This window comes from Prionailurus viverrinus, chromosome C1, assembly GCF_022837055.1.
Source record: "Prionailurus viverrinus isolate Anna chromosome C1, UM_Priviv_1.0, whole genome shotgun sequence".
NCBI lineage: Eukaryota > Metazoa > Chordata > Mammalia > Carnivora > Felidae > Prionailurus > Prionailurus viverrinus.
This window is the reverse complement of record NC_062568.1, coordinates 101,248,100-101,392,278: the sequence shown is the minus strand read 5'-3', so window position 1 is coordinate 101,392,278 and position 144,179 is coordinate 101,248,100.

The following is a 144,179-nucleotide window of genomic DNA, read 5'->3' as shown; positions in this document are numbered from 1 at the left end:
TTCAGCTCAGGTCATGATCTCACAACTCATGAGTTCAAGCCCCGTGTTGGGCTCTATACTGACAGCTCAGAGCCTAGAGCCTGCTTCGGATTCTGTGCCTCCCTCTCTCCCTGCCCCAACCCACTCTCATTCTGTCTCTGTCTCTCTCAAAAATAAATAAACATTAAAAACAAAATTTGATCTAATTGTTAAATGGCTCCAATAACCCCTATCTCTTAGAGACACTATAAAAATGAAATTTAATAACACATATAAACCATTAATATAGAGCTTGACCTATCATAAGCCTTCAGCAAATGTTCACTGCTGTTATTATTATCGGTATTATTTTATTATTCTTCCTTTTATTTTTGTCATTAAATTCTACAAAGTAGATGCTGAATAAATGGCCATATCTTTAAAAAATCCTGGGAGAAAGCAAGAATTTTTATTTTTTGCACTGAAGGTAAATAATGTGAACTTTTGATTCACACCATTTGGGGCAAAATACTGTTAGTTCCAAACACTATTAGATTTCTCAAGGATGATCTTCAAAGAAGCAAACAGAATGGTGTCTACAAAATAATAAATGTCTGGGTGTAAAGGAAAACATTACTGATGTATATGGGTTTCCCCAATGCATTAATTTATTTTTTTGAAGATAATTATGTACTTTCCTAATGTTTAAAGACTTAGCTATTGTACGTTTTTAGATCTTGTCACATAGCAATCATCATCCTCAAGAGGTATCTACTCAAAACACAAATTTCCCTCCCCCAAGCCCAAACTATGAATGACTTTTCTGAATCAAAACATTCATAATTAGTTAAAGAAAGATCCAAATGTGTGAAACAAAGTTTGAGTTGAGGGTGGAAAATCCTGTAGTGCCAAGATGTTCTCACATTGTCCTAAAATCACAGAGACTGGAGTGAGAAGTGCTCTTACCCAGAGGTATAGAGCACAGGGGTTAAAAGCATGTATTATGGCAGCCAAGAGTCTTGGCTTTGGGCCCAGCTCAGCCATTTATAAACTCAGTTTGCACAAGTTACTTAATGCAATTAAGCTTCAGTTGCTTGAACCATAAAATGGTGCTAACAATGCCAACTTCATAGGGTTGTTAGGGTCATTAAATTTAAAAAAGGGGGGGTGGGTATGAAATGTTTGGCATGGGGCCCCTCGGTGGCTCAGTCGATTGAGTTTGGACTCTTGATTTTGACTCAGGTCGTGATTTCACAGTTCGTGGGATCGAGCCCCATATTGGGCTCCATGCTGAGTGTGGAGCCTGTTTAAGATTCTCTCTCTTCCTCTGCCCCTCTTTCCCTATCTCTCGCTCTTGCTCGCTCTTAAAAAATGCTTGGCACAATGGCAGAGCTAAGACTAGAACCTTGATCTCTTTCTTTTAAGATGATACTTGTTCAAAAAAACGATAGGATGAGCATCAGAGACAGCATGGTACAGGATTTCCCAGAAAAATACCACACTCATTGAAATCAAGTCAAAGGATATTTCACAAAAGCTGAATAGAAAGTAAATGTTAATACTAAGTATCACAGACATTCTAGCACGAATATGAGAAACAGTCCATTTCTCTTCCAAGACCATGATCCTTGTGGTGGGTCCGGTGGGTCTGTGATAGGTGATGAGGGGTTGTTTGTTTGCTTGCTTTTGCGTTGTTCTATTTTGTTCTAGAAAAAGGTCTATGTAGCTGAAGCAATGAGATTTGAGATTCAACGATTTTGCCTTTGTCTTTTAGGCTCTACTGAAGAACACTTGAAACAAATTATAGTCACAGCACCAGAAAATATGACCATTGTGGCAAAATCAAATATCCAAATATCCATGTAGGAGCCTGAAGCCACGCTCTGCCTGAGAGTGCTCCCTGGCTCTTCTCTGCCCTCCCCCAGTGTCACCCTCCCAGGGCTCCAATGGACAGAACATCAGCCACAAATCCCTGCTGCTGAGTTGAAACTCATTCTACTCTGCTGCTTTCCTGAGGCGCCAAAAGCCGTTTCCCATTTGGAGAGAGGATTCTCTCTCTCTGGAAAATTCTTAACTCCTCTGGACCTTCTCTCACAACCCCCGATAAAGGATTCAACATTCTGTTTTGCCTACTGTCAGGAAAAGCCGTAAGTTTAACTTCTTGATAACCTCTTTCCTCAACACAAATGCACCCCACCCGACCCCACCCCCACCCCCACCCCCACCCCCTGCCATATCAGCACAGCACCACTAGCAACACGCTGTCTCTCAGGCCGGGAGGCAAGGATCACACCCTCCCTGTCACACCCTTCTGGCCAAAACAAGTCACACAAAATATTCAGTAGTTTATTCTCAGCATCAGGGATTTTTTTTTTTTTCTCTCACTGAAAAGTATCTCCTGTGGGTTGTGGACAGAGCACATCAGGGTGCCTGGGACAGCACCGCGAACTTGTCCCTTGGGGTGCTCCAGGGCAGAAGTTAGCCTACACCTCCTTCTATCATCTTCTAAAACTCAGCTCCAGAGCTTTCCCGGCTCATATCTGGACAGAAAAAAAAATTTCCCAAAAAGAGGCAACACTTTGTAGAGGCGGCACTCTAAATCCACATTTAGGGAAGAAAGCAAAATACACACAATAAATTTACCTGACTCAGCAGGGGTACCATCTTGCTAATGAACCCAATTTGCATGACTAATGAAAATACTTAACCTCTGAGTTCCAAGCAGTTTTCCCACACATTTGCATAGCTGAAATGACTCCCTAGTGTGGCCCTTTTCAGGACTATGGGAGGATATATTCCAAAGACAAATACTCCAGTCGCCCAAGCAACCACCAAATGATGGAGCTTCAACAAACCTAAGAGATAGTCCATTGGACGCCTCATCCATTTTATTTTACTCAAAACGGCTAGTCACAAAAAATCTTGCTGTCCCATAACCCCTTACTGGTACTAGATAAAGTCGCAAATCATTCAACAACGCCTTTCAAGCACTTATTGAGAATCATAATGTCCTGTTTTCTAATCCAGAGAGAGACAGAGAGAGAGAGAAAAAACCAAAACTGCACCTGGCATAAGTTTGGCCTGGAGGGGCTCACCGTCTACAAGAACAAATAAAAGAGGAACACAGAGAGCGACCAAAAAAAAAAAAAAAAAAAGTCACAGCAGCGATTAAACAACAATGAATGTTCAGAGGAAAAAAGAAATTACCTTGTTTGGAAAATCAAAAAAATCTTCCAGAACAGGGCATTGCAATTGGGGTTTGAGGTACTGAAGAGACTCACAGAAAAGCGGATGAATGTTCCAGGTAGAAAATCGAACATGATCAAAAATATGGAGACTAGAAAATGTCTCACAGGAACAGGGTATACCAAATCGTCTTGTCAGTTACTGATGAAAATTCTTAAGCAGGTGACTGGTCTAGACTCACAAGTTATAGGCTGATCCTGACAATTCACTGATGTACTTCATGTAAAGTATTTAGTAGAGTACCTGATAATTCGCGCTCAAAAGATTTTAGCAAGTACTGGTTTCCTTAGTGTAAGGGAACCAAACGAGAGGTCATAGACCTGATGCTTGGCCAGCCAATAGAAACTGATCCGGAGCTTTTGCAGTGAAGGGAGAGAAGCTATTTATTGGTGTTGACACCGCCCAGGAAAACCAGGAAGGTAATGCTCACGGATTGGCTTGTACGTGAGGGTTTTTAAGGGCAAATCTGGGGCAGGAGTAATCCGAGAAGATCTGGCGACCCTTGGAGGCCCAGGAGGTCAGGCTAGCACACGTCTTGATGCCACTTGGTCTGGTCCCCTGGAGACCTCTTCCATCTCAAGAGACTTGGAATCTGAAGGATATGTTTGGTATTTAAAGATTCCCTTCGGTCTCTAGGGCAGTGCTGATTACTGACTTGCCCTACAGGTTCCTTTGAATGAGAAGCAAGCACTCTTACCCCTTGAGCCCAAGCCTACATGCCCCTTGGTAGGGCCCTCCACGCTGGGGGATATGAACTTGAGGTTTGTTTTTTCTTCTGATGGACAAGAGGATGCCTGAATGCCAGCGTCATTAGTAGTAACCAATCCCAGAAATCAGAAATTCAAAATCTTTCTTTTTTTTTAATGCTTATTTATTTTTAAGAGAGAGAGAGAGAGAGAGAGAGAGAGAGAGCAGGGTTGGGTCAGAGAGAGAGGAAGACAGAGAATCCAAAGCAGGCTCCGGGCTCTCAGCTGTCAGCACAGAGACCAACGCGGGGCTTGAACCCAACAACCGCGAGATCATGACCTGAGCGGGAGTCGGATACCCAACGCACTGAGCTACGCAGGTGCCCCGGAAATTCAAAACCTTCCTAAAGGCTAGGCACTTCCCATAAATGCATGCTATTTCTAATTAATTAAATATATACTTGAATCAAATGTTATATCCCATGACCTAGCTGGAGTGCCTCATCAATGGAGAGCTTTTAAAATGGAATTGGTCCTGAAGGATGCATGACAATTGAAAAAGTACTTGAAATGAGTATTGGGAGGAGATTTCTCTTTCACAGAGAATTCAGCTCTGGGGCGCCTGGGTGGCTCAGTCAGTTGAGCATCGGACTTCGGCTCAGGTCATGATCTCGCGGTCTGTGGGTTTGAGCCCCACTTCGGGCTCTGTGCTGACAGCTCAGAGCCAGGAGCCTGCTTCAGATTCTGTGTCTCCTTCTCTCTCTGCCCCTCCCCCACTTGTGCTCTGTCTCTCTCTGTCTCTCAAAAATAAATAAATGTAAAAAGAAAAATTTTTTTATTAAAAAAAAAAAAGAATTCAGCTCCACCCAGATGAAGACACAGGCAGGAGAATCATACTAGAATGAAGTCAAAATCCACCTACCCAAAAAGATGTTTTCCTGGAAGGTCTGGGAATGGGAGAGAGGAAGTGGATTCCCTGGCCATGGGTTCTGGTTCAGCCCCTTTGCCACAGGTGATAAGGGACTCCTTGCAACTCTCTGGGTCCGTTTTACCCACCGCGTCCAGAGGGATAGTTGAATCATCTCCCTTTTCACTTTGCCGTTCTCAAGTCCTGTCCCGCGTTATCGGCTCTGAGTCTGTGGTTAGGGAATATGTTTTATATTAGATGCACACTAAACCATGCCTGCAATCAATCACCATTTTGTGAATGATGTTTACCCATTTCTGTTTTGTCATCAGGGATACATATACACACGGTACAGATACATACAGCACTGATCAAATAAAGAGCAGGATTCTAGTCTTAAGTGAGTTCTTCCAGGCTTGAATTCTCAATGATCTGCAAAAGTATGCAAATCGCTCCTCACTTTTCCCTGAACAAGGATTAAATTAGTAGGTATTGTAAATAACACCTTGCGGAGCAAAACCAGGCTGAACAAATAGCTACATTTGGAAATAGAGACAAGAGATGATGAAATGAAATGCAGCATGAAAAAAATGCTCAGAAACACGGCTGAAAAGGACATAAAACAGCAAATCAGCAATGTTTATAATGCATTAAGGGAAATGAAAGGAAATCATGAGACCATTTGTGTATATTGGCCTGAAGAATGGAAGTGGTTGAGTTCCTCTAGGCCTGCTCCTATAGTATTTAGAATCACGCAGTATAAAAAGCATAGGACCAGGATTAAAGAAAGACACATGGATGCTGGCTTATGACAGCTGTCCCTGACTACTCATCAGTGATGGCAATTTTCTCCTGACATCGGTCCCTTCATCTATAGAATGGGAAAGCTACACCCACCTTTTAGGTTTCTATGGGAATGTTATCTATGTAAGGATATTCTGTAATTTGTACATTTCAGTCATGAGAATCATCACCTTACTTTATACAGAAATGCCCACGATGCAATATTATTATTGTACCACATAATACTCGTTTTTCATATAAAGAAATAAAACTCAATGAGGTTGTGGCCGTAAAGTAAATATAGCAAATACGGTTTAATGATGGCAATGAACACCAGGCGCTGTGCTCCTTTGTTTTTTATTTAAACTCGACAACGATTCTGCAAGATTGATGAACTTATTTCTATTCTACAAATGAAGAAACTGAGGCTCAAAGGAGGGAAGTACTTTTCCTGAAATCAAACAGCTCATAAAAGTTAAAGATGAGATTTGAAGCCAGGTACTCTTATTCTAGGGCTTATAGGAAACATCAACCACGATATCCAATACAGTAACACGGCAGTAATTAAGTGTCTTACTACCTGGGAGAAACTATACCAGCCTGAAAAGGCTGTTTGTGTTGGGGCCAGGGGGATACAAATCAGAGAAGGTTTTGTTGTACACGTCTATAATGTCGCACGAAGAAAATCTCACTAAGCGCGGATCCCGGGCCCTATGTTTGGGACCACCGGGCAGCCCTAGAAAGAGCCGGACACAAAGTTAAAACCAAAGTCCTTAGAATACCAGAGATCAAAATCAAGGAAACCAAATTCAATCATCACAGGCAGAGACCATACACAAGCCATAAATTCCAAGGGAAGAGATCCTGTTAGAAATCGCAATGATGAAATAATTATAATAAAAATGCCCAAGTATCTAGTGGAAAGTGTGGACAACAGTATGCGAAGAAACGGAAAATTTCAGCAGAGGGATAGGAACAATAAAAAAAAAAAAAGAACAGATGAAAATATTAGAAATGAAACATGTAATGAATGAATTCATTTGTTGGGCTTAACAGCAGACGACACAGACCACAGAAAAATATCAATGAACTTGAAAACACATCTATAGAAACTATCAAAACTGAAACACAAAGATAACAAGTTAAATAGACACCACCTCGGAGATCCGAGATACAACATCAAATATCTAACATATGTGCGATTAGAGTTTCAGAGGGAGATGGGGGAGAGAATGAGACCCAAGAAACCCTTAAATGCATAAAACCAAGAACGTTCTGACCCAGACATGAGCAAAATGGTGGACTGGGCAGTTCCAACCTCTCATCTCCCTACAGCAACACTCAAGAACAAGCAGAAATTATCAGAATCCTGGAAAACAGTCAAAAGTTTATAGTGATCAAATACCAAATCAAAAAAAAAGGCACTTCAAAGGGGTGGGCATGTCTTGTGGCAATTTCACTTCACCACTGCCCGGGTCCCGATGCAGCAGTGGCCTTGGTCTTGGGGCAGTGAATTCCCAGGATGGCCCTCATACTGCAGTTCTGGATAGAGAAGAAAAGAGACTATTTGCAAATATCATTATGTAAGTCGTTTTTTAAAAATTTTTTTAAATGTTTGCTTTTATTTTTTGAGAGACAGAGAGAGACAGAGCATGAGCGGGGAAGGGGCAGAGAGAGAGGGAGACACAGAACCCGAAGCAGGCTCCAGGCTCTGAGCTGTCAGCATACAACCTGAAGTGGGGCTCGAACTCACCAACTGCAAGATCATGACCTGAGCCAAAGTCGGACACTTAACTGACTGAGCCACCCAGGCACCCTTCATTGTGAGTTCTAACCTGTATGGAACTACCTGAAAGATGATGTAAGGTGCTCATGTCTGTTTCACCCAACTCAGAATTCAGATGAGAAAAGCCACAGTATTGATAATAATAATAATAATAACACTAAAACCTGCAAACCAAACTAACAGCCCTCAGATGCCTACAGCAAAAAATTATGGTCAGAATATATAGTAGGCTGTGTAAGGTCCAGAGTAAAAACTCGGGAGACTTTCTTTTTTTTTTTTTTTTATTTTTTTTTAACATTTTTTTTTAAATTTTTTTTTCAACTTTTATTTATTTTTGGGACAGAGAGAGACAGAGCATGAACGGGGGAGGGGCAGAGAGAGAGGGAGACACAGAATCGGAAACAGGCTCCAGGCTCCGAGCCATCAGCCCAGAGCCCGACGCGGGGCTCGAACTCACTGACAGCGAGATCATGACCTGGCTGAAGTCGGACGCTTAACCGACTGCACCACCCAGGCGCCCCAAACATTTATTTATTTTTGAGAGACAAAGAGAGATAGAGCATGAGTCGGGGAGGGGTAGAGAGAGAGAGAGAGACACAGAATCCAAAGCAAGCTCCAGGCTCTGAGCTGTCAGCACAGAGCCTGATGTGGGGCTCGAACTCACGAACGGTGAGATCATGACATGAGCCAAAGCTGGACACCTAATCTACTGAGCCACCCAGACGCCCCGGGAGACTTTCTTTAGTAAGTTAAGGCATTCAGAAGTAGCCTTGTATAGTGGGAAAGTTAGAAAGCCACATACATGCCCAGAGCAAGACGTATGTTCAGCATAGACCTGAGAGGTGAATGCTTAGTCAGTACAAACCCAGCTAATTGCTGAGTCAATCTTCAAAGGCTGGGAGAGGTGGGTTCTTTCTCTCTCTCTCTCTCCCTTTGGTTTTCTGCTTGTTTTCCTCATTCTTTTCTTCTTTTAGAGTGGATGAAATAAAAAGTTGTTGTTTTTTAAAGATCAAAACACTGGCAAATCTTCCAAACGAAAGAGAGAAGACACACATAACTAAACTCAGCAATAAAAGTAGGGAGATTACTACCAACCTTACAGAAATAAAGAGGATTATAAAATAATTCTGTGGAAAATTGTATCCCAACAAATTTTATATTCAAGACGAAAGGACAAATTCCTCTAAATACGTATATTAGCTCTGCTGACTCACAATGAAGCAGAAAACCTCAACAGACCTGTAACGAGTAAAGAGAGTGAATCAGTAATAAAAAATACCCCCCAACTAAAAAAGTCTTGGAGCAGATGGCTTTACTATCAAATCCTACCAGACACGTAAAGAATAATTAACAAAAATTAATTATTCATGAAAACATTTTTGTTGATAAATTCTCGAATTCATCAACAACGAGATGAGAAAATGCTTCCTTGCTCTTTCGATGAAGGAAGTGTTACCCTACTACCAAAGCCAGACAATGACATCACAGAAAAATTACATGAATATAAATGCAAAAATTCTCAACAAAATACTACCAAATTGATGGGGCGCCTGGGTGGCTCAGTCAGTTAAGTGCCGGCTCTTGATTTCAGCTCAGGTCATGATCTCTCGGTGCATGAGACTGAGCCCTGCATTGAGCTCTGCCCTGACAGTGCAGAGCCTGCTTGGGTTCCCATTCTCTCTCTCTCTCTCTCTGCCCCTGCCCCACTCACACGGCTTGTTCTCTTTATCTCTCTCTCTCTTTCAAAATAAATAAACTTAAAAAAAAATGTTTTTAAAGTACTAAAAAAAAGAGAGAGGAAAAGCCCAGAATTCTACATTCAACATGGATATTTCTCAAACTGAAAGTGAAATTAGAAATATGTACATAAAATAAAGGTGAGATATTTTTTTTTTACCTCCAGAAGACCTGCATTACAATAAATGTTTCTAAAACAATCATCACATCAGAGGCAAATGGTACATATACCTGCAAGGTAAGATAAATAACTCCAATGAAGAAAATACCTGTGTAAACAAAAAATATATGTAAGTTTTTATTTAACACGGTTTTTTTTAAGTTTTTTTTTATTTTTGAGAGGCAGGGGATAGGTAGAGAGAGAGGGAAACAGAGAATCTGAAGCAGGTTCCACTGTGTCACCACAAACCCGGATGTGGGGCTTGAAACCCGCAAACCCAAACTGTGAGATCATGACCTGGGCCGAAGTCGGATGCTCAATGGACTGAGCCACCCACGCGCAACCCCCCCAAGAAATATTTTTACTGATATTAGTGACAGAAATAGAGAGAAATTTTGAAGACTGATGCTCACAGAGGCAAAAATAATAACAATGTATTATAGAATGTATAATATTTGAAGAATTAAAATATAAATAACCGCAGGACTGGTGGTGGGATAAATGGAATTAATCAGTTGTAAGATTTTCGCACTATGTATGAGGTTGTGTGATTTCAAGGCAGTGTGATGTGAAAGCAGACTGTGATAAGTTAAAGATGTGAGCACACATTAAAGTACTAATCTCTAAAGCAACTGGGAAAACCAAACACAAAAGGGTAAATATGATAAATCAATTTAAGTCATAAAATTGAATACTACAAAGAATCAACACAAAATCATCCAAGAAAGAGGGAACAGACAAACATGGGAAAATTTCACAAATAAACATAAAATGACAAGATATTAGACTTAAACCCAATCTTATCAATAATTACAAAGAAGGCAAATGGACTGGGACTCTTGATCTCAGCATCATGTGTCCGAGCCCTGTGTTGGGAGTAGAGATTACTAAAAAAAATAAAAAATAAAAAAAATAATAATCTTAGAAAATACAGAGGGACTACAGTTCCTCTGATGACCAAGATGGAATAAGAAGGACTGAAGCCCCTCACAATGGAAAAGATTTAGAAAAGCCTTGGGTTGCTCAGTCATTTAAGCATCCAACTTTGGCTCAGGTCATGATCTCATGGTACATGAGTTCAAGCCCCACGCCTGGCTCTGTGCTGACAGCTCAGACCCTGGAGCCTGCTTCTGATTCTGTGTCTCCCTCTCTCTCTGTCCCTTCCCCACTCACGCGCATGCTCTCTCTCTCTCTCTGTCTCAAAAATAAACAAACATTAAAATGATTAAAAAAAAAAATTGGGAAGTGTGCTCAAAAGTGCCTTGCCTCAGTGGTGTCCCTGAAGCTGGTAACTACATGGGTAAATAAATAATATTTTTAAAAACAAATTGACTGGGGAGCCTGGGCGGCTCAGCCGGCTAAATGTCCAACTTTGGCTCAGGTCGTGATCTCGTGGTTTGTGGGTTGGAGCTCCACGTCGGGCTCTGTGCTGACAGCTTCAGATCCTGTATCTCCCTTTCTCTCTACTCCTCCTCCACTCAGCCTCTTTCTCTGTCTCTCTCAAAAATAAATAAACATTTAAAAAAAGTTTTTTTAATAAAAAATAAAAACAAACTGACTATCAAAAAAGTAAGGTACTATGTGTTTATGAGATACGTTATAGGAAAGTACTGACACATCAATGGTTCAAAGGGTAAGAGGGGACAGATGGAAACATACTATCATCAGATTCTACCTGTAGCATACTATCATTTGAAGGTAGACTGGATAAGTTCAAAAGTGTACTGTTTACCCCAAAACATCGCTAATATCACAAACAAAAAGAATTATGGCTTGTAAGCTGACAAAAGATAAAATGGAACCGTGAAAAATGCTCAGTAAATCCAAAGGAAGACTGAAAAAGAGGGGAAAAAAGGTGAACAGAAATGGGACAAATAAAAAACAAAAAAGGGGATAGTTTTAAACCTACCAAGTCAATAGTTACAATGCCCCAAACAAAAGGCAGAAATGATCCGATTGGATAAAAATGCAAGACCCCCAATTACGCCCCGGTTGCAAGTTAAATCGTGCTCCCTCTCGAAGAGATGTTAAAAGTCCTAACCCCAAGTTTCTGTGAATAAGACTTTATTTGGATACAAGATCTTTGAAAATATAGTTAGTTAAATTATAACGAGGTCATATTAGACTAGAGTGAGCCTTGAATCCGATGACTGGCGTCTTTAGAAGAAGGTCGCGCAAGGACATGAAGACACAGACACATGAGGCAAGTTGGCCGTGGAAAGATGGGGGTAGAATTCAGAGTGATGCAACCAGAAGCCAAGAGTTCCTGGCAAACACCAGAAGCCTGGAAGAAGCAAGGGGAGGTTCTTCTCGAGAGCCTTCAGAGGGGCCACAGCCTTCCTAAACATTGATTTTGACTTCAACTGTGAAAGAGTAAATTTCTGTTGTTTTAAGACACCCAATTGGTGGTGATTTGTTAGGGCAGCGTTAGGGTGCAAACACGATGTCGGTATCAGGGAGTGGGGTGCTGCTGTGATAAATGCCTAAAAATACCAAAGTGGCCTTGGAATTAGATAAATGGTAGATGCTGGAAGAGTTTTAAGGTGCATGATGGAAAAAGATAGATTATCTTGAAGGTATTTTTAATAGAAATATACCTACCGAGAAGACACAAGCTTTTGAGAATGTCATAGCACCATACTGTCAGCTAGGACTACATGGGCCAGGGATGGGACCAAGGAAGGGAGGCTGTAGGACTTCTGGGATTCTGCAAGCAGGAAATACACTGAGAGCGCTGATTGAATATGAATATGTGCTATCATTCAGGAAAAAGGATCGATAACTACAAGCGTGGCTCAGAGGCTGGCAAGGCTGATGGGGCTTCCGTGGGCTCAGATGCCAGGACTCTGTGGGCCTAGAGAGCAGAGCATCAGAGGATTACTAGCAGGCATTTAAGCCTAACGGAATTCACCACACTGGGTTTCATATTTGCTTAGGGTCCATGAATTTGGGGAGTCAGAAGGTAGACTGTTGTAGATTGAATACATCCTCCCCTCCTAACAGATATGTTGGTGTCCTAACCCCAGTACCTATGAATGTGATCTTATTTGGAAAGAGAGTCTTTGCAGATATCGTTGGTTAAGACAAGATTGCACTGGGCCGGGGTAGGCTCGAAACCCAATACGAGGTGTCCTTATAAAAAGGCAATGTAAAATCACAGAGACATTGACACACAGGCATCTGAAGACAGAAGCAGTGATCGCAGCAATGTGGCCACAAGCCACAGGATGACGAGGACGGCCAGTAATGAACAGAAGCCAGGGAGAGGGGAGGAAAGAGTCTTCTCTAGGGCCCTCAGAGTGAGCGTGGCCCTGCTGATGGCTTGATCTCAGACTTCTAACCTCCAGAACTGTGGGAGAATAAATTTATCTTATTTTAAGCCAGCTTTTGGCAAGCATTCTAGGAAACTAACACAGCTGCCTATAAGAAACTCTGTTTAATTACAAATACAAAAATATGGATAAAAGGACAGTAATGGTGAAATGTCTCAGGGCACCTGGGTACCTCAGTCAGCTAAGCGTCAGACTCTTAATTTCAGATCAGGTTATGATCTCACAGTTGTGAGATTGAGCCCCGCATCAGGCTCTGCACGGAACGTGGAGCCTGCTTAAGATTCTCTCTCTTCCTGCCCTTCCCCCACTTGCACTCTTTGTCTCAAAAAAAAAAAAAAAAAAGCATATGGTCACCATAACTCGAGCCAAAAGATACTGGAGTTGCAATGTTCATATCAGAAAAAATAGATTTCAGAGCAAAGGAATAAAGGCCATTTTTTTTTTAAGATGAAGGGGTGAATACATGAAGAGAACATAATGGTTTATAATGTTTATGCACCAAACTACAAAATATTTGAAGCAAAAAATGATAGAAGTACACAGAGAAAAAGAAAAACTAACAATTATTGTAGGAGATTTCAATGCACTTCTTTTAGTAACTGATAGAAGTAGACAGAAAATTAACAAAAATGCAAAAGATGTGGAAAACACTATCAATCACCTTGATGTAATTAACATATATCAAACACTCCATCCAGCCACTGTGGATTATGCATTACTTTCAAGTGCATAGGAAATTTTATTCTGGCCCATAAGACAGTTCCCAAAATACTTAAAATGATTCAAGTTGTAAAAATTTGATGTCTTTTGGCAATATGATTAAATTATTATCAATAATAGAAAAAAATCTCCGGAATATGTCCAAATAATAGGAACTTGATGGCAAAATTCCAAATAAAAATCAATGTGAAAAACAGTATATTTCAATGTAACATATCAGAAGTTCTGGGATGCTGCTAATGCAGTATTGAAGGAGAAACTTACAGCATTAAATCTCTATATTAGGACAAAAGAATGGTCTCAAAATTATGTTCTTGGGATTTACCATAGAAACTATTTTCAAAAGGGCTAATTAAACCCAAAGTAAGTAGAAGAAAGAAAATAATAAATACCAGAATGGACAGAAATGAGATATAAAACAGAAAAACAAAAGAAAGAAAAAGAAAGAAACCCAAAGCTAGTTTTTAAGATCAATTAAATTGATAAAATGTTAGCCAGACTGATGAGGAAACAGAGAGAAGATACAAATTAACCAAGCAGGAGAAAGAGAAGTAATATTACAGAATCTAAAGATATTACAAGAATTATTTAAAAAAATAGAATGATCACCTTTATGCTGATATAGCTACACGCTAGATAAAATATACAAATTTCTTAGAAGACACAAATTATCGGGGCGCCTGGGTGGCTTGGTCGGTTAAGTGTCCGACTTCGGCTCAGGTCATGATCTCACGGTCTGTGAGTTCGAGCCCCGCGTCGGGCTCTGTGCTGACAGCTCAGAGCCTGGAGCCTGTTTCCGATTCTGTGTCTCCCTCTCTCTCTGCCCCTCCCCTGTTCATGCTCTGTCTCTCTCTGTCTCAAAAATAAATAAACGTTAAAAAAAATTTTTTTTTTTTTAAATAAAAAAGAAGACACAAATTATCAAAGCACTATAAAGAAGAAACAGGGGCACCTGGGAGACTCAGTCAGTTAAGCGTCCTACTTCTGCTCAGGTCATGATCTCACAGTCCTTGAGCTCGAGTCCCACCTCGGGCTCTGTGCCGACAGCTCAGAGCCTGGGGCCTGCTTCGGATTCCGTGTCTCCCTCACTCTCCCCTCCCCCCACACTCATGCTCGCTTGCTCTCTCTCTCCTTCTCTCAAAAATAAATAAACAGTATTTTTTAAAATAAAAACAGATCATTTGTATAGTCATAAATTTATTAAGGAAATTGTACTTGTATAAAGAACACTATAAGCCCAAATGTCTTCACTGATAAATTCTATCAAACATTTGAGGAAGAAATAGTATCAAACCTGTACAAACTCTTTAGAAATTTGAAAAGTAAGGAACATCTGCCATCTTACAATGGCAGTGAGCCAGCATTACCCTGATACCAAAGCCAAAAGTAGATATTACTAGAAAAGAGAACTATAGCCCAATAGCTTTCATGAATATGATGCCAAAATCCTAAACAAAATTGTAGCAAAATGATATCCAACAATGTATAACAAGGATAATATATGATAGCCAAGTGGATTTGTCCCAGGAACACAAAATTGGTTTAACATTTGAAAATCTATCAATATACTTCATCTTAATAAACTAAAAAAGAAAAAAAAAACGTTTAAACGCATGGAGAAAAACCATTTGGCAATTCTAATACCCATTCCTCATAAAACCTCTGAGCAAACTAGGAAAAGAAAGGAGAATCTTCAACCTGATAAAGGGTACCTGAGAAAAACCCATAGTTAACATCAAACCATATGATAAAAAAACTGAATGCCGTGTCCCTGAGATCCGCAACAAGCCAGAGATCTCGGTTCTCAGCATTTCTATTTAACGCTGAGCTGAAGCTTCTAGTCAGTGCAATGAGGCAGGAATCAAAGATCACTCTTTTCATGAGTGAAAAGAAAGAAATAAAACTGTCTTTAATCACTGATGAACTCATCTTTGTAGAAAATCGAATATAATCTATAAAAAATCTACTGGAATTAATAAGTTCGTAAAAGTTTCAGTTTTACAAACAAAAAGCATACAAAATAAAATTCTAGTAATATATACCAGCAACATATAATAAGAAATTGAATTTTTTTTAAAAAGCATTTGATGGGTACCTGAGTGGCTCAGTCAGTTGAGTGTCCAACTTCAGCCCGGGTCATGATCTTGTGGTTCATGAGTTTGAGCCCCACATCAGGCTCTGTGCTGACAGCTCAAAGCCTGGAGTTTGCATCAGATTCTGTGTCTCCCTCTCTCTCTCTCTCTCTCTACCCTATCCTGCTAGTGCTCTGTGTCTCTCTCTCTCTCTCAAAAATAAAATAAAAACATTAAAAACAATTTTTAATAGTATTTGGCATTCAAAACACATCACATATTTAGAGATAGATTTAACAAAATATATGAAGCAACTGTATGTAAGAAATTACAAAGCATTGCTGAGAGAATATTAAAGAAATGTAAATAAATGCAGAAATATATCACTTATTTGGGTTGGAAGTACACAATATTATTAAGATGCCAATTCTCAAAATAATCTGCAAATACAACACTGTCCCAATAAAAATCACAGAAACTTTTATTGTAGATATTGCCAAGCTAATTATAAAATTTATATGAAAAATAAAAACCTAGAAAATCAAAGCAACTTTGAAAAAAAAAAAGAACCAAGTCTGAGAACTAACACTACTTGATTTCAAGACTCAGAATAACCAAGATAGTGTGTATCAGTCTTTGTGTAGACAAATACGTCGATGAAACAGAATAGAGAATGTAGAAAATGAAGAAATAGGCTCACACATATAGCATCACTGACTTTCAGCGAAGATTCAAAGGCTATTTAGTGGAGACCAAACGGTCTCTTCAACAAATGATGCTGGGAGAAGTAACTACTCATATACACAAGAAAACAAAAACCAGAACAACAAAAACACAAATAAAACTCCAATTCATTCCTTGTGTCTGTTGGAGGATATCATCAACAAGACAAGACCACCCGCTACCCCATGAGCTGGACCCAGGCAATTGGAGACTCTTCCCCACTTACTCTGTCCTTGGAATGTGGGTTCTACTTTCTTTCTTCACTCCCAGAAGCTGCTCCAAGGATACAACATTAGATAGAAATGTGGTGTTGAGGCCATGTGGATTGGGTAGGAGACTAAACTTTTAAGATTCTGGTGGGTGAATGCAGAGATCTACCCATTTTGAGGCCACTCGTGACAAGCTTTGTATGTGAGTTTCCTTGCTTTTAAAACCTCCCACCTATCAATCTAGAGTAGGCTGCCTCTTTCTGCCTCCTCTCCCTGCCCTCCACATATGGGGACCAGTTTCAGATTATAGTCAGGCAACTCCTGTGCAGGTTGCAAACCATATACAAAAATTAACTCAAGGTGAGTCATAGTTCCAAATATAAAAATAAAAAGCAAAAAACCACTAGAAGAAAACATGAGGAAAAATATCTGTGGCCTCAAGTGAGGCAAAATCTTTTTTGATCTGATACCAGAAGCCCAGTTTATAAAAACGAATTAATAAATTGGAATTCATTGAAATTAAAAAAACAACAAAAAAACCCAAAACTTTTGCTTTTTGAGAGACATTGCCCAGATAATAATAAAAAAAAAAAAACCTTAAATACTGGTAGACATTATTAGCCCTAATTATGATAAAAGACTTCTATCCAGAATTACCAGGCAACAACAAAACTTATTTTTAAAATGGAAAAATGTTTTAATAGGCCCTTCTGCTCAATAAAAACCACCATTAAGAAAATTAATTAATAGGCATTCCACAGACTCAGAAAACAACTTGCAGTGCATATATCTCACAAAGCATTAAAGTCTAGCACAAAGAGCCAATCCTTCTACGTCATAAAATAATGAACATCCCAATAAACATGGCTAAAAGTACCTGAACACCTCACAAAAGAATATATGTGAATAGACAATAAGCACATAGAAAAGTGACACATGTTATTAATCACCAGAGAAATGCAAATTGTAACCCCAATGAGACATAATTTCATAGTCGCTGCAAAGGTCCCCCTCTTCGATTAAAAAAACTATTCACCAAGCGAAATGTTGATAAGAATGTGGAGCCACCAGAACTTTATTATATATTGTTGGTTAAAATGGGAAATGGGCGGGTGTGGGGGGGGGGGGAAGCTGGTGCCTGTGTGGCTCAGTCGGTTCAGCATCTGACCTCAGGTCATGATCTCACCGTTCGTGAGTTCGAGCCCCACATCAGGCTCTGTGCTGACAGCTCAGATCCTGGACCTGCTTCGGATTCTGTGTCACCCTCTCTCTCTGCCTTCCCCCCACCCCCACCCTGCCCTGCTTGCTCTCAGACTCTCTCTCAAACATAAATAAACATTAAAAAAAAAATTAAGTGAAATGGTACAACGACTTTGGAAAACAGTTGGCAGTTGTTCACAGAGTCAAACATACCTACCCCACGACTCAGCACTTCTACTCCTAGACATTTTTCCAAGGGAGAAAAAAAACATGCCCACAAAGTCTTCTACCAGATTAATAGCAGCTTTATTCTTAATGGTCCCACCTGAAAATGACCCAACAGAGAAAAAGGAAACACATTCTGCTACTACATATTCATTCAAGGGAAAACTCTTCACAATAAAAAGTTGTCAACTAATGATACATGCAAAAAAAAAAAAAAAGAATGTGCAAGACGCAGACCTTATGTTCACTGAAAATGGTCCTACAAATAACAGTACATATTTTATGATGTTATTTAAACAAGCTTTTAGGCCAGGCAAAACTGAAAGACAGTACAAGGGGCTTCCTGAAAAATGACAAAAAAACATTTGGGGGGCTGCTGGAAAATATTCTAGATGTTGTGATAAGTGGTAATGAAACAGGTGTATGTTGTTGTAAAAACACATTAATCAGCACACTATTCATTTTATGATATGTAATTGATATCACAGCAAGAAAAAGAGAGACGCAGATAAGAATTCACTAGATAATAGTAAATTTGATAACGTTTATTTCTTTTCTCCATCCAGTAAAAAATAAAATTGAGAACTGCTTTAAAGAGTACTATGCTATGAGCAAGAATTTACCCTTATTGCCGTAAAACCGCAGCTAGTTTGGAATTGTCTGCTACTGAGGCATAGCCAGGCACAGGGTGATTAATAAGCAGACTGAGATTGCCTTCCTGCTTCTGTCATTTTTTAAAAATCTTACCATCTTCGGGGCACCTGGGTGGCTCAGTCGGTTAAGCGTCCGACTTCAGCTCAGGTCATGATCTCACAGTCTGTGAGCTCGAGTCCTGCGTCGGGCTCTGTGCTGACAGCTCAGAGCCCAGAGCCTACTTTAGATTTTGTCTCCCTCTCTGTTTGCCCCTCCCCTGCTCATGCTCTGTCTCTCTCTGTCTCAAAAATAAATAAAAACATTAAAAAAATTTTTTTAAATCTTACTATCTTCAGAAACTTAAAGTATCAAGTCTATCAATTACCTATAATGCCTAGTTTTTAACTTGTTCCATTATGTAACTGTTTTATTCTTTCCAGTGAGATTATAAAATTCCACACAGGGAAAGTCAACTCACGGGGAGTGTGGAAACTATATTGGAAGCTGGAAATATGGCTATCAGCAGCCTATGTTTTTAAAATAATAACTTATGAGGGTGACCATGGCTGCAAATGGCAATGGTTTTGATAGGTGAGGCGATGGGGGAAACCAATCTCTTTCTTTTCGGGATTACTGAAGGTCATAGAAGGAAAGAAGTCTTTCTACAATATGCAAACCTTCTATTAACTTCCTTCCCTCCTGGGAAAATGTTGAACATTAAGATTCGAAGAAGAGAGGGCCTTTGAAACCAACATATATTGACTAAACATTACATTCTTGGAATTTTGCAAGATGATTTAAAGGCATTGTATAATTTAATCTCCATTAATCTTCATTGAAACCTACAAATTATGTATTATCATTTCAGTTTTAGAAATGAAGAAACTAGCTTGTGAATTAAATATATTGCCTTTTTTTTCACGTACAACACTGTAAGAGCTCAAACTCAAATAAGTCTGATGCAGAAGAGAATGTTCTACTGTGTTTTCTGTTCTTCTTCCTCCCGGAACCACTGCCGAAGGCTCCCCTCCCTGAGTTATAACAGCCCTCTGACCTCCAAACCACAGTCCCAGGAACAGGAAGAAAAAGTGTTATTTGATTTGTGGTAAAGACAACATATCAGATTTGTTAAATTGCTTCTTCATTATTTAGCTCTCAGAAACACCATCTATTAATCACCTGAGAGTTAATCATACTAAATTTCATCCATTTAAAACAGAAGCCATTAGTCAGAGAGCCAACAGCAAAGACAGTGCATATGAAAAGCAATCATCATCTTGGATACGGGCCAACATTTTCCCAGCTGCCTGTGGGCTAATGACACGAAGCAAGAACACACTGGAAGGACATTGCTAAGAGAAATCAGAAATTTCACTTTCCAAAGAAAACCAGACATAAAAGGAAAAATGGAATTTTGGTCAACTTTTTAAAAAAATGTTCTTCTTGGAATTTCTAATCACCTCTGAGTTTGCTGTGGCCCACCGAAGATTAAAAACGCATCAAAAGTGATCTACAAGTTATAAACAGATGCATTATCATGAAGAAGAAACTGTGGGTGATGAATATGAAGAAAATGAAAACACTTTGGAACTCTCAGAGAGAAGAAAACCCAATTTCCCTTTTATTCAGCAGCTTTATGAGGGCAACAACCATATTTGTAAGGAAATCGACATTGATAATTCTTAAAATTTTCATCCAACGTTATATGATGTGGTGCATCACTTCAAACCTCTCCCTTCGTCTGACTTCAAAAATCTAATTGATTGTGAAAGAGTTGAGAGTGCTTCTTCAGAATTACGTTAATAAGTAATGTTAATAAGTCAGTAAGTATACTTAGGCAACATACAATCTCATATGCACATTAGCGAACGTCATTCTTGGGTTCCGTGTTACCCAGTCGTAGTATGTGTGCTGGCGTGAAGGGCTCCAGAACTCCCTTCACCTGCCGGAAATCTTTTCCATGACATGTTCCCAAACCATGAGCTTGTTCTACCACTCAAGTAGCATGTTTAAAAGTATCTGTCATTTTCCCACCAATGTATCTCGGGAATAAATATGATTTATGCTTGGGTTTTCTCAAAGTCCGATACTAGGACCAACTAATGCTGAATTGGGCAGCGAAGGGGGGGGGGGGGGGCATAGAATCCAGGGATTTGAATGTACAAAATTTTAGCAAGCTTCACAGATGATTCATCTGTACACCTGTCTGAGGACAAACAGCTGTTTACACCTTGGAGAACTTCATTTTCATCAATCATACTCAGTTGAGCTTGTGTGGCTTTTCTCGGGGTCTTTCCTCAAAAATGCTCTGAGTGATGTGGTCCAGCAATATTAAGCGGACCCCAGTAAAGGGAGAAAAGGAAACTACAAGATGTTTTCACTAATATCCAGCTTTTCTTAGTTATTCTTATCTGGTGTATCTAGAAAGGTTTCTGATTTAGCCTAATGCAGTTATATAATGAAAGAAAATGAAGGTTTAGGGGGACAAATATTTATTGAGCTTTTATACAAGGTGCCAAAAATTTACACATTATCTTGTTTAATTTTATCAATAACTGTGTGCATGCTCTTTTCTTATTGTTTAGATGGGGAATCTGAAAGTCAGCTAGGTTACATAGTTTGCCTTAATTCATGTAGGACTTCAATTCAGCAATTTTTTTTGCTTTTACAACTATTGTTTTCATTATTAAATTCTTCGGTCTCTGCAGGCATATCGTCTCACTATTTCATAAAGGTATAAGCCTTGCCCCTCAAGGAGGTATTGGAAGTATTCAGAATATCTGGACTTTGGTAACATCTCCATACATGCCCATCAATGGAAAGACATATAATGAGCAAAATTCCACATCAGCTTTGTCAGGTTGCCATTTGAATTTGTGGGCCGGGTTCTTGAGTGTGGTGATGCCATGCCAAACGAGGGCTCAGTGAGACAGGAGTTGGTAAATGAGGCGAGCACTGGACTTGTAGCTTCATGTAAGTCCCAGGGCTACTGCTCTTGGGAGGTTGGCAACAAAGCAGGTCAATGGTGGCTCCACCAGTCAGAGCTCACCCTTTTTGCCTTAAAGAAGTTACATTAGAATGTAAGACCCCTCCAGGTGCCTGGGTGGTTCAGTCGGTTAGGCTACCGACTTCGGCTCAGGTCATGATCTCACGGTTTGTGAGTTCGAGCACCACGTCGGGCTTTGTGCTGACAGCTCAGAGCCTGGAGCCTGATTCAGATTCTGTCTCCCCCTCTCTCTGCCCTCTTCCTTGCTCACACTCTGTGTCTCTCTGTCTCTCAATAATAAATAAACATAAAAAACAAAAAAAAGAATGTAAGACCCCTCTTGTCCCAAATTGGTACCAATGGATTTGCTAACAACTTCCACATTATTTTTTTCTAGGTGCCACTTGTCTCCATTCTTAAGGTTTTCCGATGTCAGGAAGAAGGTAAACACCCAATAGTCCCCAGAGCCGCTACCAAAGAATCTTTTGAAGCAAGTTCATGACTTATTTATTGCTGACTCCCCAAAGCACAGCATGGAGTCTGGACCCTGATACGGACTGGCTCTACATGTGCTATCTTTCATTCATGCAGCAGATATTTATTCAGGACCTTGATATCAGGAGCTATGGTGGCACTGAGGGCACAGGGATAAATAGGCAAGATGGGGTCAAGGGAAGAATGCGCACACCTACATAATCCAGGTCATGATTAAAAGGATCAGTGGGGGCATTTGTGAACAATGAAGTGCCCATTGCCAGACCCACATCATCTGACTCTCCACTGGAGCAACTTAAATGGGGTAATCAAGTCAATTCTTGGACCAGGCTAGACTGGATTATAGGGCAGAAACTTGAAGATTAACTAGGAGTTTTCCAAGTGAAAAGAAGGGGATCGAAAAACAGTTGGAGACCACTGCCCTTGAGCCAGGAAATGTTGCTCAGAAATATTCTCCACCTGTTTTCCTTCCTCAAATTCCAGTTCAGGAAATACTCATCTCAAAGGTTAAGATGGAGGATGTGGTTCTCGCCTTTCAATTTTGACAACTTTTGACAACATTGACAATCACCAGATGCCTCTCTCTCTGGCCCAGACAGCTCAGTTTCTGGTTCCATGCGGAACTCTGCATCCTGCCTTGTTGCTAGAACCCCCTGTGATGCCTCCCACGTGACCTGCCAGATGTGCTAATGCCGATTCCCTACCAGACAGGTAAAAGACCAGTCCAGAAAAGAACGGCAAAGAAAGCAGATGATGGCAGGCTCATTCTAGGGCCGAATCCCTGCTAGTGAGCAGATGGGAGTCACTTATCAGGAAAAAGATTTTAACTTCACCTATGGGAGTCCATAGAGGAGAAAAGCAAAATTAAATATGTTTTAGGTTGAGCCATTTTAATTTTTTTTTTAACGTTTATTTATTTTGAGACAGAGAGAGACAGAGCATGAACGGGAGAGGGGCAGAGAGAGAGGGAGGCACAGAACCGGAAGCAGGCTCCAGGCTCTGAGCCATCAGCCCAGAGCCCGACGCGGGGCTCGAACTCATGGAACGTGAGATCGTGACCTGAGCTGAAGTCGGACGCTCAACCGACTGAGCCACCCAGGCGCCCCAGGTTGAGCCATTTTAAAGTTTATTTATTTACTGAAGGGCGGGGGAGAGAATGCACACATGTACAAGGGGGGCAGAAGCAGGGAGGAAGGGAGAGAGAGAATCCCAAGCAGGCTCCATACTGCCAGTTCAGAGCCCAACAACACAGGGCTCAAACTCACCAACTTCGAGATCACGACCAGAGCTGAAATCAAGAGTCAGAGACTTAACCGATTCAACCACCCAAGCACCCCACTGTAGAGCCACTTTAAAGGAAGATCCATGTCAAGTTCTAAAGAAGGGCAAATTGGGGGCACCTGGGTGGCTCAGTCAGTTAAACGTCAGACTTCAGCTCAGGTCATGATCTCACAGTTTGTGGGTTCGAGCCCTGAGATGGTCTCTGTGCTGACAGCTCAGAGCCTGGAGCCTGCTTCGGATTCTGTCTCCCTCTCTCTCTGACCCTACCCCACTCATTCTCTGTCTCTCTCTGTCTCTAAAAAATAAATAAGCATTAAAAAATAAATATAAAAAGGAAAGGCAAATTATATTAAGAGAGAAGGGAACAAGGGTGGGGAAAGAGAAATTTCACCAAGCATTCCTGTTCAGTGAAAGTAGCCCAAACAAAGCCTTGTTTCTATAAATAAATGCAAGTGTTTGAAATGTCATTTCAAGGAGAATAATTACAATGTAAATGAATTCTCTCTTGCACCCACAAAGTTAAGCAGGTGTCCTTACAGACACATCCCTGTCTTCCAGAAGCAGTTGTGATCAGAAATCAAGTGAAGGAAATCTCTTAGAAGGGGAAATCCATTTTTGACGGCAGGCATGTTATTGATAACCACTGAGCCGCCAGGAAACAGATTCACAAGGCTGTCTTTCTCTCCTCTTTCCTCCCTAGACCAAACACCTCCTTCTCTCAGACGGTAGATTCCTCTTTTCAGCTGTATAAAGACAATACAAGTTTTGCAAGTATTCTTTGTACGTTCTTTCAAGTCTTGCGTCAGTCTCCTGGTCAACTAACAGACCCAATCTATCTCTGTTCAAATTCTGTTGTGTGTTTCAATCCTCCAAATCTTTGGCTCTTGCTGCAAGAAAGATTAGAATAAGTATCAGAAACGAGAGAGAAGCACTCTTCAAAAGAGTGAAAAGGAAGCCGGATTCTTACCCATAGATACCTTCTTTGATGAGAATGTTTAAGCTTTAGGACTGGAAGAATAGAATTAGAATGGAATTACACAAATCACTGCACCTTTGTTCTTTGCTGAAACCACTTGGTCTAGGTATTATTAACCATTCAAATGGCGGCCATATATATTAAACCCCTTCACTTTAAAAGAGAAAACCTGGACGTCACCAGTTGGATGTATTAAATATTTGAAAAGTCTCTGGGTGTAGACCAGCGTGGGATGATTTACACTGAGGCAGAGATAAAGTAACAAAGTAATAACTTCACCCAAAAATCTACTGTGGAAGGTCTTTCTTTAAGAAGTCATTGGCAGTCACCTTGCAGTAGAAGTGAAAACCCTCCGAATAACAGCCAAGAAAATGCCAAGGATGGAAAAGTAGTAGTATGTGAGAAGACGAGAAGAAAACGAGAAAAGGACAGTGGGGACCACAAAAAAAGGAGAGAACAGACCGGGCACATGTTCTGAAGTTGCAGATGAAATGACAATAAAATGGCTACAGGACGTGAAAGAACAGACTCCAGCAACCACTTTGAAGAACCTTGGCTGCCTTCTATGTGAATGTCACCCTCTCCTCTCGGCGTGTCCTGAGGACATTTTGCCACCATTCTAGAAAAGGCTGAGTTTTACATCTGGGTTTACCCGCACAAAACTGAGGCATCATGAGAAGAAGAAAAAAAAATCGATTAACAAATTTAAATTGGCACAAGCCAGGGGTACCGGGGTGGCTTGGTCGGTTGAGCGCCCAACTTCGGCTCAGGTCACGATCTCACAGTTGGTGTGTTCGAGCCCCACATCGGGCTCACTTCTGTCAGAGTAAAGCCCGCTTCAGATCTTCTGTCTCCCTCTCTCACTGCCCCTCCCCCACACACTGTTTTCTCTTTCTCTCTGTTTCACTCAAAAATAAACATTTAAAAATAATAATTTAAAAATAGATAGATAAATAAATTGGCACAAGCCAAATCTTGATCCAAGGTTCACCATAAAAACAATTCTCTCCTCACCCCATCCTCCCAAACACACTTCAGTTGTTAGTGGAAACCAACAAGCAGGAAAACAGAACATAGGGAGATGCCACTGAATGCTGAAGGTTAAAATATTCTAACATTGCTCTTTAGGGCTTCTGGACTTCTCCACAAGTCACCTGAGTTGTGCTATCTTGGATCTGAACCAGGGAGATGTAATTTCCAATCTGTTGGTGCTATTGATCTAGCCACAGGCACTGGCTCTAAGCATCAAAGGCCCCTGCCTGAAAGCCTTATAAACTAGGAAGAAGAATCTAGAATGGGCAAAACCATGCCTTGTCTGGCAAGATGTTTAGCTCTTGACCGAAGCCTAGAGCAGTTTTCTAAACGACATGACATATATGGACTCCAATGCACCACACACAGCCCTGACCTTGCCTTTGAGAAAAATACTGGTCAACAGGCACATCTATCTATAGAAATAGAGATATAAAATTAATTTCCTCACAGAGGCATTCATCCCATATTTATTGAGTTCTATTAAAGAGATTTATTAAAGTACACATTAAAAATACCTTTACTTTAGGGGCCCCTAGGTGGCTCAGTCGGTAAAGTGTCCCACTTCAGCTCAGGTCCTGATCTCGCAGTTCGTGAGTTCGAGCCCCACGTCGGGCTCAGTGCTGACTGCTCGGAGCCTGGAGCCTGCTTCAGATTCTGTGTCTCCCTCTCTCTCTCTGCTTCTCCTCCACTCATGCTCTCTCTCTCAAAATAAATAAACCTTAAAATTTTTTTTTTAATTACCTTTATTTTCAAAGGATGACCAGCTAGGGAAAAAGTAATATTAGTACCTTCATTTTGTAAATAAATGTTCATCTGTTTAAAATGTGAGTAGTAAACCTGAAACTCGCATCTCTAGCTCTCTGACCATAAAAATCTACCATTTTGTCATTATTCTTACACTTCCCATTTTTCATGCATACAGTGGTCTGCACAACGTGTTCAGTCTTCCCAGTAATTAAATTTCTCAAGTCAACTTGCAATGCACATCTTTAATCTATGTATCGACCATTAATCCATAAAATGGTTCAGCGTCGCAATTCTCAGCTCTGTGCAGAAAAAGGTAACTGATGCTTTAAGAGGCAGCATGATATTTAAAACAACAACAACAACAACAACAACAACAACAAAAGTGCTCTTTGGAGCTCGTCAGATCTGGATTTGCGTCCATATTGGGCTGCTCCATAACTGAGCACTTTTCTTAGATGTGTGACTGGACTTCTCTGAGCCCAACTTTCCTCTTAGGTAAATGGGGCTCAAAGTGCTCATTCTTCACTCTGAATAGACACTCACATGGATATATAAAAATGTGTTAGCAACATTTTTGATGGGACTGTTTTTGTTGGGAGGTATTTCAATTCAGCCTGAAGAAATAAAACCAGGGGGGGAAAACAAACAAACAAACAAACAAACAAAAACAGGAAACAGAGGGTCTTTGCCCTTGAAGAGTATTCAGTTCTAGCCACTAGCACGACTTGGTGGCACATTTAATGTCCTCTGGCTCATTGGACTCTACACTTTGATTCCGGCCTGCATCATCCAAGATATACTGCTCTCCCTTCTCTGCACTTGCTCTCCTGCCTGGATTTAACACCTCATCGGTCTCAACCTGCAGGGTCAGCCAAATGTCTTCCTCTATCCTTGACTCTCTGGGCCTCATTCTTCCTGTCCTCCCTTAGGGTATAATTTGTGAGCCAACCCTGGCTATATCACTGGGTACTTCTTGCAGCTGAATTATAGCTGCAAGTTACATCTACTTGGACTTTATTCCTCACTAATAAACATTGCCAAAGGATTGAAATGCAAAATTGTATCCCATGTCTCCAAAGCCTTTCCAAAAATCAACTCCTTTGTTATTTTAATAAATAGCTAAAAACTCCAGCTCCTTGATGCATCTGCCTGTAAAGACAACAACAACAACAACAACAAATCAGTTTGGCGATGAAATACGCTTGTTTATTTGTTGGGCAGTCTGGCTTCATTTCCTCTGGGGATATTGATTCTAATATTCCCATGTTTTTACTAGTTACTACTGATCAAATGGAAAAAAAAAGCTTTTAACTAACAAGCAAATTTCTTATATAGTCTCTAATCATTGGTTAATACTTTCTCTCCAGTGAACCATATTAGAAATGTTATTTTATTTATAGTGGCATTTAGATATTCCTGATTACTTTAATGTTTGACACATAAAGATTTTTTTGGTCTAGTATAGCATCAAACATCTGGATGAAAGCTTAACATTTAAGTAATTTAGCTCCATATTTTCAATTATCCTCATGTTTGACATCTTATGGAGCAAACAACCAGATGTGTCACTGAAGATTTCACATTTTAACCAGATGTTCTAGTATCTACTAGACATTTTTCAAAAAAAAAAATCTTTTTTTTTTAACTTTTGCTAATAAACAAGCTTTTCCCAGGCTTTTATGTTCGAATTGCTCTATTCTTTACTGAACAAAAAATCCAATGTCTTTGAAGCCAGTAAAAACAAAAGCAAAAACTAAACCTCATACTCTTCTCACTGTCCTTTCTTTTCCAATTGTGGTAATGATTCTATGATTCTCACCGATGATTCTTATATAATAACCAACTGATGAAAGTACCCTCTGTTGTATGTTGCAAAGAAATTGACTCGGAAGGCTGGCTGCCACATGAAAGTTTAGCCCATATCATTTCAGAACATATTTCCTTACAGTATTTATGGGGAAACTACTCAGTTCAAGGCACTGTGACAAAAATTGAAGAAACCTCTAGAATTACGTAGCCTCACTGAATTTAAAGACAGTCTTCTGTTCAATTGACAATCAAATGATTATCTTAGGATTGCGAACTTTAGTTTGCAAAGACTAAAACCGATTCATATTAACCCCCAAATAAGGATCTATTGGAAGGATTTACTGGAATGTCAAGGAAACAGACAGCGGGAATTTCCGCTGTGTCTAATGGGAACTGGAACCTTTCTGACCTCTCTTCTCTCCCTGAAGGTACAGGATTCCTGCTGCCTTCTGCTTCTCTTGGCACAACCGCTCCGATATCAGTGCTTCGGCACCACTCTTGCTAAGTCTATAAACCACCTCCCCTAACCTACCAATATCGGCAGCTTTCATTTATGTTTCCGTCAACTGTATCCATTTATTTCCATATGATATTGCAAGCCAGTGAATAGGTCCAATTCAATTTCTCAAGCGAGATTATCTGCAGGCTCAGCGCATGCTGTGGGTTAGCTCCACTCTCTGTCAGGTTTCCATCCTGGGGTAATCAGTCATGACCAGAAGGTTGGCTTTATGTGGTTCAAATGTAGCAGGCCTCCAAGAATATGTGGGGTCAAAGAAATTTCTAAGAAAAGGGCATGATTGGACAGTCAACAGTAGATAGGGTTTCCGCCCCCAGCCGACCCAGAGGGCAGATGCCCAGAATATTTTGATCAAGGGTGACCAACTTAAAAGCAACCTCAAAGATCAAATAGTTTAGTTTTCTGAATTGTTTGTCAACATTTTATCTTGGAAAGATAATTTTATCCAGTGCAAAGCTCTAGTCCACACAATTAATCACATGTCTAGTTATGGCCAAGATTGACTATTCCCTAAATTTTGTACTATTTTTGGACATACATAACCCGTATTAAACATCCCTGAAGTCAGGATAGAGAAAATATGAGTCTGTGGGACAAAGTGTTCCCCTCACCTCTGCCCTTCTAGAGTGCGACCTTGAGCAAGCCCGTTGCTTCTCTAAGTTTTACTTGCCTCAACCATCAACATTTATGTGTAATGGCTTGTTTATTTCGGCTACATTGAATGTCTCCCATGAAATCAGCTCCTTCAAAAGAGTGATGACAAAATATGATATATACCTTGTGTGTGTTCAAGAATATATTTTAAGGCATATCAGAAATGATTTCCTACCATATAAATGCCCTAGGCTAGCCACTTAACAGACAATGCCTATTGAAGAGTAGTCATGGGGCGCCTGGGTGGCTCAGCCGGTTAAGCGTCCGACTTCAGCTCAGGTCATGATCCCGCAGTCCGTGGGTTTGAGCCCCGTGTTGGGCTCCGTGCTGACAGCTCGGAGCCTGGAGCCTGCTTCGGATTCTGTGTCTCCCTCTCTCTCTGCTCCTCCTCTGCTCACACTGTGTCTCTCTCAAAAATAAATGAACATTAAAAAAAGAAAAAGAGTAGTCATTATTAGCTCCATTTGAGCAACAAGAAACTGGACTCAAAGAGGTCCCAGAAAAAAAAATACTCAACTATAAAATAGTGAAATACAAACTTAAATGCATTTTTGGCCAACTCCAAAGACTGATATTTTTCACCTGCCCTGTTGCCTCTTAAAACATCTTAAGTATGTCTTAACTTTCTTAATTCTGTACTGAGACAAGAATTAGTCTAATATCAGTTATGAGGCAAAAAAAAAAAATTTACTTGCTAAAACTGTGAGTGAAAATAATCCCAGAGAATCAACCAAAACATGCTGTTTGTAAATGTTGATTGGATCTTTTCTATTAATTTATATGAGAACTTTTCCTTGTGCCAAAGGAGCCACATTTCATCTCCATTAAATACCTTTTCTTATTTATAAGATGTTAACTGAAATAGTAGAGCAAAATAAATTAAAAAATAGAATAATGTGCTCTTCGGCAGAACAAACCAGAAAGGGTAATAATCAAAGTATATACTTGGAGTCAGGACGTCTAATCATTTCGATTTGGAGTTTCAGCCATAAACGCATGATTAGGTGACAAATTGCTCTACACATCCTGAAGCTCATTCCTAAAAAAATAACTAAGGAAAGAGAGAAAGAGAGATAGAAAGGCAACTTACATTAAAGTAATCAGAGGGTGGCCATTTCTGAATCTGAGAATCTATAAATGGCTTTGCCAAACAGGAATTGAGGAGAACGGAACTCGAAAAGCTGAAGACAATAGGCTTTTCTTGTGGTTTTCTCCTAAGTTACATATGACAAGACCAAATGTGCTTTTCCTTCATTCCATTAGTGTTATAAAACTGGTGTTGGTCCCTTATGTCTGCATGTTTGGAATCCATGTGGAAAGCTTCACGACATAATCACAAGCAGATTAAAAAGTAACAAACAACTTTTTTTTCATTGTGAGTGTTGAGACATAATCTTTTTTGCAGTGTTAATGAGGGGATTTGGCACTTGAAGATGTTTTGAAAAATCATCCGTGACCAGTTACCTTCCAACAAGCCTGATCAAGCATGGTAAATATGCCTTGCAGAATACAGGGGTATGATGCTTAGCCCCAGGGAGGCTGAGGCTCGGAGAGCCTGTGGTGACTGAACAAAAGCCATGGTCTTATGCTGGAAATCAGAGCCAAGGGTGAAGGAAGACTGAGGCCTGAAATTTTGGAATGAATAATGATTTGAGGAGTTGGGCACACTGGCAACATAAGCAACAGACGTGACGTGTGGAGACAGTTCAGAACAAAGAACATAAATGGAAAGATAGAAATACAGTTGACCTGGGGCACCTGGATGGCTCAGTCGGTTAAGTGACTAATCCCTCCATCTTGGCTCAGGTCGAGATCTCATGGATCGTGGGATTGAGCCCCGCATTGAGCTCTGTATTGGAATTCCCTCTCTCCTTTCTCTGCCCCTTCCTGGTGATTAATCTCTCCCTGTCTCTCTCTCTCTCTCTGTCTCTCTCTTTCTCTCAAAATAAAGAAATAAGCTTTAAAAAAGAAGAAATACAGTTAACCCTTGAACAATGTGGGGGTTAGAGGCACTGACTTCCTGCCCACTTAAAAATCCCTGTGTAAATTTTGACTCCCCCCCAAAATTTAGGTAATAGCTTCCTGTTGATCGGAAGCCTTGTTGATAAAATAAACAGTTGATTAACACATACTTGTATGTTATATGCATCATACACTCTTTTCTTACAATAAGGTGAGCTGGAGAAAAGAAAATGCTGTTAAGAAAATCATAAGGGAGAGAAAATAGATTTACACACGGTACTGTGTTTATCAAAAAAAAAAGTCGATGTAAAAGTGGACACACGCAATTCACACCCATGTTCAAGGGCTAATTGTACGGTTTTCCTTTAACATCAGACTACGTAAGTGTGTGACACTTACAAGATGGGGGTAGCATTTAGGAATACTACAGGAAGAGATAAACTGTGAGACAACATTTATTTCCCCAAATACATTATAAATGTTGAGAGCTAAAATACCACTTCGTTGCTTACATATGTCCTTGAAACTGCCAAGTGTGGGTAGTCAGCATTTTCTCATCGCTATTAGTAGCTCCTGGTTCTTACTACTTTTCAGCAGCTTGCAAGGTTGGTATTATTATCTCCCTTTCTGAAGAAAGAAACAAAGCCCAGAAAATAGCCCACCGAATGGGGAAATTCAAGTTAGTTGGCTCTAAGCATGAAATGCTTTTATTTCTCCTAATAAGTGCGGCGAACTACCTTATGTCAGGCAATCACTGGAGAGTGGGCTCTTTTAACCAAACTTCATCCTGAATTCATGAAGTTAAGACTTTTGTGATCGTTTGAAGCGTTGTTGTTACCTAAGTCTCAGCGCGGTTCACTCACAAACTTCGATCGCATCTCCCATTCACAAACTTCAATCGCATCTCCCATTCAGAATTCCCGGATATGACTAGCCCTGTGGCTCTAGCAACTTGGCACGGACAGAAACAGTCTTCTCCTCCATACTCTTCGCCTTCTCATATCCCATCACCCTGGGACGGAGCGGAGGCGCACAGAGACAGCTGATAGATCCTTCCTCCGTGGACCATGGGCCTGGCACACTCCTGTCCTTCCTCCAATAACACAGACGTTCTCTTGAGGTGCATGAGCTTGTATTTATTGTCCCCTCCACGCACAGTCCAGTAGCAAGGAAGACCCAGTTGGAGCTCAGCTGTCCCCTCATGTACATCTCAGCTCCTTATTGCTGGTGTCATGCAGTCGGTGATGACAGCAGCAGAAGAGCTCAAGCCTCAAACCCAGTCTCTTCCCATAGCATACCAGGAACACACCAAGCAATGAGAGCATAGGATGGCCACCCCAACTCTCTCACCTTGCCACCCAGTCCCACCTTTCCTGCACACTCCAGGATCAGGCATTCTGATGATCTAATAGTTCAGAATATTCTAGTAAGAGGCTCACCAGAGCTTGTCATGTTTCCACCCCAAGACACTAATTCCCCCAAGAAGGGACACAAAAGGAGAAATGATACACGAATTTTAAACATTTGTTTACTGAGAACGGTTGTTTTACAAATGGTATTTTTTCAAAGCATATTTCAATGTTATGTGAAAAAAATAATAATTTACATATACAATGTCGTATCAAAGTATATGAGACTAGTGTGGGCCAGAGGAAGGGTCACTGGTGGTAGAAAGTGGGATTTATGTTGGCCCTTGAGGGTTAGGATGGTGGGTAGATAGGGAGAAAAAAGGAAGAAGGAATTGGTGAAGAGGGTTGGGTATTGAAGGGTAAATGCCTACTTCACTTATTCACTGGGGAAACAATAGATTACTCTAGCTAAAGAGTCTTTTGGAAGTTATTTTTAAGTCCTGGTCCTTATGAAAAACAGGCTAGGAAGATAAAAGTAAATAATACATTTCAGGAAGTTGTTCCCATTGATTTCCATTAAAGACTTAAAAACTGTCAGGCATTTCTGTATAGCATTTGACCTGTTCAAGGACAATTGTCAGCTATTACTTCTGAAGAGTTAATTAAAAAATAAAATTGAACTATTTGCACATTCATATTTTAATGGCACGCTATTGGTTAGAATTAACTTTATAATACAGTTGCCATGAATTATTTATTTCTAGGATCCTTTTCCCATGACTTTTAAATTCAAAGTACAACAAAAGTCAATGTGGATATAATTCCAACTGGTATGATAAAGTGGCTTGGTTTGATTAGAACATATAAAAACTTAAAAGATGATTTTATCCTGTCAGCAGCACTGACAAAAAAAATTTCTCAGCATCAAGGATCACGGGAAGAGGGACCACCGTCACTTCCAATGAAAATCAGAGTCCCGAAACATCATGGCTGACATCCCCCACATCAGTTATTGACAACGCACCTTTCCAGTCCCAAGCCAAAAACTTTGGAACTGCCTCTGGTTCCTTTCTTTTCCCCATATTCCAGATCTGTTTTATCTGCAAGCCCTCTCAGCTCTACCTTCAAAATATATCCAGTATCTTGTCACTTTTCACCACCATGGACCAAGCTATCAGTCAACTTTAAATTAGCCTCCTTGCTTCCACCTCTGTCTCCCAGCATTCTTCCGGAACACAGCCCTTACAGTTATATTTTTATCTTAAGTCACTTCTCTCTTCTCAGAGTCCTCCTGGTTTCCCATCACACTCAGGGCGAAGATTGAGAGACCTTACATGCCTCTGTGTTACCTGCTCAGTCTGACTCCCCACAACACTCCTCCCGGCTCCAACATATCTCGGACTTCATCGCCTCCAGCCCTCCAGCTCAGACCCTGCTCCAGCAATGCTGGCCTCTCAAAAGCAAACCTCTGCCTTAGGTACTGTGTACCAGTTGAGCCCTCTGTCTGGAATATCCTCCTTCCGGTATTTACCCAGCTCAGTTCCTGAAGGTATCTGCTCAGATGTCATCTACTAGGTGAAGTTTTCCCTGACCACTGTGTCCAAATTCTCTCTGCCCTGACACTCCTCTGAGCATCCTTACTCTGTGTGTCGGTTGCATTGTAGCCTCTAGTTGTGCACCCCCTCCCTTAATACAGCTATGTTTTGGTCATGTGACTTGCAATGCCACCCACTGTGGATTGGGTGTACCCTTCTCATCCCCAGTGATTGTAGGCTTGCCCAAGGGGCTTGATTTAGCCAACGGATTCTGGGCCCAGCCTAGAGTTGGGTGAGTTCTTGCTGAGTTCCCATTCACTTTCTTATGTTCCCATCATTCTCCATGAGTAGAAGGTGCCCTGGAAAACTGCTAGTACAAGGGGGAGGAGACATGTGGTTGGGGCAAATCTAAACCTATAAATCGACCTGAAGTCACTCATTACAGCCAACTACAGTCCTGTGAGCAAAAGAAATCAGTTGGTTGTCGTAAGCTACACAATTTGAAGAGAACTATGCAGGCTTATCATAGTGGGGACAGTGGACCTTCCTGGTTTGTTTATTCCAGAAGACTTAATCTGTAACATGCTATATATAGTTACCTCTTTTTATTTTCTTTCTTCACTGCTGGATTACTGCTTTTTTGCTAACACCTATGATAGTACCTAGGATGTAATAGATGCTAAATGAATATCTGTCGAATAAATGATTAAATGAATGGATTCAAGAATAAGACTGTGCCTTTTTGAGACCACCAGGGGAATCTCAATAACTTCACCACTTTGGGACTCTGAAAACAACTACTGCATATGTGAGATTTTTTATTACCAAGTAATATGAACGAGGGGTGTCCTGACAGTGTCCGTGTACTTTCTCCATCCCCAAAGCCCACCTGTTCAGAGGAAATCCAATCCCGCAGCTTCAAGGGCCCTAAAGTTTAGAGAATAAATCATTGGCACCATTTTTTTTTTTCTTATTACTAACTACTGTGGCCAAAAGACAGTCCAATGCAATCTTCAAAACCCACACGGATGGAGGGATTATGAGAGTGCTGTGAAGTTCTGGGGTCAAGTGGCGGTGAGGTTAGCCTGGGGTCAGATATAATAAGGGCTGGGAATGTGATCCAGGCACACACAACAAAGCTGAAAAGGCCTGTTTTTAGTGGGGCCACCTGGATGGCTCAGTCAGTTAAGTGTCTGACTTCATCTCAGGTCATGATTTCATGGTTTGCGAGTTCAAGCCATGTATCAGGTTCTCTGCTGTCAGTGCAGAGCCTGCTTTCTATCCTCTGTCCCCCCTCTCTCTGCCCCTCCCCCACTTGCTCTCTCTCTCTCTCTCTCAAAAAAAAGTCTGTTTTTAGTATCACAGCTTAAACGAAGGGACAATTAGTACTTAAGTTATCTGGATCAAAATGGTAATAAGATGGCTTATTTAAGATGGCCCGGTGGCAGTGACCTCGCCCTAGAAAAAATGGAGACCCAGAAGAGAATGTAACCCATGGTCACCCTGCCAGCCGGTGGCAGAGATGAACTTGAATCTACTCTCCTGTGACTCCAGTTCCAGTTTTCCAGCACAAAAGAAAGATCATTCAGGGGTGCCTAGGTGGCTCAGTCAGTTAAGCGTCCGACTTCGGCTCAGGTCATGATCTCACAGTTCGTGGGTTCAAGCCCCACATCGGGCTCTGTGCTGACAGCTCAGAGCCTGGAGCCTGCTTCGGATTCTGTGTCTCCCTCTCTCTCTGCCACTCCCCGGCTCGCACTCTGTCTCTCTCTCTCTCAAAAATAAATAAACATTAAAAAAAAAAAAAGAAAGAAAGATCATTCAGAGGCCCCTCTCTACTGGTATCCACCTTCTCCCAGCTCTGCAGTCATGGCTTTGTACTCTTCCTATCTGTTCTGGCTCTGGCCTGCCATACTAATTTTTATTCATGCTTCAGCTCGATACATAACATTATCTGAACATCCTCAACATGGCATGGGGTTGGCATGGCATATATTATTATATTATTCTATATTATTCTCTTCTATTTGCAACAATCCAGGAACATTAGATATCATTACTTTATTTTGCAGATGAAGATTCTGATGGTCAGAAAGATTAAGTGAACAAGCCGAGGGGACATAGCTAATAGAGAGTAGAGCCTGGATTCCAGCCCAGCTCTGCTTGATACCTTATTTTATGATCATTTTGCTAATCTATGCGGCCACTCTGCTGGCATGCTTCAGAATGTCCTGCCTTCCATGCCTGCCTAGCTTTCTCCACTGCTTACGCTTATGACATCCAAGTACTATGCTTCTTTGTGTAGAACTCTCTGAACCAGGTCTGAGTACTCAGCCCATAACCAGCTGGATTATCCCGAGACCATCTGTGGAGAGAAAGGAATTTGTGTTAGCTCCTGTTTCTGGTCATCAGTGCATAACCTTATTTTAGAGTGGACACCCCAGCTTCTTGTAGAACTTGGGGCCCCACAAGTTCCTTTTAGTCCTATATTCATTCACGGATTCTTTTGCTGGAATGCTCTGCATCCTTCTGATTTACTGAGGACCCCTGGGTCCACTGTTGCTTAAACTTGTCATGCCCTATGCACACTTAGCATCTTTGCTTAGTTTCTTTGAAGGTTTTATGTAGGGAAATGTCTATTTTCCAAGATCTCCAAGATGGCGGTAACAGTTACAGGAAAAAAAAAAATCCTGCCAGCAGAGGGAGGCCAAGGCGGGGGTAGGGAAGGATTTGCAGCAAATGTAATCAATAGAGGGGTGCGTTGTGTGAAGATAATTGATAATCATAATAATACTGACTTAAAATCAACCTGCTTTTTATTATCACCATGCTTCATCGATTATGAACAATGTCAAGGATAAAATATCCCTCCCTGAAGAAAATATGTTCTTAGTGTAAGTTCTAAAACGTTGTGTTGGTTACTGCTAAGTTTCCATCTTACGTATGTATGTATCAAATGAGCAAATTGTTATTATTTACCTCTTAATAAATATTGTATTCTACATGGGAGGTTCCCCTTAGACAGCCAGCACCTGTCACACAAGTACTCAGCTGCAGGCATGTTTTGTTTGGTTGTTTGTCTGTCTGTTTGTTTTTTGATAGCAAGTTCGTAAAAGTTGGGAGTTACGTGAACTCCCTCTGCACACCATTTACTCAGGATTCAGTTGACATCTCCATACCTGTAACCACTGCCTATTCTTGTGTTTAAACAGTTCAGTCCAATAAGCCAGTTAGCCCAGGAACTATAAAGAGGAAGAGAGAGAACTTAGGTGACTAATTTTGTCATTCTTAGCGACCATTTCATTTTTTAAAATTTAATTATTTTCAGAGAGACAGAGACAGCAGAGAGAAGGAGAGGGGGGAAGCGGCAGAGACAGAGGGAGAGAACGAAGGCCGAACAGGCTTGATGGGGGGCTCAAACTCACGCATGTGAGATCATGACCCGAGCGGAAACCAAGAGTCCGACGCTTAACTGACTAAACCACCCAGGCGCCCCATCTTAATGACCATTTTAAACTTCTATGTCTGTTTAAAATGGAAACCAATTTGACAACAAACTTCATATATTGAAAAAAAATTAAAAAAAATAAACATTAAAAAAATTAAAACAGAAAAAAATAAAAATAAAAATAAAATAACCTAAAAATAAATAAATAAATAAATAAATAAATAAATAAATAAAATGTACAACAGTCAAGCAAGCAGAACGCAAACTGGGACGTATAAGTGGAAAATTTAATTCTGCATGCAATACTTTTCTTGAATGTTCTCATTCAGTGTACTCTTTCTTCAAAGTCATTAGTTGTTTGGGGCGCCGGGGTGGCTCAGTCCATTGAGTGTCCAACCTCGGCTCAGGTCATGATCTCACAGTTCGTGAGTTCGAGCTCCAAATCCATCTCACTGCTATCAGTTCAGATCCTGCTTTGGATCCTCTGTCCTCCTCTCTCTCTGCCACTCCCCCTTCCTCTCTCTCTCTCTCTCTCTTTCTCAAAAAAAAAACAGTTAATAAAACAAAGTTATTAGTTGTTTTAAGGTAAAATGATGAATCAAAAAATTACCTTTACTGGTAACTAAATAATTATTACTGAAAATGCTGCTGTTGTGCAGGAGATGAAGGGTGTTAAATAGGACCCTGTGCGGGTGTTGACTATGTCAGCTAGGGTGCTAAGGGTGCAGTCCTCAGCAGGATGGCTTTTCTCATGCATCTCCCGAGGGGGGTCTGAGCCTCCCCCCCTTTGCCACCAGTCATTCTGGCTCATTTAGTTCACATCCTTTCTACCACAAAGAGCCAAACCTTGTTCAGCACGAAGACAATTTCCCACGCAGGGGTTCTCAACAAGCAGAGGGAAAAGAAGCCAACGTGTGTTCACAAATCCAATGGGTACCACTGCTTTAGGAAGTTGCAAGATAAAAGGCAGAAAGCCCAAAGAGACTGTTGGACATAAATGCCTCTTAGAGACTACTGTGATTTTACAGATAATATCTTTACAAGTGTTAATTAAGCCATGACATTCCAGCGAAGGCAATAGAAATAATTATCATCGGCTTCACGCTAAAGTGAAATCATCGAAGGCCACAGATAGGTTTGGTCTCATCCACCTTCATGATCAAGGTCCCTTTAGAGCATGAGCGGTGGAAAGACGGTGGTGTTGAGGGCCACACACTAAGACCAAAACTAAGATGCAAATCCAGACTCTGCTCTTACTTGCTCGGTGAAGTTAAGTTTTTCCTTGTTTGCCGATTACAATATCTTTATTTTTTTTTTCAAAAATGGAAAGAGCTGCATCATACACAGGCTGCTTGAAGGGATTAAACCATAAAAGATAACATGCCTAACATGATCCACAAGGCCAGCAAATCTTACTTTACTTTCAAAGTGCCTTGAAACTTCCCCTTTGAGTTTTTCTCATACAGATACATCTGAAGATATGAAAAGAGGAAAATAAGGGTTTGAATCCGTATTTGGAAATTTATGGAGGCATGAGATATGTTGCATTTTCTCTTCATTAATTTAGCCTGGCATATTTCTTCTGTGTTTGTTCAGTGAGAACAGACACATACCTGGGAAATTGTTCACCAAGGACTGAATTTATTTGTGAGAACTACATTCATGCACTGACAAAAGAAAAACAAAACAACACAAAACAACCTAAACTGCCATGTTCACATCAATCCAACTCCATAGGGTGGCAGAATTTTATGATGGTACGCAAAGACTTAGGCAGATATGCTCATGATTCATTTATTTGGAAATTAATTAAGTGTGATGCCAAACACAAGTCTCAACGTATTGTTCCAGGATGCTGCTATCAGCATTTAAAGAGGCTGTGTTCTCCATACAACCTCCAAAACCAGCAATGCTCAATCTAGACTTATCTATTAAAACTACCTGCTAAGCTTAAAAATATTGATAGCTGGAGGCACCCGGGTGGCTCAGCCGGTTAAGCGTCCGACTTGGGCTCAGGTCACGATCTCAACATTGTGGGTTTGAGCCCCTCCTGGGGCTTTGTGCTGATGGCTCAGAGCCTGGAGGCTGCTTTGGATTCTGTGCCTTCCTCTCTCTCTGCTCCTCCCCTGCTCACACTCTGTCTCTGTCTCTCTCTCAAAAATAAATAAACATAAACAAAATTTTTTAAAATATTGACAGCTGAGTTGAATCATAGGCTTCTATAAATTAAAATCCCCATGCCTCGAATCCAAAAAATTACATCTATGTTTTCTAAAATGACACGGACTTTAGTACTACTTGCCTAATCACATAAACACAATGGTATTGAGTGGCCCCGCACACCTTTGTTCCACTTTTAAGCACATACATGCTTTGCTTCACTTGAAACATAATTTAAAGCAACCTTAAAGAAACATGAAAAACTGGAATAAAAGGTCAAGGACAGGGAGAAAGTTCAAACAAATATGTGAATTAATGTTAAATCAAACAATATATTAAGCGTTTCCTGGAAGCGGAAGCACAAAGGTTAATGACAATGTTCCCCAAACTTGATCGTTTTTGCCCAAGATGGTCTATAAATATCATCTACATTAGAATCACAGAAGGGTGTGTGTGTGTGTGTGTGTGTGTGTATAAACTGAAAAGCTAATTCTAAAATTAAAATGGAAAGGCAGAGTCTCAATAATACCCAAGTTACTCATAAAGAAGAACTGGTCAAGAGGACATTCTCCCCTGGATATCAAGACTTAAAATAGTGCAGTATTGGAACAGAATATACTGCACTGGAGATGAGCACAGGAATTCACGTTCATTTGATGTTTTAAAAATATGGCGTTATGGAACAGTGGTGAAAGCTTTGAGGAGAAGTAACATAGCTTCTAGAGCTAAAACATATTGTAAGAGACTGTTTTCATAACTTTGAGATAGAGGAATACTTTTTTAATCAGGAAATAAATGGAATGCAATCATCTTAAATCTTGATCAATTGGGCAATATTAAAACTATAAACTTCCTTTCATCAAAAGAAACTATTAAAAGATGAAAAACCGGGGCGCCTGGGTGGCTCAGTCGGTTGAGCGTCCGACTTCGGCTCAGATCACGATCTCACGGTTCATGAGTTCGAGCCCCGAGTCGGGCTCTGGGCTGATGGCTCAGAGCCTGGAGCCTGCTTCCGATTCTGTGTCTCCCTCTCTCTCTGCCCCTCCCCCGTTCATGCTCTGTCTCTCTCTGTCCCAAAAATAAATAAACGCAAAAAAAAATTTTTTTTAAATAAAAGATGAAAAACCAATGGGAAAAGTGGAATACAATATTTGTCATTATATATAACTAACAAATAACTGGCACGCTCCAAACCTAGAAATAAAACAACAATCCAGGTGAAAAGTAGGCAAGAAATCTGAATACAGACTTCACAGAAGAGAATGTCCAAATGACCTAAAACATGAAAAGATGATCCATATCATTACCTATCAGACAAATGCAAATTACAACTATACACCCATCGAAATGACTAAAAGTCGAAGGTCTGATAATATCAAGGGTTATAAAGAAGATGGAATAAAAAGAACTCCCCGACATTGATAGTAGAAATTCCAGTTGATTTAATCACTTTGGAAACCTGCATTGTCTTGTAACACTGAAGGTAGATATATCAAAGTCTAATCATTCTCCTAAATATGAACCTATGGAGACACGTATGTGGGATCCAGAAGTACAGGTGAATGTTCATGACAGCATTACTTGAAGTATCAGCAGCTAGTAACAATCCATATCTCTATCCGTTTTAGAGTGGGTAAAATATCGCACTATAACCATGTAATGAAGGGATTGACCAACTTTTCCTATAAAGGAATAGATGCCCGGTATTTTCAGCTTTCTGAGCTACCTGATCTCTATCAAAAGTAGTCATATTAAGCCAGAAGCTCTGACATTTTAGCACAGAAGCAGCCGTAAACAATACCTAAATGAAAGAAAAGAACACAGTTGTGTTCCAATAACACTTCATTTACAGAAACAAGTAACCTGGTAGCTTTGACCCACAGGTCATAGCGCTCTCTGGTGTAGCTGACAGCAGTGAAAGCAAGTTATTGCTATATAAAAACAGAAGGAGCATGAGCGCTGACAGTGTTTTATCTTCTGACTGATGGATCTTTAATCGGGTATTTGTATTATAACAAGTTACTAAGCTGTATATTTATTTTATGCACGTCTATATTTGTATTATACTTAACATTTTTAAATTTTCCATTAATTCTGGCTACAAATGTCCTGCCTTCCCTTCTAGTCTGAGCATATACCATTGAAAGATAGGTTTTTTTTTTTTCCTTTAAAGACTGAAGTATTTTTTTTTAAGAGAGAGAGAGAGCAGGAGCTGGGGAGGAGTAGAAGGAGAGGGAGAAGGAGTGAGAGAATAAAGTTGGGCTAAGTAAGATAGCCAACTAATTCAGTCGGAAATTAATTTCATTGACAAGACAAGACAAGATGAGAAAGAAAAGAAAGAGAAAAGAAAACAAGAGAAAAGAAAGAAAAGAAAAGAATAGAAAAGAAAAGAAAATTTTAAAAAGAGTGATTACACATTTAAAAATCTCCAAAAGTTAGGGGCACTTGGGTGGCTCAGTTGGTTAAGTGTCTGGCTCTTGATTTCAGCTCAGGTCACGACCTCATGGTTCATGAAATTGAGTTCTACATCAGGCTCTGCACTATCAGCATGGAGCCTGCTTGGGATTTTTTTCTCCCTCTCTCTCTTCCCCTCTCCCATTCTTTCTTTCTCTCTCTCTCTCTCTCTCAATAAATAAATAAACTTAAAAAAATAATTTAAAAAACAGAAATGACAGATGTGATCCAACAGAAGGTAAATAAAAAGGAAGCTTCCACTCTTCAAATATTTATTGAATATAGAAAATAGATATTGAATATCTGCTATCAGGCACTGTTTTAAGTGCTAGAAATTTAACCATGAAAAAAACAGAGAAGTCTACTACTACTGACCTATAGTGAGGAAGAAAATCAAGACAGAAGGAAGGAAATTGAAAATAAACATTTCATGTAGCAGGAAGAGCCATGAAGAGAAATGACGTAAAAAAAAAAAAAAGGTGACGAGAGAAAAGAGAGCGGTCATTAGATAAGACTTTAAGAAAAGGTCCCCCTGAGATGAGGATGTGAGATGTGACCAAAACAAAGGTAGAAAGCCAGCCAAAGAAAAGTCTGGAAAAGCATGACCCAAACAGAAATCTTCAGAAGATGATGTAAAATCTAGAGTGTATAAATAGTGATTTCGAGTACCATGCAAAATACTATCAGAAAACTCGAAAGATCAAAAATATGAAAAGGAAGATACAAAACCAAAGTATAGATCAAGAGATTTTACATCTGCTTAATAAGAATTCCAGAAGTAGGTAATGAAGGTAATGACAGAAAATCAATATTCAAAATGGGTTTTTGACTGAGAACCTTCTGGAATTTACAAGAGTCATGGGGCTTCGACTGAAAGAACATGCTGAGTATTAAAGAGGATAAATCTAAATAAGCCTAAAATAAACACATCTGAATAAAATTGCAGAATATCAATGATACAAAAAGAAGCCCCTACAAAATAAAACAAAAACGAAAAAAATACCTACTGTTCTATGGAGAAAAGACAGGTTACTTACCAGTGAATGATAATTAGAATATGCATCATCAAGACAGTAGCTGTCTTATCACCAACAGTAAATGCCAGGAGGAAACGGAACAGTTGAGCCAAAGTGCTCAAACAACTGTCAGCACAGAATTCTCTGTCAAGGCAAACCGTTGTTCAAATGTCAGACCAAAATCAAAACGATTTCAGACATAAAATACCAAGTGTATACCTACAGACTTCCTACTAAAAGAATGAGTACCAAATGAAAATTAGGAGTAAGCAAATTTAGTCCAGAGGGTGAGGTTGGTGAAAGAGGGAGGGAGAGACAATCCCTATTAAAAGTAGATCTTCTGGGGCACCTGGGTGACTCACTTGTTTGGGCACCTAACTCTTGGTTTCAGCTTGGGTCATTATTCAAGTGTCGTAGAATCGAGCCCCACATTGGGCTGCACACTGAGCATGGAACCTGCTTTAGATGTTCTCTCTCCCTCCTTCTGCCCCCTCCCCCCACTCATGTTCTCTCTCTCTAAAATTAAAAGAAAAAGTAACTCTTCTGAACAAAAGATGGAATCAAAAGCACAAAGAAGAGGAATAGCTACGTAAATGACCACAAGGATTTTTTAAAATAAACAAATAGAGTTTTTAGAAATTGAAAACACCACCAGCAATATCATAAGGCCAGTGGATATACTAAACAACAGATTATACATAACTGAATGGAGAACTAGCCAACCGTAAAAATATCTGAATAGGGGCGCCTGGGTGGCGCAGTCGGTTAAGCATCCGAATTCAGCCAGGTCACCATCTCGCGGTCCGTGAGTTCGAGCCCCGCGTCAGGCTCTGGGCTGATGGCTCAGAGCCTGGAGCCTGTTTCCGATTCTGTGTCTCCCTCTCTCTCTGCCCCTCCCCCGTTCATGCTCTGTCTCTCTCTGTCCCAAAAATAAATAAACGTTGAAAAAAAAAATTAAAAAAAAATATCTGAATAAATACTCAGAGCACAAAATAGAAACAAAAGGTGAAAGTAAAACATAGATAAGTGGAAGAAAAAGAGAGATAGTCTAATGTGCATTTACTCAGATTTCCAGAAGGAAAAAGTAAAGAGAAAAAAACAAAAAAATAGAAAGGATCAAAATGATATTATAATGATGAGGAATTTTTGAGAAATTCTGAAGGAAATGACTCATAAAATTCAGGTAATCGAACATATTCTAAATTCTATGATGACAGGGAAATTCACATTTATTTAAAAAGCCAGAAATAGGAGAAAGAATAATGACAGAAACAGACTTAACTAGAGCAGCAAAGACTGTCAGGAAATGGGGGAAGAAATATCATCAAAGAGACGGGATAAAATAACTGTCAACTTAGAACAGTATGCCTAGTGAAGCAACCCTTTGTGAATGAAGGGAAAACAGTGACATATTGAGGAAAAGTAAAACCACACCAAAATAACCAAAAACAACAAAAAAAAACAAGAACAGGGGAGCCTGGGTGGCTCAGTCGGGTAAGCATCTGACATCAGCTCAGGTCACCATCTCACGGTTTGTGGGTTCGAGCCCCGCGTCAGGCTCTGTGCTGACAGCTCAGAGCCTGGAACCTGCTTCCAATTCTGTGTCTCCCTCTCTCTCTGACCCTCTCCCACTTGCGTGTGCTCTGTCTCTCAAAAATAAATAAACATTAAAAGAAAAAATAAAAGAACAAAACAAATCATACACACAAATAAATAAAATAACAAGAAAGGGTCTATCGCCAATAACTGGAAGTGTCTGCTATAGACTGAATTGGGTCCCCCCAAAATTCATATACTGAAGCCCTAGTCCCCAATGTAACTGAAAAACTAGCCCTCGTTTACAAATGGAGACTTCAGAGAGAGAACGTGCACAAAGCAATGGGACTGGCCAATGGGAAGCCAGGACTGTAAACAGAGAAGCCTCTGGATCCCAAGTCTGCACTATTCACACCACATGATGCTGAAAGTAAAAATGAGAGAGAGAGCAGGCACGGAAAACTGGGAATAAAATACTACAACACAAGGGAAAGAAGCATGGAAAATTCAACAACACTCCACAGACCAACTGTAACCAGCAGGCATACCCAGAACTCTCAACCCCACAGAATGCGCATTGTTCACAAGTGCACGTGAACCATTTCCCGGGATAGGCCATATGAGAGGCCACGACACAACTCTGAATAAAATTGAAAAGAACTGAAATCATACAAAGTATCTTTGCTGATCACAGGGCCTTGAAACTAGAAGTCAAGAGCTAACAGAAAACTCACACATCCGCAAATGTCTGGAAAATAATTACCACAGTCTTAACCGATGAGTAAGGAAGACATTAGAATGAAAATTAGAAAATATCTCTGGAATAATTAAAATGAAAACACAATATACCAAAATTGGTCGGGTGCAGTGAAAGCAAGGCTAAGAGGAAATTTATGGCTATGAACACGTCCATTAAAAGAGAAAGAAGATCAGGGCACCTGGGTGGCTCCGTCAGGTAAGCATCCAACTCTTGATTGTGTCTCAGGTCATGATCTCATGGTTTGTGAGTTCAAGCCCTGTGTTGGGCTCTGTACTGTGTTAGCATGGAGCCAGCTTGGAATTCTCTCTTCTCTTTGCCCCTACCCCACTCATGCTCTCGCTCTCTCTTAAAATAAATAAAGGTAAAAAAGATTTAAAGAAAGAAAAGAGAGCTCAAAACAGCAACTTTAAGAGCTAGAAAAATAAGAACAGGGCAAGCCCCCAGTGCTATGTATAGTCTGAATATTTGTGTTTCACCTACGTTCACATGTTGGACCCCTAAAACCCAATGGGATGGTGTTAGGAGGTAGGCCTTTGGGAGGTGATTAGGTTATAAGGGTGACACCCTCATGAATACCATGAGTACCCTTTAGTGACCCATGAAAGAAGCCTGGGGAAGCTCCCTGGTTCCTTCTGCCAGTTAACGATACAATAAGAAGTGTGCGGACTGGACGAACGCACTCACCTGACCTGCAAGAAATAAATGTTCTTTTCTTCGGAAGCCACCTGCTCTGTGGTATTTTTGTTTTAGCAGCCTAAACGATATGACAGCCAGAATATGTCAAAGGCCTTAATACAGACCCAGAAGTTTTACTCACTGCTCGAAATGTGAATATTTACGTTCTTGTTATTGCTTATTTTTGTTTTCTTTATATATATATTCTTTTCAGTAAAGTAAATAAATTTTAAAAATCTTACAAAAAGAGAAAGAGAGGGAGAGGGAGAGAACAAACTAAACCCAAAGCTAGCAGAAGAAAACAAATAATAAAGACTGGAGCAGAAATGAATAACACAGAGGATGGAAAAACTATTAGGAAGTCAACAAAACCAAAAATCAGTTCTTCAAAAATATAGACCAAATGGACAAACCTTTATCTAGCTAGACTACGAGCAAAGGAGAAAAGAAGCAAATAACTCAACTCACAAGTGAAAATGGAGATATTATATCAATGTCACAGAAATAAAAAGTATTATAAGTATATAAGTATTGTGAGTATATACTATGGACAATCATCCATCAAGAAATTGGATAACTGAGATGAAAATGGACAAATTCCTAGAAACGCACAGCCCGCCAAGACTGAATCATGAAGAAACAGAAAATCTGAATAGGACGATACTAGTAAGAAGATTGAATCCTAACCAAAAAATGTCTCAAGGAGGAAAAGCCAAATGGCTTCAGTGGTAGATGCTACCAAATATTTAATGAAGAATTAATGCCAGTCCCTCTCAACTTCTTCCGAAAACACTGAAGAAGAGGGAGCACTTTCCAAGAGATTCTATGAGGACAGTGTTACCCTGATACCAAATGAGACCAGGACACAAGAAAAAAGAAGCCACGCCCTATTACCCCTTAAAAATATGATTCATGATTTTTTTTTGCATTATCGCAAAATATTACCCAACCAAATCCCTCAGTATTTTGAAAGGAAAATATACCACAACCCAGTGGAATTTATTCCAGAAATGTAGGGACGGTTCAATAGAAAAAAATCAGTCAATGTATATCACATGAACATATGAAAAAAAAACAAAGCATCACAACTGATTCAGGAAAGAAAAGTATTTGGCAAAATCCAACACCCTTGCCTAATAACAACACTGAAGAACCTAGGAATAGGAGGAAATACCTCAACACATTAAAGACCATATATGAAAAAACGACATTATTATACTGAATGTCTGAAATATTTCCTCTAGGATGAAACAAGATGAGGAATGCCACTTTTGCCACTTCTGTTCCACGCAGTACAGGATAGCCTAGCCAGAGAAAGCTGGCAAGAAAAAGAAATAAAAGGTATCTAAAATTGTATATTAAAAAATAAATAAAATAAAATAAAATAATAAACTAAAATAAAATAAAATTGGTAAGAAGGCAGCAAAATTATCTCTATTGAAAGATGACATCATAATCATATTGTGTAGAAAACCTTAAACCCCAAAATTCAACACACACACACACACACACACACACACACACACGCGCGCGCGCGCACACGCACCCAATTGGAACTAATGAATGATTAGTTACATTTCCATAGGCTAAAATGAACAAACTAACAGGACAATAAGAAAACAATTCCATATACTATGTAGTCAGAAAGAATAAAACACTTGGAAATAAACCTGACTACAGAGATGAAACATTATATAATGAAAACCACGAAATATCACTGAAAGAAATTAAAGAGGCTCAAATAAACGGAAAGGCGTATTGTGTTCATGGATCTCACTTAATAGAGCTAAGATGTTAATACAACACAAAGACATCTACAAATTTAATGTAATCCCTATCAAAATTCCAATGATGTTTTTTGTAGACACAGAAAAAAAATCCATCAAAAATTCATCTGAGATCTCAAGGGACTCCCTCTGAATAGGCAACCGATCTTGAAAAAGAAAAACAGTTGGAGGCCTCGCATTTCCTGATTTCAAAATTTACTACAAAGCTACAGCAATCGAGAATGTGTTACTGACATAAAGACAGACATATAAGACCAATGGAATGAAATAGGGAGCCCAGAAATAAACCCTCCACTATGGTTGAAACGTTTTTGACAAGGATTCCAACACAACTCAATGCAAAGCGACTTTCCAGTAAATGGTGCTGGAAAAACTGGATATTCACAAACAAAAGAATGAACTTGATCCCTCACCTTACAAGGGATCAAAAAAACTAGCCAAAAATAAATAAAAGATCTAAATGTAAAACTACATAACTCTGAGAAGAAACCTAGGAGAAATCGTTATGACGCGGTATTTGGAATATATTTTTTTGTATTTGACATCAAAGCACAGGCCGCCAAAATAAAAATAGGTAAATTGAACTACCTCGGCCTTAAAAACATTTATGAGAGGTTATAGACCAAGATGGTGACGTCGGAGGCTTTGAATTTTTCCTCCTCCCACAGACACGCTGAATGTATAGCTACCAATAGAGTTAATCCCTCTGAGAGAAGTAGAGAAACTGGCTAAGTGATGCCAGTACATTAGGTGACTGAGAAAATACTCACATTAAAAAGACCCGGAAAGTCTGAGACCTAGTCTTACCATAAAACTCACACATGTCACAGCTCCTTTAAGTCAAGAAGGAGTCCCTGGCTCCTACCTTCTCCCAGAGAAGCAAAGGGTTTGGACTGCACGCCTAATGCCCCTACTTTTAAGATGCCTATCCAAGGGATGGGCCTCCAAAACACCTAGCTCTGAAAACCACCTTGGCATTCATGAGTCTTATTCATACCGGATGCGCAAATGTTCGGAGAGGCTATCGCTCCAGGGCTCAGAGCAGAGGTAGCAGGTAAAAAATGCTCATCTTTCCGTCATTCCCTGGCAGGGGTTTGGCTGCACACGTTACAAACTACTCCTGAGGTTTCCAGCTTCTAACTAGCATGCATCCTAGGTGCTGACTGCAATCTCCCCCGTTGGGAGAGGTAGACTGTGACCTCAGAAACATAAAATGGGGTGATGTAAAAATGTAGAACTTGTATATGCATTTGAAGTTGTTGCTGTCAACTTAAAATAGACTTATAAGAGGTTTCATTTAAAGATTTTTTTTATTGTTTAATTTTCAGAGAGACAGAGAGACAGAGAGAGCGAACACAAGAGGGGGAAGGACAGAGAGGGAGGGAGACACAGAATCCGAGCCTGACGTGGGGCTGGAATTCACAAACCTGGAGATCATGACCTGAGCGGAAGTCGACGCCCAACCGACTGAGCCACCCCGGCACCCCAGATGTTTTGTTTAAACATCATGTAACTGCCAGACAAAAACTTATAATAAGTATACAAAAGATAGAGTAAGAGAAGAAAGGAACTAAGGAACTACAAAACAACCAAAAACCAATGAACAGAGTAGCAATAGCAAGTCCTATCAATAATTACTCTCAATAATTACTTTCAATGAAAAGGGACTAAATTCTCCAATAAAAAATGCATAAGAGGTTGGATGGATAAAAAAGAAACACCCAATTATATGCTGCCAACAAGAGACTCACTTCAACTTAAAGGGCACATACAAGAGCACAGTGAAGGATGGCTAAAAATGATTCCATGCAAGAGGAATTTTTTTTTCAAAGCAGGGCTAGCTAGACTGATATAAAACAAAATAAACTATAAGCCAAACACTGACAAGAGATTGGGGCACTTGGGTGGCTGGCTCAGTCAGTTGAGCATCCAACTTCAGCTCAGGTCATGAGCTCGAGGTTCATGAGTTCGAGCCCCACATCAAGCTCCGTGCTGACAGCTCAGAGCCTGGAGCCTGCTTCGGATTCTGTGTCTCCCTCGCTCTGTGCCCCTCCCCCACTTGTGCTCTCTCTCTCTCTCTCTCTCTCTCTCTCTCCCTCTCTAAAATAAACGTTACAAAATAATAATAATAATAACAGGAGATTAAAGTCATTATATAACAATGAAGGGGTCCATTGATCAAGAGAGTATAACAATTGTAGATACTTATGCACCCAATAGCAGAGCACCTAAATATATAAAGCAAATATTAATGGATCCAAAGGGAAAAATAGGCAACTGCGCAATAGTAGAAGATACACTGCTTTCAACAATGGATAGATCATTCATACCGAACATCAACAGAGAAGTATTAGACTTACACTACATTTTACACCCAGTGGTCCTGACACTGATTAAAGAACATTCCACCCAACAACAGTTGGATACACATTCTTCTCAAACACGCATAGCACATTCTCCAGGATAGATCATGCGATGGTCCACCCAAAAAGCATTACAAAATTTAAGAAGATTGCAATCACATCAAGCATCTTTTCTGGCCACCATGGTATGAAATTCTAAGAAGAATACTGGAGGGGCGCCTGGGAGGCTCAGATGGACAAGCATGTGACTCTTGCTTTTGGCTCAGGTCAGGATCTCAGGGGTTTGTGAGATCAGTCCCGCATCCGGCTCTGCGCTGACCGCATGGAGCCTGTTTGGGATGCGCTCTCTCTCTCTCTCTCTCTCTCTCTCTCTCTCATCCTCAAAATAATTAAATAAACATTAAAAAAAAAGGAAAGAAAACTGGAAAATTTACAAAGATGTGCAGATTAAACAACATGCTCTGAAAAATCACTGAGTCAAAGAAGAAATCCAAAAATAAATAAAAAAAAACATATTTCGAGACAAAGACAATAACTATGCTCTATCCCATAACCTATTCAAGAGACTGACTATTCTGTCATCTACGTATCTCCTGTCCAACACGCAAGGGGGGAGGAGAATATGAAAACACAATCTGAAGGGCAGGGAACCCTTGGAGGCCATGTTTGGATTCTTTCTCCTACAGTCTACCCTCTGGTCTCCATCAGGCTATCTCCTTCCCAAATGGAAAGTACACCTGTCTCCCCCGGGAGTCTCCACTCATTACAGCAACAGCTCAAATTAAAAGACTCATCACCTAAATCTGCATTTCATCATTTCATTGATTCAGCATCCAAAATTTTATCTAAATCTCAAATCTAATTCAGGTATAGTTGTGGATGAGGCTTTAGGACGTAGTGGATTTTGTTTTCAAATGGATTTGTGGGAGTTATTGACTATATATATATAGTTATATATGTAATTATAAATATAATTTATATATAATTATATATATCAATTTTTAGGAGTTATTAATTATATATATATACATACACACACACACACACACACACACACACACACACACATATATATATATATATAAGTTTAAATAGCTCCTCTCACTTTTTGGCCTCTCTTTTCACTTTTATCATGGCTTGTTTTAATAAGCAATGACTTTTAATTATAGTGTCACCAAGTGTAGCAATCTTTTTATTTGTGATTAATATTTTTGCATTTGATTGGGAAACGTTTCTCTGCCATGTGTTCGCCAAGATAGTCTCCATGTCCATCTTAAAAGTTTAAGCCTTTGTTTTTTACATGTCTACATTTTGTGTATAATATGATGTAGAAATTCACTTTCCTTTTTTTTTTTCCTCCTGTACTGGTGACATTTTTTTTTACTCCATTTATTAGACAGACCATTTCTTACTGCTCTTCAACGCCATCTCTCAAACGCATTAAATGTTTATACATGCGTGAATATGTATCTGAATATCACTAGTGATGCTCAATCTGTCCTTCCTTCAGTTCTTTCCAATGACTTCCAATCATTGTTGCTATCCTGTTGTGTATGTGCTCTTTATCTTACGCTCCTCCTTCAGAAATGTTTGGCCCTTCTGCAAGTTTCATCAAAACTCTTGATGACCGAAGATTTAAGGCAGTCATTTCTAAAGTGTGTTCCTAGGACCAGCAGCTTCAATATCACCTGGACATTTGCTAGGGATACAAATTCTCGAGGCCTCGCCACAGATCGAATAAGTTAGTAGCCCAGAAGTAGACTCATAAATCTGTGATCTGGTAAACTCTCCGGGTGATTCTGACGGATGCTCAATTTTGGAAAACACCGGTTTAAGCTAATCCATCCTGATCACCCACTAAATAAGTCTTGGACCCCTGATTCCTGATAACATAAGGTGCTTCACTAAATGTGAACGCTGAATTGGCTGAATAGAACTAGAACAAAGTCACACTTCAGTTGTGCCCTGGCCACTCACCAAGACACAGAATCACTGGTACTCTTCTGATCATCAGATACAATACAAATACAATTTTCTAATTCTTACAGCTCACGAGTTAGGATTTCTGCATTAGACAAATCAAAGCCATGCTGAGATACCACTTCATACCGGTCAGAGTGGCTAAAACGAACAAACCAGGAAACAACAGATGCTGGCTAGGATGTGGAGAAACGGGAACCCTCTTGCACTGTTGGTGGGAATGCAAACTGGTGCAGCCACTCTGGAAAACAGTGTAGAGGTTCCTCAAAAAATTAAAAATAGGTCTACCCTATGACCCAGCAATAGCCCTGCTAGGAATTTACCCAAGGGATTCAGGAGTGCTGATGCATAGGGGCATGTGTACCCCAATGTTTATAGCAGCACTTTCAACAATCGCCAAATTATGGAAAGAGCCTAAGTGTCCATCAAATGACGAATGGATAAAGAAGATGTGGTTTATATATTCAATGGAATACTACTTGGCAACGAGAAAGAATGAAATCATGTCATTTGCAGCAACATGGAGGGAACTGGAAGGTATTATGCTGACAGAAATAAGTCAGAGAAGGAAAAATATCATGTTTTCACTCATATGTGGAACTTGAGAAGCTTAACAGAAGACCATGGGAAAAGGGAAGGGAGGGAGGGAGTCAAACCATAAGAGACTCTTAAATACAGAGAACAAACTGAGGGTTGATGGGGGGTGGGGGACAGGGGAAAATTGGTGATGGGCATTGAGGAGGGCACCTGTTGGAATGACCACTGGGTGTTGTATGTAAGCCAATTTGATAATAAATTGTATTTTAAGAAAATAATGAAATAAATAAAAATAGTAAAAACACAACAAAACAAAATTGTAAGGGAATAAATCTGTGTTGTTTAAACTGCCAAAAAAAAAAAAAAAAAAGGATTTCTGTATTAGAGTCTGAAGTGCATTGCCCTGAAATACGGTTGGCACAAGGGGAACCATATACCTGATACCATTTGATCCCTTTTTTTTTTTAAATATATGAAATTTATTGTCAAATTGGTTTCCATACGACACCCAGTGCTCATCCCAACAGGTGCCCTCCTCAATACTACCATTTAATCCTAATGAGTGTTTTCTCCAAAACCAGCATCAGTGTATCTAATATGAGCCTGGACTGGTCATTTGCCTCTATGAAAAACTCCCTTATTGCTTTGTTTGTGTATATCCTTTAAGTCATCCGTTTCTTTGGGGTCTATGGAAATTCTTTTTTTTTTTTTTTTTTAGTCTACGTATTCATTCTGAGAGAGAGAGCAGGGGAGGAGCAGAGAGAGAGGGAGAGAGAATCCCAATCAGGTTCCGTGCTGACAGTGCAGAGCCCGACGTAGGGTTCAGTCTCACAAACTAGTGAGATCATAACCTGAGCCGAAATCAAGAGTCAGACACTTAACCGATTGAGCCACCCAGGAGCCCCTGGAAATTATTCTTAGTAGCTTTCTTTCTAACCTCATTTACTGGTTCTAATTATTTCCCTATGGTGTTTTTGAGTTTTTTCTAAATATATTTAATTACATCATCAGTGACTAATAATTTTGTTGTCCTTTCTATTCCTTATACATTTCAATCAGTTTTCCCTTACTGTACAGGTTCGTACAATAGAGATAAATGCTTCTAATGTGTTTCACTTAAAAAGAATAATGTTTGCTGTAGGTTTTAGCTGTGTTTTATGAAGCTAAGGAAATACTTCTATATTTCTGACTTACTAAGGTGTCATGCATAATCGTAAACCTTATCTGATCATTTGTCTGCATTTTAAATATTTTCCATTTGAATTTGTAATTACAGAAAATAATGTTCAGAAGTTTTCTAATACTGATCCAGTCTTGTATTTCTGAGATAAAGACAGATGTATCATAATGTATTACTATTTACAAACACAGAAGAATTGGTTTGGTTAATATTTGATGATAATATATTTCTTAAGTTTATGAGCCAGATAGTCTCATCTTTTCTTCTATTGCCCTTGTCTGATTCTCTTTTCAAGTTTCCATTAGCTGCATTGAGTGGGTTAGAGCACATTTCCTATTTTCTTGATATCTGAAAGACCTTTCATGTGATTTGAAATCACGTGTTCTCCAAAGTTGGATGACTCATTCATCAAACCATGACAGCTCACTGTCTAATTTGTGTAAATTTTTCAAGGCAGTGATTTATTTTCTTTATTAATTTAATCATGCTCATAGTCTTTTGCTTAGGGATTCTTTTCATGATTCCACTCTTAATATCTTAAAATATTTGCTGTATGGATGTTTCATATTCTATTCTTGAAGATTCCAATACCTGCTGTCTCAGGGGTCTCAATCTGGGGTTTGTTGCTTCTGACTCCTCCAGCTTGTCCTCTTGCATATATGGTAAAATATCTACAGGTCCCAGATGCCTTTCATTCTGGAACACTCAGCTCTGTCCATAGGTTTCATCATTCACTCTGTAGGCAAATCCCTTTAACTCTACTTCCAAAGTGTATTTTCAATTGTTCAATGACTCTCCATTTCTGGGATTAAAACTTAAGCTTAGTCCACTTAAGATAAGTCCAATATCTCTCATCTGGATTTTAGCAGTAGTCAGTAAAAGAACTTGACTTCTTGGCTAAGTACTGAGAAAATCCATGTGATTTTTTTTTTTTAAAGAGTGAGCTTGGAGGTTTGAAGTCTTGTTTGCTTGTTATTCATCAAGACATACTGGAAACCAGCAATGGCAGATGAGTGTTTGCACTTTGACAGAAAGATGTGGCGCACTGCTTAGACATGATAAGGGGAGGGGGAGATTTTCCAGGATGTAACTAAAGTGATCTGGAATTGATGTAAAAGTCTGAAATTGAAGCAAGGTAAAAAATGGAAATGATAAATTTTAGCTATTCCTTAAGGAATCTGTCCGTAATTGCACAACTGACTTTGTTTGGGTCCCAAATTTGTGCATGGTCTATCATTCTTGAAGTCTGGTAAAGTTCTCAAGCACAGAATGGAAGAGTGTATCCAGTAGAGATCCAATAAATGCTGAAAGATGATTAGCGACATCAAAATGGCCTGTATCGAAGACACCATTAAGAACACGTGGAAAACAAATCTGGAGAAAAAATAAAAGTAACTTTAGTCATCCCACTTCAGTGCGCCTGATCATGGTGAGAGAATAATACTAAAGACCATGGATGCCAAATGACAGAGAACATGCAAGCTAGTACAAATGGCTTAAGGGAAAGGGTAGTGGCTTTTGATTTAAGAGACACTGGTTCAAATCTTTACTCTGCCATTGATTATCTGTATCAGTTTGACAAGTATATGTGTAACTTCTTTGAGCCTCAGGTACATCATCTGTAAAATAAAATTAAAAAATAGTAATTTTAATACATGTCTACCAACTTTATTGTGATTCATAAATAAGGGGGCACCTGGGTGGCTCAGTTGGTTGAGCGTCTGACTTAGGCTCAGGTCATGAGCTCACGGTTCATGGCTTTGAGCCCTGCGTCAGGCTCTGTGCTGACAGCTCAGAGCCTGGAGCCTGCTTCAGATTCTGTCTGTCTGTCTGTCTGTCTCTCTCTCTCTCTTTCTCAAAACTAAACATTTTTTTAAAAAATAAAATAAATAAATAAATAAATAAATAAATAAATAAGAAAACTTCCCCTTTATCTGACATTGTAGGCGCCAGTCAAGTACCTTGGTTCCTCTGAATTTAGTTTATATTTGTATACGTGTGTACGCACAGGTACATATGTGTCTGGGTATGCATCTAAGGGCTGGTGTTTATAATATTCAGAAGGTAGGGAGAAAGACTGTGTATCACAACGATTGGAATTTGTTGTTTTTATTTAGAAATGTAAGCTGCACTAATTTTATCTTTCAAACTTGATGCTTCCTGGCCTTTGTCTGTATTTTCACTTCTTCCAGGCTATGTGCATGGTAATTAGTTCCCTAAATGTTCTGAATAGTTTTCTAAGGGCAAAGAAGGAAACGTGTCTTAGTAGCTCTAAGAAAATGTTCTTGGGGTGCCTGAGTGGCTCAGTCAGTTAAGCATCCAACTCTTGATTTTGGCTCAGGTCATGATCTCAGGGTAGTGAGACTAAGCCCTGCCTCGGGCCTTTCTCTGGGCATGGAGCCTGCTTCAGATTCTCTCTCTCCCTCTTTTTCTGCCCCTCCTTTGTTCACATAGGCCCACTCTCTCTCTCTGGAAAAAAAAAAAAGGTTAAGTTTAATACCTAGCAAGTCCCACCCTCTTTTTAATTTTCTAAGATTTACGGCACACATGAAATTAGCTTGAGAAAGAGAGGAGTCTCCTTACATAGGTTCTCAAGGAATTTGACCTTGACATTCAACTCCCTCAGACTAAATGTTTGCTCTGAATACGGAGTCTTCCAAGAACCAAGCCCTTGAATGGACGGGACCCTAATATCACACCGTCTTTTCTTCCCGTGTGGATCCCCATGAATCTCAAGGTGACTTTTGCAGAACAGCGTAATTTATTGCTACTAAACATTTCTTAAAAAGATGTGGATTGTGAAGCCACCACCTGGTCTCACGGGAGAGTTGGAAAGAGCTGAGTGTTCTTGGTACTGTGGTGGCCAAGCAGCTTTGCCTCATTCCCACTGTGGGCTTCGTGCTTCAGGTGAGAAATGTTTTTCTGGGTACAGGCAACTGTTACCTGTCCCTCAGAGGATCTCAGTGGCCCATGAGTACCAAGATGATCTCTGAGAGGCCAAAGACTCAGCCCATTTTATTGGACTTTAGAAACTTACCTAAAACGTCTGGATTTTTTTCATCAGGAGCTGACTCAAACTTGAGAGTGAATGAAAAGAAAATGTAAATGTGTGGAGAGAGTAAAAAGCTGGCTTAACCACCAGACCTAATATACTTAAAGAGTCCCTGCCATGTGACTTGTGTTATGCTAGAAACCAAGATGACAGCGACAGAATCAAACATATCCTGTCCTCAGGATGCTTCAGTTAAATTGGGGGAACGGAATAGCTAACGACTGTGTAGTTATTAACATTCGACTAAGTATAACGTGTATTTCATGAGGACTCAATTTCTAGTTCACCGTGACAAGATCTACCCATCAAACATGGCTCCCTGAGCCTTGCATCACTAGGTATGACGCTAAGAAGCGGGGACAGTAGAGGCAATAGCTTTGGGAGCCCGAAAACAGGGGTCACGGTTTTCAGTGGCAACGTGCAGGCTTGAGGGCTGGGAGCTACCACATCCTTGGCTTAGCTGTAGCCGTCACAGTAGTAAGGCCCCCACCATGCTGGGTCTGTGGTGTCTATTTGGCCTATATGGTTCCTTTTTCCTGCTGTGTCTCCATGCCTGGCTCACTAGCATTTTCCAGTTTCATAGCAATGCAGTATCCTTTCAGTGACTTGTTTGCAACCCAAACAAACTGTAGACAATTTCTGTTATTGCTTGTTTTCTTTTACTTCTTTCTATTAAGAACCTTATCTGATGAAAACACTGTGTGTGTGTGTGTGTGTGTGTGTGTGTGTGTGTGTGTGTGTGCGTGTGGTGTGGATTTAGGCATAAGCTCCATATCCAATGTTAAAATTATTAAAATGTTAAAATGGTAAAGATCTAATAGAAATCAACTTCCTGAGAAGCAGGACTATATAGATTGACTTCTCTGTTGTCCCACTTATTCAATAAATATTTATAGAATGAATGGGGAAATGAACGTATCTCTTTTGTTTGAATATCTGGATACATCTAGATTGTATTAACCTTTGCAGCAATTGATGGATTTATACCCAAGGAAAAAATTCACATAAACTGCATATTCTTACATTTTTAAAGAACTTGTGGCCATCTTCTTTATTTTTTTTTTAATTTTTTAACGTTTATTCATTTTTGAGAGAGAGACAGAGTGTGAGTAGGGGAGGGGCAGAGAGAGAGGGGGAGACACAGAATCAGAAGCAGGTTCCAGGCTCTGAGCTGTCAGCACAGAGCCCGACATGAGGCTCCAACTCATGAACCGTGAGATCATGACCTGATGATGCAGAATTATGCTGATATGTCACAATGCCTAAGAGAAGTGCAACCTTGCCCACTCCAATCTTCCAAGAAGATTCTCTCTCTCTCTCTCTCTCTCTCTCTCCCTGGGGCAAATACAAACCCCCAGGCAAAATCTGCATTTCTGAGATGGAATGTTGTAAGTTTGACAGTCATTTTTCAAGGAAGAAAGGAACAGCTTTTGCTAAATACTTTGCCATACCTTTAGCATGACCATCTTGCCCCTGGTTCCCTCCTCACAAAACGGGAAGGTGCAGGAACCCACAAGGGCTGTGCATTGATTCCATCACTTTTGTTTTGTATGCATTATATTGGGGGAAAGAACTCATCAGAAGCTAAGCTATGGCTGGACATCCTCCTTGGTTCACAGCATGATAGTGCCCATGTCAAGCGGCACGTGATACACACTTGCCCACACCTCTGAGCAGCAGATGTTTGGTGAGACCTGTTTACATCTCCACCAGTTAGAAGGCGTCTGCCAACTTGTTTCCTGGTCATCCAGCATCAGTTAATGAAGACTTTATGCCATTTCTGAATAAAAACAGTAGAAGAAGCCAGCAAGTCTGCCCTTTCAAGAAAAATCTATAGTTTTTAAAACAAATCTAGCCGGTTCTCTCAAAGGAACAATTAATTGCAGTCCAAGAGGAGACAATCTCCTTCTCTGCCAATCAAACCCATTGTATGCACGTCATTAAAGACACAAAATTCATCTGAGTAAATTTTAAAGATCATAGTGGCTTTATTGAATGATTTATGAATCGGAGAGCATCCCGTCTTGCAAACTGGAACAAGTTCCAAAGAGCTGGACACAGAGAACGCTTTTATAGGAAGAAGGGGGTGAGACCAGGAAGTTATACTAGAAAACAGTTGACTCTGGCAAGGTCCCCTTTTCTTCAGGAGATGACAGGAGTTCTCTCAGGCAGATTACCACACTAGTGCTGACCAGGTAATTCTCGATTGACTGGTTTAAGATTCCATTCTTGGGGGAGGCTGAAACTGTAATTCAGTGAGGTATTGAGTCTTGGTTTGGCGATGTAGAACTTAGCACAAGTGACTTCATTTGGGCCGCCTTGTCTCTTTTTTAACAACATAATGGCTGAGATCTATCTTTCTCTTTGATTGCCAATTACGTTGGCACTGAGGAATGTGCTTTTATTTATTGATTTTCACCTAACTTTGACTACATTTGAGAAAAGACTCATCAGTAGTGGAGAAACTCATTCTGCAAAAACATTTATTCTGAAAAGGGTAATTTAAAACACAGCGGCACTCGCACACGCGCACGCTGCCTTATTCATTTATACCTGTAATTGTGTTTTACGTGATTGTGTATTTTCTTATCTCCAATGGAAATGACAGGTCTGATGACTCGAGTTGATTTAATTTGTGGGGAGAGGAACCCCCACCCCAGTTGTGTGACAGGGGGTTTGTTACTATTTCATTACTCCCTTTATAGAATTTCAGGATACTGGCATCACTTTTTTTTTTCTGATAGTTTACTTTGGATTTAAAACACCTAGTGTTAAAAAAAGAAAAACAGGGCCCTGTCTCCGCTAAAGCCCACCTCAGCCAACTAAGACTTAGTATCTAACCTGACTGCCATCTGAACTCCCCAGGAATGGAATCTTTAACCAGTCAGCATGGAATGACCTGAGATAATCTGCCCAATAGAGCCCCTTCTGTCACCCTTCGAGGGGCAACCATGCCTGAAACAATGCATTCTTTGCCAGCAGTTTGCTTTTTCCACAGTTTGTTTCTGCCTTACAAAAAATTCGCCTTTTCTCTAGCTTGATGGGATGGACGGTACCTGATTCATGAGTCACTGGAGAAAGCCAATTTTGTCTTTAAATTTACTCAGTTGAATTTCTGCTGTTTAACGGTAGCAGTTTAAATTGTCATAAGGTATTGCCTTGGCCAGGTCACACAGTCTCTCTTTCACTGTGCTTTAACTAAAGGGGAAGAGATGACAGAAACAAACTGACAGCTTCTTAGGGCCAGACAGAATGGGAGATATCATTGAGTTCAATATTGATCTTGATGTATGAAGAAACGGAAACTCAAAATGGAAGCAAACTGCCCAAAACCAGATTGTTAAGCATCCATAAAACTTGGCTGGCTCCTGGTTCTCTACCTGGCCCAGGGCTCTTTCCAGGCTCATTGTCTGGTGGCTTTTAACGAGGATCTTTGTGAAGAAAACAGATGTCTAGTATGAACAGGAGGTGATAAGGTATGGCACGGGAGTGAACTCTGAATTCTCCAGGGATATTTTCAGATAAACCTCATGGGTAGCCTCATCAACAGGAACCAAGACTAAATACTTACATACATTTATAGAATCTTGAATTACATCTACCTTTCACGTGGTATGGAGAGGGAGCATCTTCATTGTAATGGTGCTTACTCTTGTATCAAATGAGGCTCCTAACATTTTCTTAGATATATCTTCCGATTTCTGATATCAATGCCTATCTCTGCTTTCCTTAATGTCCAGATTCCTCCCAAAATTCCCCTTCCCCGTCTGCTTATTCATCTTCCCAGCCTAAAATCAATGGATTCCTATTCAATGGGGTCTACCTAGTTCTTTCTGTCCCTCTAACTGCTCATATTCTACTTAGTATTAGAGTTACAGAGTACCTATCTTGGGTCAGGCACCCTCAAAGCATCTAACACTTATTGAACCAACCTTTCTCGAGTCCCAGCTCCATTTTTTCACACTGTGAGTCACTTATTGAACATTCGGCCATGTTGCATTAATGAATGCATAAATGAATGGCATCTATAAATCCATTCTGAACCATTCATTGGAGGGCAAATTCTGTAAAATCCATATCTGACAAATCTTAAGCTAGCTTCAGTCTATACTGTTGTATGTGACATCCCACGGCCTGGGTCCTCCAGCATCTTAAAGCAGCTAGTCTGTCCTATGCCATAGGGTCCACCCAACGTAAAAACTGGCTTCCCAACCCCTCCAATGTTTTCAGTCTCCAAACTGAACAGTACACCCAATTTATCTTATATTCAAGTTCCTACATACTTTCAATCTCTTTGATTTTGAATGCTACTCCTTCATTTCCTCATTTATTGTCTTTCCTCTCTATTCAGGCATCATACTTAATCTTCCTTTTCCAAATCTGAGCAGAGCCTTTCCTGCTTGCCTGTACTATGACTTCTTTCTTTATGTCTTCTGCATACCCAATCTCTTCTCACATGTGATTAAAAGAACTCGATTTCTTCCCAGAAAAACTACTGTCAATGACAACACCATGTACCAAAACCATGCTTTCTTGCCATACTTGAAGCCATCACTGCTTAGGCTGATGCTGACGCTTATTCTGTGGCAGGCACTGTGCTGCTTCCCGGGGAATATAAAGATGAATGAGACACATTTCCGGCCTTCAAGGGCCTCATGGTATAAAATGGCAGATGTGAATGTAAAACAGGTAATTACAACCATGTAAAGAGCACTTAAACTCGAAAACCAGGGCAGTCAAAGCGTGAACCAGGGCACCAATCTCCAAGCACGGTGGTGTCCATGAAGGCTTTGTCCAGTGGATCACGTTTGAGGTAAATCTTAAAAACAAAGGAGGCATTCATTGTAGAAGGTGCAAGAGGGTGAAAGGTGCCTGGCATATCGTTGAATCTTCGCAAAGAATCCAACACAAAAGTCCAACCAAAATATGATGATTGAATGAATTATAAATCTATGTATGCCCCCAAATTTCCATTTCTACAATACTAGCCCAAATAGGAGTTTACAGCTCACAGTTATATTTCTGTAATGGTCTTTCTGCCTTTAGTAGTTCTTCCTATCCTTCTCCACCATCCATCCTTTGGGTTCACATCTGATTAATCTCCCAAAGCATCACATTTTTCATTTGGAGCCCCAGGACTTATTCAATAAGTTCCAAACTTCATAGCCAAACATGCCAGGCCCCCATACTGAGACCCCAATCTACTTCTCCAAACATTGCTTTTCTGCACAAACCATCTGCAATAGTCAATTAAATCTCCATCTTTTCCCCGAGGTGCGTTGTGCAGTCCTGCAGAGGGTACAAAAGGTCCTTTAAGAAGTTTACAGAACTGTGGAACAGATCAGTGAGGAAAAGGACCAGTGGAGTCCAGGGAAGATTTTCAGAAACACAAAGGCCAGGACGTGACAGGACGTAAAGGAGGAATTAGAAGGACCAGCAAAAAGTGTTCTCTTTATGTACCCGAATTATGTCGAGCCCTTGAGGGTGCAAAACTGATCAAGGACAAGCGTTCGCAAATTCTCAATACTTTTTACTTCTTCACTTTTGCAAACTGCTGCAAGAGGGCATTTTCCCATTTTGTATTTGTAGCTGTACTCCATGAGTCTGAAACAGCAAAGGCAGCATGAAAACACAAATATAATAGAGGAACAATATGCCAACAATTTTCAACCATGCCAGGAATCATTGGAATTGAAAGCAGGGGCTTCAGGTGTTATAGGCTTTGATGATTCGTTCTGTCTTAGCGTCTGCCTTCTTGTTTTGCCCCTAAGACCCACTCCGCACTGCTTCCTGCACCTTCACCTCTGTGAGCACTGGCATCTGAAAGAGCCTTAAGTTTTCTGCCAGTTGCATCAACTCACTTGCACACGTGGAACTGCAGCCTTTATTAATTCCTTCCTTGTCTGTTGTTCTACAATTGAACTACAGCATGGTCTGTAATCCGTCTCTTCATTCTCTGGCTTTCAGCATGATGCAGTCATTAAAATTGTTGGGTAGAAGACGGCCATATTTTGTAGATCAGTGAATTCAATAAAGGCTTAGCGTGCGCGTACACACACACACACACACACACAGAGCAAAATTGTTTCCGGAGAGGACTGTATAGCTCTTATGCACACAGTAAAGGAGGCAGCAGACCCCAAACATCCCCAAACTCTGGGTCCCCATTGCACTTGATATTTATTTGTTCTAAAATCTTCAGTTAATTGTATTGTGCTCCCCCTCCTCTTGACTATGAGCTCCTGGCAGGTAGAGAATAAAACTCCCCGCACCAACCTACTGTGGTATGTCACAAATGCTCAAGAACTCTGGGTTGAATGCTGCATGAGTCACGGTCAAGTCTTTGGAACTGAAGACCAGATATGATTTCATAATGAAAAATTTCGAAAGCAGAGACTCCAGGCTCTTATTTTACAATCATCCTTTTCCCACATTCTTTAGGGTTTTAGGGAAACTCGAAATATTTTAAGATATTTTGAGAAATAAAAGTTTCTCAAATGAGTAAAAGAAAAAAGTAGACCTAGGATCCATTCGATTTTATTTGGGCAAATATGTGCTTTACAGAAACGAATACCCAGAGCAAACACCAAAAATGTGTGCACATAGCCTTGCTGGTCCACAGTAAGTGTCACACACACACACACACACACACAATATGCCTGACCTTGCACAAGACCCCCTGGGGTCCCTGTGATCAGTCATCCTGCCTTCCACATGTCTGGCTGCATCCAGGAGTGTGCTCAGGGAGCAGAGGGAAAGCCGACCCTGGGCTAGATTCATGTCCTGGCCAGAAAGATGTTAAAAATATGTCAGGCTCATCGGTAATTAGGAATATGTAAATCTTAATAAAATGAAATGCCGTTTACACTTGTCAAACAGACGATTAGAAGCAAACAAACAAATACCCAGAACAGGAACAGTGGGAGGGCATGAGCACTTTCATGTTCTCCTGGTGGGAACGCATTTTTGACAGGTAATTTGTGCATACCCTTTAACCCATAACTACTCCGAGGAATTCTTCCTGCAGAACTCCTCACATAGATGCATCAAAATGTGTCTACAGAAATATCCATTGCAGGATGGTTAAACACAGCCAAAGACCAAACTCAAACACGTCTGGATGTACATCAACAATTCATGATGTACTCATGTGAAAAATATTATGCAGCTAATAAGAAGAATGAAAAAGCCCTCACGGATACACATGTATTGTTTTGCGAAATTCAGGTGACAGAACAATATGTGTAGAACGATATCTCTCTGTATATGTGTGTGCATATATCTTTCTCTGTCTATATTTCTGGAAGGGAATCCACTCAATTTTTAGAGTTGTTGATTGTAGGTATGATTGCAACGTACATTTAAAGGAAAGGGAAACAGTGTAGGCACTGTTACGTCTTTTTTATATGCTTAATGAAAATATGGGGGAAGTTTCTGAAGATTCGCTATTATATACATGTGTCTTTATTGTTTTTTGAGTGATAAACCGATCCATAAATTGGTTTAACATCAAGGGTGCTTTAATTTCCAAAAAAGGTATTTGAATAATAATGTGATTAGGGCATTGGAAAAATTGATCTATTCTTTTCAGTCCAAGTATGTTACAGAAATACACTAACATCCTCAACTTCCAGAGAAAAGAGTACTGGTAACAGCATGATGGTCTCTTCCCAGTTGTTCTATTTCTGCAATTGTCATTGTTTGCTCAGCTGTAACTCCAAGGGTGGAAAGAAATCAATACAATTCAGAATTCCCCCAGTGGGCTGGCTGGCTGGTTCCGGGGGCTGCAATGTGGAGACACGTGCATCTCTTCATCTTTCACAGTCTTGGCAAATACCACTGATGATGCAAGCTACAAATCTTTGGATCACTCATGATTCCTCCAGATTTAGTTTAATGTAAAGTTTTGGCGACTCTAATCACAAATGGTAATAATTTTGTAAGTTCAACCAAGACCTTAGAAGGACAGCGTATAGAAAAAGCCAGAGAGCGGGGCGCCTGGGTGGCGCAGTCGGTTAAGCGTCCGACTTCAGCCAGGTCACGATCTCGCGGTCCGTGAGTTCGAGCCCCGCGTCGGGCTCTGGACTGATGGCTCAGAGCCTGGAGCCTGTTTCCGATTCTGTGTCTCCCTCTCTCTCTGCCCCTCCCCCGTTCATGCTCTGTCTCTCTCTGTCCCAAAAATAAATAAACGTTGAAAAAAAAAATTTTTTTAAAAAAGAAAAAAAAAAAAGCCAGAGAGCAAGACAAAAAACAAAATGAAACAAAACAAAACAAAAAACCTACATCTAAGTATTTCATACATATTATTTTCTTTTATCCCAGTTGAAGAAATCAGGTGTGCATTCCCATTTTACAGTATTGAGTTACAAAAATTCAACTGAGCAGATTCGAAAGACCTAGTTGGCTTCATTAGTTGAGTCATGAATCGGGCAGCATCCCACCCATCAAGGGGAGGGAGCTCCAAAGGGCTACAGAAAAAGAAAGATTTTTCAAAGTAGAAAGGGAGGGGAAAAATGGAAATTCTTAGCAAAGAATCTATTGTTTCAGGCAAGGCCACCCTCCCTAAGAGAACCAAAAAGAGTCTATCAGTAAATTTCCTAGTGCTGACCAAGAAATTCCCATGTTGACCAGTCACAGGTTAGGTTAAAACTGCAGTTAGGTTAGGTACTAAGTCTTCATTTACTGACTTGGAGCCTTAACCTAAGTGACGCCATTTTGAACCTGCAACTTTCTTTTTAACAACAGAGGAGGAAGTTGAGGTTAATAAGAACCCCCAAATCACACAGTTTGGAAGTACCAAGACTGGATCTAGGTTTGTCTGACTCCAAAACCTGTATGGTTTCCTCTGAGACATGTTGCCTTTCAAAGCAGTGAAAGTTAGTGAAGGAAGTTGGTGAACTTGCCTTTTGAGTCTCCAGGCCTTTCTCTTAGAACCACCAATTTTTAAAATTTTTTTAATGTTTATTTATGTTTTGAGAGGGACAGAGACAGAGCACAATTTGGGGAGGGGAAGAGAGAGAGGGAGACACACAATCCGAGGTAGGCTCCAGGCTCTGAGCTGTCAAGACAGATCCCAACATGGGGCTCGAACCCACCAACTGTGAGATCATGCCCTAAGCCGAAGTCCAGCACTTAACCGACTAAGCCACCCAGGAGCCCCTAGTTTCAACATTTTAACAAAAGTTTCAAGGAGGAATTTTTATGTTTATTTTTACTTATTTTGAGAGAGAGGCAGATAGCAAGCAGGGGAGGGGCAGAGAGAGAGAGAGAGAGAGAGAGAGAGAGAGACTCTCAAGCAGGCTCTGCCTGTCAGCACAGAGCTCAAGGCGGGGCTGAAAGCACAAACCGTGAGGTCATGCTCTGAGCCAAAGTCAACAGTGGGATGCTCAACTGACCCAGCCAGCCTGGTGTCCCAAGGAAGAATTAGTTTTAAAGTGGTTTAGCTTAAAGCTTTATGTAAGAAATGCAGCTAGCCAAGGCCATCATTTGTATTCACCAGGACGTTCCCCAGTGACTTTTCTGATTTTGGTGAAAAGATAATTGCCGGGACATCGGCCGCAAGGTGACATTAGGGCCTCTTTTCTTAAGAGAAAATTAAATCCAGTCTCCGTCCTACACAAAATACACGCAACGCTTACACTATTCTTTTTCTCTGTGGTGGGTTTATATAAAAAGTAAACAAGATATTTTACAATCCATATTTAGTGATGTGCTTATACAATTAGAGACTTTTATGAATCATCTTCATTATGCATTTAAGCAGTTCGTAAAAGTTACGAGTCCAACGTCTTTGCCCCTTTTTTGTCGCTGTAAACCTTTAACTACAAATGCACCGAGAACAAAGGCACCGAAATGTGCACATTCTGGAGGCTGCACACCAGCCCCTGCTTCAATTATGCATGAATTAACAGAAATGAATTTGCAGCGTTTTATTTCTTGGTGTAATGGAGCTCAAGTATTTCATAAAGTGTAACCATACAGCAAATTCTGGGCTCATTTCGGAATAATTAGCACATTGAGGTTACTTGTGTAGTTAAAAGGAAATGTTACAATTTTCCCACCGTAAGCATGTTTGGAAGGCTCACTCTGTTCTCTAGAGTGAGCAATCTTTCACTCAGAAGAAAGCTGGAAACTCCATCTTGCATTTCATCTTCTTCCTCTTATACCTCGATTAAAATACTAGTGCTTATTCAGACAAGTCTTAATTACAGGCCCGGAGCATGGTGGAAGACCTTGTGTGGATTAAGCAGGTAATTTTTTAAAATGATGCATTTACCCCAAGTTAGTCTGGCTCAGTCCTTTGAATAATTAAGGCTGAGCTGAGGGAGACCTAAAACCTGTACGGGAAAATGTCTCCATTTAACATCCTCACCAAAAATATGACATTCTCGTATCTTTTTCCCTCCACGCCTCCGGTAAAAGGAAAGTCACCCTCTCGGGAGGAGGAAGGAACTAACATTGACAGAGTTTCCGCGCTATGTCAGACTCGCGAGGACGTCAGGTATATTGCCTTCCTCGCTCTCCGAATGTTCACACAATTCTATGAGGTCAGCAAGGAGCATGGTCATCCCTGTTTTGCAAATGAGGATGGTGAGGCTCACGAATGTTAAGTACGCTTCCCAAAGTCACACAACCCGACCGGGGCAAATTGGTCAAAGTCCAGGCTCTGCCTTGCTATATCTGTCCCAGCCCAAGGTGACTGAAGGTTTAAGGTGACAGAGACACTTGAATGTGTTCAACCCAGATCGCAAAATGAAATTCATTTATTTTAATTTAATTTACTAACGTTATACGTTGTGCAGAAGGTGGTTAGAAAAGCTAACAAAGCGGCAGCCTTCTAACTCTGGGGAATATTAGCATGATGGGGTGGGGGGGGGGGGAGTGGGGAGGACTTCAGTGCCAGAAAGCAGAGGGGAGGCCAGGGGGAACCTGGCAAATCCCCAGCAGCTGCTCTCCATTATCACTGAGACCTGATAACGAGATTTGCGCTATAAATTATTTTGACCTGGGAGAGAGAGCTTCACAGATAAGATTTTGCTACGTGAAACTATAGCAAACAAAAGGAAAAACGAGGAAGAAACTATGGGATGGTTTGTAATATCCACTGACAAGCATTTACCAGATGACTGACTGATGAAACTGTTCTGGGCCTCGAATAAAACTTTGAAAGCATTGGATGGATCCTGTTCTTACGGAGCTGGACGAAGCCAGAGAGACAGAGCAGGAAAGCAGATATTTACAATCTAACGAGACGTACAGAAGGCAGGCATCTAATGATGGATGCTGAAGCCAGCGATTTTTTGTCCCAGCAGCTCATGCTTGGCACAAAAAAGGTGCTCAGTAAATACTGTGAATGTTTCTGAGAGGGAGTGATAGCTAAAGAAAAACTAGGAAGAGAAGTGGGAGTTAGTCTGAGGGTGAGGGATGTCTGTGAAGACAGCATTTGCAACGGTCAGTCAGAGATAAGTGAGTCCGGACACGCTCTTTCCTGGGAAAGAAAAAGACTTCCACGGACTTGGTGTGTAGGCTGCAGGGGCCAAGTGCAGAGACTAAACAGAGAGGCGGAGAGTACACAGAATGCTTTTAGCAAGGAGTGTGGTCTTTGGAAACCCTCTGGGGGAGATTGCTGGATCTCTGTGCTGAGATAAATGTAGTGGATTAAAGCAGGGCTTTTCAAAGTACGTTCCAAAGATCTCTTTCTTTTTTCCTTTTTAAGTTTATTTATTTATTTATTTAGAGAGAGCGTGCTCGAAAGTCAGAGTGAGTGGGAGAGGGGCAGAGAGAGAGGGAAAGAGACAATCCCAAGCAGGCCCTGGGCTGTCAGCGCAGAGCCTGAGGTGGGGCTCGATCCCATGAACTGTGAGGTCGTGACCTCAGCCGAAATCAAGAGTCTGACTCTTGGCTGACTGAGCCGCTCAGGCATCCCTCCAAAGATCTCTTTCTTAAATTTAGAAAATGCTGGGATATTCAAAGCTTTTTTTTTTTAATTTTCTATAGAATAAAATGTTTTATAAATCCATCAAATGAAGGGTGCCTGGATTGCTCAGTTAGTTAAGTGTCCTACTCTTGATTTTGGCTCAGATCATGATCTCACAGTTTGCGGGATCAAACCCCATGTCGGGCTCTGTGCTCACAGTGAGGAGCCTGCTTGGGATTCTCTCTTCCTCTCTCCCTGCCCCTCCCCAACTTGTGTCATGCTCTCTCCCTCTCTCTCTCTCTCTCAAAAGAAATAAACTTTAAAAAAAAAAAATCTCTGTATAAATTCATCAGATGAAAATATGGTACGTATTGTTTTTGCATTTATTTAACCAGAATTAGTAACTAGAGGCAATCAGTTTGGGAAACACTGGACTAAGGGCATTGCATATGATCAACTACAAAGCTTAAATCTTGCCCCACTCACTGGCCAGGTCTGGAATTTTCTGGGCGGTTATCTATGGAGGTTACCTACTGTCATTAGGGAGAGCTCTGGACACACAGATGCCCACAAAGCATGCACTCTATTATACTCTGCCATGGGTAAAACTCCATACTTTGGTTTGAGCTACAGATTGCTACTGGTTTTAGACTATTACTGGGAATAGATTGGCCAATCCTATTCCATATTTCTGGAACCCCACCTCTGTACCTCATTCTAACAAAGTACTCTTTTACATGGCTAGGACCTGCTTCTGTATATTCTTGAAATTTACTTTACACCAGAGGCCTTTACTCTTGACTTCTATAGAATATCCTTCCTTCCATGGTGCAAATTCTTCTTGGGCTGAGCCCCTGTAAAATTGAACCTCCTCATATATCAAATGATTGTGAACCACAACCGAACTTATTGCCCATCTCTGAATAATCCTGCTTGTAAAACCACTGACCATCCACCTAAGATCCTGGTCTTCCAATGAAATCAGAAATCTCAACTCTGGTCTTCCCGGTCTGGCCTTACCCTCTTTCACCCCCAACCCCACCATGTTGTCCAAAGCTATCCCGCTTTGAAGCTAAAACACCCTGAACAACAGAAGAGAGAAAATAGGCCCAAATAATTACTCACATTACAACATTGTTATGGCAAACAAACAAATGTAGTTTGTTTTAAAAACGCAACTTGCTATACAAGTTACGACATTTGTTTTTATGCATTTGTTGGCTCATTCCATATTATTGCCAATGGCTGGCTAATTTCCACATGGGGTGATGACAATTCCATTGTCTTCACATTCAAATTGCCTTTTCTTTAGATGAGTGTCACTTTCCTTGGTGCTTCCGTAGTAGCTGACTTTGCTCTCTTCAGTCACAGATGGTGATCTTTATCTTTTATCTTCACTATTGAAATCTCTTTATATGCCTTATTCATCAGATTTCCTTAAGTAGGCTTTAGATAAGCTTCAAGGCCACATTTTGGGCATCTGATAAAAATGTCCTCAAGGGCTTGCTTTTTGTTAAATTCCCATTAAGTCTAATAAATATTGAGATTAGTGCTAGATGTTGGTTTCCTTAGCCACATTTAATTTAAAATTCACAGACACACACACTGCTACATACACACATTCACACAGTTTCTCAATACCGCTCTCATGGGTGGTCAAGTCTATTTGGTTTTGGTTTCGGTTTTTAAACTTATCTGAGCCCAAATGGTCAACCATGAATCACTTGTAGAATGTAAGACCTTATTTCTGGACCCTGAATTCTTCAACGTAAGCCTTTCTGGACCTTGAATTCTTCAACATAAGCCTTTCTGGACCTTGAATTCTTCAACATAAGCCTTTCTTATGCTTTTTTTTTTTTTTTTTGAGTTTTTTCTCAGGGGTTTCCCTGGGGATTACAATTAACATGTTGATTTATAACAATCTGGTTCAGATTAACATGGGCTTACGTTCAACACTGTATAAAAGAAGTTTGTTCTTTTATAGCTCTGTTCCCTTCTCCCTCTTGGTTTTGTTATTGTCGTACTTTGTACATCTTCACCCATTCAACACAAACATAGAACCCTTACTTTAGGCAGTTGTTTTTAAGATCAGGTAAGAGAGGAAAATGAGTTACAAACAGAGAAATAGTTAATACTGCCTTTTTCATTCACCTATGTCCGAACGCATTTCACCTCAGCTTGAAGGACCCCTTTAGTATTTCTTGTAGAACGCATTATCTCAGTTTTTGTTTATCTGAGATTGTTTCACTTTCTCGTTAATGTTGGAAGGCTAGCAGTGCTGGATATAGAACTCTTAGCTGAGACAGGGAAGTGAGTGTGGGTTTGGTGACTTCAGGTAAGCTTGAGGGCCAAGCCTCCTGTTCCAGCCCAGTCTCTTGCCAGAAATCTCTGCACGGAAATCACCACGCCAGATTCCTACTATGGCATTGTTCCTTCTGTTTGCAACCATCTCTGGAATTCCAGAGGAGAAGAAGGCTGATGGCCCAGACAGATTTGAGAATTCGGGGGACCCTGGTAGCAATACCATTAAGGTAGCACCAAAACCCAGTCTTGAACTACAGACAGTTTCTAGTTTGACGGCCATGGGAAAACACTACCATAACCCCACACAGGACAGAATTTAATTTTTCAGTAAATCCACTGCATGAATATAGGCAGGCCGTTACATAAATCGTCAGCTTTAGAGTCCATCAAAATGGCCGCCAAACCTTGAGGATGCCCGCCGTACAAGTCAGACGCACTTGCTGCACATTAAAACAAACACAGCTATTGAGCTCCATAGCCAAAACACATCTCCAAAATCTGTCAAGTAAGAAATAAATCGTTAATCCTACATATGAATCAAATAAGCAAGCCCACGTTAGGGTAAGGCTGTAGAGCATATGTGGACCATTCTGTGTGGTTGATTTGTGTAAATTGGAACCAGAAGAACCACAAGATTCAATAAATATTGGCTTAATAATGAGAATGTCTATACAGCATTTCTAATTTCACCATTTTGACCTCTGTAGCTATAGTATTCAATGGGGTAAGGTTTTAGCCACTCTTTTGACTTTTCTGTCTGTCATTGAATTGGCAACCCCACAAAGAGAGAAAACGATTCAGTCACATTATCTTCTTTATTTTATGCAACGACACTCTGAAATGAGTGTGATATTCTCTCCACTGAGGTTCAGATCATTTAAGAAATTTGTCTAGCTTACAGAGTCAGTGTCAGGAATCAAAGCCCTATTGTCTTGCTCTTTCTGGAAAACCACACTGCTCCCTATGACTCTCTTGGAGTATTCTCAAAAGAACTACTCTTAAATCTGCACCCTCAAATGCCTTCAAAAGAGAGTCTCACTTTCTTTCTAAGAGGCTGAAGCTGGAAAGGGGCATGGGTAAGCTGTTTGGGAAGAGCCTCACCTGCCCTGGACCCTGGTAAGGGGGCACAAGATTTCTGTGAATGAGACGAAGCTGCACCTTATCTTTTGGTGCTTGTTTCACAAATAATGGAACCATCATGGTCCTCCTGAATATCTGTCTACAATTTGACTACCCAGGGATCTGTGCCTTCTGGCCCAGCTTCTTTGCTGTCCCATATTGAACTTTTTCTTTAAATGCGGAGGGACAGAAAACAGGTAGTGTGGACCAAGAGTTGAAGCCATGCTCTGAAACCATCTTACCTCAATAAAGCTGATATTGCTGCCCTCTTTTGGCCGTCAGTTGGTTGGCCATCAATATTTTGAACTCAAAGGAAAGATGGGTGTTGAGAACCCAAACTCCAACAAACCAGAGGCCAATCCTCCCAAAATGTTTGGTGCTTGGGGTGCCTGGATGGCTCAGTCAGTTAAGCGTGGGGCTCTTGATTTTAGCTCAGGTCATGATCTCGACAGTCGTGAGATTGAGCCCCCACAATGGACTTCTGCACTGAGCATAGAGCCTGCTTAAGATTCTCTCTCTCCCTCTCTCTCTCTCTCTGCCCCCTCTTCCACTTGTGTTCGCTTGCTCTCTCTCTCTCTCTCTCTCTCTCTCTCAAAAAAATTAAATAAAATAAAAAATTTTGGTGCTTAAAGACCATCTATAACTTTAAAACCATGAGTGCTGATTTGCCAATATTTATAAAAAGCATTGAAGTGTTTACATTTCTGGAATCCCAGATTTCCTTTCAATTACTGATAACAAGCGAATGTGTTAAAATCACTAAGAACATATATGTGTAAAATCAGGGAATTAAGCAGCACAGTGAAAAGTGGACCAAGACTGATGCACAAAAATATTTTCCAGAGCATCATGTACTGAGATAAAAATAATTGGAAATAAAGGTCTTAAGAAAAGAACATTAGTAGGCCTTATGATTGACATCTATCTATACAATAAAATACACAGTCAAGGATTTACCATTATTAAAATATAACAGCATTAGAAATGTAATTGACATGATAAAACCAAATGAAATTGTTTATAAAATTACTTTAACTGTATTTCACTCCCCTGTAAATTGGAAGTATCTATGAAAAAAGTATAAACATATTGGAGAAGAGTTTGAGAAGTTGGAAATCTGAGTTGATGTTTCCCACTGCCTTTTCTCAAACCCTTCTCTGGAATAGTAACTATCAAATGGAACCAACTGTCAACAGACCAAGCTACAGAAGATGCTGATAGGTCAGCTCTTCATCGAGAAGAACAGGTTTGCTTCCCCTGAACACTGTGGCTCAGACACAATTCAACTTCCTTCTTTGATAAGTGTGGGATTAATCAGTTGGAGAGGTAAAGATATGACATATCAAACAGCAATGTGATCAGAATCAACTAGTTGTGATATAATTTGTTTCATAACCATTAGCAGGATCCATTTTCTAACTTCACCATTTTCTAACTGGGGTAAAGTTGGGAAAATAAGATATTGTTGCTTAATGCTTGAATGGATTCTGCCTAAATGGCTCCCATCATATTTGTACAATTCATATTTTTTAGTTTCTTTGGATTGTGAGATGTTACAAATTCGTACACTCAAAAGACCCCTATATCTTGTCCATTGGTGAGTTCAAGCAGTCAGTAGGACTGTGGCCCAAGAATATTTATCAGCTTTTCAAGGAGATTTGAGAAGAGAGACCTCCCTCCTCTGGTACTGACTGCATTTCTGTGGAATATCACAGGGATGCAGGGGACCCATATGTAGCAAATATTCACAGGGCAAGGCCAAATAGCAAATTCTTACTCCTTACTTTGCTATCAGGAAGACCAAACAAAGAGCTGCACACAAAAATAATGAGTACACTTCACAGGGTGAAATGACTTGAGCGGTTGTACCAATCAAGTAGGGAGAAACCAAAGATGGCAGAGAGGACTTCTGGGAAATGTGACTTGTCACCTGCCAGGCTCTGGATGATGATCTGGAACTCAGATAGGTGCCAATTTAATAAATATATACAAATATCTACCCAATATGGCACACAAAAGGCATAATAACCATTTTGGACAGCTCTGGAACAATATCTCATAATTTTTAAGATGTACACATCTTACACTGCTAGTTACATACATTAGAGAAATTCTCAAAATATTTGCACAAGGAGAGATACAACACATTTTTATCAGAATTGTTGGTAATAGGAAATAATCATAAAAAGTCAAAATGTCCACCAGTATTGGAAACATAATTAAGTTGTCGCTATTCTTTCAATCTATCAGTTCAAAATAATAAATGAAACTGGCAGGCATAGATAAATGAATTAGATCTACATGTGTCAACCTTGATATATCGTAAACATAACACTGTGTGAAAAGTTGCAAAAGGACATATTGTATGATGTCAGGTATGAATATTTTAAAAACATAAAATAGTATCATACATTCTTTATAGATATAAATATATGGAGTAAAGAATGACACAGCTCATGCACCAACCTCAGTAAAATATCTACTTCTGGGAGAAAGGACAGGCATGTTAAAGAAAAGGGGTTTGGGGGGAGCGCCTGGGTGGCTCAATCAGTTAAGCTTCCAACTTCCATTCACGTCACCATCTCATTGCTCGTGAGTTCAAGCGCTTTATCAGGCTCTGTCCTGACAGCTCAGAGGCTAGAGCCTGCTTTAGATTCTGTCTCTGACTCTCTCTGTCCCTCCCCTGCTGATGCACTTCCTCTCTCTCTCTCAAATATAAATAAACATTAAAAAAATTTTTTAAAGAAGAGGGGATTCAGTCATACCTGAAACTTTAATTCCTATAAACAAAAAAAACGTGAACCAAATACAGCAAAATGTTAACATTTATAAATTAGACTGGTGAACTTGGGTTATTTTTATATTATTGTCTTTCTTTTTTATAATTGAAATGATTCCAAATGAAAGCAAATCTAAATGTCATAGGAGTTATTCAATGGTATGATTGCCCTCAGTAGCATATCACAGGCTTCAATGTTAAGGCCATATACAAGACACGTGCTTCAGAGTTTTTTCTCCACATGTAGACAGATTCAGTCTCTCCATTGCTCACTCTCTTGGAAGACAGAGTGTTATAGGGTGCATATACCTTCTCAAATTAGTGTTTTCATTTTCTTCGGAAAATATCCAGTAGTGGAATTATTGGATCCTATGGTAGTCCTACTTTTTTTTAATTTTTTGAGGAACCTCCATATTGTTTTCCATAGTGGCTGCATCAATTTGCATTTTCACCAACAGTGCATAAGTGTTCCTTTCTCTCCACATTCTGAACACTTGTTATTTTTTGTGTTTTTGATTTTAGCCACTTTTTCAGGTGTGAGATGATATCTTATTGTGATTTTAGTTTGAATTTCCCTGATGCTTAGTGATGTTGAGCATCTTTTCATGTATCTGTTGGACATTTTATGTTTTCTTTGGAAAAATGTCTATTTAGTACTTCTGCCTCTTTTTTAATTGGATTATTTGTGGGTTTTTTTGGTGTTGAATTGTGTAAGTTCTCTATATATGTTGGATATTAACCTCTTATCAGGTATATGACTTACAAATACCTTCTTCCATTCTGTAGATTTTCCTTTTGTTTTGTTATTATACACCTAAAAATTAAAATGACATTGTATGCTAATTATACTTAAATAAAAGAAAAAAACAAAATAAAAAAAATAGATTAAAAGAAAAAGGAACATTTTATATGTGTTAAAAAAAAAAGAAGACGACAAAGTTTGCTTCTTAGGGTTCAGATTTGAGTAAACACTGCATATAACCAAGCCAAGAACAAATACCATTCATTTCTTCAGAAGGTAAATTAGACAACCCCATCAATACTCCTTATATATGTTGTGGAATAAGTGAGAGAAAATATATTTCTTGACAAGAATAAACATTTACAAAATTTAAAATAAGGTGCAGAAAACATATACACTTACCAAAAGTCAAAAACCTAGTTATTTTGAACTAACTGAACCTTGAGGCTAGAACTGATTATCACTATCATAAAATTAACTTCTGATACCAAGAATACATCTGGATGGGTGAGTGAGCAAACTGATGGAATAGGCAGCTCCAAACTCCTCTCCCTCCACAAAAACATCAAAAAGTAAACAGTAATTGCCAGAATTTACTTTGTCAAAACGCTGGAAAACAATCAAAGATTTATAGCAATCAACTGAATGCTGAATCCAGAAAAAAGCATCTTGGTATAGTAACAAAGTTTTGTGGTGCTTTTACTTGCCCTTGGCAACCCTCCTCAGCTATCAAGTCTTGAAGACGGTAACCTGCATTTCCAATGTGGGATTCTGGTCCCTAATTCCAGATGAAGCTGAGAAGATCTTATTTGAAAATTATTGCATTTGTCTTTTCTAACCCATCTGCTGGCTACCTAAAGTCTAGAAGGAAAATCTGGGAACAGTTTACTTGGGAAATTAGGGTATGCAAAAGTATCTGCATACTAAATTACACTAAATTTAGAAAGTCATGTACAAAATAAAGAATACAAAAACAATAGAACCAATGATACCAAAAGTTGATTCTATAAAATACTAACAGAATGTACTATTACATAGAATAACTAAAAAAAAAGAAAAGTTAAAAAAAAACATACAAACACAGATATGAAATCCAGAAATGAAAGTGGAGACATTATTACCAACCTTACAGAAATTAAAAGGATTATGAAAGAATACTATGAATAATGCTATGCCAACAAATTAGATACCATAGATCAGACAAATTCCAGATATACATAAAATACCAAAACTGACTCAAGAAGAAGTAGAAAATCTTAATAGACCTATAACAAGCAAGGGATTGAAACAGTAATCAAAAATCTCCCAAAAAAATAAAATCCCTGGGCCAGATGGCTCCCCTGGTGAACTCTAACAAGTAAAGAATTCAAACCAATATTTCACAAACATTAAAAAAAAAATAGACAAGACAGGAACATTTCTTAAATCATCCCATGAGGCTACATTACCCTCATGCCAAAGCAAGATAAAGGCGTCACAAGAAAAGAAATTATGGAACAGTATTTCTTATGAATGTAGATGCAAAAAACTTCAACAAAATACTAGTACACTTAATTCAGGAGCATATTGCAAAGATGATATGCTATAATCAAGTAAGATTTACTCTTGGAATGCAAGGATGGTTCATTATATGAAAAGCAATCAATGCAATGTACATTGATTATACATTTAATAAAATGAATTAATGAAATGAAGGGGAAAATTGACTGATTTCAGTTTATGTAGGAAAAGCAGTTGACAAATTCCAACATCCATTCATAATAAATACACTCTAGAAACCTGAAAAAGTAGGAACTTCCTCAATTTAATAAAGGTCAGATGTTACAAGCAACCTAAGCTAGCATCGTACTTGATGGCGAAAAACTGAAAGATTCTTCCCTAAGATCAGGAACAAAACTGACTTTTGCCACTGTTATTCACCATTGTCCTGGAATTCTACCAAAAGTACCTGGCAATAAAGGTAATAAAAATTATCCAAATTTTAAAGGAAAAAAATGAAATTATGTCTGCAAAAGACCTAATCTTACAAATAGAAAACTCTAAGAATTTCACCAAAAAAAATCTATTAGAAGTAGTAAACGAATTCAGTAAAGTTGAAGAATACAAAACTAACATGCAAAAATCAGTTGCTTAAAAAGTGGCTAATGACAATATGAAAAAGAATTTTAAAAGACAATTTACAATATTATCAAAATAATAAAACACCTAGGAATAGATTTAACTAGAGGTGAAATATTCAGTTATTTATTTACACATGAAAACTCAAAGCATTGTAGAAAAAGAAATCAATTATTTTTGACGAGGTGCCTATATTATTTTATGGGAAAGAGTCTCTTCAACAAATGGTTCTAGGAAAACTGGATATCAACCTGCAAAAGAAAAGAGTTAGAAGCACCTGGGTGGCTCAGTCGGTTAAATGTCTTACTCCTGGTTTCAGCTCGGGTCATGGTCTCACAGTTTAGTGAGTTCGAGCCCTGCATCAGGCTCTGTGCTGGCAGTGTGGAGCCTGCTTGGGATTCTCTCTCTCTCTCTCTCTCTCCCTTGATCTCTGCCCTTCCCTGACCCACACTGTTTCTGTCTCTCTCAAAATAAATAAATAAACTTAAAAACAAAGAATACAGTTAGACGCAAACTATACAAAAATAATCTCAGAATGGATTCATGACCTAAATAGAAGAGCTAAAACCATAAAACTCTCGGAAGAAAATACAAAGGTTACTCTTCATGACATTGGATTCTTAGAAATAACACCAAAAGCAAAAACAGCAAAAGAATACACACATAAATTGAACTTAATCCAGACTAAAAAACTTCTATGATTCAAAAGACATTATCAAGAAAGTGAAAAGAAAAACTACAAAATAGGATAAAATTATTTAAACATCATATTTCTAGAATCATAAAATCAAGATTCTAGTCTCCAGCATATATGCAGAAATCTTACTAGGTCAACAACAAAACAAAACCAACCCAACCGAAAAATAAGGAAAACGTTTGAATAGACACTTGCCCAAAAATATGCAAACAACCAAACAGCACATGAAAAAATACTCGACCTCATTAGTCATTAGGAAATGCAAATCAAAATAACAATAAAGTAACACTTCACACACACTAGGAAGACGAAGATCAAAACACCAGAAAATAACAAGCATTGCCCAGGATGTGCTGAAATAGAAACTTCATATATTGCCAAAGGTACTGTAAAATGGTTCACTGTGGAAAACAGCTCGGCAGTTCCTCAAAAAGTTAAACATCCAATTACCACATGACCCCCCAATTACACAGTTGCATACCTGAAATAACTGAAAGCAGCTACTCAAACAAGTGCCCACACACACTCATATAGCAACGCTAATCGTACTAGTCAAACACGGAAACTGCCCAAATGTCTATCAACAGATGAATGCATAAATTGTGATATATACATTTGATGGAATATAATTTAGACATAAAAAGGTACTGATGCATGTTACATTGTGGATGAACCTCAAAAACATGAAAAATGGAGGAAGGCAGATACACAAGGTAACATAATATATGATTCCAATTATATGAAATATCAAGAATACCTAAATCCATAGAGAAAGAAAACAAACAAATTGGTAGTTGCTAGGGGCAGAGGATAGCAGGAAATAGGGAAAAACTATAAAATGGATAGTGGGTTCTACTTTGGCTTGATGGAGATGTTTTGGAACAATTTAAAGATGGTGACTGTAGAACATTTTACGAATGTTCAATCAATATCACTTAATTAAATGGTTAATTTTATGTTAGGTGAATTTTACTCCCATAAATTAGATTTTAAGAAAGAATAATCCATGGGGCGCCTGGGTGGCTCAGTCGGTTGGGCGTCTGACTTCAGCTCAGGTCATGATGTCGCAGTCCGTGAGTTCGAGCCCCACGTCGGGCTCTGTGCTGACAGCTCGGAGCCTGGAGCCTGTTTTGGATTCTGTGCCTCCCTCTCTCTCCGACCCTCCCCCATTCGTGCTCTGTCTCTCTCTGTCTCAAAAAATAAATAAACGTTAAAAAAATTTTAAGAAAGAATAATCCAGAATCTTACTTTTAAAGTATTATTAAAATATTTTACAACAAATTTTAATAATATTTTAATATATTATTAATATTTGTTGTAGCAAAAACCCCACAATACTCTCTCTAAATTATCTAACTAATGTACTCTTTCCTAATATGTATAAAAAAAACAATTTTTGTTGCTCTTCCTTTAATTACCTGAGATTTCTTATTGGTTGTCAGTTTTCATTTGTTTTTTATTATTATTGTAACTCTGGTAAGAACGTTAACATGAATTATACCTTCTTAGTACACAATACAGTATTGTTAACTATCGGCACAATGTTGTACAGAAGATACCTAGAACTTACTCATCTTGTATAGTTGAAACTTTATACCTGAACTGAAATTTCCCGTTTCGCCCTCCCCCTAGCCCCTGGTAACCATCAGTCTATTCTTTCTCCATGGCTACAAATTTGACTATTTTTTTCTCTCTTTTGATGTTTTCTTTGTTTTTTTTAATATGAAATTTATTGTCAAATTGGTTTCCATACAACACCCAGTGCTCATCCCAACAGGCGCCCTCCTCAATACCCATCACCCACCCTCCCCTCCCTCCCACCCCCCATCAACCCTCAGTTTGTTCTCAGTTTTTAGTGTTAAGTGAAATAAGTCATACAGAGAAATTTGACTATTTTAGATACATTATACAAGTGGGATCATGAAATATTTTTCCTTTTGTGACTGGCTTCTTTAACTTGGCATATGGCCCTCATGGTACTTCCACACTGTCACCAATGGCAAGATTCCCTTCCTTCTCATGACCAAATAATATCCCATTGTATATACACACCACACCTTCTTGACCCATTTATTGTTGTTTTCACATCTTGACTATTGTGGTACACTGCACTAAACATGGGAGTGCATTGAGATCTTGATTTCAGTTCTTTTAGCCATAAACTCAGAAGTGGATTTGCTGGATCATATGGTAGCTCTATTTTTAATTTTTTTAGGAATCGCCACACTGTTTTTTCCATAGTGGTTGCACCATTTTACATTCCCACCAAGACAACATACAAGAGTTCCAGTTTCTCCTTATCCTCACCAAAACGTCGTACATTTTTTTAAATAATGACAGCTGTGAGATGACATCTCATTTTGGTTTTGATTTGCATTTCCCTGACAATTACTGATGTTGAACATCTTTTCACGTACATCTTTCATGAACATCTTTTCATCTTTGCATGTCCAATTTTGAGAAATGTCTATTCAAGTCCTTTGCCCATTTTTAAATAAAATTATTTGGTGCTTTGTTTTGTTTTTGCTATCGAGTTGTAGGAGTTCCTTATATATTTTGGATATTAACCCCTTGTCAGGTATATGATCTGCAAATATTTTCCCCCATTTCATAGGTTGCCTTTTCACCTGTCAATTTGTTTCCTTTGCTGTGCAGAAGTTTTTTAGTTTGATATAATTCCATTTACCTAATTTTGCTGTTGTTGCCTCTTCTTTCAGTGTCGTAACTAATAGCTTATTGCCGGGACCAGTGTCATGAAGCTTTTTCCCCTCTTTTTTCTTCTAGGAGTTTTACAGTTTTAAGTCTCATTTTTAATTTTTTATCCATTTTATTTTTTTATGGTATAAGATAAGGGTCCACTGTCATTCATTTGCATGCAGATACCCAGTTTTCTAAATACCATTTATTAAGGAGACTACCTCCTTGTGTATTCTTAGCACTCTTGTCAAAACTCAACTGACCATGTATGTGTGTGTTTGTTTCTGGACTTGTGTTTTATTGGTCTTTATGTTTGTTTGTTTGTGTTCCCAGTATCCTACTGCTTTAATAACTGGAGGCTTGTACATAGTTTGAAATCAGAAAGTGTGGTGCTTCAAGCTCTGCTATTCCTTTTAAATATTTCTTCCTCTAGCTAGGGATTTCTGTGATTCCATATGAATTTTAGGACGGGTTTTACTATTTCCGCAAAAGAAAATGTCATTAGGATTTTGATAAGGATCACTTTCAATCTACAGATCACTTTAGGTAGTACAGGCATTTTAACATTATTAAGCCTTCCAACCCATGCATGGGGTGTCTTTCCTATTATTTGTGTCTCCTTTAATTTCTTTCATCAGTGGTTTGTGGTTTTCAGTGCATAAATCATTCATCTACTTGGCTGAGTTTATCCCTAAGTATTTTACTATTTTTGATGCTATCATAAATGAGATTGTTTTCTTGATTTCTTTTGTTGGGTAATTAGTCATTAGCGTATAGAAACACAACTGATTTTTTGCACGTCAACTTTATATTATGCAACTTTACTAAATTTATTGATTGATTCTAACAGTTTTTGCGGTGTCTTTAGAGTTTTCTACATATAAGATCATCACCTATGAACAAAGATAATTTTACTTCTTCCTTTCTAATTTTGGTGCCTCTTAGTTTCATTCCTTGACTGCTGGTTCTGCCTAAGATTTCTAGTACTACGTTTAATAGCAGTAGTGAGATCAGTCATCCTTGTCTTGCTCCTTATCCTAGAGGAAATGTTTTCAGTTTTTCACGACTGAGACCATATTAGATGTGGTATTTTCATATGTGGTCTTTATTATGATGAGGCAAATTCATTTTATACATAGTTTGTTGAGAGTTTTTATCATAAGAGCATTGAATTTTGTCAAATGTCTTTTCTGCATCAGTTGAGATGATCATGTGACTTTTATCCTTCATTATGTTAATATAATGTATCACATTAATTGATTTTCACATTTTGAATTATCTGTCCATCCCAGGGACAAATCCTACATAGTAATGGTGTATGTTTCTTTTAATGCACTGTTGAGTTCAGTTTGCTAGCATTTTCTTGACAATTTTTGCATTTATCTTCATCAAAGATATTGGCCTACAGTTTTCTTTTTTTGTATAGTCTTGTCAGGCTTTGGCATCAAAGTAATGCTGGCCTCATAAAATGAATTCGGAAATGTTCTCTCTTCTTCAATATTTTGGAAGAACCGAAGAAAGATTGATGTAAATTTTTCTGGAACAACACTACAGGCCAAACAGACCTGTAGACATACAAAGCATTCCACCCAACAACAACAGAATACACATTCTTCTCAAGAACACATGGTACATAGTACAAGATAGATGACTCTTTAGTTCACAAAATAAGTCTCAATAAATTTAAGAAGATTAAAATAATACCAAGTATCTTTGCCAACCACAATGGAATGAAACTAAAAGTCATTAATAGAAGGAAAACTGGGAAGTTTACAGATATATGGAAATTAAACAACTAAATCCTGAACAACCACACAGCCAAGGAAAGAATCAGAGGGAGATTAGAAAATGTCTCGAGACAAATGAAAATTAAAGCATAATATACCAAAACATATGGGATCCATCAAAAAGCAGGTTAAGAGGGAAGTTTAAGGCAATAAATATCCACATTAAAAAAGGAAGAAAGGCCTCAAATAAACAACTTAATTTTATAACTCAAGAAACTAGAAAAAGAACAAACGAAGCCCCAAGTTAGCAGAAGGAAGAAAGTAATAAAGATTCGAGCAGAAATAAAGCCTAAAATAGAAAAAACAATAGGAGAAAAATGAATAGAAACAGAGTTGATTTTTTGAAAAGATAAACAAAATTGACAAACCCTTATCTAGCGTAACAAAGAAAAAAGAAGACTCAAATAAAATTGGAACTGGAAGAGGAAACATTACAAATGATGCCACAGAAATAAAAAGGCTCATAAGAGACAATTATGAACAATTGTATACAAAAAAGTGGATAACTTAGAGAAATGAATGCATTCCTAGAAACATACAACCTACCAAGAATGAATCAGGAAGAAACATATAATCTGAACAGACAAATAACAAGTAAGAATATTGAATAAGTAATTAAAACCTCCCACAAAAGAAAATTCCAGAACCAAATGGCCTTGCTGATGAGATCTTCATTGGTTTTTAACATAAAATTAACACCCTTCACAATCAAATGAAATTATTTTTGCAACTTTATATTTGCAGTAGTCATATACATTTATACTTCAACTAAGTGAAATTGGCTGTGTATAAAGGAGGCAGAAAAATGTCCACTTTAAGTTACAAGTAGAAGTCCTCCTATATCTGAAAAAGAATATTTAGACGTTAGTAAATTTAAATTGTCTGCGTTAGTACAGATGACTTTATTATATTTAGATTGATTGTAATCTATCTGATCACGGAGTCACCAAAATCATATTGCCGTAGATGTTCAGCCTTTTGAAAACTGATGTAGAAATCAAAGACCTAATTTGGGTCAAACATAAGGCCAGTGCCAGGCTTCAATGCATTCGGAGTGTGTGTTTATTTATATACATTGCAAAGATCAGTGTAGAAATTCTTCTGTGAGTTGTGTATCTTAAACCTGAGCCAAACTCTTGACTTAAAACTGATTTGAGTAAAAATGTCTATATATTATTTTCTTCAAATAGATTTTTTTGGTTTTTTTAGTTAGTTAAGCAGTTTCTTTGTTTGTTTGTTTATTTTCTGTTTTCTTTTTCCCAAGAACATTTTCCCTATACTCAGAGATTGATATACTGGACTAAATAATATCAGGAATCCATAGGCTAAAAGCAATTCCTTGAAATAGTAGAGATTTTTAAAAAATTGAAATCACAACATTGCAGAACTTATAAATTTATAGACTGCTTTGTAAAAGATGGCTTGGCTTATAAATTTTATTTTATTTTATTTTATTTTTTTTTTTTAAATTTTTTTTTTCAACGTTTATTTATTTTTGGGACAGAGAGAGACAGAGCATGAACGGGGGAGGGGCAGAGAGAGAGGGAGACACAGAATCGGAAACAGGCTCCAGGCTCTGAGCCATCAGCCCAGAGCCCGACGCGGGGCTCGAACTCACGGACCGCGAGATCGTGACCTGGCTGAAGTCGGACGCTTAACCGACTGCGCCACCCAGGCGCCCCGGCTTATAAATTTTAAAAGAAATTTCAGTTAAGTGCCAAATCAGTAATATAGCCAAAGAGATCGACAATGGTTTTCAAATATTTGCTTGTCAATCTCTTTTGCTTTTAGTTTTAATGCCTCCGCTGATAACAAGAATTGTGCTCAACTGCATGGAGAAGAGTTGATGTTCTCTGTAGCCTAAGATATTATGTGTTTAAAGCTGGGGTTTTTTTTCCTTTAAATAAAAAGTATACTGAAAGAATTCAATTGTCCTGGAATGAATGATGCTCGAACTGTGTGTCAGCCGTGCTTTAGCAAGGTGGCCAGGATTTTGAAAAGAGAAAAGAAAAGGAAGGAAGAGAAAATAAAAACAAAATACTTTCATGCTTACTCACAAGTGTATTTCAATTTTAAAAGGTCTTCCCTTTCATTGTCTACCCGAGTATGACAACCAAAACTCTACCCACCAATCCACCGGAGTCTTTCAGCCTTGCTGTGACGGCCTTCAATCAATGACATTGAAGACCAAGTATATGAAAAATAAGAACACCTCTCACCATGCAGATCTGATGACCAGTCACAAAGTTCCTGGATCATAGGGTCATTAATGGTGAATGTGAAATAAGTTATTTGGGGCAAACCATTAAAACAATCATTCGCCCCAAACTTCCCAAAGTTATGCTTAACATCTAGGCTCAGCATATAAAGACATATTTTTTGAAGCTTCGAATACATTGAACATAAAAACCTTGCAGACAAATACCAATACCTTTGCTCATTATGATATACTTCAACCATTTATAGCCAAAATATATCTTTGGACACTGAGAAGTGGTACTAAAACATCTCTTCATCTTCTCAGATTGATGATACTCTCAAGGACGAACCTCTTTAAAATGAGTGGAAGGAAAGTATCAAATCTCATCTACTTTATCTGCAGAAGATATTTTCTTGACATTGGAGCCAAAAACGTCTGCTAACCACATGAATGAAACCCTCTTCTCGGCTATAATAACGGGTGATATTATTATCACGTATTTAGTATGTGTAAGACATGAGTACCTGCCATCAGTCACCTGGGTCCTCAAAACCTATAGGTGTCTTACACGTATTATCTCACTTAATTCTCGCAACATTGCTATGATGGCAAGACTAGTGTTGCTTTTCTTCATGGGAAGAAATGAAACAGGTTAGGGAATTTGCCAGAAAGCACTCAGCCTAGAAGGTGTAGAGCCAGGACTCGAACCACTGTAGTCTGATTTCACAATATAGAGGAGGTATATCTATACCACCTTTATATCTGCCGCTTTGCTTAATTAGCCACTGTTCAGTCTTTGGCAGAGAATTCGAGGGAAGCTTTTGGAAAGATTTGATTCCATTGTCCCTCATTCTTCCACATGAGTGTTTAAGGCCATTCTTTGCACTGGTGAGGACTCTAAGAAGCACCCCAAATTTGACCAGTTGAGCAGCAAAGTAACCTTTGTTTAGTTAAGTCACAAAGGTCCTTCTTCCTCCCTCTCTCCCTCTCCCTCCCAGGAAAGGAAATTGCTCTCACACACACTCACACACACACACACACACACATGCACGCACACATGCCTGCACGTGCACACACACACACACACACACAGGCTCTTCTCACCCCTGACAACTTCTCTGACCATCTCTCCTTCTACTCTGCTGACACTCACCCTGCATACCCCAGGATAACTGGACATCTTGCTATTTCTCGACTCACCAGGAGTAATCCTACATTAGGGTTTGCTGTGCTTGGAAGGCTCTTCCCCAGATCTCCCCATAGATATCTTCTCAACCTCTTTCAAATCTTTGTTCAAATATTACCTTCTTAATAAAGCCAATGCTGACTTCTGTCTTTAAAACTGCAACTCCAGGGGCGCCTGGGTGGCTCAGTCAGTTGAACATCCAACTCTTGATTTCTGCTCAGGTCATGATCCCAGGGACATGGGATCGAGCCCCACGTCAGGCTCCATGCTGAGCGTGGAGGCTGCTTAAGATTCTCTCTTTTCCTCTGGCCCCCACTCATGCTTTCTGGCTCTTGTTCTCTCTGTCTCTCGAAAAATAAAACAATGAAACAATAAAAATAAAAATTGCAACTCCACCCTGATCCAACCCTCCTATCTTCCTTAATCTCTTCTACTTTTTCCATAGTACTTATCACCTTAGAATATATTATATATTTAGTTATTCAGTGCGTTCACTTATCGCCTTAGAATATATTAAACACTTAATTATTCAATGTGTTTGTGAATATTGTCTATCTGAATCTTCTAGAACATAAACTCCATTTCAGGTTTTTTAACCTGCTAGATTCATTGATAATATCCCAAATAAGGTCACTGATGCTTGATATTCAGTAAATATTTGTTAAACAAATACATGACAACACAGAGGTTCATCCTTGTCTCTCTGTTGCCATTATATGGACCAAGAAAGGCCCCTGTGCTTCCCTAGATCAAAATTAACTTATTCTACAAATATCATTGTTTTTTCATTTTAGAAAGTTACAAAATTTCAACTGATTTTAAAAGAAAAGATGGGGGCGCCTGGGTGGCGCAGTCGGTTAAGCGTCCGACTTCAGCCAGGTCACGATCTCGCGGTCCGTGAGTTCGAGCCCCGCGTCGGGCTCTGGGCTGATGGCTCAGAGCCTGGAGCCTGTTTCCGATTCTGTGTCTCCCTCTCTCTCTGCCCCTCCCCCGTTCATGCTCTGTCTCTCTCTGTCCCAAAAAAAATAAATAAATAAATAAACGTTGAAAAAAAAATTTTAAAAGAAAAGATGATATTGATGTTCGGTAAAAGGAAATATAATATAAGAGATTGAGAAATACTGCCGTAAGTCCTCGGCATACTTCTGGCCACGTAGCAAGTGTTCCATAAATTCTGGTTGGATGAGTGCTCATTAAGTACCATGGGGTGCAGAGATTAGGAGCCCCATGTTGAATAGTAATCACTGACAAAAGTTCACATTAAATTCCATGCAGGAAAATTGTGTTTATTGGAGCAGGTCATAAATAAAATAAGCTAAGGCTTCCAAATGACTGATGACGACCATTTGGGATCCAGACGTGCCGAAGCAGAACTCCAACGTACTAGTAAGTTTGCAGAAGCCGTTAAGAAAGATGATGTCATTTGAAGGTTTGCTAGGAAATCTGCAATCATTGAAAGGTTAGAAAACCACACTTTTCTGAAGAATCGAAAGCCATCCTGCTCTAGCCCCAAATTCATGGTCTTTAGCTATTTTTTTTCCATCACTTCATCCTCACACAGTACTTTTCAGGTATTTTTCCAAAATACTCAAATGTAGTTTGTTCTCTCAGATCTGTGCGTTAACCCCGGTAAGGCATTGCGCTTTGCTGAGATGATGTCCTAGGCAGAGCATCCTCCTGGGAGACTGACCTCAAAGTTCACTTGTTCTGTCGTGTTTTCCATGACCCCTCATCTGATCTAGGTTAGGTGTCTCTCCTCTTTGTTCCCACAGCACCTGTCCTATCATTTATCCCAAGAAACTGTAACTGTCTCTTTACCTGTATGTCTCAGCACCACAGGACTATGAATTCCCCAGACATGGTTGTGGATTTTATTTCTATGCCCTCAAAGCAGAGTATAAGACCAGACACACAGTCTGTGCTCTCTAAATGGACCTCGATTTTTTTTTCCATCTACAAATACATCACAAGCACCTTGAGGACTGGACTCTTTCTCTGGTACCTTTGTATCTACTTCCGTACTTTCCACAGGCTCTGATCTACATTCAGTGCTCAAAAAAATTTTGTAGGCATTATTAGTAATTGATCGATGTAAGACAGCATTTATGAGGATTATATTCCATACAGCTGCCAAGGATTGGTTTAGAAGGAACAGGACACAAAGTGCTTAAAAAATATTAACTAATATTTTGGGACCCTCTCCTACTTTTCCTAACTCTTACTTGTTAAGATTCAAGCCTAGAATCACTTCTTCCCGGAAGCCTTCAGGGACTCACCTTTATTTTGCTTCCTAGATTCACTGCATATCTGTGCTCCTAAGCTTCCTCCTGCATGCTTTTAAACCTGTTCTAGTAAAGGTTAACCATGAATATTGATGCACTCACTGTTAACGGAATTACTTGCCTTCGTTTTATACAGTAAACAATTTCCAAATTCTTAAAATCCCCTATCGTGCTGGCTTCCTTAACACTGTTCTAACTTGGTTCGGCCCTAGATCTATGACTTTGCGTCCTAGGGTTCTATTTCTCTCAACTGCATCTTTATTCACTGTATTCTTTCATTAACTGCAAAATGGTTTATTGACGCCTTATACATGACAGACATTAAGCCCAACTGGAACATTTCTCTGTGCTCCATCCTTTTAACAGCCCAATAAAAATGTATTTTACCGGAGACCCCAACTTTGAGCCCTGCCCTCTATTACCCAGGCATGCTTCACTCTTGGAGAATGTGTCCACTCCGATGATATTAAAACTCACTTACATATGGAAGACGGCTGAGTTCATAATCAGCCTTGATCGCTGTCTTCAGCTTTGACTCTGCAGCTCAATTGTAAAAAAAAAAAAAAATCGCATGAAGACGATTCTCTGTCACACCAAATCCAAAGTATTGTTAGCTGCCCACATGATGCCAGGACACAATAGCCTCAAGCTCTTTTTAAAAGAATTGTGGCTTCAATGTTTCTTCGCATAGAATGTCAGGAGGAAGACTTGATAACAAAAAACAAGATTACCCGTTTTTAATATATTTCTTAATCACAACCTGTCATCCACACCCAAAGAGTTCACATAGTCACATAAATATAAATACACATACGCACGCGTGCACACACACACACGCACACACACACCACAAGTTACCAAAGATTAGTAAGTTGACCCAGTGTCCCAATGTGATTGGAAGAGAAGCAAAAGACAGTTTCCGTTCAATATGGATAGAGTTTTTATTGGCCTTTAACATCATTCCACAAGTGCTGTGTCCACCCCTCTTGTATAGGAGAATATTTGGGGTTGCAGGAACACTTGCATTGTTTTGCAGATTTTCAGACCTCTTTGTTACCTGTCCATGCCGAATGGAAAATTTCATCCTCCACTCACTCCCTAATTAAACTCATTCTTATTTATGGCTTTCAACACCATATTTTAACTCCAGCTTCAATCTCCCTTCTGAGCATTAGAGTCCTTTTTCTATCTGCCTATGCTGTGTCTCATCTAAGCATCTGAACTACATTGCAAACTTAAATATCTAAAGAACAGAACTCTTTGTTTCCTATCTCCTCTCTCAACATGGTTCTTCTCCAGTCTTCCTCATCTAAATAAACTAAGTCAAAGCCCAAGAACACGATCAAGGCTGAATATGATTTTAGGTGTCTTCCATATATAAATGAGTTTTAAAACCACGAGAGGGGACACATTTTCCAAGAGCAAAGCATGGCCAGAGAACAGAGGACAGGGCCCAAAGTTGGGTCTTCCTATAAAGTTGAACCAATTGTTCCATCTAATAGCCTAGGAGATGTCCTTGATTTCACCCTTTCTTTCACATCTCATTTTTTGATCCATTAGCTCATGTTGACTGTGTCCTCAAACACACCTCAAATTTATTCTCTTCCCAGAACTTCCTCTATTAGCACCCCAGTGCCAACCAGTATCTTCTCATCTCAACCATTGAGAAAGTCTCCAAAAATGTTCCCCAGAGTTCATGTTTGGCTTCCTACCGTCTCTTGTCTACCCTGAAGCCAGTATGATACTTTGGAAATACAAACCAGTTTATGTGGCTCTCTTAACCATCCTACCCCCGCTTTAAACAGTAGTAGCTGGAATAAAGCCCAGCCTCTCTAGTCTCAGCTCTGTCCATGGCTCAATAAATAGCATTCACACTTCTCTTCCTGTTGTGACTCATATGCCAAGTTCATCTTATCGAAGGGTTTTTCACTTGTTCTTCTGTCTATAATATCTTTCCCAGGTGCATGACAAGGTATATCTATGCTCAAATGTCACCTCTTTAGAATTTGTCCTGACCATCCTGTCAAAAATAACACGAGCTTCACCTCTTCCCTTTATTTTCTAAAATTGTACTTATGCATTTGTGTGTTATCTTTTGATCCACTATTAAGCATGTGCTTTATGAAGTGTTATCTTTATCACCCATCTCTAAAGCAATGCTTGCTCTCTTACTCTTGCAAGAAGTAAATTTTTGTCAAATAAATGTGCAAAGGAATAACGTAGCCCTCATGACATTAAAACTCACGTATGGAGCCAGAGGAAGTATCCGGAAGTATCTGGAAAAGCCAGAGAAAGTGTCTGGAAGGTGGAAAAGACCAGGAGGATGCTAAGAAACCTGAACTACCCCAGGTGGAGCAGGGACATCCGTCAGATCAATGTCATGTGTCTTACAGAATCAACACTAAGAAAGCTTCTTCATGTCCTAAATGCAAACACTGGAAACAGGTAGCATGTATATAAAGACAAAGGGACAAAAAGAAAGGGTTCAAGAAGATTTCTGCACTCATTATTTTGGCTTCTGTGCTATAGATTGGGATCGGTCCCAGACCAAGGTACAAAATGAGGTCACACCAAAATGCCTCGTCACTTAATCCCCCCGAGACATGTTGGTGAATCACTTCTTACTGGCTGAAGGAGTCCTCTCAGTTCCAGAGCATCATCCTTGAGTTAGATCTTCTGCTGAAATATTTGGCGTGTTCCCTTTCATACACAGTATCTGTCTCATTCAACTCAGTTGTTCCAATGTCTTCCCTCATTCATTTTTTAACATAAAATAATTTCTAACACAGCATTAGAATGACATTCAGCTTGGCAATTATGGTTTGTTTCTATCAGCTCAATAAATACCTCTAGGTTGAGGAGATCTTAGGCAAATGCTCACAGGTCTCTGAGCGCTGGCTGCTTTAAAAGTCTGAGCAGTCACATGTGGTCACGTATGTTACCATGTCATTTCTTCCTTAGACACCTGCGTCAATTTCCTAGGACTTCCATACCAAATCACCACAAATTTGGTGGCTCAAAAAAAACAGAAGTTTATTCTCTTGCAGTTTGGGAGGTTAAGGTGTTTGGTCGGTTCCTTCTAGAGACTCTGAAGGGGAGTCTGTTCTGTGACTCTCTGAGCTTCTGGTGACTGCTAGCCATCCTCGGGGTTCCTTGGCTTGTAGCTGCATAATTCCCAGTCTCTGCTTCCGTCATCACATGCCCTTCTTTTCTATGTGTCTGTGTCTGTTTTTTCCTCCTCTTATAAGGAGTTCTTATTGGATTTAAGGCCCACTCTAATACGGGATGATCTCAACTCAAGATCCTTAACTACATCTGAAAAGACATTTTTTTTTCCTAAATAAGGTCATATTCACAGGTCTTAAGGTTAGGACATAGACATATCATTTGGGAAGGGATGGGGATCACTATTCAACCCACTAGAGCACCCTACATGCCCAAATGCTAAATCCAAACTTCTTCCCACGACTTTAGCTTTCTGTCCCAGCCTCATTTCCTGGTGTCCATGATATCCATAGCCGGGTGTATGGGCAGCACACAGAGCTCTACTATCCCTTCATCCAAACCGCTTGCTGCGTCACTGCAAATTGCTCAAGCGACCTTTTCCAAGAAGGAGATTAACGTTTGAACTGATGATCCCCTCTCCTTAAGAGACCATTAACACGATGTCTTTTTGTCTCTATTACTGTGGTTAAGTCCAAGCCTTGTTCTTCCACGCACTATTCGCTAAGTCCCCCTAATCAGATTCAAGCTCCAATGCCTACCAGACTCCTCAAAATATTTCTGAAATTTAAACTTTAAGAAGAGTAAAATCCCCGTGTTATGTATTCAACCACGTACACGGAACAGTCCCTTTACCTTCTATTATACAGACCTGGTTCTTCCCCGAGGTCATACTTCTCTTGCAGTCCTCTCAAGAGGCGATCGCGTTCTTATGTTTCTGAGCCTAAGATGAATGTCCTCCTTGATCTCCGTTGCCAGTTCCAGAAAATTGTTCTTTTCTCCTCCCTAAACTTCTCAGTCTTTTGATGCATATACTCTCAAATTTTAGCATGCACTATTTTTCTTTGTTGCAATTTTCTATCTTTCCGATCAGTCCTTCTCATTTTTGAAAGGTTTCAGCACCTGAATTACTTCTTGGTTCTTCCACTACTATTCCTGTTATCATTCTTGGTCACTAAAAATCCATCTGATACTCTGGCTTCCAGTACCTTTGTCCCTTTCTCCTCCAAGCATCTTGTCTTACACCCCACCTGTCTTCCCCAGCCATTCCCATCCCCCTAACTCTTTTTCAGACTTTGTCCTTACCAGCAACAGAACACCACAGACATTCCAGTCAAGCCCCCAGGCTTTGGGGTAACACCACTCACTCCCCCAGCCTCTCCTTCTAGCTCTCCCACTCTACCTCTTCAAGAAGGACCTTGACTGCATCAACACTTCCATCATTTACCCATCTTCCTTGAGGCTGTCACTTCTTTCTCATCCGGTTTACAGCCTCTGGTCTCTTGTTATCATCATCACTCCTTGGATATGCCATTCTCTTCCTGGCTTGTTATTCCCTCCGTCAGAATCACCTGAAAAACCCCACCATCATTTAAATCCAACTCGGGTTCCCCTCTCCTGCACTCATGCAAATGACTGAGGATGGAGAAAATCACAATACATGCGGGCTGGACTTATTTTAAATTTATAATCTACGGGCGCCTGGGTGGCTCAGTCGGTTGAGCGCCCGACTGCAGCTCAGGTCATGATCTCGCGGTCTGTGAGTTCGAGCCCCGCGGTGGGCTCTGTGCTGACAGCTGGGAGCCTGGAGCCTGCTTTGGATTCTGGGTCTCCCTCTGTCTCTGCCCCTCCCCCGCTCATGCTCTGTCTCTCTCTCTCTGTGTCAAAAATAAATAAACATTAAAATAAATAAATAAATAAATAAATAAATAAATAAATAAATAAATAAATTTATAATCTAAACTCTGTCCAAGAAGCCTATTATGTTTGCCCTGCCAGTTCGTTCGCTCTCCCACTCTCTAAAACAACCATTTCTCAACTTTCCTTCACTCCTCCAAATTCCAAATGTCTTCCCCCCATCCTCATTTTCAGCTCGTGACCTTGTTTCTCATTTTTTGGAGAAAATAGATGCAGTCAGAGAACGTCTTCAATCTCATGGCACCAGATCTATTAACCGCATCTTTCCTCATACATTCCATAGCATATGAACTCCTCAGACCCCCCAGCTAAGCAGACCTCCCCACTTGTGGCCTGGATACCATTTATTCTTACCTCTAAAGTGTTTTACTCCTATAATTTCCCATTTTCTTTTATCCTATCAGCTAATCTTTCTCTAGTGAACCATTCTCATCAACTGGAAATTCTGCTTCATAAATACCAACTTGATCTCACATCACCTCCACCAGTGACCTGAGCATTTGCTTCCTCTTTTTGACAAAGTTCACAGCAACTGTTGTTACGCTTTCTGTTTCCACCTTCTTCCCCTTCCATCCCTCTTGAACTCAGTCCAGTTAGGCCTTTCTTCCCATTGTTCCTCTAAATTACCTCAGTCGGAGGAGCTAATTCAGTGGTCAACCCCCAGCCCTGATCTTGGTTAACTGACTCTTCATAGATTTGACCCAGCTGCTCTCTTTCTCCATTTGAAAACAATTTCTGCACTTGGCTGCTGAAATACAAATCACTCCTGCTTTTACTTCCACCTCTCCGGAAGGTTTATTTGCTAAATTTTCTTCTTTCTGACTGATGTCAAAGGTCCACGGGGCTCAGCATTCAGACACCTCTAACTTACAATCACTTGTATGTAAGTTCACCATCCTTGCTGGAAAAACGACCCATGTAAAATAATGACTCCTAAGTGTTTATTTCAGCTCATTTTGCCCTGGCACTCCAAAATCATCTACTCGATGACCTATTTTGTGTCTCTGATTATAGGCCTAAAATGCGTCTCAAGCTTCATGTGTTCAAACTTTAAATTCTTGGTTTGCCTCTCAAATCTGTTGTTCCCCAAGTCTTCCTCAACTTAGTAAGGGGTACCATCACCCATCTAATCGCTCAAAGAATTTTGGAAGCATCCTTAAATTTCTCTTTTTCCTTCATCTTGTCTAATGCTTCAGTTTCTTCGGTACATATCCAAATCTTGACTGCTTCTCATTAATGTCGTCACTACCATTGTGGCTCAGGTAACCATCACCATCTACCAGCTGCACTGTAGAAAGTTCCTGTTTCCACTCTGTTGTCTACTCTCTGTCAAACCTTAAGACTATATAAGGCAGATCGTATAACACTGTTCAATCTTATTCAATTGAATAAGAATAAGGAGAAGAAGAAGGAATAATTCCAATTCCCTACAATGTCCCCTAAAATTTTACATAATCTAGACTCAGCTTCCTCTCCAGCCTCATCATGTGACACTCCCACTAGCTCACTGCACTCTATCCAAACGTGCCTGTGTCCTGTTCTTTAATTCCACTATTTTCTTTTTTATTTTTAGAAGGTGTGAGAGCAGGGGAGAGAGGCAGAGGGAGAGGCAGAGAATCTTAAGCAGGCTCCATGCTACTTAAGATTCATGGGGCCCGATCCAACGACCCAGGGATCATGACCTGAGCCCAGATCAAGAGTTGGATACTCAATCAACTTAGCCACACAGGCACCCCAATAAACTTTGTTTTTATAGTCTTAAATCATTTTTATTGTTGGAGGGTCCCTTTTCTTACGTTCCTTTTTCAGTATAACTTTCATGACTAGTTCTGCCTTCCATAGCAGCACAGAATCAGTCCGTTCCTCTTACAATATATCCATATTTTTTATACAAGTCCACAAGCAGCTACTCAGTTCATTCGTAGCTACAGATCCTTATTAGAGTGAAAAGGAGCTTCAAAGGTCATCTATTCCAGTCTTCTCGTTTTGTAAATCAAGAAAAACTTGGTCCAAGAACAAGACAGTCCCCAGCTCCCCGCCCCCACCCTCCATGGCATACATACTAAGTGGCAGTGCTGAATGGATAAAGCAAATCTCCACCTCTCAAATCACCTCTTTCCAGCCTGCTGCTTTCTCTTCTCCACCACAAATCTTCCTAGCTCCTCCAAAGATTGGTCGTTCAAGACTCTTCCCATCCCTTCTGGGTCTGGGTCGCCTTCTCTCAATTAGTCCCAGCAATGTTTCCGTTCGCTTGCGTTCCTTTATACAAAAAATGAAATGCCAACATTTCTCATTATTGTTTTACATAACCCAGCTCAGGGAACTCTCAAGATCTCCTATTAAATGACAAAAATTCAACTGTGTAATTTAAAAAATCAAATTGAACAATTCACAAATCAGGCAGCCTCCCTCCTGGCAAATGGAAAGGAGCTCTGTCCAGCTATAGAAAAGGAAAGTTCTTTACATGCAGAGAGGAAGTGGAAAAAGGAAATTTGTAAAGAATGCATTTTTTAAGCAAGGTCCCCTTCCTAAGGGCAAAAGAAAGGGTCTATCAGTAAATTTCCTAGTGCTAGCCAGGAAATTCATCTTGACGGGTTAGAAGTTACATTCCTGGGAGGTTAAAAAATGCAGTTAGTTTAGGTATTAAAAGTCTTATTTTGCTGCGGTGGGGCCTTAACGTAAGTGACTCTATTTGGGGCCTGGAATTTCTAACACTCCTGTTTCAGGGTTTATCATCCTCTCTCCACAGACCAGAACACTGAGGCTCTGAGAGAGGCAGGCCCTCGCACAATATTACGAAGATGGTAAACCATGAAAATGGGATTTAGCCTCAACTTTGCCTTTAATTCCTTTGATTCAGATTACATTTGTCCTATTTTGTTTTTGCTTTGTTTAAGAATACTCTAATTGGGGCGCCTGGGTGGCGCAGTCGGTTAAGCGTCCGACTTCAGCCAGGTCACCATCTCGCGGTCCGTGAGTTCGAGCCCCGCGTCGGTTCTGGGCTGATGGCTCAGAGCCTGGAGCCTGTTTCCGATTCTGTGTCTCCCTCTCTCTCTGCCCCTCCCCCGTTCATGCTCTGTCTCTCTCTGTCCCAAAAATAAATAAACGTTGAAAAAAAAAAAAAAAAGAATACTCTAATTGTTGCCCCACTGATTTATGGTAGAACAGTTAGGTAGAATCCGGGTCTCCTGGTTTTAGTCACTGTTCCCCCGTTTTTAGCCACATTCCGATACCACATGTAAGGAATCAGCCAAAAGTGCGATCTCAATCATGGTACATGGTCAGATTACAGCCATCCTTTAAATTCTGCCATTAGCCATCAGCATGACACCAGATACGTGTATCTAGATATGTGTCCCTCAAAGGTAAAAAGTCTGCGGTTTTAGCCTGCATGTTATTCCTTAGAAATTCCTTTGTTTTCCTACTGCCTTGTTGAACCAGGTGACAAAGCTCGCCGAGGGCCCCTTCTTAACACCACACTTCCAAACAGTCTCAACGGGGAGACGACAAAGGGTTAAGCAGCAGATTTGTTTAATCACTGGATAAACACTAGGTTTGTTCGACTTTTCAATTAGAAAGTGTTGTCAGCCTCAAATGTAAAAGCATCCTGAGATGTTTGGTCAAATAGTAATGTATTACTGATTATTTTAATTCAAAAGAAAGCCACAGTGTTCTCTGCTTCACACATTTTCCCGTTGGCTTGCTCCTTAAAAAGAAACAAGAGGGGCGCCTGGGTGGCGCAGTCGGTTAAGCGTCCGACTTCAGCCAGGTCACGATCTCGCGGTCCGTGAGTTCGAGCCCCGCGTCGGGCTCCGGGCTGATGGCTCGGAGCCTGGAGCCTGTTTCCGATTCTGTGTCTCCCTCTCTCTCTGCCCGTCCCCCGTTCATGCTCTGTCTCTCTCTGTCCCCAAAATAAATAAACGTTGAAAAAAAAAATTTTTTTAAATAAACAAGAAAAAAATAAAGTGGACAGGAGATTGCAGACCTTCCAAAGACCACAGAGACCGAACTCACAGACTTCTTGCCAACAGTGCCCATTCAGAAAGCTCTAAAATTTTGTGCCCTTCTGCCCCCCACGCACAGAGACAAGGCCGGGTTCCGTTCATATTTGAAAGCATTTCTAAAGTCACAGAAAAAAAGACACTGATGCTCACAAATATAACGCAGGCGAGATGTGCATTATGTATATAACCATTGAGCAGAAAGTACAAATATGATCGCGATTCATTTGTAGTCAAGTTTCAAAATGGAATCTACTTAACCTTGAATCTCACTCATCGTGGCTCTGGGGTTTAAAGAAGCAGTTTGGTGCAGGGGAAAACAGAAGCCAGGCTGAAGGTAGTGAAGGTGTAACAACAAAATAAATGCCGATCCCAGGCACATGGCAAGATCGAGGCACAGGCCACACACGGATTGTGTCCCAGGGTGCCTCAGGTTAGTATGAGACTTGGTCACTGATTACTTCCTTCAGTCTCTCCTGAATGTCAGGCCCTCTCTGGCCCCAAAGACAGTGAACAAGACAGTCCCAATCCTGCCTGCAAGTGGCTAACATTCTAGAAGAGGGAAGGTAGAGAAGAAATGAGAACTGAAACAATGAAGCTTTTTTCAAATAGTGTGGATTACTGTGAACACCAGACAACAGGCTGATAAGACAGGACGTGATTTATGAGGCCTGCGCTATTAATGACTGTGATAAATATAAAGAAAGGATTGCTGTTAGTTCTTTTGTTTATTCCAGAACGGGGTATATGGGAACTTTCATGGAAAAAGCAACACATTAGCTGTTCTTTGAATGATGGGTTTTGTGGGATTTTGTTCACGTAGAGACAGGGGCAGTAAATTGCACTGGATCACTGGGGGTGGCTGTTCTATTTTGTAGGGCAAAGGCATCTGGGTCTCATTGCAAATCCATAAAATGGAGATTCAGGTGGCTTTGCTTAACTTAGAGATGTCACAGAAACGAAATGACATTCTTTTCCAGGGTCTTACAGATTCTGAAGAATGCGCCTCTCTTCTCTCTTATAATATGATTATAACAACAACCTTCTAACTGGTCTCCCTGCATTCAGCCGCCCATAAGGTCTTTCTAAAACGTCTCAAATTATTCTGACCTCAAATGACTTTGACCAGCACCCACATTTCACAAAGCAACCCTTACTTGTACTGCTTGCAACACCTTTGAATATTTTCCTTTCCATTCTCCTTGATTCTATTTCGTTAAGAAAAACACGCTGGTCTGGAGCATCTAATTTAATGTCATGATCCTCGTAGGTTCCAAAGCCTTGTGTGTAACCCCCTGCTCTAAAGCAGAGGAGTATAAGAGTTCTCCATTTAGTCCTCTGTGGCTCCTTATTGCCTTCAGGATAGACTTCCGAGCAGGATTTAAGATTTTGATATTCCAGCCCTGGTCTTCTTCCTCCACATCACCCCTCACTGTTTCCAGTCTCATTACTTCTATTCCTGCCATATTGAATTAGCTTGCAGTTTCCCAGTCCAGCCACCTGGTGGCTCTGTATACGCGATCGCTCTCCATGATGCAACCCCAGTTCAGCTCCAGTACCAGCCCTCTAATGACTGTCTTTGGGCTTCTTGGCTTAGCCGTGCTCCTACTTCAAGCCTGAGGTCAAATGGAATTCTTGAACGCAAAAAAAAGTCTTCTTTAGGCGCCTTGGTGGCTCAGTCAGGTTAAGTGTCCGATACTTGATTTCAGCTCAGGTCGTGATCTCACTGTATCTTGGGTTCAAACCCTGCGTGGGACTCTGCTCACTGATGGTGTGGGGGCTGCTTGGGATTCTCTGTCTCTCTCTATCTCTGCCCCTCCCCTCCTCGCACTCTCTCTGTCTCTCTCAAATTCAATAAACTGAAAAAAAAAAAAATATATATATATATATATATATCTTTCCTATCTGCCGGTCTGGGTTTGGTTTCTAGGACCTATCCTTCCATATTTCTCTGAGCGTGCTTCTAGGAAAGCCTTCATACGATCGCATTACAAATGTGTTTACTTTTCCGTATATCTGTAGAGCCAACACAGGGTCTGAGTTTTCAACTTACGTTTTCTTCATTCCTGGAGCTCAATAAGCACTCAGTAATATTTGATGATTGAAAAAACAAACAAACAAAAAAACACTTTATTAAAGGGCAAACACACATAATAAACTCCTCCCAAGGTACCTGCTACCTCTTTATATCCAGAAAGCTTTTCTAGTTAGTTGTGAATCATCTAGAGATTTTGTTTCCCTTAGTGTTTTCTCTGCTCCCTGCGAGCTGACACTGGCAGGCACAGGTGAAGAATTTGCTGATCAGTGGGTGCTGGCTGAGTATGTCCTCTCTGACTCTATGGTGGGGTGGTAAGTTAGCAGAAGACCTTATCTCCTGTCTCTGGGACTGGCTAACCTATGTTGCCTTGTACGGTGTTAAATATTGAAGAAAGTTAACCTGAATGTGCCCAGTACAAAATACTTTACAAGCTTCGTGTGTCAGTGACAATTACCAGAAGGGTTTTCGAGTCCTTGATACAGCTAAGAGGTAGGCCTGTTCCTGTTCATTCAATAATTGATACGAGGCATCCTGTAGGATTTTTGAATGAGCAGTTCTTAGCCAAGGAAGGTTGTATAAAAGTAGTGCGTCTATGAGAGTTACGTATCCTGGAAATATGTGTGCTGATTTCCCAAAACGTGGATAAAAATCACAAAGTGTTTATATGAAAACCCAAGTCACTGCTTTCTCGGAAATAAGATTATGCAAAAAGGCACCTTTGTTCTCACGTGTGCATGATCATTTGTACTAATAAGCGAATTCATAGCTGAAATTGTTGTTTTCCTTTATTACAAACTGACCAAGAAGCCTGTTTGGGACTTTCCTGGTGGAAGAGATGGATAACATGGCGAAGAAGCATATTCTAAACTCTTTGCTTACAAACTGTGGAGTGCAGAGGAATTTTACTTTTTGAGCTTTGAGATCGGCTCATCGGGGAGCGTTAAAAACCAAGCCATACAACGCAAAGCGTGTCACTCTTGCCTCTTTGGGAGAAAAAGAAAGGCAGTTCTGGGGATGAGAATGACTCTCAACCAGGCTCCGTTTTTTGCTCATCAAAGCTGAGAACAACCGAGACGTTCTCTGCAGTAGCCCGCCTTCAGAGAGATAGTGCCCTTGGACACTGGAACATTCGCCTTCCTGGCGGCAAGAGCCTGGGAAACCATGAATGAGAAGAATTGGGGAAAGTGTTATTTTCTTATGCCACCTGGGTGGCTCAGTCTGTTGATCATCAGGCTCTTGACTTCAGCTCAGGTCATGATCCCAGGGTCCTGAGATCGAGCCCCACCTGGGGCTCTGTGCTGAGCGTGGACCCTGCTTAAGATACTCTCTCTCTTGGGGCGTTTGGGTGGCTCAGTTAAGCGTCCGACTTTGGCTCAGGTCATGATCTCCCAGTTTGTGGGTTCGAGCCCCACCTCAGCATCTGTGCTGACAACTCAGAGCCTGCTTCGGATTCTGTCTCCCTCCCTCTTTGCCCCTTCCCAGCTCACGCTCTGTCTCTCTCTCTCTCTCTCTCTCTCTCTGTCTCTCTCTCTCTCTCAAAAATAAATAAACATTAAAAAAAAACATATTCTCTCTCTCCCTCTGCCCCTCCCCCACTCACAGGGCTGTCTGTCCCTCTCTAAAAAAAAATAATAATAATAATTTAAAAAAATGAAACAACTAACACAAAATCACCCCGATCTGTGGGACTTCATAATTCTAGGTTATTCCTCCCACAAAAGAATCATGTGTGATTTTTTTTTTTAGATTATTAAAAAGTTATGGTGGCAATAGGAGAGTAAAAATTGCATTAGCTTTAAATTTATGGATCTATACCAAATGTGTTTCTGTGCACTGAATACAAAGGAAATGTCAGTGGGTTTATGTACTGCCACTGCGTCGTTTTCCACGAAGATGAGGCCACATCTCCTAACATCAGGACCACGCTTAGAGACCTGTTTGTATATCTCTTGCGGCAGCTAGCTCAAGTCAGGTAATCAAGCATGGTTGTTTTTGTTTTTGTTTTTGAGCACCGTGGACTCTAGTGGACACTGTGGGTGTTTTCCTCTCACTCCCCCTTCAGTGGCTCACGACCAAGGAAGGATTGATGTAGGAGAACGGGGGTCTGGCCATCTCAGTCCCACTCTGATGAGCTATTAGAGCTCCCAAGCTTCCTCCAGGATCAGCCAATGCTGTCATAGGGCCTGTGTTTCTACGAACTTCTCCTGTCCCCACTTCCTTTTCTTTCCAATCCCTTTCACAAGGCGTGCCCTCAAAGGCCTTTCCAGAGAACCCAACCTACAACATGGAAGCATGACAACCGTGGGTGGGATGGTGATCATATGGCGAAATGGCAACCTGAACAGATTTTCTTAGTTGAACATAAATGTACTTTCTAGTAGCTCAGAAAGTGTTAAACTTCTTACCAATTAACCCATTGACAGCAGTGGGAGTTTGAATTGTATGCTTAGCTCTTTTGATATAGTTTGGAGCTATAAAATCAAATAGAAACCATACAAGTGGGACTCAGGATAAGGCTATGATTAAATACACAGGAGTCAGACAGCCTAGATACAGGTCTCTTCTCCAACCTTCTCTGTGACCTTGGGTGAGTTACTCAGCTTCCTTAACACCAAGAGTGCTCCCTAATGAAATAAGGATCTCGATAATACTGTCTTCACATGGGGATCTTGGGGGAACTAAATAATACAGATACAGATAAAAGGTTTACCACAGCGCACAGCATAGCATGAGCATTCGATGTGTCCTCTCTTAAACCCACCTTGTCATGCAGAGTAAAACCCCAAGCCCTCAGTGCCCAAAGGCTTTAAATGAGCCAACTTCCCATTGTATCTCCAACCTTGTCCTCCCTACCACCCTTCCCTCACTACTGTTTCCCCTACACTGGACTCTGATGCTTTTTCTTTCTTTCCTTTTTTTTTTTGGTTTTAATGTTTATTTATTTTGAAAGAAAGAGAGAGAGAGAGCACATGCATGCTACTGGAGGAGGGGCTGAGAAAGAGGAAGAGAAAAAACCCAAGCAGGTTCTGCACTGTCAGGGTAGAGCCTGATGTGGGGCTTGATCTCATGAACCTCGAGATCATGACCTGAGCCAAAATCAAGAGTCGGAAGCTCAACCGACTGAGCCACCGAGATGCCCCCTGTTACAGTCCTCCCTTATGACTTCTGCGTTGGTTGTTTCTTTAACTGGAGTGGTTATCCCTCACCTCAACTTTTCCAGGTCTTTGCTCAAATACTACCTTCTCAATAAGACTCACCTTTACCATCCTATAAAAAAATTACAACCTAGCCCCCACATCCCACCCCAACAGTCCTGATACTCTTTACCCAGCTCAACAATTTCTTTTCCTCATTGTCATGTCTAACAGATCATACATATATATATAAACACATTTATGCATGTGCATATATACACGCACCCACATATACATATATACACACATATGTAAATGTGTATGTACATATGTACACATATACAAAATTTATTATTTTTGTTTTGCTCATCTATGAAGGCCAGAGTCTTTGTCTGTTTTGTATACTGTCTCTTTCTGACTACCTAAAAGAGAGCCAGGTACATAAGTGCCCAATAAGTGGTCAATAATTGTTTCTTAATTAAAAGAATAAAACAAATGCCTCTAGTTTATATCGTACCTGTTATTAATGGACAAGGGGGCTTGCAACCAGGTGAGTTTGCAAAAGCATGTGTTGGCATAGTCTGTCTTAAATGGACACTTGTGCTAGTTAAAGGGAACATGGAAGGGAAAAAGAATGGCTTTGTACCCAGGACGTCTTGTTCTTTACCATCAAGGAAGTTTTTCCTGCTGTCCTCGGAAATTTTCCCTGTCACTCCAGTGTAGGAATTGCATTTACTTGTGGGCAGTTGTCTTGCCCGAGGCCATGTCCCCTTCCTGGGCGCAACCTGCATCCAATGACTGACCCTGAGACTATTAGGGGACTATAAAAACTGAGGTCCACTCTGAAAGACCATCTCAGTTTCAGAGCTCCTGATAACACGGACTGGAGCATAACCCAAATTTCTCTGTAGTCAATCTTGCTTCCTTTCCTCTTCCAGCGCTGTTAATGCTAAGAGCTTCCCCAATCAATTTCCGCATGCGAATCTCCATTCCAAAAACTGCTTCCCAAGAAACCCAAACTTCAACACTCATAATTATATTCATCTCTCTGTTGCTGGGTAACAAATCACCACAAGTGGTTTGGAACAAGACAAATCGATAACCTCACAGTTTCTGTGGGTCAGGAGTCTGGCATGTTTCAGCTTGGTCCTCCACTCAGGATCTCCCAAGGCTGACATCTAGAAGGCCTGCCACATTCTCATCTGGAGTCTTTCCTACAGAGGTGGCCTATGTACAAACTCCCAGCATGTCACCAGAATCCATTTCCTTGTGGCATCGGACAGAGGTCCCATTGTCTTGGTAGCTGCCAGTCAGGGGCTGCTCCCAGCTCCTAGAGTACACAGGCTTGCCCTGTGCCCCCCCCTCTAGAAGCCCTTTCACACCCTCAACAATTTTTTAGTGCTTATTTTTATGAGAGAGAACCTGCTTTAAGCACGTGCAAGTGAAAAGAGCAGAGGAGGGGCAGAGAGAGAGGAGGAGAGAGGATCCGAAGTGGGCTCCACACTGACAGCAGAAAGTCCGATGCAGGGCTCAAACTCATGAACCACGAGATCATGACCTGAGCCCAAGTTGGATGCTTAACTGACTGAGGCACCCACACCCTCCACTTTAGTATCTCTGACTTATGCAAGGGCCCAGTCCCTTTTAAGGATTCTTGTTATGAAATCAGACCCACTCAGGCAAACTCCTCCTTAATTAACTCAAAGTCAGTTTATTTGCGATCTAATCATGGAAGTAACACCCATCATATTCCCAGTTCTCACCCACATTCAAGGGGAGATTATATACCAGGGGGTGGGAATCTTGGTAGCCATCTGAAAATTCTGTCTCCCACACGTACACTAGTAGAAGAGAGAAATAATTATATGGTGATCTGTGCTCTGAGGAAAATTCATAGTACAGAAGCAGTACAGTGATAAACTTAGAGTTGAACAAACTTCTCTGTAAGGAAAGATGGTATTTGATTAAGAAAGTTATAGTAAAGGAGATAGCGTGAGCCAAAGCCTAGACATAGATCACAGCATGATATGCCCAGGCCTCTACCAAGAATTTATTTTTTTTTAATTTTTTTAACGTTTATTTATTTTTGAGACAGAGAGAGACAGAGCATGAACAGGGGAGGGGCAGAGAGAGAGAGAGAGACACAGAATCGGAAGCAGGCTCCAGGCTCTGAGCCATCAGCCCAGAGCCCGACGCGGGGCTCGAACTCATGGACCTCGAACTCACGGACCGCGAGATTGTGACCTGAGCTGAAGTCGGATGCCCAACCGACTGAGCCACCCAGGCGCCCCTCTACCAAGAATTTAGAACCCACTGAATATCTGGTGTGTTGTGGCCTGCAGTTATGTATCATGAAATAAAATACTAGCAAATGTAAGACCTCAAGAGGTTTCACATTTAAATTCTGCATGATTCCTGAAAAAAAAAAAAAAGATCAAAGCTATAAGCAACCACTGTAGCCCCATCAGTATGAGTTCACAAAGGAAATCAATTCCTTGGGGATCTCAGAGGTCAGAGAAAACCTTACCCTTTGAATCTGCAATAGAGGAAATATTTGTATAATGGTGGCTTGCAGGAGGGCGGTGGGACTGCCTTTCAGGCTGAGCTAAAACCAGGAGCAAATTCAGGAGATAAAAAGATGAAATGCAATAGTCTGGAAGGAGCAGGAAAGCCAAATGGTTATCAGCCTAATTATAACCGAGATTCGTCCTGAGACAAGAAGAGTAACAGAATTTTTATGAACATTGGACCGTATCCTAGAAGACTTTAAATGTCAGACAGAAGAGCTACTATGTGATGGAAAGATATATACAGAGAGGTCCTCTAAAAGTCTGGAAAAGGGAAGTTATAGGATAAAAACTACATTTGCGCAGTGATGGGTCATTCATTCGGCGAGCCTGTTGGGTTTAGCGGTCATCTAATTTCATGTGTTTTTAACAGTTTGAAAATTTGTACACTAGCTTGGGATGCTGGAGGCTTTCTTCCTGGTTATATGACACTGCCACATCGCTTGTGGTTTATTGCTATTATTGTACCCCTTCTGTCATTTCAATGGGATTTTTGGATGAAAGAGAGGTAAACACATATGTTTAGTAGGCTTCTTGAGCCATAAACTCAGTAGTTTTTACATAGTTAGGGTTATTCTCTGTATATATTTCTTAACATTTCACATTTTAATTTAAGCATTCCCTTTGCTATATTTTAAAAATCCCCATAAATATGTTTTTAATGGTTGTATGCTGTTTCATAATATAGTTGTACCACAATTTACTTAGCTTCTCATGGAACATTTAAGTTGTTTTATCCACCTATCTATCCATCCATCTATCTATCTGTTAATTTACTTATTTGCTTTTATACATAAAACTGCAACTCATGGGCAAATATTGAAGAATGAAACTATCACAGAAACTCTTCCTATTACCAAATAAATTTTAGAGAAATGGTGGTGGTAAATACTAACTAAGAAAGGGTTTGCAATATTATCTTTTAAACTTTAAGATTTTATGAAGAAAGAGACACAAGTGAGAGTGAGGCTTGACAGAGAGCTTAGTATCACCTCCATTTCTGGAAGATTATTGTGGAAAGAAGAGACAGCTGACAAAGCCTGAGTGATTTGACCAAGAGCTCCAATTTGGGGAGAACTAAACTGAAGAACGTAAGAAAACAACTCGGAGAAAATTTGAAAAGTTTCTTAATATGGTAAACCCTTCTAATTGGCCCATCATTTCATCAACAGTGGGGAAAATGGCAGTGAGTTGTTGTTGTTGGTTTTAATTACTTTCTAGAGCCCCATGCTGGACTGAGAGAACTAAGCAAAGTCTGGGTTAGAACCCTACCATGCACACTCACACATACATATAAGGACACACACCCACTTGTACACATATGCATATACAGACGTGCATACACATCCCTAAGTAGAGTGAATCACCATGCAGACATCTAGCAAAATCACATGAACAGAATCCAAATTCTCCAGTGAATGTGGATTTAAGTATAGCTACACCCTCCCTACACCACACTCCAACCCCCTGATGCATTTATAACAAAAAGTGTATGGGATGAAATATGAATTATAGTTGAGAATGAAAGATTAAGGGGTGGCATTAACAGAGTTCCTAGAAGGTAAAACTGCTCATTCGAAGCCTTAATAAAAAAGAAAATAAAAAACTAAGCAAACCTAATACGGAAAAAATTAAGTCAAAAAAGACAAGAAAAGGAACATAGGCTACAAAAATAAATGACAAGCCCAATCTAGGTGAAAGCCTAATGCAACAAATTAAAGACAATTTCGAAATAGGGCTTTAAGCTATAAGTGAACTTCATGAAAATAATTAAATGGAATAAGGTCTAAAATATGAAACAATAAATAATAATGTCTACCTTGGCCTTGTATTCCTGAATAATATCTACTATTCTATTTTCCTCATTACCCACAATAAACTATTCATAAGCCAACAACAACAACAAAAAGCTAACATGTATATAAACATTACATAAGTAAAAGAGAAATGAAATGCTTCTGATGTTACATAAAACCAAACTTCTGAACATACAAACTACAGATTAAACTGTGTTCTGCAATTATTGTCAAACACAACATTTTCTTAGCTTAAAACATCTGCATTTGGTTAATGGTGACTTTTGAGTTTTCCTTGAATAAAATGGTATTTTATTTCTTTTTCTATCTAAAGTGTCCTTTCTGTGACTTTTCTACAGCAGAAGGAAGGAAGGAAGGAAGGAAGGAAGGAAAGAAGGGAGGAAGGAAAGAAGGGAGGGAGGGAGGAAAGGAGGAAGGATGGAAGGGAGGGAGGGAGGGAGGAAGGAAGGAAGGGATCCCAAGTTTTATGGCAGAATTCAAAAACTCTAGAACTTCTAGAAGATGGACCAACAAGAGTCTGGTATTTCTCATTACTTATTCCATATGTCAGAATTATTGACTTTTTTTTCTATTTCTAACCTATGGATTGAGTAAATAAACAGTATCTTTCCTTCTGTCTGCCTGCAAAGAGTTCTTATTTGAGGGCAAGTTACAAGGAGCAAGTTCACCATGATGTATGGAGTTCAAAGGCCTATTCTAAGTTGTGTACTTGCCCCAAGTTTGGGAATTTCTAGCATGCCCAAAAGGCAGTGGGGCAAGACACTAGAGACCGATGTGCAGGAGAAAATAAGACTTCTCCTGGAAGTGAATTCAGCAGTGGAAAGTTAGAGTTTGGAAATGCAGACTTGACTATGGGTCAGGGTCAGTAGGGAAACTTTAATGTACAATATGTTGTCATATTGACCAGATTGGTCTTTGTCCCAACTTCTGCAGATCTTCACTAGAAGACTATAGTGAGAGGAGCAGCACAAAGCTATGTGGAAACTGTAAAGGTCTTTTGTTGTAATACTTTATAAGCTCTGAGAACACATGATTGTGTTGCATATAAATAAAGATGGCGCCCCCCCACGAGGACATGACAACTTTGTCCCATAAATAAGGGATTTTGCAGCATGTGGACATATGGCATAGGCCCAGAAAACTTAGTCATGAGTTGATGTCAGAGGACAGCAGGCATTTGAATATCAATGCATAGGCTGGAGGAAGGATATAGCGGGAGACATCTGGATGGCAGCTACAACAAAAAAGGGAAAATATGAGGAATGCATGGCTGAGAGAAGAATATTTTCAAAGACACACTGATATTGCTTGGAGACATCTGCAACCAAAGAAGACTGAGATGCTGCAGCATAAAGGAAGGTAGAGACCAAGTTCTATCTTGTTACCATTTTTGACCCTTTTCATCCCCAAGTGAGGGCAGCATAGAAAATATGCATTTCAATAATTTATTGCTCTCCATTTTCTTTGTATGTGGACTTGCCCTTTGAAACTAAACAGACTCCTTTAAAAAAAACTGAAGGAAATTAGTTCATCTGTAGCAGGGCTTTAGGTGGCTCGGAGCATGGAAGATGGTTGGTCTTTGGAGGCGACTCTCCATGTAATCTCTTCATGAAAGATATTTCAAAACACCTTTAATCCGGTTCCACTTTGAGAGGCACGGAATGTGACCTCAACACAAACATCGTGCTGGATTTTCCTGCTTGCAAATAGGTGGCAACTGCGAAGGTCCACACCCTCTCAACCCAACCACACTTTCTGGGAAAAAGTTCCACCTCAACAACATCTCCTTCCTCGGAGCAGGATGTAGAAAACAATCATCTGTTTTCATTCCTGAGCTAGAGAGACATACGGGGAAAATGAGCCAATTTATTACTGCAAAACATACATGCCCATCCATCCATTTGGATTCCATTCCTCTCTCCTTCTCTCTCTCATACATAATCCTCATGGGGCTTGAATCACAGTTCACTATAACATCTTTTCTGGACAAGTCCAGCCCAAATTGGCCTGGCTCTCATAGGAACACTAATAGCCCCTCATTTGTTCCAGCTGTGACCCTGATTACATCCATCATCTATTAATTTGCATCCAAAATTGTTCTTATTTTACTGTTAACTCCTCAATATTAAGGGCTGTGCCTACTAATTCCCCAAAGTCCCGTGTTCAAGAATAAGTGGTGATTCATCATTACTCAGATTAATAAATGGGCTTCAGCGTTAGCGCAAACGTAAAAATGAACAAACTCCTAAACACAGACTCCGTACAAAGGCTCTAAAAGACTCAACCATGAGCCAACTTCTCCTCCACGGTTCTAACCACTTACAACTGGCCTCTTCAAATTCTAACTTGCCTCAAACTTTGTGTTCAAGACTTTTTAATTATTGCTCTGAATCCTTTGGTTTCCCACTTAGCATTCAACAATGGGGCTTAGGATAAGGAAATGCCCCTGCCTGCCAGCTTCTCTCAGATTTTCTTCAGCTTTCAGTATTCACTACTGCAGAGAACCCAGAGCTACTCCTATTAACACGTCAACGACATCAAACAAGTAGCTTCCTAAGTAGACACTTCGGGGAGATTTCTTGTGAAGGGAAAATTGCCATAATGTTGGTAAGTGGGTGAACTGCCACGGTGGAGGGGAGGGAATTATGGGTGAAAGGATGTGCCTGACTAAATGCAAAATCCATTAAGGTGTGTTGCAATTAAAGACTATTTCTTGAAGTGTTCCCTTTGAAGATGGGCCTGGGGGGGTGACTGAGCCAAGCACCCCATCTTGTTCCTGGAGAGCGATGAAGGACCACCACCCGATGGGAAGAAAAGGAAGCAAAGGCCACCACGGGTTGAAAGTGAGTGAAATTCTGGCTCCTGGCTTCTCTCCTCTCCTTTCCTTTAGGCCACTTTGTCCCTCTCCACCTACTTGATTCCAGTAGAATCAGTCCCAATACTCCCCTTCACCCGCTCATAGGGGGAAGGTACGTATTTGCACTTTTGTTCACGTCCCCTGAAATGAGGTTTAAATGCCTCAACCATCTTCTTCTGTGTTGTTAGTTTCAATTCCTGTCTAGTTTCTGGACCCAAACCTATGTTCCTGAAGGAAAATTAGTGGGGAGGGAGAGACTAGTGTTTATCATCTGCTCTGGGATGGGTATTAAACTAAATGCTTTATGTGTAATCATGTCTAATTCCAGCAAGAAATGTATGTCTCCCCTCCAGAGGAAGCAAAGGGATTGATTTTAGCCTTCATATCTTTCTATCTTGGGTTCCCAAATGCGTCCTTAGCAGGCTTTTCTATAAGCTAGTTAAGTTTTTCTGTAGGACCCTCCTCATCCTCTTACCTCTGTTAAGTACCCTGCAATGTCCTCTGTATCCCTCTCAGCTTTTGAGAGGGCTGCAGGTCCTGGTGTGGCCTCATTGTTCCTATCTGAAGCATAACATCCTCCAACCTCCGTTTTCTTCCCAACACTCATCAGTTGGATTTTCAGTCAATGAAACGTATTGAACAACCGCTAGGTCTTATTACCTTAGGTGCTGGAAATATTAAGAAGAATCGGATTTATTCCTGACCACCCAGGAGACAACAGAGACAGTCAGATAAAAGATGACAAGTAAGTACAATGACAGAAACAAAGGCAGGTGTAGGTCCTATAGGGCCAGAAGCAAAATAATTTCAGGTGTACTCTCCAAAAATAATTTGAGGTATACTCCTCGACAAAAAGAATACGAAATTGCAAACACAAAGTGAGAGTTGAATACCAATGACAAAAATATGAATATGAATTATAAAAAAAAATAAATGGAAATGATAAAATATAGAAAAAGAATATCCTGACATATTTCTGTAATACGTTTTGTCTACATCTTCAGCCGCAAATAGCTCTGATTGCCTTTTTTGCATAACGTCGACTTTGTAACACAATTATCCACAAAGAGGACAGAAAGGTAATTCGATATTTCTTCTAGCAACTTGATCCAGGTTACTTTTTCTTATTGTTTGATAGTTTAGAAGAGTTTCTTTTTTTGCTGCTCCCGTTGTTATTGGTAATACCAAGTGGGTTTATAGGACTGCTTTCAAGTGTAGGGAAGATATATCAGGCTTATTTGCTATATGAACTATGCAATATCCCTAAACTAGCTTCCAGCTCCTCACTTATAAAACCTTATTTCTGCTTAGCTACATACATGCTTTTTTTTTCCGGCACTAAATCACACATTCATTTTGTGACACACCATGGGCCTTGCACCTTTTTGCTGTGATGCCGTTTGATTCGGCATGGTAAGCTATTGGACTGACCCTAGAAGGTGTTTCTTTCTTTTTTTTTTTTTAATGTTTATTTATTTTTGAGACAGAGACAGACAGAGCATGAACGGAGGCAGGTCAGAGAGAGAGGGAGACACAGAATCCAAAGCAGGCTCCAGGCTCTGAGCTGTCGGCACAGAGCCCGACACAGGGCTCGAACTCACCAACCGCGAGATCATGACCTGAGCGGAAGTCGGAGGTTCAACCGACTGAGCCACCCAGGTGCCCCTCTTTTTTTTTTTTTAAGTTTATTTACTTATTTTGAAAGAGACAGAGAGAGAGCGTGCCACATGGGAGGGACAGAGAGATAGCAAGAGAGAGAATCCCAAGCAGATTCCTCACCCTTAGCAGAGCCTGACTGGGGGTTCGAACTCACTACCCGTGAGATCGTGACCTAGGGCAAAGTCAGGAGTTGGGCACTTAATTGACGGAGCCCCCCAGGTACCCCAACGGTGTTTCTATGCTACTAAAATGGCAGGTGAACAATTATAAATATACCAAACTAAATGTGTTTCCCCTTAGTTAGATCCTAGAAATGCCCAAGCCACTCCAACATCACCCAAGAAGTGGGGAACAATGACAGGGGTAGCTGGAATGCCAACAAGTAAAAAAAGAGTTTTAACTACCTCCATCCTGACTTCAGTCTGTAGTTTCCACTTGATGAAATTCTTCTTTACAGCTCATCTCTGAACTCAAGCAAAAGACCCTGCGGGCAAAGCATCCCTTGATGGGAACCGAAACTACCTTCTCAAGCAATACGGGCTGCCCTGAGCCATCTAGACGCCGAGTGACTGACCCCAAGACAGTGATCTATGTGACCTTCACTGCCCACCTGCAGGTACCCATCAACCTTTGCCCCACATTTTCCTTATATAAACCTGGAAGTATTAGGGGCACTTTGGAGATAGTCTTTGAGATGCTATAGGCCGTTGGCTTCTCGGTGTTGGCTTCTCTGAAATAAATCCCTTTCTTGTGTCACCACGGCTCATTTCTCCGCCTTTGGATCTGGGCAGCAGCGAGTGGCCAAATCTGGTCTGCTTGGGACCCCCGGAGCCAGATGCCCTTGTATCCCTGCACCCCGGCTACAGGGACATAACGCTCGAAAAGTACAGCATTGGGAACATGGTCGATAATATTGTAATAATGTTTGCTGAACTGGTGCCCACAGGCATCTTGGTGAGCAGTGTCATGTACAGAACGGTTGGATCAGGATGTTGTGCACCTGAACAACTAATATAACGTTGTATGTTAATTACACTTCATTTAAAAAGAGAAATTCACCTGACTTGTGTGCATTAACAAAAGTATTCATCGTGGCTCCTGACGTGCTGGGGCTACTTCTCTACTCTCAGCAGCGCCCTCTAAGGGAGCCCACGGCAGCGTGTTTGGGGTCAGGGCAGGCGGGTGGGCAACCGCATTGGTGGCCCTGCTACCGCAGGGGTAGGAAGGTGGCCTTGGGTTCACGCCTCAGTGACAGAGTTAAAGCTGAGACCCAGCTGACAGGGCCTCTGCTGTTCATCTCCACGTTCTCCTCTCTTTCCTTAACCAGTGGCTCTGCAGCCTGTGATTTCTTGCTTGAGCTCCTGGGAAGTTCTTGAAGCACATGCTCCCAGCTGGTGTGTCCAACAAAATGGAAAACACACAGTCCCCCAGCTCCCTTCTGCTCTCTCACTATGTTTCTTTCTCATTACGGTAGCGTTTTCTAATATTGCTCTTTGATTTGTGGCTCCGGTCTGCCTTCCTTCTAAGGATTACAGCTGCCTTTGCAAGTGTTCTTGGTTTGAGTTTTAATTCTTGCTGCATTGGGAGGAATTTCCCTAAGGATCAGTTTCTGCAGCCAGTTTGGAGGTTTGACCTTTCTTTCAGATTCTGTTCTCTCTTAACACTAACAGGAAGTTGAGGAATTTCTGTGTCTTTGTAGCCTTTTTGACTGTATTCTAGGCTTACTCCCTCCCTCCCCAGGCACCCGGCTTCATTGTGTGCAAGTGACTGTTTCCCTTTGGAAATTCAAATTCAGAACAATAATGAAAAAGAAAAATGGAACAAAACAAAAGGGAATAATAGGGTCATTCCGAAATCAATAAAAGCAGTAACAAAAAGTTGGAAATTTAAAGATTCAATTCTTGGACTACTTCTTTGTTGCTTTGTTCATCTTTAAATGTCTCCGACCCACTCCCCACCCCCCACCCCCAGCACAGGAGCTCTCCTGAGTATCTTTCTCTGAGTACACAAGTGATGCTAGGAGGCACGTTAGAACACTGCCAATTTTCCAGCAAATAACAGTCACTAAAGGAAAGGAAGGAATTCTCACTTTTAGCTCTAGCAGGTATTGAGACAGAAAGTCACTGCATCTATTCATGTCTAGAAGACAGGACTAAGACCAACCAGTAAACTAATGAAAAAATGCTCTGGGTTATCTATGCTAGCAATACGCTCCCAGGCACTAGAAGTGACCAAGCAGCACCTGGGTGCTACCCGTCAGAGCACTGTAGAAGGAATTTCTGAGGGTAGAGGTCTGGACTCGATGATAGGTAGGGTCTATTCTAACGTAAAAAATGATTCTCATTTTCAGGTGTCTTGAAATCAAACAGAAATATGCAACAAAATCTCAAACAAAAATCTTTAATTTTCTAAACTACAACCAAACCCTAATAAGTTTGTTTTATTCAGCAATTTAAAAATTGTTATTGGGGCACCTGGGTGCCTCAGTTGGTTAAGCATCCGACTCTTGGTTTTGGCTCAGGTCATGATCTCACGGTTTATGAGATTGAGCCCCACATAGGGCTCCAGGTTGAGTGTGAAGTCTCCTTGACATTCTCTGTCTCTCCCTCTGCCTCTCCCCTCCTTCTTGAGCCCTCTCCCTCTCTCCCTCAACATAAATACATATACTTTAAAAATTGGTGTTAAACACTCACACATAGATCGACTAAATAGTAAGTTGGGATTGGAATAAAACTCCATCTTGTCTTAAATGATTAAATTAAATGGCAAATTCACATTAAAGCCTTACTATTCACTAAACTCAATCTGAATTACATTAATACCCTCTATTAAATCTTCAGTTACTATTTAAAAAAGATACTAAGACTTATATGATGTCATAGTTCTTATTAAGTGGGATTAAGTATGTGAAAGTTTCTGACAAAAGGCCAAGTGCAAGGAAAGAGCACAATTAAAATTACTTCCCATCTCCTCCTGCTTCCTTGATTGATTTCTCAGGATATGAGTTCTTTGGGTCAGATCTCAGTCAATGGGTAGGGTGTTTCTGTAATTCTGTTTGTCCATCTGGTCTACTTTGGAATGGTGTTCCTTCTAGTCACAGATAATGTTTCTTCAGAGATTTGAGCTCTTTACGTAGAAAATCTATCCTGAAAATGCTAGCTTATCATTTGATGGAAATACCTTCTACACTCAGGCTACATATATTCAGAACTTGCAAGTGTATTTGGCTGGCTTTCCTGTAGCTCACATTGTTGGAAGCCTACTGAGACCATGTTGAGAGAGACAGAATTGTTTGGGCAGAAATGGATAGGTTATAAAACATAAATGGTTGGACAAAGGGGAAAAATAAATTTCTGCACAGCACAAGCCTACAACAACCACAAAAGGGAAAGTTTAGACACCAGGTCTGCACAATACTCACCCATAGTACCTGTCCTCGGACCCGGGCTCTGTGTGGTGCCTGCCGTGGCTGCCGGGGTCTCCTACAGCATTCCTGTGCATTCCTTCAGCACAAACATTGCTGGAGCACCTGGGTGACTGATGGTTCAGAGGATAGAGGATGTCTCCGATGACCCCTGATTCACTCAGTGTAATGGCCAAGGCTACTGCAGCAGCACGGGGTAGTAGTAAGGGTGAGATACACAATAGTTAATATGTGCCAATCACAGTGTTCAGCTCCTTCCATGCGTCAGAGCCTTTCAGTCGTTGGCCTCATTGTTGTCCCATTTACGCATAAGCACCCTGAGCCTCAGAATTCTCAAGTGATTTGCCTGAATATAGCCATAAATGGCAGCATCAGAGGTCAAATTCAAGTCACTATGACTCAAAACTATTCCATGAGGCCATGTTCCCCATGGGAAAATTAGTACATCCAGCCTTTCAGCCTCAGCCCTGAGAATTCCTTACCAGAATTCTACCATGTTGATTTAACTTTTCCCTACAATGGATCTTTCATTACCTGTGCAAATCACAAACTATCCTAACACTGCATTTAGAAGGCTGTTGTCTCAACTGACTGATTCTCCCCAAGAGTAGGCAACCTCGAAATTTTGATCTTCTGCAAAGCAATAAATAAAATTTGGCCAATTTGCTTGTGTGGCGCTAACTACTAGAAGGCTTTTCATTTTTATTATTTTGCCTTTTTCTCTAAAATATTTTATGCAAAATTATCATATAAGGAAATAATTGGAACAGCAGCAGAAATAACTTGAAATGTAGCTTGGAATTCCTTTTTGGTAAACAATTATGATAATAATCATGCCACCTAAGCAAACACCTAAAGAATGCTTAATAAATGGAAATTGATCATAGGTCAACATGATTTTCATTGAAATATGACATCATTTTGCTAAACATACTGTTTTTATAACTTTGCTTTAGTGAATGGAAAATAAACATTAGTAAATGGTTAGTGTTTTCTTGCCTTTGTTTCCAGCTTGATGCCCCTTTCCTTTATTTGCTGACCACAACTTTCTCCCACCACAAGCATCCGCAGGTACATGCGGAATCCGATAAGGGGAGCCAAGAGATCTAGACTCTGTGTTTTCACTCCACCATTCGCTGTCTTTTTTAACTATTTAAATCACTTCAGTTCTCCGTGACATAGTTACTTTTTGCTCAATGGCGGTCTATTTTCTGTCATAACTCAACCAGGGTTATGACGAGGATCAACCGAAATGAAAGTGACTTTCCAATTTAAAGGAAATATACTGATAGAAGGTATCGTTCTTACGCAAAATAAATGAGCAAAGACGAAGGACATAGCCATGTATTTCTAACCTGTACTCTCCAGCTATATGTAATGGTTATGAATAATTCAACCGGCCCAAAATTGTTATATTATTTACTCCAATATAATAGAGTGTAGAATAAGAATAAGGTCATCTTTTATTTGTTCTTGTAAATAAATGGAACTCATACTTCCAGTTGATCAGTTCAGGGGAGTGCTCCATTAAATGTCGATGGGCCCACAAATCCACTCAGACATTCAAGCAAGATGACAGATTTATAGCTTTAAAAACAACCTCATTTGGGTAATTAGAAACTATACAGAAGGCTAAGTGAAACATCAAGGTTTGAACATTTCTTTCCGAAGAGTGGGACCATCAGTTATTTAAAAGCATCTAATCAGGGGCGCCTGGGTGGCGCACTCGGTTAAGCGTCCGACTTCAGCCAGGTCATGATCTCGCGGCCCGTGAGTTCGAGCCCCGCGTCGGGCTCTGGGCTGATGGCTCAGAGCCTGGAGCCTGTTTCCGATTCTGTGTCTCCCTCTCTCTCTGCCCCTCCCCGTTCATGCTCTGTCTCTCTCTGTCCCAAAAATAAATAAATGTTGAAAAAAAAATTAAAAAAAAAAAAATAAAAGCATCTAATCATAAAACGCAGATGGGAATCTGCTATGTGTCACCGCTGGGCCTTGGAACAGGGGTAAGGGGAAAGAGTGAAGGGCAAAAGTTGTTCCTGGTCCCATAGGGCTTATGTCTAGTGGGCAACATAGACATTAATCATGTACTCTTACATATTGAGGTAAAAATCACAATAAAAAATTTGCTATGGAAGGGGGTGCATGGTATCATGAGAGAGACCATTTAATTGGAAGATTTGACTTAGTTGGAAAGATCAGGGAGCCTCTCTGAAGAAGTGACAATGGATTCCAAGTCTGATGAAAGGACTAGGATTAACTAAATATTGAAAGGGGAAGAAAAGAGCGTATACAAAGCTCAGGTAATAGGTGAGAAGGTGGGTCTGAGGATTTCCTGGAGCTGAAAATCAATATGCCTGGAATAAAGAGATAGACTAATGTCTAAAATGAGGCTGTAGACAAAACAGAAGACCGGATTATACAGAGCCGTGTCGGTTATACTAAGTATTCGGACTTTATCCTAAATACAATGGGAAGTCATTGGATTCAGGAAAGGGATATTAGCTGAGGGATGGCATGATCGGATTTGCATCTTTAAAAGTATACATCCGGCAGTCTCACTCCTGGATTGGAGGAGAGCAAGTATGTGTACAGGAGACCAATTTGGATACTATGGCAGCTGCCTGGACTTCAAATGATGGTACTCTGGAGTTGCGGGGGGGGGGGCGGGGGGGGGTTGTACCAGTTAAGAATGGTTTATGTGGAGGGGCGCCTGGGTGGCTCAGTCGGTTAAGCGTCCAGCTTCAGCTCAGGTCACAATTTCGCGGTCCGTGAGTTCGAGCCCCGCGTCGGACTCTGGGCTGATGGCTCAGAGCCTGGAGCCTGCTTCTGATTCTGTGTCTCCCTCTCTCTCTGCCCCTCCCCCATTCATGCTCTGTCTCTCTCTGTCTCAAAAATAAATAAACGTTAAAAAAAAAAAAGAATGGTTTATGTGGAAATAACAAACACCCCCCCCAAATTACAAGGGCATCAAAATCACACAAAGGTTTATCTGTAGTTTATGCAGTGTTTGCCATGGGCAGGTGACTGCCCAAGGCAGATGTCCCCCAGGCACAGTATTTCAGATTGCTTTGACCTTGTGGCAACTCTAAGTACTTCCATAAATTCTCGGCAAAAGAGAGAGACCAGAGAACTGTATACTCATGGAAGCTACCGCGTAACTCCTGCTCACATGTCATTGGGAAAAAATTATGTCATGCCTTGTGTCATGCCTTACTTCATGGGGGTGGGGGATACATCATGCTGGAAGGAAGAAGCTGGCGGGCCATCTGCAGCCTGCCCTCTCTCCCAGTGGTTCTCAACTGGGTGCAGTTTGGCCCCCAAAGGGACATTTTGCAATTTGGGAAACAGCAAGAGTGGTTACCATGGGGTGGTTGCTACCAGCATCTAGTGGGGGGAGACCGGAGATCCTGTTAAACATCCTACAAGGCATAGCGCAGCCCCCACACCCCCCACCCCAAGAAAACAATTACCTGGCCCGAATGCCAGCAGGGCTGAGTTTGAGGAATCCCGCTGTAGCTTCACAGGTAACTGCAAGTTTGATGCGTGATAATGCCTTCCTTACAACTGAAACTGAAGGAATGTAGAGAAGTATATGGTACCTTGCTGAGCTTGCTAAGTACTAAAGCAAGCCTCTGCGTCTAGGATGGCCCACTGAGTAAACCCTACATGATGAGATGTAGCTGTACTGGGCGCTAGTCACTTATTCCCGGCAGAGCTATGCGCTTTGCAAGGCATGAAATGTTAAAGACACCACGGTCGATGGCTTCTTTAAGATGATAGTGTCCATACTGTCTCGGCATCTTGCGTCATGAAATACTCACACCAAGCATGGCGCAACGTTCAGAAATTGGAAAGCTGCCTGGAGGTTATGATGCATATGTGTTTGTTAAACACGCTGTATTTTTCCTGTCTCATATAAACATATTTCTTAATGCCATGTAAATTTCGTGCAGAGTGAAGCCCATTACATCTTGTGACTGCGGTTATCTTTCCAAGCCCAAGACCACTGTCCCCTGCTGGGAGGGCACATTGCAAGAGAACCCCAACTCTTGACAAGCGGCAACAATGTCTCTCTGTGCCAAGTGATCGTCATCGGGATGAAAAGAACCAGCAGTTTCGAAAGACATTTAGGAGAGGACGCAAACACGTTTGCTCTTTCTCTACATCTGGTTTGCACCGTCATCTTTGCCATCACAAGCTGGATTTGGATCAGCTACCTCTCCTCTTCTGGGCTTCCGGGTAAGCTGGTTCCAGTTCCCTTGCCAGTACTTATTTAGGCATGGGCATGTAATATAATTCAGGCAAATGATATGTAAGGGAGAAGCCGCTGTGAGGCTTTGGGGGAAATGTTTCTGCATTCTTAAAGAGAGGTACTTAAGAAAAGATGGCCTTTTTGTTCCCACTGGGCATTGTTGAATTTATATGTGAAACTGAGATGTGCTTCAGCGATCTCGCAACCATAATCGAAATAGTCTGAGGACAGGGCAGATGCGCTAATGACAGCAGAGAGAAAAGTGAAGAAAAAGAGTGGTTCTTGACGATTCACCTCTGACTTCACCAACCCTGGAGTGCTCTCATACCGGGCTCCGTATTAGTTGACATTTAAAAAAAAAAAAAAGTCTTTTCATTTTAAATAATACTAAATAATTTTAAAATGATATATTTTTGTGGTAGGTGTAGCGAAAGCATCTGAGAGTGATACCGAATTTAAAATCTACGGGAATATAGGGGCGCCTGGATGGCTCAGTCGTTGGGCATCCGACTTCGGCTCAGGTCATGATCTCGCGGTCCCTGAGTTCGAGCCCCACGTCGGGCTCTGTGCTGACAGCTCGGAGCCTGGAGCCTGTTTCTGCTTCTGCGTCTCCCTCTCTCTCTGCCCCTAACCCACTCGCATTCTGTCTCTGTCTCTCTCAAAAATAAATAAACATTTAAAAAATTTAAAAAAATAAAAAATAAATAAATAAAATCTACAGAAATAGAATGGACTGGAAATGAGGGGATAGGAACAGAATACTTGGATTTCAGGGTGGTGACAGGGGGAATATGGTTGCCTTAGTAGACCCATAAGCCCTGGAAGAATATATGGGTTAATATACACCATAAATTTACTTTTGGATATTTTGAGTTTTAGGTGCCTCGAATAATATAAGAAGAGATTTCAAGAGGGCATTTTTATTTAATTTTATTTTTTTTAATATAATTTATTGCCAAATTGGTATCCCTTTGTAAGTTATCTAATAATTTGTGGGTATGGGTGGGCTAACCCAGAGAAAATGCACAGGTATAACAGCCCCAAGCCAAACCTTGAGAACTTCAACGTTGAACCAGGGTCCATGTAGAGAAGGATGAGCCTGGGAATGTGGCTAGGAGGAACAATGGAGGAGCAGAAGGAAACCAGGGCACATTGTGCCACAGATATTCAGAGAAGAGAGAGTTTCAAAAAAGAGGGAGAGGTTGGGGCACCCGGGTGGCTCAGTCGGTTGGGCATCCGACTTTGGCTCAGGTCATGATCTCGCGGTCCGTGAGTTCGAGCCCCGCGTCGGGCTCTGTGCTGACATCTCAGAGCCTGGAGCCTGCTTCAGATTCTATGTCTCCCTCTCTCTCTCTCTCTCTGCCCCTCCCCAGCTCACACTCTGTCTCTTTCTTTCTCCCTCTTTCTGTCAAAAATAAACATTTTTTTAAAAAATAAGAGGGAGAGGTTAACAACAGCAAATTCTATAAGAAATAAAAAGATTAAGATTCAAACATTTCTCCCTAAAAATATTGAAAAAGAGAATGTGATTTATAAAACTCATCATGTTTATGTAGCATAAACTTTTTTCACATGCATTGTCTCTTTTGAGTCTTGCGGCAAAGGTTAGAAATGGACAGAACTGTTACTGTGAAATTAGCCTTGCACCAGGATGGTAACACTTAGATACACTAAGTGATTTGATCCATCTGGTAATGGAGTAGCCAGACCGAAGTCAAACGCACACCTGACTCACTCCTGGTTCAGGGCTTTATCCATACTTCCCCCCAGTTTTACTACAATATACTCTGTTGCCAACAATGTGAATTAATTCTGAGCTCCCTTGTAGGGAAAGAGAGACAGACAGGCAGGAAGGCAGGCAGAAAAGTAGGTAGACATTAAGCACAGAGGAGTCCCCACACTCTAGGATCTGTATTACATGAAGAACACGTACCCCTGAGCCTTTCAACCATACGCCTGCCACATAGTCGGCTGTGTAGGGGGACAGCCAGCAGCCAGACAGGGTAAGACTTCCAGAGATTGGGAGTTAAGCCCAGGGACAGATGGAATGAGATGTGTCTACCATTTGCAGTGGGAGCAGGGACTTCTAATTGTTTAGTGAATTACATCGTCCCCTTTGGAAACAGAGCTCAAAACAACTATGTGAAACAAGGAATCGATACATGTATTAGTTTGCCAGGGCTGCCCCCACACAGTACCACAAATGAAGTCCCTTAAACAAAGTTTAAACAAAGTGTTTGTGTGTGTGTGTGTGTGTGTGTGTGTGTGTGCGCGCGCGCGCGCGCGTAAGACCACAAGACTCCCAGTTCAGCATAACCCAGAAACACATGGTTTCTTACTCACATGAAAAAGTAGCCAGAGCAACATCTTGGCGAAGCTCCCCAAGCCCCAATCCCTTCGTGGTGCCATATTAAGGGCAAAATCTTTGCTGTACATGCAGACTCCCCAGGAAAGGAACCAGACCATACTGGGAGCTCTGAAAGTGCTCCTTACACTTGCCCCTCCGACGCTCCGGAGAGAGATTACTCATTATCCTGAAATAGAAACAATTCTCCACCAGGAGAGAAGGAAAAGGCATCCCTCAGGTTCTTATCCTGGAACATAAGCAAATGTCTCTGGAGAGGGGAAGGAGAGGGTTTTATGCATGCTACCCTGGGACTTTTGCAGGCAGAGAGAGTCTCTGGGTCTCTCTGGAGGGATACAGCTTCTCTCGTTTGCAAGGATATTTGCTATTCAAATACGCCTTGTGCCCAAAAGACCCGGACTCTGCAGGAACTCGAGAAAACCGATAGGAATTGTGTAGCACCAGTTCACCATCGAGGTTCGGTTGTAAAGTTGATGAAACTAACAGGTAAGATGATGTTCCTGTTGAATTTTACATGCATCTTTTGAAGGATTTAACATAGTGCATTTTAATAGCTTATTTACATATCTGCCTCCCTATTCAATTATAAACTTTTTGAAATCCTAGCCCAGGGATTCCATCTTAATATCCGCAATGACTAACAGAGTGCTTGGTGTTTATAAGCATCCGTTAAATTATTCTTTAATTAATATCTGAAGCAGAACTTTTCACGTATTTTGCGCTATAACTTAACACATATTTGTTGTCACACTTTGACCTTTCTTGCCTGAAAGTTTAAAATGTAATAACTTACCCATCATTTGTCTTCCTTCAATGGCTTTATCATTTCACTAATTCAAATATTCCTAAGACTTTTTAATCTTCAAGTTTCTTTCTTTATTTATTTTTCTTCCTACATCGGCTCTGTTTCTTTATCTTCTTTTTTATTCCTCTCTAATCTCCTAGGCCAAACATTCATGTTATTATTACAACTGTTCCAGGTGCTTAAAATTAAGCTAAATGAATTATTTCTTATTGAAGAAAATGGTATTTTTCAAAATCCAATTAACCTGCTCATTTAAATGGCTTTTGAATATGAAGAGATACGTTTCTCTTCCAAATTAAAAAGAATCGGAATTCTATTTTAACGCTATAGCAAGCTTTAAGTGACACCTTGAGAAATCTCATTTTTATTCATATTTTGGCCACTTCTAAGGTATTTAGGAGCTGTAATCTTGAAAAATATTTCGTGTATATGGAAGTCTATATAGAAGTGACTGTCGCTTGATGAAATAAGTAGTTATTGGACAGAGCTGCTTGGACTGAATCAGCAACCCACTTACCAGAGAACAGCCTGCGTGTGCTGACTTTCTTTGTATGGTCATGGTGCGTTGCATGGAGAGACAAGGAATGGAGAGATAAGATTTCACCCTTGCGAATGCAAAGATGCTTATTTATTTTGAAAATCTATCCTTTCTTTATATTTCAGGTTTGGGGACTTCAAAAGATCTAAATGTTGCTCATTTTTTAAAGGACTATTATAGCGTTCTAACAAATGTAATTAAAAAGATAAAGCCAACAAGAACTACTCTAGAGTGATTTACAAGCTAGTCAAAAGAGGATTAAAAAATAAAAGCAAAAGTGAAGAAGGTTTATAGGAGCTAATATGCCAATGCCTCAGTCTCAAATAGCATATCTGAAGGAATAAAGAAAAACGATGTATTGTTTTGGGGTTCAACTTACTTAGCTTTTTAATTTACAGTTATTCACTTACCTTCCCCAAAAACATCGTATCAGTTCATGCATAAGACAGATTTTTATTCCTTAATTATAATTGGAAGAAGAACAAAGTAGGGCGCCCGGGTGGCTCTGTTGGTTAAGAGTCCAGCTTTGGCTCAGGTCATGATCTCACGGTTCATGAGTTCGAGCCCAGCATCAGGCTCTGTGCTGATAGCTCAGAGCCTGGAGCCTGCTTCGGATTCTTTGTATCCCTCCCTCTCTGCTGTCCTCCACTTGTGGTCTCTCTCTCTCTCTCTTTCTCAAAATTAAACATTAAAAATTAAAAAAAAAAAAAGGACAAAGTAGAACATTTCCTATACAGAGTCAGCAATTTTCACTCTGGTCCGAAGGCAGGGTTTGGGGTTCAACTCTAGTGTCTTCCTTGGAGAGATACCATTGGATATTGCGTTGAACAGCTGCAAGATACAGATACGCTTCCATCCAATGGAAATAATGATTTCTACCTTTCAGATTTCGTAGGTATTCACAGGTAATTCAAGTAAGTGTCTGGCATAATGCCTAGCACATTGGAGCTGTATATGTTTGATGGCCACTACTAGTTGATCTGGATAGAAGTAGGCTAGCATGTCGCCCCAATCCTTGCACTTCTGTCCTCCACATAAAATCAGTATAATGAGCCTGGTCTTTGTCATGCACAAATTCAGTAGCAGCACAGGTACTGGCGTTTTGTTGCTGTAGGAATGCCTTTCTCCCCGCTTCCTCCTCCTGGTGGTGAAGTCTCAGTTAAAGAAAAAGACTGGAGGGCATTATGCTAAGTGAAAGGAGTCCAACGGTGACGGACAAATACCGTTTGATTTCATTGACCTGTGGAATCTACAAACCAAAACAGATGAATAAACAAACAAAGAAAAAGGAGAATCAGACCTACAGTACAGAGAACCAACCTGGTCACCGAAAACGGGCAGTTGGTGAGGGGGATGGGCAAAATGGGGGAAGAAGAATGAGAGAGACAGGCTTCCAGTTATGAAATGAATAAGGCACAGGGACAAAAGGTACAGTATAGTGAATATAGTCAATGATATCATGGTACGTTGTGTGGTGACGGATGGTAGCCACATCTGTGGTGAGCACAGCATAACCGTAAGAGATATTGAATCACTATGTTGCAGACCTGAAACTAATTTGACATCGTGTGTCAATTATCCTCAAATAAAACAAAAAAAATAAAAAAGCTAAGACTTTCATTCTACAGAGATAAGGTTGAAAATATGTCCTCCCTGGGAGCCTGGGTGGCTCAGTCCGTTAAGCATCTGACTCTTGATTTGGGCTCAGGTCATGATCTCATGGTTAGTGAGTTTGAGCCCCACACTGAGCCTGCTTGAGATTCTCTCTCTCCCTCTCTCTCTGCCCGTTCCCCACTCGCTCTCTCCGTCTCTCAAAATAAACTTAAAAAAATTAAAACAAGAAAAAGGAAAAGAACATGTCCTCCCTGGGAGAACAAAAGCCACTGAGACACAGGAAGGAGAGTTTGAAATCAATTTCAAAGGATGTTTGGAAGTTACCAGCCAGGAAAACAATCAAGTAACTTCATGTTGCTCATTCTATACTTTACTGGTCTTGATAACTAGTAGAACATGTTCCTGCACGTGGAGATTATGTGAAGTGCTTCTGTAATAAGCCATGAGGAGAACTAGAATTTTTAACGAACTAGAATAAAATAAAATAGATTAGAAGTTATTAGATTTTAGGGCATGCAGTAAGCATGTATTATTTTATGTATTACATACACACATATATGTATATATACAGCCGAACCATGATCTAAGACGTATTCATTCTGTGTTTATCAAAAAGTTGGAAAGGTACTTGTGTAAAGGTCTCACATTAACTCAGAACAGAAGTTCTTGGAATAATTTGGAATTCCTTTTTGTTGTTGCTGTCGTTGGTAGCGGTGGCTTCGTTTTGAAGGACACACAACTCTGGGCACTGGAGTGGCTTTGAAACGGGATCCTAAAATGCTGGATGGTTGTAGCCTGATGATTAACTCTTCCAAAAGGATTCACATTTTCCATGGGCAATGTTGGTCCCTTCAGCAAGAATTACTGGCTCCCTCCAGAGGCAGTTGCCGTCCTGCTACTTCTTTAATGACATGTAACAGCCAGGGTTCACCCACGGAGAAGCCATGATGCTAGGAGTAAGTGACCGCTTCAGGGAGAACACGGAATTGGAATTACCCTACAACCACACTACTCTACTTCAAGGAGCCCTGGATTACATGAAACACACTTGGAAATACTTCAGCTCGTTCCTTGACCTTCATTTACAGGTGGACATACTAGACACCTAATAAACTTAATCTCCAGGGCCATTTGCTTGATGAGCTACTTTCAAGGACTTGAGCCTAATTTTGAGTTTCTGATTTTTGTATTCTTGTTGTTAAAGGTGGTTCCAATTTTGAACAAGCTTCAGGCTTTACAAAATCTTGATCTACCTCTGCACTAAGACTAGCCAGCAGTATTAAATTTCAAAGAGCTTGCCTCATACTTATTTGAAAGCCCCAATATCTATAGTATTAAGAATTTTATGGGTACCTGGTAAAGAAAAGCCTTTTCGGAGACAGACTGACCTTGTTGATCTTGAGCAAGTCATTGATTTCTCTGAAAATCAATTTCCTTGACAGAAAAATAGAAATATAACACACTGAGAGTAATTTTAAGGGTTAAATGTTACCTCTCACAAATGTGATAGTGACCCTCTGTTAACATTTCCCTCCCAAATTTAGGCTGAAATAGGTCCATTGTAGATCTGAGTTGACTCACTGCTCCTCAACCCTCTTCTGCCAAGGGTCAGTAAAAGGGAGAACTGAGTGAGAAACAAATAAAGGAAGGAAGGAAGGAAGAAAGGAAGGAAGGAAGGAAGGAAAAGAAAAAAGAAAAGAAAAGAAAAGAAGAGAAAAGAAAAGAAAAGAAAACAAAAGAAAAGAAAAGAAAGGAAGAAAAAAGAAGAGAAGAAAAAAGAGAAGAAGAGAAAAAAAAGAAGAAAGTAAACGAACATGCATTACATTTTCCCTCCTTAATTCCTGGTGGTAAGATTCCTAATGCAAGGCTCAGTTTCTCTGCTAATATGAAGGCACCAGCAAATCTTGATAATTCTCTGATATAGAAGTGTGTAAATGCATTATAGTGCCTGAAATTCAAAAATGCCCCATTAGCTATGTTGAGTTGCACCCACACATCTGGCCATTTTAATCCACATGGAAGGTCAGGCACCCAGGTGACTATACCATTATACAAAATGGATGCTGGGCACCACGAGGCTAAAACAACTCTGTGAGTGACTAAAATTCAATCTTGCCACGTATTTGTTTGGCCATCTGATCAACCTCAAAGTCCATCCTTTATATTACCAACATAAAAAAGACATCCTCCAAAACATTGGGGCCTTTCTTCCTGCAAAATTGGTTACAGAACGCTAAGAAAATGGAAAGCAATAAGAAAATGAATGTTATTGTAATAGATTCGGAGGGGCAGGCTTTGTTCTTTCTCATACCTCCAAATCCATTCCAAAAAGCATGAAATGCTATCAGTTAAGGAAGGCGTGTTGAAGATGGCCACATTATAACTGATGAAGGGCTGCTAAATGTTTAGATAGTGATCGTCAATTTCCCATCATTGACAGACGTCTTCCCTGAGAGCCATTTCATAAATTCTCCAGCACACTGCAGCCTGAAGAAAGCTGCTTCTGGACAGCATTACAGATTACCAGCTGTGAAGAGCTTGCCCCACCTCTTGTCACAGCTCAGGGAGTTTGCATGACAAAAGAATAATTGAATTGGTAATGCAACAGTACACGACATAGATCACCATTTTGCAACAGGAATGTTTAAGTCATGAATAATGAAGTGATTTCCTCCGGAGTAATTTATGGAACAGGTATATTAGTAAAGCGAGCTCCCCTAGGTGTGCAAATGCAACACACCCCCTGACCCAGGAGAGCTCAGTCAGGTCTCTTAGCTCATTTAAATCCCTTTCTTTGTGACTTCCATTTAGGGCAGGTAGCAGGTGGCAGGTGTGAAAAGGGGGGACATTTTTTTTTATCATGTTTTATTGTTTTCTTGCTCTATGGCTTCTGGCCACAAAAATAAGAGAGGGCTTTGCTAAAGCAGCTTAATATTGAACATCAAGCAGCATCAAGGAAGCATAACTTCTGATCATTTCTGACCTCTATTGAATTTGAATCATTACTTCTGGTCACGTTGCTGAAAGTGAACCACTCAACAGTGAGCGTTGCCAATAAGGTAGCTGTCGGGAAGCTGATCTGTGAAAAAATAGACTCCACTCCCCCTTCGGATATTGGAAAGATTGTTCTTTCTCATTGACCGAACACACACGTCTAAACTCTTCATAACAAAGATTTTACTTAAATAATAAGAATTCATGCCTGTTACAAAAGAAAGGTCCCAAGGAATTGCTAACTACTTTTACATCAATAGAGAGGCCTTCTTGGAAGAATGGAATAACGATATAGAAGACCAAGGGAGGGGTGCCTGGGTGGCTCAGTCGGTTAAGTGTTCGACTTCGGCTCAAGTCATGATGTCGCAGTTCGTGAGTTTGACCCTCACTTCAGGCTCTGTGCTGACAGCTCGGAGCCTGGAGCTTGTTTCTGATTCTGTGTCTCCCTCTCTCTCTGCCCCTCCCCTACTCATGCTCTGTCTCTCTCTGTCTCTCTCTGTCTCTCTCTCTCTCTCAAAAATAAATAAACATTAAAAAAAAAATTTTTTAAAGACCAGTGGAGAGGAAGAGAGAATGGCGTTGCCTTAAGAAGGAAAGATACTAATTACATCCGGACAAGAAGGTCTAGGAGAAAGTCCGTTGGATTCTCTTGCCAACTAAGCTGTGTTTGTATCAATGGCTGGGGAAAACACAACAAGTCCACAACAAGTAGACTAATCAAAAGAAATCTTGGTCATTATCGCAATAATAGTAATAAGAGATGCTGTTTACTCAGTGTATCAAGGACTGCACTAAGCACTTGTACCCCTTTTCTTATTCAGTCTTACCAAAAGGTTCATTGAGTTGCTCATCTTTCTGTCTCCATTTGTCTTCCATTAATAAGGAACTAGAATATCAGAAAAATTAATTAACCTGATAAAAGTCAATCAGTGGCTGAACTGGAAACGAATCCCAGCTTGGTTTCATTCTGAACGATCAAAACATTATTTTTATCAAGCTGCATGAAAATCAAGTGAAATAGACTAAGGAGAAAATGATTTCTTATTTTAGCAAGCCTAAAGGGAGATTCTTTCTATAACAAGTACTACCCTAGTCACCTTCCAAAACAAAGACAAAAACACAGTCTGCGTTAAAATTCCTCACAATATAGTAAAGGAAGCATATTGATGAACAAATCATTATAAGTACACTTTAATTTTGGTGCTCAGTGGATGACGTACCAACGTAGGTTCCTTAGGTGCAAGCAAACGCAATGGATGCTGGGTAATTAAAGCCGAAACGAAACAACTGAAAAAAGAGAAAGCCATTGTATCCGTTGGAGTAATTAGCACTAGATATTGCAAAAACAACCTCCCTAAATCACAGTGGCTAATCCTCCAAAGGATTGATTATTGCTTTTGTCACTCTAATACAGGCAGGGTATCCGTCAAATAGTGACCCAGGGATTTAAGCTCCTTTCATCCTGTAGTTTTTTTTTTTTTTAATTTTTAGTGTTTATTTGTTTTTGAGAGAGACAGAGACAGAATGCGAGTGGATTGGGGCAGAGGGAAAGGGAGACACAGAAGCAGAAGCAGGCTCCAGGCTCTGAGCTGTCAGCACAGAGCCCAACACGGGGCTCGAACTCAGGAGCTGTGAGATTATGACCTGACCTGAAGTCGGATGCTCAACCAACTGAGCCACCCAGGCATCCCATCCTGTAGTTTTCTCACAAACCATCTTTAAAGAAAGAGAAGGGTAGAGGAGGCACACCGGGTCTTAACTGCTTGGCCTGGAAGCGTACCATGTCACTTCTGGTCATACTCTATTTGCTGGAAAATGTCACATGGAGTCTGGAGATAACACTGGGCAATAGCAGACCATGGTACCATTCGGTCATTCAACTCAATCAGCCTGTAAGAAAATGGGTGCAAACTGATCGACAGGACCCCAGGTCAGGGGGCTGGATTATTCTCTGCACCACCGGAGTCATTTCGTTGCTCCCCCAGCCTGAGGACTGGAAGGAAATCACAAGGAGACTGACACCCCTTCCCACTTTTTGCCAAAACACACTCATGCATTCACACAGTCACATTGACACACACAGTGATGCACTCACAAGTGCCCCCCCCCACAGTCGGTTAGGCTCACACACACACACACACATCCATACACTCACATGCACCCCACACACTCCCACATTCATGCAATCACATATGCCCACACGTGCACTCACACTCACAGATGCCCACGTGTCCCCATTTGCACACTCCCATATGTTCACACGTGCACACCTGCACACACTTATACACTCTCGTATCCCAGTGCACACAAACCCACACACTACACAGTTTCATATGCCCCCCAACACATGCCTGAAAGAAAATGTGGAAACAAAATAGGCATAAGAGTTCCTACATTCAAAATTTAATATGGACAACTGGGGGAAATTTAGAAAGATTTACATGGAGATGAAAATTACCCATCAAATGAACTCAGAACAAAGTGACTCTGGAATCAGCATTTCATGACATAAAGGGATCGGGGGAAGGCCTTGAAATAACAATCAGCTACCTGGATCTTCTTCTATTACTACCTCGTGGTGTGACCTCTGGTGAGTTGATGGAATTTTCCTAGGCTCATCGTTATCAATACGAGAACAATGTCTTTTTCTTGCTGTGAGCTCTAAATGAGTTTGTACAAAAGTAATTTAAAAATAATGTGCATTCCATTTCAAGTGGAATGGGCCCCCCATCCAGTTGTGCTGAAACCTAACATCAATTTCATAGACATGGTTCTGAGAGACGGGATGTGGGGAGAAGGGGCAGCCGAGAAGTTGAGAACTCAGAGAGCTCCGGTGCCTACTTCTGGGCTGGGTTCCTACTTAGCGGCGGCAGACCCCATAAGGTACCAGTAATTGGCATTTTGTACTCGGAATGATCCGTAAGGATTCACTGAAACTAGAGCAAATCAATTTGTAAGCGTTTAGTTTCTGAAATGAAATTTCAAAGTGCAGTAATGGCCCTCGCTAATGGCAAAGGCATAGTTAATTCAAACTAGTTTCGACCAGATCTGATGCACAGAAAAATACACAAATAAGAAGGACTGTTCAGCCCAAAGAAAATAACACAAAGTGTCAGTTATATAATTATCACTAGGTAAGGGACCTCTCCCTATGCTGAGCAACACACAAGAAACATACGTTTGCTTTACATTAAGAGAAATGACATTAGAAGAAAGTTTCGACAACCACTCATCGGAGCAAATACTAAGGAGAAAGAAGGTGTCAAGTGAAAAATACTACCGACTTGGGGAAAGGAGGTTGTATTCTTATCCCACTAGTGGAAGGTGTGCCACTTGATTGGTTTTGGTCTCAAAACACTAAATAGTTATTTTTTAATGTTTATTTATTTTTGAGAGAGAGAGAGAGAGAGCACAAGCGGGGAAGAGCAGGGAGAAAGGGGTAGAGGGGATCTGAAGCAGGCTCCGCTCTGACATCAGAGAGCCTGATGCCATACCAAACCCACGAACCATGAGATTATGATCTGAGCTAAAGTCAGATGCTTAACAGACTGAACCACCCAGGCGCCCCTAAGTACTATGTTAATAGCTCACCTCTTCTGCAAACCCGTTCTTCATCCTGCACGTGTGACTTGGGTTGAATGCATGCCATCCTCCAGCGCAGCCAGAATCAGACCTCCGAGCCACCATTACTTTCCATCCCTTCCCTGCTCTGGCCATCATCCTGTCAGTGCTCTGGCTCTCTCTCTTGATCCCTCTCCTCCATTCCCGCACTCTCACCTCCACTGGGGTTTTTATAACTTCCCATCTGGGCTATAGCCAGTGTCCTGGGGCTGGTTTCCCTGTCTTGGATGGCTCTGCAGTTCAGTCTCTCTGGGTCACTGCCTTCTGGAAAGTTGTCCTAGTACAGAGCTGTGGCTATGTTCGGTTACACAAGAGGAGCTTTCTCTGGCTTTTCTTTCAAATAAAACATGCCTTTTCTATCGATAACTTCAAGACTAACTGAAAACTTGTTCTAAAATATCTTTCTACGAGTGTGTCTGAATTCCATCGCTTTTCTTTGCATATTCTATGATTCAATCAAATTGATATATTGATTTCTTCCAAATATTCCCTTTACGTATCAAATTCTGGAAAAGATGGAATAACAGAGACCATATTTACCTTCCTGCCAGAGACAACGAAAACACTGAACACCATATGTGCAACAATGATTCTGGAGGCAGTAGAGACAAAGGTTAGTGATCTTTGAAAGCTGGAAAACAGATGAGATGGGTCAACACACGTCCCAATTTACTGCCTGGAAAGAATCTCAAGGTCACAATACAGAGACAGGGAACTCAGGTGAAGCGTGGAAGCATCCTGGAAGTGAGATGAAGTTGGGAAGTGAGGCCGAGGCAGCTAGGGTACAAGGCAAGGACCAGAAAGGACAGAGCGGTACTCAGTGCTCCAGAAATGTTCAAGGTTCACACTTAAGTCTTCAACTGCATACTGATCAGGTTGTATGTGGGGAGAAACCACTGAGGCCAAAGGAATAACCACCCCTAAAAATTAAAGGAAGTAATACTTGGAGGTCACCCAAGGCTGGAAATAATTCCAGGTCCCACCTGCCAAAGTGGAATCATGATTCCAGAGGCAATGGGTAAAGTATTCAGAGAGCTTTCGCCTCAGGAGTGAGAAAATGATTCCTAAACTAAACGCTTTTCTGCTCCTGCCAAACAAAGCTTATAAGTAAGATGTGCAAAGGCAAAACTATGTCCAAGCCACATAACCGCATCCTAGAACAAGCCACGGACTATCTGCGGAAATGCAAGATATTCATCATCAAACAAGGTAAAATATACAATGTCTGGAATTCAATAAAAAATCACCAGGAATGTATAGCAGCAGGAAAAAATGATGCACCATTGTGAATAAAATCAATCACTCAAAACTAATACTTTATTAGTATTTATTAGTATGGTGGATTTAGTACCTGAGGACAGTAGAAGTTATTATAACTACATCTCATATGCTCAGGAAGCTAGAGGAAATGTTAAATATGTTAAGAAAAGGCAAGACAAAATTTAAAAAATCAAATTTGAGCTTCTAGACGTGAGAACTATGGTGTCTGAGATCAAAAATACACTGGGTGCATCAACAGCAGATTAGATATCACCAAACAAAAGACTGATAAATGTGAAGACATGTCAAGAGCAATTACTCACAATGAAACAAAGACCAAAAAAAGAAAAGAGACTGGAGGAAAAAAACCAACAAACAAAACACAGAGCATCAGTGAACTATGGGACAACTTCAAGCAACCTAATGTACTCAGAGTCCCCAAAGGAGAGAAGAGCTGGAAGGAGACAGAAAAAAAAAATATATTGGGAAAACGTTGGCTAAACATTTCCCCAATTTAATGAACACTGTAAGCCTATAGATCCAATAGTTCAACAAACCCCTAGCAAAAGAAACATGAAAAAAAAATTACAATATGGCATATCATAAGCAATTTGCTGAAAACCAATGATAAAGAGAAATATCTTAAAATCCGGCAGAGGAAATTATGTGATACATACACGGAACAGATATAAGAATGACTCCTCACTCCTTTCCTCTGGACAATTCTGATGTCTTGCTTTAACTTCCAGTCCTGCCCTTGCCAAATGGCCCTTCTCGGTTCCCCCTCAGGCCCTTAAAAGCGAAGAGTAGAAATTACCCTCTCTTTGAGGGGTTGAAAGGAGGGCCAACCTTGTTTCAAACCATGATGTAAAAGCATATATAATGATGGCAGAGTTTGCCTTACCTAGCATGATTTTTCTGTCAACCTTGGGATTTCCATTTACAATGGGTCTGGCTTCTCATGGCAATATTCAATCAATAGGTGTTTTATGAGTGCCTGTTCTGTGTAAGGGACTCATCTAGGGCCTATTGTAATTTGCAGCTTAACCCAGAGGCAAGGCTACTATTGAGATGCTGAACACTGGGCAAGGGATCACAGCTTTACAGTTGTTTCTGCCTGTCACTTACAACTCACTTCCTGCCTATGTGGTTAATGAGCAAAGTGGAGCTGAGTGGGACCTGGGGTCCTCTGGCTACAAATATTTCACATGTACTGGCTTATATCTATCGCTTAGTTTTTTGTTTCTTTGCTCTCTGAAGGTTTCTAAGTATGAGCTAAATGTGCATAGAACAGTGGCAATGATTTTTAAAACTTTGTTCAAAAGTTGCTCAGCCTTTACCTATATAAAATATGATTCTGATTGCTGGAATGCACAGATGAATGAGGCAAGGTGCTTCTCCCCAGGGAGCTCAGAGTTGGAAGAAAATGGTTTACCAATTGCAGAAGGAAATAAACAAAGCTGCTGGAACCTTGGAAACATGGAAAATAACTGAAATTAAAGGTAATTTTGGATTAGTCAAAGGAGACATCTTCCTATTTGTAAAAAACAGGTTTACATTTAGAAAGAATACCCTAGCTGCAGTGATCCTGAGCAGGAAAATAAAAGATTATTCAAACATGAGTCCCTGAGTTAAAGTTTTGGATTCAAGACCCAGTAAAAATCCAAAATTCAAACATATGATATTTGTTTCTCCAACCAGATGATATGATCATCTAGAAACATGGTAAATTATAAAACCGTATGAGAATTTCACATCCTTGGCACTGTTTCTATGTAACATTAAAAATCTAAAACTTTAGGGGTGCCTGGGTGGCTCAGTTGGTTAAGAGTCCAGCTTCAGCTGAGGTCATGATCTCACAGTTCGTGAGTCTGAGCCCCATGTCAGGCTCTGTGCTGAGAGCTAAGAAGAGCCTGAAGCCTGCTTCGGATTCTGTGTCTCCTTCTCTCTCTGCCCCTCCCCACTCACACTCTGTCTCTCTCTCTCAAAAATAAATAAACAGTAAATTTTTTTTAATCTAAACTTTAGGGGAACGTGGGTCGCTCCATCAGTTAAGCATCTGACTTCAGCTCGAGCCATGATCTCACGGTTTGTGAGTTCAAGCCCCACATTAGGCTCTCTGCTGTCATCACGGAGCCTGCTTAGGATTCTCTGTCTCCCTCTCTCTTCCCTTCTTCCGCTCATGCTCTCTCTCCTTTTGCTGGTGCTCATGCTTCGGTGACTAATTCCCTTGCCAGATACAGCAGGCCACAATAAGCATTAATTAAACATCTGTTATGCACAAGGTACTGGGGGTACAAAGCTAAAACAGGTGTACTTGCAGAGTCTATCAAGGATGATACCCAAGTATTGCAATCCACTGATATAAAAACCAGGAGAGAAATAAGCGCAGGCCCGTAATCTATTTGAAACCTGTAGATCAGATTTGTCTGGGAATGCAGAACTTTTCAATTTTAAGAAAAGACAACGCGATGCTTACATGACTTAAAGTGTATCACACCCTTTGTCTAAGGCAGCGCTCAATAAGCAACCGCACCGATTGATTCTTCGGGAGATCTGTGAACATTCGCACTAAATTATGCCGGAGACTATAAATAGCATCACATCTGTTCAGGGCGTATCTGCCCCCCATAGAGTTCAGGTCAGCCCAGGTTTCACCACCAAATCAGTTAAGAGCATTGGGGATTTTAGAATTGAGGATAAAATTATGAAGGCCTGAATTAGAAAGTACGGTGGGAGGGACTGATTAACCCTGCTTGAGATTATTACAGGTTTTGCCTACTGGAAAACTCCCTTGGATTTGTACCTTCATCTGCTCGTCTGCATTGTAAATTCATGTGCACTGAGTTCCGTTTTTCTTGCAACTTGCTCAGCAGAGAGAAATGGTCTAGAACACACTGGGTGCTTAATAATTTCTTAATTAACAATCTAACCAGACACCTGGCACAGTATCAGAAACCAGTGTTCATGAGGAACAGTTACTAAGGGAAAGTGAAAAGCCAGAAGGAGTTCCACATTTTATAGTATACTTAAGACTACTTAAAATGCATGGAAATATTCTGGAAAGAAGTACACAAAAGTCACAAGTAACTGCGGTGGTAGACCTATGAAAACTTTTCTACTCCTTTGGACGCTTGCTCCCAGGTTCTTTAATTAACATGCATTTTTAAATAAACTTGAGGGCGCCTGGGTGGCTCAGTTGGTTAAGCTGTTGACTCTTGATTTCAGCTCAAGTCACGATCTCATGGTTCGTGAGTTCGAGCCCCTCATCGGGCTCTGCACTGACAGCACAGAGCCCATTTCGGAAACTTCCCTCCCCCTATCTTGCATGCATATTCTCTCTCTCTCTATCTCTCTCTCTATCTCTCTCAAAATATTAGGAAAAAATTAAAATTAAAAAAAATAATAAATACACTTGAAAAAATTCTGGAGTGTTACTGAACTCAGAAGTGACTTTCCTTCTGTTATGTCTCTGCCATGTTTTTCTTAAGCTGTATTTGGTGCTAGTAATTTGTTTTCAGGAATCTCCTATTTTCACCAAAGTGATGAGGAGTTTTTAAAGCCCTGTGCAAAATTTCTAGCTTCAGCATTAACAAGGCTTCTCATGCTGTACTTCTGGCAACAGAGAGCACGTTTCCCATGAGTTTCGTACCAGACAGAGTGATTAATGCTGTTTCTGCTAAGGCTGAAATGTGTGGCAACAGCCCAAATCTTTTCACTCTGCATAGTCCATGAAGTGAAAGGGGAGAGAAGTGTCTATTGCTTCCCTTATTGAAGTGGTCACTAGCCTTGAATTTATTTATTTTATTTTTTTTTCAACATTTATTTATTTTTGGGACAGAGAGAGACAGAGCATGAACGGGGGAGGGGCAGAGAGAGAGGGAGACACAGAATCGGAAACAGGCTCCAGGCTCTGAGCCATCAGCCCAGAGCCCGACGCGGGGCTGGAACTCACGGACCGCGAGATCGTGACCTGGCTGAAGTCCAACGCTTAACTGACTGCGCCACCCAGGCGCCCCAACTAGCCTTGAATTTAGTGCAAAGCAAATGTATATCTTAACACAGTTATGAGATTTATACCAGACACATGTTTAATGCCAAAAAAAAGTCATATGAAAACTTTATGTGATAAGGTTTTATATGACAAACTTTTTACTGCAGTAAAATACACATAAAATATACCAACCTAACCGCTGTTAAGTGCACAGTTCAGTAGCATTAATTACATTCACATTATTGTGAGACTATCACCACCATCCATCCCCAGAACTATTTTCTAAATTTCCTAAGCTTATTTTTTTTGCTTTGAGAGAGAGAGAGAGAGAGAGAGAGAGCGCGCTAGAGAAGGGCAGAAAGAGAGGGAGAGAGAGAGAATTCCAAGCAAGCTTTCCATCATCCACGCAGAGCCCTACATGGGGCTCGAACTCACCAACTGTGAGATCATGACCTGAGCGGAAATCAAGAGTCGAACGCTTAACCAACTGCCACCGAAAAGCCCCATCTGCAGAACTATTTTCATCTTGCAAAACAGAATCACTGTACCCATTAAACATAACTCCAAATATTTGTATTAATTTTTTTAAAATTTTTGTATTGTGGCAAAATACATAAAATTTACCATGTCAATCATTTTTAAGTGCACAATTCATTGCTATTAAGAACATTGATATTTTTATAAGTTTTTTTAATAGTTTTATTTATTTTTGAGACAGAGAGAGACAAAGCATGAGCAGGGGAGGGGCAAAGAGAGGAGGAGACACAGAATCTGAAGCAGGCTCCAGGCTCTGAGCCATCAGCACAGGACCCGACACGGGTCTTGAACTCACAGACTGTGAGATTGTGACCTGAGCTTAAATCAACCGACTGAGCCACCTAGGCGCCCCAAGAACATTGATATTATTGGACAACCATTATTGCCATCCATCGCCAAAATTCTGTTCATCTTGCAAAACTGATGCTCTAATACACATTAAACAATCGCCTTCTATTCTTTCCTCTTCACAGCCCCTGGAAACCACCATTCTACTTTCTGTCTGTATGAATTTAACTACTCAAAGTACCTCATATAAGTGGAATCATATAACATTTGTCTTTTTGTGATTGGCCATTGCATTTACCATGACATCCTCAAGATTCATCCAGTGGTAACAGGTGTCAGAATTTACTTCCTTTTTTTAAGTTTTTATTTAATTCCAGTTAGTTAATATACAATTTTATATTAGTTTCAGGTGTACAATATGGTGACTCAATGCTTCCATACAACAGCCAGTGCTCATGACAAGTGTACTCCTTAATCCCCATCACCTATTCAAACCACCCCACTGCCCCTCTATTAACCATCAGTTTATTCTCCACAATTAAGTCTGTTTCTTGGTTCGTCTTTCTCTCTTTTTCCCTTTGTTCATTTGTTTTGTTTCTTAAACTCCACATACGAGTAAAATCATACGGTGTTTTTCTTTCTCTGACTGATTTATTTTGCTTAGCATTATACTCTCTAGCTCCAACCATGTTGTTGCAAATCGCAAGATTTTATTCCTTTTTTATGACTCAATAATACTTCATTGTATGTGTATACCACGTCTTTATACATTGACCAATCAACAGACACTTGGGCTGCTTCCATATATTGACTACTGTAAATAATGTTGCCATAAAAATAGGGGCCCATGTATCTCTTTGAACTAGTGTTTTTGTACTCTTTGGGTAAATGGCCAGTAGTGTGATTGCCAGATAGTAGGGTAGTTCTATTTTTAACCTCATGAAGAACCTCCATACTGTTTTCCAGGGTGGTTGCCCCAGTTTGCATTTCCACCAACAGTGTAAGAGGGTTCCCCTTTCTCCGCATCCTCACCAACACCTGTTGTTTCCTGTGTTGTTGATTTCAGCCATTCTGACAGATGTGAGGTGACATCTCATTGTGGTTTTGATTTGCATGTTTCTGCTGGTAAGGGATGATGAACATCTTTTCATGTGTCTGTTGGCCATCTATACGTCTTCTTTGGAGAAATGTCTGTTTTGTCTTCTACCCATTTTTAATTGGATTATTTGGTTTTTTTGGGTGTGGAGTTTGATAAATTCTGTATATATTTTGGTTACTAACCCTTTTTCAAATTTCATTTGTAAATATATTCTCTCATTCTGTATATTGCCTTTTAATTTTGTTGGTCATTTCCTTTCCTTTGATGTAGCCCCAATAGTTTATTTTTGCTTGTGTTTCCCTTGCTTCAGGAGACATATCTAGAAAGAAGTTGCTACAACTGATGTCAAAGAGGTTAGTGCCTGTGTTCTCTTCTAGGATTTCTATGGTTTCAGGTCTGACATTTAGGTCTTTCATCCATTTTGAAATATATTTTTGGGTATGGTGTAAGAAAGTGGTCCAGTTTCATTCTTTTGCATTGCTTTCCAGAATTTACTTCCTTTTTAAGGCTAAATAATACTCCATTGTGTGTATATACCACACTGTGTTTATTCATTCATCCATTGATGGACATCTGGAGTACTTTCAGCCTTGGGCTATTGTGAATAATGCTGCCATGAACATGGGCTCACATGTATCTATCTCTTCAACTCTATTTTCAGTTCTTTTGGGTATCTGGAAGTGGAATTTCTGGATCATATATGGTAAGTATATTTTTAATTTTAAAAAGGCTATCATACTATTTTCCACAGTGGCTGCACTATTTTACATTCCCACCAAGAGCATACAGGTGTTCCAATTTCTCCACATCCTCACCAGCACTTGTCATTTTCTTTCTCTTTCTTTCTCCCTTTTCTTTCTTTCTTTCTTTCCTTCCTTCTTTTTTTCTTTCTTTCTTTCCTTCCTTCTTTCTTTTTTCTTTCCTTCTTTTTTCTTTCTTTCCTTCCTTCTTTCTTTTCTTTCTTTCCTTCCTTCCTTTTTTCTTTCTTTCCTTTTTCTCTTTCCTTCCTTCCTTCCTTCCTCCCTTCCTTCCTTTTTTCTTTCTTTCTTTCTTTCTTTCTTTCCTTCCTTTTTTCTTTCTTTCTTTCTTTCTTTCTTTCTTTCTTTCTTTCCTTCCTTCCTTCATGGGTATGAGATAGTATCTCATGGTTTTGATTTGCATTTCAAGTAGTGATTAGTGGTGTTGAGAATCCTTTCATGAGCCTATTGGACATTTGCATATCTTCTTTATGTAAATGTCTTTTTAAGTCCTTAGAGCATTTTAAAATTCAACATATGGTTTTGAGTTTTAGGAGTTCTCTGCACATTCTGGAAATTAATCCTTTATGAGATACATGATTTGCAAATATTCCCTCCCATTCTGTGGGTTGCTGTCTTATTCCACTGATAGTTTCTCATGATGCACAAAAGTGTGTTTTTTATTTTTTTATTTTTTTTAATTTTCATGAAGTCCAGTTTACCCATTTTTCTTTTCTTTTCTTGCCTGTGCCCTTTACCTCAGGAAGTCATTGTCAAATCCAATGTCATGAATCTTTTCCTGTGTTTTCTTGTAAAAATTTATAGTTTTAGTCCTTATATTTAGGTATTTGATCCACTCTGAGCTGATTTTTATATGGCGTTAGGTAAAAGTCCAGCTTTATTGTTTTACATGTGGATATCTAGTTTTCCCAGCACCATTTTTTGAAACCACTGCCTTTTCCATTGAATGGTCTGCTCTACAGTAAAAGAAAAAATTATTTGACTATATATGCAAGAATTTATTTCTGGATTCCTTATTTTATTTTATTGGTCTATATGACTATCTTTACCTTTATGCCTCTCTAACTTTGTGATAAGTTTTGCTAATCAGAAAGTGTAAATCCTTCTTTATTATTCTTTTTCAATATTTTGACTATTCAGTGTCCCTTGAGATTCTATATGAATTTCAGGATGGATTATTCTATTTCTGCAAACAAAAGCAAAAACAAAAACAAAACCTTTTGGGGGGAATTTTGAAAACAGACAGCCTTAAATCTGCAGGTTGTTTCAGATAGTATTAATCTAATGATAAGTCTTCCAATTCATTAACACAGGATATCTTTCCATTTATTTATGTCTTTAATTTCTTTCAGCAATGTTTTATAGTTTTCATTGTACAGTCATTCACCTACTTGGTTAATTAATAGGTATTTTATGCTTTGTAATGCTATTGTCAATGAAGCTGTTTTCTTAATTTCCTTTTCAGATTGTTCACTGTTAGTGTATAGAAATGTAACTACTTTTTGCATGAGGTTTTGTATCCTGCTACTTTGCTGGATTAGTTTATTAGTTTTATCAGCTTTTTAAAGGTAGAATCTTTAGAATTTTCTACACACAAGGTTATATATCTATAAACAAAGATTATTTTACTTCTTCCTTTCCAATTTGGATACCTTTCATTATTTTTGACTGATGGCTCTACCTAGGACTTCTAGTGCTATGTTAAATGGAAGTGACAAAAGCAGACATCCATGTCTTATTCCTGATCTTAGAGAAAAAGCTTTTAGTTTTTGTCCTTGAGTACAGTATTCACAGTGTTTTTTCATATGTGGTTTTTATGACATCGAAGTAGAATTCCTTCTATTACTAGTCTATTGAGTGGGTATTGTTTTTTTTATCATGAAAGGGCATTGAATGCTCTCAAATGCTTTTTATGCATCACTTCTGATGGTCATATGTTTATTATTATTATTATTATTATTATTATTTTATGAACAGAAAGAAAATTCTTTTAAGGTGGTATATTGCATTGATCAATTTTCACATGCTGAATTAGCCTTGCATTCTAGGAATAAATCCTACTGATCATACTATATAATCCTTGCAATAGACTTGAATTCAGTTTGCTAGCATTCTGTTAAGGATTTTGCCTCAGTGTTCCTAAGGGTTATTGTTCTACAGTCTTCCTGTAGTGTCTTTGTCTGGCTTTGGTATCAGGGCCAATGCTTGCTTCATAAAATGAATTAAAACGTATTATCTTCTTCAGTTTTTTGGAAAAGTTTCAGAATGATTGGTGTTAGTTCTTCTTTAAAGGTTTGGTAGAATTCAGCAGTGAAGCCATCAGGTCCAGGATATTTCTTTGTCAGAAGATTATTGATTACTGATTAAATCTCTTTAGCAGTTACATGTCTATTCGGATTTCTCTTACTTTGAGGTGCAGGCTTTGGTAGGTTTTACATTTGCATTAATTTGTCCATTTCACCTAGATTAACCACTCTGTTAGTATATAGTCGTTTATTGTGTTCTCTTGCAACTTTTTTATTTCTGTAGAATCAGTAGTAATGTGCCCCCTTTCATGTCTGATTTTAATGAAGTGAGGCTTCTTTATTTTTTCTTGGCAAAGCTAACTATAGATTTGTCAATTTTACTGATGTTTTTGGAGAACGAACTTTGGTTTTGTTGAATTTTGTTGTTTTCCTGCTCCATTTTATTTATTTCTGCTCTAATGGTTATTATTTCTTTCTTTTTACTAGTTTTGGGTTTAATTTGTTTTTCTCTCTCTAGTTTCTTAAATTCCAAAGTTATGCTGCTGATTTGAGATCATTCCTGTTTTTTAATATGTGTTTATAGCTATAAAAAAAAGCATCCCATAAGTTTCAGTGTGCCATTTTTGTTTTCACTAATCTCTAAGTATTTTTAATTTTCCTTGAGATTTTTTTGATCCACCACTTGTTTTAAGAGTCTGCTTTTCTTATTTCCACAAATATGTGAATGTTGCAGTTTTCCTTTGTTATTAATTTCTAAATTCATCCAGTTAAGATATTTTGCATGGTATCTATCTTTTTAACTGTTAAGACATAATTTGTGGCCTAACAGATAGTCCATTCTGAGGATTTAGCATTTGCATTTGAGAATAATGTGCATTCTGTTGTTGGACAGTGTTCCGTATATGTCTTTGACATCCAGTTATCGTATTGGTCAAGTCCTTACTTATCTTCTGCCTTGCTGTTCTTCCCGTTATTGAGAGTGAGATATTGAAGTATCCAACTATTATTGAAGTATTCCAATAAGTACTTTTCCCTTCAATTCTGTCAACTTTTGCTTCGTATATTTTGATGGTCTATTATTAGATAAGTACATGTTTGCAACTGTTGTATCTTCTTGCTGTATTGAATATTTTATTAATATATATTGTCCCACTTTGTCTCTTGTAACTTTTTTTATTTAGCTTAAATTCATTTTTTTTCTGATACCACTGTAGCTACCTCAGTTATCTCTTGGTTATTATTTGCATGGAATACCTTTTTCCATCATTTCACTTTCAACTTATTTGTATGTTTGGATGGAAAGTGAGTCACTTGTAGACAGTATTTGGTTGGATCATGTGGTTTTCAGTACATATGACAATCTCTGTCTTTGGAGAATTTAATTCATTTACATTTAAAGTAATTATTGTTAGAAGAGATTTCTCTCATTTTGCTATTTTTTGTGTGTATGGCTTAAAGCTTTTTTCTCCCTTATTTCTTGCACTACTCTCTCCTTCTGTGTTTAGTTTATTTATTGTAGTGAAACATATTGTTTTCTTATTTCTTTTTGTGTATATCCTATAACTATTTTCTTTGTGATTACTATGGGGATTACATGTAGCAACCTAAAATTATACCACTTTAACTCTATACCAACTTAACTTTTAAAACACGTATTCTATTTTCATTTTTAAATTTCACTTGCAAAATTTTACCTATCTTTATATTTTCAATGTTTCTGAATTATTTTTTAAAATTTCTATTACATAGCATATAATTAGGTTTTACTATGTGATGCAGTTGGAAAATATCTTTTAGTAGAGAGATTTAGCCATTTAAGCTTATTGCTATGACAGATTTAGGAAATCTTTCTTCTATCATTATATTTTATATTATAATTTGATATGATACAAATTATAACTGATATATATAATATATACATAATATGTCTATATAATATGTATTATTTCAAAATCTTGCCTCTTCTTTTTTTGAGAGGGACATATATTTCTAAGTTAAGGTTTGTGTGCTTGTTGTAGTGATGATTTTTATAACAACAACTTCTTATATTCTTGTGATACAATATTAAATAACCTTCTCTGTGTCCATACTCTTGTGTGTTCCTTTCCCATGAGTCTGGCCATGTGTCTTATTCAGCTCTTAGGACATCAGCAAACATAAAGCAATCAGAGCCTTGAAAACCACTTGTATATTGATATATGACTTCCTTTTGTTAGGCAAAACTGTCATGTTAAGAAGCCTGGGACAGCTATGGGACACCTGGGTGGCTCAGTCGGTTGAGTGGCCGACTTGGGCTCAGGTCACGATCTCACGGTTTGTGAGTTTGAGCCCCATGTCGGGCTCTGTGCTGACAGCTCAGAGCCTGGAGCCTGCTTCACAGAAGTGTCTTTCACAGAAGTGTCTCCCTCTCTCTCTGCCCCTCCCCCACTCATGCTCTGTCTCTCTGTCTCAGAAATAAATAAACATTAAAAAAAAATTTTTTTAAAGAAACCTGGGACAGCTAAATGGAGGATATGATCATATGGAATAGCTAACTGCACACACATAAGAGTCTCTGATTAAGACCAACAGAGGAACTACTTAGTTAATCCCAGCTCAAGTGGCTGACAAATCTGTGTGTAAATAAAAACAAAACAAGAAAATTATTATTTTTTTAGCACACTAAAGTGTGGGGTGGATTTCTATGCAATGAATAAATTTATAAGCCTGTATTTCTTTAGACACATTTATTAATTTTCTAATATGAGATAAAATAAAATTAACATAGATCTTTTTCTTCCCTCTCTTCACCACCAAATGCTAATTATTTTAGTTTTCTAATTGTTTACTTTTAATATCAAATATATCTAAACTTCTATTACTATTATTGCGTACCTGAGTCTTTATGTCTTGTTTTCT